Source organism: Oreochromis aureus, linkage group 20, assembly GCF_013358895.1.
Source record: "Oreochromis aureus strain Israel breed Guangdong linkage group 20, ZZ_aureus, whole genome shotgun sequence".
Taxonomy (NCBI): Eukaryota; Metazoa; Chordata; class Actinopteri; order Cichliformes; family Cichlidae; genus Oreochromis; species Oreochromis aureus.
In genome coordinates this window covers 24,590,415-24,722,210 of record NC_052961.1, presented here as the reverse complement: position 1 = coordinate 24,722,210, position 131,796 = coordinate 24,590,415, and the positions used below count along the sequence as shown (strand labels likewise).

Here is a 131,796-nt window from a genome sequence, read left to right as displayed (position 1 = left end):
TTTTTTTTTTTTTGCTTCTCACTATAAAACATACAAAGCTACAAATAGAAGTTTACATGAGAAGGGTTTGTGGTACATCTTGAGCTTTATACAGTGTTAAAGTGTCCCTTGGATCTCAGCAGCATCACAGGTCTTCCAAGATGCTCCACGGTTAGCTTTCTGTTTCGACAGCATTACATGTGTACTTCCAGTTTGACTCATCGTTTAAAACAGTAACTGTCTGGTTTTCAGTTTCATCATGTGCAACCCACCTCCTGATCATTTTGTCTAAAACCTGACCCGTCCACAGAGTCTCATTTCATGAAATGTGGTGTTTTTCTATGGGGAACATTTTGAGAACAGTGGCTGTAAATAGGCTTGTATTGATACTTTGGTGTTACATTCCAAGAATGTGAACGTGGAACAAAATCTAAAGTGTGCACACTGAAATGTTTCAAAATAAAGAGATGTCATTGTTTCATGAACACGGTGTTGATGATTTGTGGCAAAGCTTAAAAGGATTTAAATTATGTTCACTGCTGTCTGACTTTATGAATAAAACACCTCTTTTGTAATTTTCTTTTTAAAGACAATGCCCTCTGGTGGTAGAACAAATAACGCACAGTATACTGTCACCAGCTACAATAGGATTGTCTATTAGGGTGCTTTTTTTTTTTTTTTTTTTTTTTTTTTTTTTTTAAACTGTATTGGTACACTCAACAGTAGTTCACCTGCTAGTTAATGCAAAAATCCAATCAGCCAACCTCATGGTAACAACTAGATGGATTTACATTCAGGCTCAAGGTGACCTGCTGAAGCTCAAACTGAGCATCATAATGAAGAAAGGTGATTTAAGTGACTTTAAACAGCATGTCGTGGTGGTTGGTGCCGGATGTGTTGATCTGAGTATTTCAGAAACTGCTGATCTGCTGGGATTTTTCTCCATACAACGGTCTATAAGGTTTACAGAGACTGGTCCAAAAAAAGAGTTCAGAGGAGGAGAATGACAGACTGCTTCAAGCTGATTGGAAGGCAACAGTAACTCAAACCACCGCTTGTTACAACAAAGTATGTAGGAAAGGATCTCTGAATGCACATCAAGGTTATTATAGTTAACTAAAACTAAACCAAACATAAAATCTAAGAACTGAAAAGAATTAATTAGAAGTAATTTCCTTACTGTTAGTATCTGAGTTTAGTACAAATGTTATTAGAGCTGGACTACTGAGGACTTATTGACACTTTTGGGTGTCTACAAAAGTCAATGAGTTAACTGCTTTAAAAAAATTCTGTGTTTTTATTGTAATATCTGTACTAGTTTTCCTAGATCTTGCCTCTGACATATGCCCTTTGTGCTATAATAATTAAAAAGATCCAAACTAACGCTGAACATTTTCAAACAATAAAAACTAAGGTGAAACAAGAAAATCCTCCCCAGAGACAAACTGAAGCTAAACTGAACTAAAAAACAAAATAATCAAAATGAAATAAAAATTAAAAAAAAACTAATTAGAAAATACAAAACTACAATAACTATGACGCACATTGCAATGAACCTTAAAACGGAAAGCTACAGCAGCAGACGAGCACACTGGATGCATCTCCTGTCAGTGTGCCTGTTCTGATAACGCACCATGCCACAAAGTCCTCTCAGTTGGTTTCTTGAACATGAAAATGAGTTCACTGTACTCAAACGACCTCCACAGACACCAGACCTCAGTCCAGTAACCACAAGTCTTTTTTTTTTTTTTTTTTTTACAGGAAATTGGCACAGCCAACAAATCTGCAGCAGCTTTGTGATGCTATCATGTCAACATGGACCAAAACATCTGAGGAAAGTTTCCAGCACCTCGATGAAGGATTGAGAGGCAGTTCTGAAAGTAAAAGAGGGCCCATGAGGGTGTGCCTAATAAAGTGACAGGTGAGTGTATGTGTCTATAAAATCCTCTAAAGTTATGACAGAAGTTGTTTTTAATCCTTTATTCACTCGTTTTCACATCATTATTTTCATCAGAGAATCTAAAAGAATTTTAAAAAATAGATGTTGTCACTAAGAGAAAAGAAATCAGGCAGCTCCACCTAGGAAGCGTTTCAAAAGTTGCAAATAAGATGTGCAAATTTCAAGTCAAAGTTTTTTGATTATGTACTTCAAAGCAAGGCACCTTCATGATTCTCAATCCAGACCTGAGGAAACAGCATTAGGGTTGTTACTACAGATGCAGAAACATTCATTTCGATTGGTGGTCGGAGGTTTGATGACGAACGGTGACGAGGAGCAGCCATGTTTGGTGTTTGTCAGTTGAAGCGTCTCTACGTTAGCAACACCTGCACGTCTGAAGAGATGGATAGGAATCCCTGTTTGGGACAAAGACAGTGGTCAGCCCAAAGATGAATTCTGCTCTGAGTTACAGATTCATTCAAAGACCAAAGCGTCGGTGCTAATGTGTGATCTCCAAAAAATACCGACCTTCTCCTTCTTCAGAACTGAGTTGACCAACTGTGCGTATTTTGTCCTGAGCACAAGAAATCCTTCTCGCAGTTTCTCTGTCACAGAAAAACACAAGTCAGGAAAGGAGCAACACTGTTTCCACACAGCGAGCCTCCCCTTTGTTAGATCGAAGAGAAGGGGAAGTGCTTCGTATCTGCCCTGCGTCGCTCTAGTTTACGGAAAATGCTTGACATGATACACATTGTTTTTTAGATAAATCTCATGAAGAAGTGGAAGTAGCACAAAGTGGGAATAGCACAAAAATGAAGTATCTAAGACTCACGGTTCACTTTCACCAGTACAAACTTCCCCCCCGTCCGCGCCAGTGATTCAAGAGAGTCGGTCTGCAAAGAGAAAAACACGCTGTTGACCTGTGACCAACAGAAAATCTGCTGTTTTTACTTGTTTATTTAATTCTGCCGACATTTACCTTGAAGGTCCCCACTTCACTCGAAGCTAGGGTCAGCGTCACGCTGGAAGAAAACAGCGTCATTATTTTTAGAATGAAGTTTAAGAAGTTGAGCTCAGTTTTGCAGTTTAAAACTTGCTTATGCTTACTTATCCATCTTCACAGAGCCTTTCAGTTTTCCATCATCAATCCACAATTCACTACTGAATTTGGAGTCCTGGAACCCCAAAAAAAAGATTCAATTTCAGCAGCAGCAAATAGTAATTTCTGTTACCGTTAATCTGTCTGTAGTCGATCAGTGCTGTTAAGAAAAGGTCAGAAATCGTAAAGAATGCATGCTGCAGTTTAAGTTAGTCCAAACTTTGATATCAACCCCAAAGATAACATAGTGAGTACAGTGACGGTCCAACAAACAAAAGTACTCACAACATTGATGGTGAACACCGGGATCTGGGTACCATTGGGTAGGATGACGGAGGCCTTCGCAACAGCCTTGATGCTGGCGTTAACGGCATCAGGCTGGATGGAAAACTTTGGAGCCTCTTGGGCATGAACCAGAACACTCATCAGCATATCTGGATACATCTCGGCAAGCTGCAAAGTGAACAAGTTACAAGTGTTAACACTTTATTCTTGACTGTATCGAACTTAAAGAGAAAGTAGTATAAATAAAGCAAACTACTTCTAAGTAAGTGAGGTAACGGAGTCCTGATGAAACCAAATGAGTCCTAGATGAAGATAAAGACACAAAGATAATCATATGAACTGAATTAAAGTTTTTTTTTTTTCATACGTGCAAAGACAAAATCACACAAGAGGCCACAGAGTGTTTCATAGACTTCTCCCGGAGGTCATACTAGAAAAGGGATGTTCACCTAAGTACTTGAGACAGGCATGGAAGACATACTTCCTCTCTTAGCCCATTTGTTAAATACTTTCACTTCCACGATAGCAAAACTTAGCTGTCTTGATTTTTTAAATAATTTTTGTGACTAGTTATAGGCATAGTATATGTTTGTTTTTCAAGCTGGTTGGTTTTGCTTTTCATCTTGTATGCAAAGATGTTTTAACATATCTGCTTAAACGTCTTTACATAGAAGCTTCTGAATGAATGACAAATGTAACGTGTTCGTTGGTGTCAGACAGATCGGTCTGAGGATTTCACAAACTGCTGATCTGCTGGGATTTTCCAGCATAACCATGTCGAAGGTTTACGTGAATGATATGAAAAAATTGTCTGAAAAAGAGAACAGAGAACAGTGAACTATGCCCACAGTCACCAAATCTCCTTCCAACAGAACATCCAACAGCCGGGATAGGCTCCTACCTTCAATCCTACATTGAAAGCAGCTGACTCAGTCTTTTAGACATGTCAATCAATCCTCATCAGACACTGTAATAAACATTTTACAAAATTGACTCTACAAATTGTTATTTTATTTTAGTTGGGGTTAAAAATGTTTACAAAATTAGTTTACATTTTACAAGTTTTTTTTAAATGTTTTCCTACTAAAATGTTTTTTCTAGCTTTAGTTTTTCATTTAGTTTTAGTTAACCATATCCACCTTGGTCAGTGTGCTCTGAGAACTTTAAACGTGAAAACTAATTGAAAAATCAATCTGAGAGAATGCAATCGTGTTTGAAGTATCGTTGTTTTGCAGGGTGAACATCATCATGTAGTGTTTCTGGGATTACTTTTCCCTAGCACAGACAGACTTACCTTAGGAATGAATTTTCCCAATGAGGTGGTATTTAAGTGCACTGGAGATATCGGAGGGATCTGAGAGGATAAAATAACGTCTCTTAACCACACACTTCACCTAAAACTTGAACTGTTTTGCTTTTAACTGTCTTTTATTTTTAGTATGTGTGTTCACTTACCATGCTGTCAGTGATGAGGAGCTGAAGCAATTTAGCCGAGAAGTATGCATAGGAGGCAGAGTTCAGAGTGAAATCAGACATGCCCACTGACAGCATGTAGCTCGGCTCGTCCGGCATGGTGAAAGGCTGGGCCTCAAAGGGAGGCTCGGCAGGAGTTTTGATGTTGTAAAACTCCCCCTTTAATTAAAAAAAAAAGATCAAATAAAACTAAATATCATCGTTTTGAAATTCTTATTCCTTTCTCAATATTTTTTCATAAGCTTTCATTATAAAATCTAGATGCATATGTTGGCATGTAGATGAACTGTTATCAGAAGCCCGGGACATTAACATAGAAACTTGTATATGTGTATCCTTACCTTAAGACCCACATTCACACTTGAAGCACCGATGATGGGGACGTCAGTGAGAGGAAGGGCAAGAGTGAGAACTTCATTCACATCGACTGAAACTGAGCAGAGTGAAAAAAAAGTGGTATTCCTTTATACATTTGAAATGCTGTTATTTCAATATTCTGTTCACTAATTTGTGGCCCATGGTTTTCCTCTTTGTAATTAGGAGCTGCAGTACCGTTCATGACATGTAGATGGTCCTCAAAGCTTTCAATGTTTCCTTCCACACCGGGGCACAGCTAGGGAGAAAACACAGCAAAGTCCTGGTGTTTTAACACCACATTTCAGTGAACATTATGTGACGATCATACAGAAAAGCTCAAGCATCCACTAACACATGCGATGAAGCTGTAGGGGAGCACTCACTCTTTTCTGTATTTCATCTCTGATCCGTCCCTTGAAGTGTTTCACAAAAGGTTGGAAGATGACACTATTCACAAATAGAAAGCCAAGGTTTACATCATACATGAAATCCCCACCACCGCCCCGTGTCTCCCTGTTTCGGCTCTACTGTACCTGGCTCCACCATGAAATTCTATGTCCACATCTCCAACCTGAGAGTGACAGCTGAGGCTGCTGACAGACGGATGCCCGTCAGGTTCTTTCCCCAGCTGCACCACAGAGGTCACATCTACGTTATATATAGCCATATCAAACGTCCCGCCGTCGTGTCTGGATATACAAAATACAAACACAGTGCATTGTTGGTGCTGGTGAACATTTATTCACACAACATCTGCTTTCAAAGGCACTGAAACATCTGTCACTTGTGCATATGTGGCAGATAGCTATCTTACAACAGGCATCTGATAGAGTTTATAAAATAGGCCTCGTGTTTAATATAGATGTGAAATGTTCCCTCCTTATTTCTCTGCTTAGAGAACATTCAAATGTGTTACATGGAAACTACGTTTGGAAAAGCATCAGTAGATTAAAGCTGTAATTAATATATGGGTTTAGCGCTGTAAGTTACTCTAACACTCTGTTGTTACACGATAAAACAGAAATGATCACAAGTTTTGTAAACAGCCTAAAATACAGATGATAAGCTTTCAGGTTTAACATAACTCGGATGCCAGCTGTGTTAGAAAAGGCGAGGGGCAAACCTAAATGCAAAGTCACCAAAATTCTCTCACCTCACCTGCCAGAGACTATCTTTAAAAACACACTATAGCTTCAAACACTAACTATAGTATCACTTCCTCATTTATACTTCATGTCCGCTTCTGTACATTACAGATTTAAATCACAATATAGTCAGTGGTTTAAAAAAAAAAAAATTATGTGTTAAAAGGGACGATCAGATTGTCTCACATGTTTTGTTTTTTTGTTTTTTGGATGATGATTTGTTTTGTACCCAAATGGAACATGTTAAGAAATTACCCTCTATAATCCTACTGTACAAAGCTTGTATTTTACACGTAGAAAACTCACATTATGCCAAAATGTGTTCTCCAACCGCCTGTTATTGCAATAGAGAGGTCTGAGATGGTTGTCTGGAATCCTGGGGGATTCTGAAGGAACTTGACAGAAGGCTCTGGTAAGTCACATTTTACTATGGTGATGCTAGATCGCAAAGGGAGAGCAAAGACAAACATGAGGTCACAGAGCTGAGGAATATCAGAATTGTGAGTGAAATAAAGACTCCTGCTGGCTAACTTACATGTGGAGAAATTTTAATAACAAATGCTGATTCCTTCTATAGAGGATATTTTAGATTCTTAGATTTTGTACTTGTAGAACATGAAATGCAATCCTACCCTGTTAGAGTGTAGTCAACGTTCCCAAATATGATGTGAACACTCCCGGTGATGTCAGGGAAAGTGATTTTACTCAACCTTTCCTGAATCCATCCTGCAGCTTCATGCTTTCCTGGGACAAACAGCACTTGCATGAAATTTCAGTTGCTATGAATAAAACTGACTTATTAACAGACTTGTGTTTACACAACCTTAACAGCTAAGTGAAAGCAAGCGCTGAGCCCACATGTCCTTACCGTACTGAAGCCCCTTGTTGGTCAGGACAACTTGCACTGCAGGATTTTCTCCACAAACGCAGGAGAGGAGGCCGAGCACTACTGTCACAGATAGAAGCATTTTCCTCTGCTGTTTGTGGTGCAAACAAACAGTGCTGCTGTCAAAGACATTTACATTTTGGTGTGGGAAAGTAAACTCTTAACTCAAACGTGCACAGCAAACCTGTTGAGATAGATCACACAGATATCATACCTGAAATGCGGGATGAACTTGCCAAATTCAGCTCTTCAGAGTTGCTCTGCTTGTGCAAACAAGTCGCCTCAGCCTCTCTGTGCTGTCTTTCTGCTTTAAGTTCCTGTGTCACTGAGAAGTGAAACTCACAGACATCTAACAATACCCCGTCCCCTCCTGCACTCTGTTTATGTCGGTGTGAGAAAGAGGAAGCAGTTGTTTGATTCTGCCCTGTCTGCATTCAAAACACGGGTGGTACCGTTTCTAAGAAAACTAATTTAGATTAAGCCAAATATGATTGATGAGCAGAAAGAAAATTTCCCCTCCATCTGCACTGGAAGCACAGCAGCCATAACCAGTCATTTTTGGAGGTAGATTAAAAGTATTCTTTAAAACAAAAAAGTCACTGTACCAACATCCTCATTCTCAGAATAAATGCAAATCATAGCTGCATGCTTATAAAAGGAAGTGAAATTTATCTGTTGACTTTTAGATTATTTAACTTTTAAGTTAAACAACAATCATGCTCAGATTGATCACATCTACAACAGGATTAATAGCAAATGCGCCATGTTTTCCCACTGTTTGCTACTTGCAGTTTTATAGGTTTATGCTGTCTGTCATGAACTGATTATACTGGAAAAGGCAGAAATGTACCTCCACCCCACTTTCAGTGCCTCCACTTCACATTGTGAAAAGGAGAAGCGCCAACAACTTATTCTTAATGGGGAAGTTTAGCAGAGGTCCATGTAAATAAAGAAGAGAAAAGGTAAGAAAAGATTGAAATCACCAGCCATAAAATATCTCATTTATTTATCTCTTGATTCAACAAATACTCTTTTGTCTCACACACCATGATTAGTTCCATTAATTCACAACTGACAAGTTCAATAGGAACAGAATATTATCAGACATTTTTTTTTGTTCTCCATATATAACACAGTTAGGACCCACTTGCTTGCACTTGAAGTCACGTCATCCAGAATGACACTTGAAACACCAAGAAAACAAACAGCAAGGACTACTATAGGCATAAAAATGAAAAGGAACAAACAAAAAAACAAACACAAAACCAAAAACCGACTGGAAAAAAAATCATTCTGTTCAAACCACTACACACAAGTTATTCATGGTTTATGGTGCACCATCTGATCGGATCGGTGCTTTAGTCTTGTATTTTCTCTGAAGTGGGGGGTTACTGATATCTAGCAGTTCAACAAACCAGTAAGAACATAATCACTCCATTGTTTTTCCACATATTTCATTCCCCAGATATAAACACTACACGCACACAGTTAGACCCGTGCTGGGCTTTTTAACTGGATCTTTGCATGAAGACTGACACTTGACAGGCTTTTTAAAATGCCTGCATATTCATTCACCCCCTATCATGCAGGAGGTTGTGTTCCTCTGTCCAGTTAAAGAAACACGTTTTCTGGAATGAGTAGACTACTTTACACTATGACTGTAGAGTTTATTATTGCACATTATCACGAAGGCAAAAATAATAAAATAAAAAAAGATGTACATTTCACACAAATAATCCTCCTCAAGAGATTATGCCAAGTTCTCAGTGCGGTGTTTTCGTCAGGAGTGTGTTATTTTAGGACAATTGCCCTTCACAGGCCCTCTCTGAAGTTCTCAGTCGTGGATGTCGTACCTGAACGCCTCTATGAGACCTTCGATGGAATGGATGAAACCAGATATGGCACATATGCCCCCAATGATGAAAATGGAAACGTCGAAGAAGACGTGGTGCCACAGGAGGTTTCTCCATTGGAGCTTTAGGTGGAAGAGGCTTGGCAAGAGGAAGCACAGGCCAGCACCGGTGAGGCTCCCAGTTAAGCCCATAAGAAGGGCGAAATGGGGGACAAAGACAGCCATAAGCAAGGTAAAGACCACCAGGGCAACTCTGAGGCCCAGGCCCCATGATTTCAACTGCCCTCCGGGGCCGTAGCAGTCTGGAAAGAGGGCTCTCCCACCATCCTGGAACAAAGATTTCTCTAGAACTTCAACCGCAGCAAAGAACGGCAGAGGGTAAGAAAGCAATGCCTTGGAGACAAGGAAGAGATTCACCACAGCCCGGATCGTTGAAGGCAGGTTATCCGTGATGACCTCTTTGGTGGCATCTGCCCATGTCAAGTAGGCCACCAGGGCGAAGAGGCCCTTGAGGACGCAGGCTGCAATGTGAGTCCAGTCCATCATGCAGTGGAACTCACTGGGCTTCTGCATGTTTCCCTCCAGCGACGGGAGGAAGATCTGGGAGGTGTAGCTGAACACGATGATGCCGATGGAAATGGGGAATTTCTTCACATCGATGTAAAACTTGACCTTCTCCCAGGCCCACTCTCGAGCCCTGGAGAGGCAGTAGGCAATCACCAGGATGTTGATGACGAAGTGGGCCAGCGTGCAGAGCAAGCTGAACTTGGACACGGCCTTGAGGTTCTTCAGGAACGCGCACGGCAGGAGCGCGGCCGTGGCCACGACAGACCAGGCTTTCTGGGAAACCGGAAACCCCGGGAAGCTGTTGTACATCAAGTTTCCGCTGACCACCACGTAAAGAATGCACGTCATGACCAGCTCGATGATCTGAGCCACGTTCACGACGTGGCCGCCCAGGGCCGGGAAGCGGGGCGCGCAGCAGGCGTTCGCGATGTCCACGTAGGAGTCCCTCACGCGCACTTTAATGCCGTCCTCGTTCTCTTCGTACAGACACGCAATGAGGATTTTGCCGGTGTAGCAGCACACCACAGCCGCGAAGATGATGAGAAAGAGGCCGAGGTAGCCGCCGTGGAGGATGGCGTACGGGAGGCCGAGGACAAACATGCCCTGCGGAAAGACAAGCGCAGTTAAGTGGTAATGGACGAGACCCACATCGCAGTGACAGGCCGAGCTAACCCAGGCATGCAAGGACCAGCTCGTCTTATATAATAACAGCCTAAATTTATATTTAAAAATAACTCAACAGGAAAAATTGTCACCACAGATTATTTTAAATTAGACTGCAATAATATGTCCGATACCTGATCTGTACTAAATAATAGATCGAATTAAAGCGTTTAAGGAAAATTCCAAAACGAATTTTCAAATTCATTTGATTCAGCTTTTTAATTTGATGGAGGCTCTGATAAGCACGTGGGTGCTATTCAGCCTCCAGGCTATCAAAGTCAAGCAGATCCCGCCTGCAGCTCCACTGATAAAAAGATTTGAATAAATACATTTTAAGACCCACTCACTGCAACGGATTTACGCACAAACCACGAATTCGAGGTGAAGCCGAAGCTTGGATCTAACTGATAAAATGTAGCTTAACGGGCCCTTTACATTTGAAACCTTTTATAGTTTCATCGCACAAAATTAAAGGTGACTAACTCTAATTTTGGCTTGTGGGGAATTATTTGCATCCCCTGAGCATCATCCTATTTTTCCAGCTTAAATATTAAATGTGAAAATATGAAGTCTTCAAGGTGACTTTATGTGCGGTTGCAGGCCTAATATGGCCGTGCAGCACATGGTATTTTTGCACTCACGCGTGCAGGAAGCCAGTAATCACGGCGTACCTGAATGGCGTTGGTGACGTTCCAGCCAGCTTCCCATGACGTGATTTTTGGCTTGTCTTCTTCCAGAGAGCCTGCTGTCTTCAGGGACGAGGGCCTCGGCCCGGTGCCGTCTCTCTGGTAGTGGCTGTCTCCCTCCAGCTCCCCATCTCCCTCCATCTGCCCCCCTTCCTCTTCTCCTTGAAGGACATCCATCTGCATCCCTTGCCTGTAGTCATAATCCAAGTCGTCGCACTCCGCGAAACCCAAACCCTCCTCGTCCGTGGCGGCCTGGAAGCCCAGTCTGGCGAACACCCCGCTGACCTTGGCCTGAGATTTGTTGGACACCGTGTGGGCCGCATTGGTCAGTTTGTTGGTGAGCTTGTGTCGGATTAGGTGAGCCATCTCTTTCCGAAAGAAAATCCGTTCTTCAGTTAAATAGGACGCGTAAAAAGCGCAGATTCAGGTGTATGCAGGGCAATTTCTTTGATTGTTTTACTTTTTTTTACCCGCTACAGTGAAACCATGCCTGTTGCCTCTTCGATGTGACTGCAAAATAAACTAACCAGCATTCTAACGGCTGCCTAACCGATTTACCCAAAGCTTAAAAAATATCCTCAGCTGCTTTTCTTGGCTTGTTTATCCATATTACCTCCCTTAATAAAAACACTCCTAGGCATCTGCCTCAACGAAGAAGCGCCTCAGAACAGACACAAAACGAAAAAATATTTCCATTCGTCGTTAAAAATGTCAATTTTGCATTTTTTCCTCCCCACATACACAAAGCAGTCCTCTCAGTTTGGAGTCTTGTTGGTGACAACGTGAGCGCAGGAATCTCCGCATCACCCAGAGAGGGAGAGAGGGAGCAAGAGGGGCGTGCACGTGTCCGCACAGAGTGCCAGTGTAAGGCTCGCGCGCAGCACAACTGTCACGGGTGGCGTGGAGAGACATAGATAGAGAGAGAGGGAGAGATTGAATCTCTCATCTGGGGTTGACCGACCGAGTGATCACGAGAATAAAAGCGTTCAGGCCATTTAAATACATCAGTGTCACAGAAGTGCGCCTGACATCACGCATGAATGAAAACACCAGACATTTCACCTGCTCATCCCGTCAACAGGTCCACGGACACCGATACCAACAAACGGCGGGTGTGATGTCCTTTGTGATGGCGAAATAAACCTCCACCCTTTATCCAAATCTGCTGCTATGTGGCTGTGTAAAAATGACTGAATTGGAAAGAGTTTCCGAGTGCTCGTCTGGACGTCTGGAATACCTCAAATACGCCGATATGACAAATAAACAATGTAGTACAAAGGCGTGAATAATCGCGATATTTTGCTTTAAAAACTAAATTAAATAAAAAAAATTGTCTCTTCCAACACTTGAAATCTATCCTAATTTTGTGAAATGAAGCACGATGACTGCGCCATATCTCCCTATATCAATCGACACAGCGCACAGCGAATTTTCTGTTTTCTGTAAAAGCCAAAAGGCCCCACCCAGCGTGCCACCTTTAATATTTTTTATGTTCCTACATAAAACATGTTTTTTTAACAACAAAAAATATCGATGAATATTACACATTTCCATGTGTAATGAAAACAGAAGAGGTGAGAGAAACGAAGCATGTAAATTTGAGGCAAATATTGAAATGAGTGAAACTTAAATATATCTCAGGGTTTATTTGTGTGTTTCGCGCACGCACACAGCAACAGACTTTGCGTTTCCTGCCAGCAGCTCTACTCCAGATGAGCGTGATCAGCAGGCTGGGGGAAGGATGCAACTCGTTGCGCATCCTGCTGCAGGCCAGTTGCTGAATGCGCACCACGGACAGTTCCGAGGACAGCTCCACGGACAGCTCCACAATCACACAGAAAATATGTACCAAACAAGCAGTCGTTAAAATGTAACACAACACGGGCAACATCGAATATACACAATAACTATTTTCTCTCGGTGAGCTGCTTTCTCCACCTCAGATGTGATCAAGCGCCCTTAGGCGACTGTTGTTGTGATTTGGCGCTGTATAAATAAAATTGAATTGAATTGAATCCTTGCGAATACGAAGCATTCCGTAATTTGCTGTGACAAGACAGCAAAACTGCCATCATATTTTTGCCTCTGTGGCAAAAACGTAGCCCTCCGTGGCAGGAAGGCTGAAAAATATAGACATTCTTCCTGAGCTGTGATTTTTGAGCTTCTAAAATATGAACAATCTTTGTGACGCCTGTTTACAACTGTGATTAAATTGATTGCAATTGTGATGATCTGAAAAGAACAAACCATTGCGAAACACAGGCCCAAATGTTTTAACGAGCATCATTACAAGAAAAAAAAAACAAAACGGGCGAGAGATCTAAATTTAGAAACGAGCCAGAGGACAGTAAAAGTTCCGCATATTTTCATGCTTGGCTTGAGCTGCTTTGCCAGCTGCTATTTGTGTTCAGGCCAACACAGTTTTTGTTAGTGAGTATGTGTCATCGTGTCTGAGTGTGTGTGTGTGTGTGTAGGACGGTGAGGAGCTAGGATGAGACCTTGAGGCGCTTCTCCCTCCCCCATGACACGCGCAGTCCCCGGGCTAACGCCGGGACAGAGGATCGCTGCAAATGTCACACACGGGCGCGGGCGCGCACACGAGTGCAAACACGCAGCTCTGGTACATTCAGCTCCATCCGAAATAAAAACTCGCTGCTTCCACTCGAAAATAATATCAGTAACAGTGAAACAGATTAAAAAGGGAAATAAAAGTGATAAAATAAAAGCCCGGATTAAATCCTGTCGAACAGGATAGATTTATATTTCGCTTCCCCTTGAAGGAAATAAATCGATTTTCAGTCTGACTTTTTTTTTTCTTTCAAACTGAGCTACTTTAACACTGGCTTCTGGGGCGAGCAGTTTAGCTTCCAGGCTACAAAGAGAAGGATTAATTCAGACTCCGTGTGTGTGTGTGTAGGCCTGAAATAGGAGAGGCTCACAGCCCCGTCTAACAGCCGTGCAGTGCTGACTGGGAGCAATAATCTCTGATAGTTGCCATGGCCACAGTAATTGGACAGGGTGTGTGCGCGTGTGCTTTGAGATTTCGGAGAAAAGAGATTTTTTTCAGCAGCGGTCGGGTTTTTTTTCTGTCTGAAGGCTTAAATCGAAGCTTTTCCTTCATTAATGTATTAATTAAAGCTGCACTGTTGAGAAACAAACAGACATTTTTATACGCCGCTGCATAAACCCATATCAGGCAACACTGACCCACTGATTCTGATCATGTTGGTTAGAAGTTAAATAGAAATCATAAAATTGAGGGGAAAAAATCAGAAATAAACACAGAAAAAAAAATCATGAATATTATTAATATGTGACTGTGAATATATTTTAGACCCAGTGTCTCACATGTTGTTTCGAGTCCACCTCTGGTAAGTAAAGGAGTGAGGGAATGTAGGCAGTGGATCAAACCACTGTGAGGCGTTTCATGGGGAGGTCAAACCGCACTGTTCTTTTTTAAAAAAATCTATAATTAGCACAAAGTATTTCAGTGCATTTTATTTTTATTTATTTTATTTTGTAACATTGTGGAGCTCAAAATGATGATTTGCAGCAACGGAAGCGGAAAACACGGTTTCACCGTTTGTGGGTTTTTTGTCCCCCCCCCAAAAGTCGGATCTTGTTCCCTTCTATGACTGTAATTTCTGCACATGGCTCCACTGAAAATTACACTCATTACTACTTGGTTTTGTTACACACCTCACTTAAACCCCAGCAACACACTCATGCTTATTTCAAGATTTTTATTCTACAATGACACACGGGCAGATTCGTCTGAAAGAACAGAGTTTGCGGCAGTTATTCGACCACACTATTTTGGCCTGTGTGGAAATACAAAGTTGGATGGGCCTATCGTGACTAATTCTGGTGGCTGTGAATGGACAGGTGCTTTTCAGGGCGGGGTTTGCGAATGAGCACGTCCTTCTACAGCTTTGCTCAACCGGATGAGAAGTTGGATCAGCCAGGCTAGTGAGAACACCTATATGGCTGGAAGGCCCAAACGTCAATGTATTATTTTTCTTAAATACCCAGCGGATGAAATAACCAATAACAAATTAAATTTTTAGAAACACTTTTGTCACAGTCTCTCTCTCTCATACACACATATCTGATGCATGGATAGTGACAGGTGCACAAACACATTCATCACTCTGTGGCCCAAAAAGATCTGCTGGGCTTACAGGGCCAGGCACTGAAGAGAGCGGTAGTGACAAACCCTGTGTGTGTGTGTGTTTTGGTATGTGATGAGAGAGAGAGAGAGAGAGACAGAGAGACAGACAGAGAAACAAAGGAGTGCAGTTTACTGCGTATGCGTCTCAGCGTGTGTGCTTGAATGCGCAGACGTGACAGGGCGCAGAGGAGAGTCACAGAGGTTGCAGCGTGCCTCTGATATATCAGAAGTGTTCAGAGTCAGAGTCGTTACATAAACTGGTCTCTCTTCCTGCTTTCTTCGTTTCTTCACACTCCCACAAACGCAGCAGTTACTGACAGTATTATCTGATTTGCTCTAATCGCAGTAATTCTTTCCCAAACCTTATCCGCACCTGAATCTTATCCCAACCTTAAACCGAGTTTCCAATCAGAAATTTAGTTACATTACATTTGATTTGATCTCAAAATACTCGAAGACACATGACCGTGTTCTTCCTACAAACCAGTGCAAACGAACATTTCTAAATACTGCAGTGCATTTTGTAGTACGGATTATAAACCATCCAACCAGGTTCACTGAAAATCACTGAAAATGTGTGTGTGATCAAATGATCAGTTAAACAGGTCTGTAAAATGACGATTTTCAGCGAGTTACACTCAAAAAAAAGGAGAAAAGAAAAAAGAAGTGAGGAAAAATGCACTTATTGGCTTCGGCACTGCTGCAGGCTTCTTAATTGTGCTCCTGCCAGAAATGACACAAACCTAAATTTGACTTTTAATCCAACTGTGACATCAAAACGACCAGGGATGGTTAAAGCTGCCTCGTAAAAGAAAAACGATAAAAGGAGGGATGTCTCCTAATTCTGCGCTGATGTGGGCCAAAAGAAAGTTCTGTGTTGCCATGACAACGGAATTAAAATGAGTTCAGAATGCTGTGACTCATAGTCACAAACTTAATCCACACTGACGGATGTTTTTCCTCCCAAAACTGTGTGCGGGGGGAACCCCCCCCCCCAAAAGAGTATATTGTGAAGGAGAAACTGTAGTGACGTCCTGCTGTAAGGAGGTGAAGCCCTGCCCATTACCCACTACCCACTGACTAACTGCAGCTCACCATAGTGAGACTTATCGTCGCTGATGAATCACTGATGTATCCATAAACATTTTTAATGTAACAGGACCTTTATAACACGCCCAGTGGAAACTGTCTGTTCATTCTTCCACAAAATGGAGGCTGCTTGGCATCACGCGTGGCACTCCCATAGTGCTTGTAGCCTATCAGTTGCCCCCTCCTCATCACCGCTGCCTGGATGACAAGCACAACAAGCATAACGCTGCAAGCACTGTGCACGGACAGCAGCACAAAGTCACGTCTCGGCTCCTAGGAGGAACGGACGCCAGTGTGTGTGTGTGTGTGTGTGTGTGTGTGTGTGTGTGTGTGTGTGTGTGTGTGTGTGTGTGTGTGTGTGTTGAAAGGACAGAAAGTAGAAGGGGATATATTTTTCTCTCTGTGTGGGGATGTGTGGATAGTATGGATGCGGTTGTGTGTGTGTGTTTGTGTGTTACCAGTGGTATGTAGTCATGTGTGTGTGTGTGTGTCTGAGAGGGTGATGTGACCCAGATCTGCTTATTAGCATCAGGAGGAAGGGGGCGGCAGTCACTTAGAGCTTTGTGCCTGAGCAGTGAACTGTGCTCGTGCTTCAGTGACACACCATCATACATCATACTGTAACCCCCCCCATCACACACACACACACACACACACACACACACACACACACACACACACACACACACACACACACACACACACACACACACACACACACACACACTTCTTCATCTTCCTCCCCGACATCTCTGTGCCATCCAGGAAACAATGCTGCCCCCAATAATAATAACTATAATAATAATAATATTAATGATAATAATAATAATAATAATAATAATAATAATAATAATAATAATAAAAGAATCAGCAGAACTCCTTTGCTGGATTTGCATAATACTGGCCCTTCAGTCTTGTATTTCAGTCTTTAGCATTTTAGTGGTTTAACTGAGTGTGTTTGCCTTTTGTGTGCATTCGCTGTGTTTCAGTTTCACAGGATGTGAAGTAGATGAAGTGTACATTTGCACATGGTGGGCATAATGGTTACAAAAACAAAGTATAAGAAACTGCAAGAAGAAAAGATGAAGATAAAGAAACAATTCTTCCATTTTAATACTTGCCAAAACATCTTTTTTTTTTGTATCTCGTGTCTCATTCATTGCCACAGTGGGTTCCATTTCCATTAAGATAATGCAGCGGATGGCTGATCTGAATGGAAGCCGACAGGGACGTACAGTAGCTCTCATGTGCAGGTGCCCCACATATCCAGCTGAGGCTTTGCCTGGTCAGCTGAGAGTAACAGGATGGCAGACGGAAACAATCCAGGAATTTTACTGGTGAAATAACAGATTGAACGGCTTCAGCTGATACTGCGTGTGTTAAAAATAAAATAAAACAACTGTAACTGTAACATTTATTTTAGTTTGCACACAGACTGAAATGACTCTGGTGGTAAATTTAAGAGCTTCAGACCAGGGGGAAAAATCTCTTGAAAGGCAATTATATTATTCTAGAGAGGAGTCAAAATTCTTGTATTGGGAGAGTGAAGATACAGATGTTTTTGGGTAAGTCTATATGTTTATTAACAGATCTAATCCGAGAATCTGGCTATAATAACTCAAATATGAACTATTAATGAAAATATGAGCACATGAATCACCCTCACACGGTGAAGTACGACCTCTAGTGGTGAAAGGCAGGTATATTTATGTCAGTTTTTCTATAAATGTGGATACAAATCGTGGTAACGTGTGTCTCTTTCTGCTCCTGCGTTCCAGCACAAGTTTCCAACATTGGTACATTTTAAACACCTACGGTTGTCTGCTACCACATTCCCACACATTTTACCCTCTGTTTTTCTGGACCCATTTTATAATTTCTCATTCCCAGCTGAAAATCAGGGATGGGACATAACAAATACAGCTTTACATGTGCGGATTCTTATCAATGAAGATGTCAAAAAGACTCTCTGCTCAGGGAGCCTCAGTTACATTAGAAGACAGGACGCTTTGGAAGATGATGAAACGTTTCAGAACATGATCCCTTTTGGCTTTATTGGACAGGACAGTGCTGACAGGAGACAGGAGGGTGGGGAGAGAGCAAAGGGGAAATGACTTAATAGATCTAATAGTAACAGAAGAGAAGACCTGTAGAGGAGAAGAAATATTAAAATAATTCCCAAAAAGAATATAAAATGCTAAAGACATGATACGTACTTTTGAATATCTCAGTGGCAGATTTGATTAATTAAACTGTAAACTGTTAAAACTCTAAAATTCTAAATTGTACATATACCACTGTCCTGGTTCTGTTGTTGTTAACGTTTATATTCCAAACAATGACTATCAGAAATTTCTTGTAGTCCAGTTATTGCAACAAAAAATGATATAAAACAACAGCCCAAAACAAAACTAGACACTGTGCTCTGATACAGTTATCCAGACTTTTGAGTTTCTAACTTGGGGAATAGTTTACCAGCTTTAGACGTCTGTACTCTAAATGAATACAGTGTTATTTAGTCCTTTTGCTAATAACTGAAGTAGCAGATGTAGTGCATAGGTCACTCTAAATATTACCAAGAAGTTCATCAGCAGTTCTTGGGAGGCCTCCACAAAGTCACTTTAAAGGATTTCAAAAAGGAAGGAAGGAAGTCACATGATAGGGTGAGGCAAGGTCTCACAATGGCTTCACCCAAAAAACCTCTGCTGATAATGACCCACACCCTTTTTCACACCTTGGCTCATGTGATGAGGCACATGATCAATAGCGGGTCAACGACCATCTTAAGGGACAACTCCCACTAGGGCTCTCCACTATTTGGTCATAGAACTGAAGAAGCTTGTTGGATGAAAGGTCTTCAAGAAACTCAAAGAAGTCCAGTCACTTTTCTTTCCAAGCTCCTTAGATTACTGTGACCTGGACTGTAACTGTGAACATTTTATTCAAAATATATAACTAATACAGGCTTTTGGCTATAAATTGCTCAGACTACCCAGTATATACACAGTTTTAAGGCCAAAGTGTGACCCACCTGCCACTGGGACACAAACTTCGAAACAAGAGCAGTAAATAAGAGTAAAGAGTAATATCACAAACTAACCACCTCCTATTCTCAGATTTAATTCACTTTGTATATAAATACAATGGATAGATGGATGAATGCAACTGTACATAAATGTTACTGGGGCCCACCTGCAGTACTTTGCTAGCCCACCAGGGGGGGCGTCTCATATTTAGGGAATCACTGAGCTAGACTATTAGTCTTATGCTTTTCTCCATTCGGATTTGTCATGTATATTGTGTGTGTGTGTGTGTTTTAATCAGTGTTTGTTTCCAGTTCGTATTGCTAAAATCACACACTGTCTATGAAAGGTTAAATAAAAGTTATTTAAAAACCTGTCAGGAACTCTAAATCGGTGACACCGAGCCTCCAGTCGGTTGTATTTTGCAGTTACACATTTTCAAAATGGCCTCCAAAGAAAGACCGGTGTGTCAGATTTTCTCGTTCCAGGACTGGAAAGCCTCTCCTGATCCGATTTTTGAGCTCCCCGCACAGTATCTGACCCCCACACCCTCTCCTATAGTGATAGATAACGGCTCCTTCCAGACACGGGCCGGCTGGGCGGCTCCGGGGGCCGAGCTCGACCCTCCGCGGCTCCTGTTCAAGTCGGTGGCGGCGCGAAGCAGAGGCGCTGCCCGCAGTGAGACCCAGATCGGTAACGACATCCCCAATTTGGAGCCGCTGCGGTGGTTGCTGAAGAGCCAGTTTGACCGAAACGTGGTGGTCAACTTTGAAATCCAGGAGCTCATCTTCGACTATGTGTTTACACACCTGGGCATCACGTCAGAGGTGAGCGGAAGTTAAATTAGTCATTTTTAAGTGAAACGTTGGTCGGTTTGAAGGTTTTGTATCTGGAGTTCAGGATTAATTGAACAACTTAACTCCCGGGATATTTTCTGCTAGCTGTTTATAGTCATGCAAGTCACGTGGACAGACAATACATCAGCACCACTTTATTATTTGTATTATTATTTTTATTATTATTATTGCAGGGTAGTGTGGATCACCCCATTGTGCTGACAGAGGCGCCCTGCAACCCACTGCACTGCCGCCAGATGATGTCAGAGCTGCTTTTTGAGTGCTACAGCGTCCCATACGTCTCCTACGGTGTGGATTCCTTGTACAGTTTCTACCACAATAACAATCAGAGGAAGCTCCAGTCACCACACACGGGCATCGTTCTGTCCTCAGGGTACCATTGCTCACACATCCTGCCGGTTATTAATGGCAGGTAAGGATCAACATGCACAAACGAATGATTTATATACAGCTTTTACTGTTTGCTCTGCTTTCCTGATTTTTATCACACACCATAGTTTTAGTTCTGATCTGGTTTTTGTTTGAGGTTGGATGCTGTAAATTGTAAGCGTGTGAATGTGGCTGGGAGCCAGGCAGCGTCCTACCTGCAGCGCCTCCTGCAGCTGAAATACCCAGGTCACCTTGCTGCCATCACGCTCAGCCGCATGGAGGAGCTGCTGCATGAGCACAGCTACACCGCTGTGGATTATCATGAAGGTACAAATATATCCATGCACATGTAAATATGCATTTTTTTTATGGGACAGCAATTAAATGCTTTGGATTTATGATAGCTAAGGATCATTTAAGTAACATCAGTAAAATGCACACAGTGAGTTCCTCCTCAGAATTCCTAGAGAAACAGATGACTGTGAATAAAAGGAATGAGGAGCCAGCACAGAGGTGCATGCATGTGCTTTCTCCTCCCCTTGACTTTGCATTTCCTCTGTGCTGTGTTTTCCACAGAGCTGGAAAAGTGGCGCAGCCCAGAGTTTTATGAGCGGGAAGTTCACCGTATGCAGCTTCCGTTTTCGAGTAAGGTGCCGGGGGGCTGTGTGAGTGTAGAGGAGCGGCAAGAGAGACGAGCTCAGCAACTTCGACGACTTCAAGAGATTAATGCTCGCCGCCGAGAAGAGAAGCTGCAGCAGGACCAAGAGAGGCTGGACAGACTCTTAGCAGTACAGGCAAGGACCTTATTGGAGCTTTTAAAGTTCACAAGCATGAGAGTTGTCTCTCTGATGGAGGATTCCTGTCTTATTTATCAGTCAGCCTGTTTGTTTCTCTCACCTTTTTCCATTTTTTTAAACGCCTGCCTTTCTATATTTCAATGGAACTGCCAACAGGAGGTTTGATCTTGTTTTTAGGCTGGTACATTAATATGCATACTTACGGTAGTTGGAATGGTAGTGCAGTGTTGACAAACAACATGATTTCTAACACAGCACCTGATTGGCAGATACATTTTCATTCCATTGCACTTCCACTGGGATTGCGGGAATCATTTGCAACACCATGGGTGACCAAGCAAGAGCGAAAGAGAGTTGCAGAAAAAGAAATGCATAATTTAGATGTTGGCAGTTACACTGCGAGTCAAAGATGATTGATTGATTGATTGTTCCAGCTGAGGACGGAGGACAAGATGGAAATTGGCACTCAGTAATAAACACATCAAACAGCTGAAAGCAATGTAGGATTTTAGTTATTCAATGGTGTAAATCTGAGTTTATGTCTAGTAAGTAAATCATTTTTACTTATGGATGGCGGTAAACAAAACAGCTACCCAGGCATGCATCATCAAAAGGAACTACGGCACCAGCAAGAGAAGACATGAAGATATGCTAAGAAATTTGTACTCTGTGGGCTCAAAGATAGTTTTTTGTTTCATTGAAAGCTCAGAAACTGGTTGTATTGATAAAATTGTGCAGGAAAAAAATCAGTGAGCTAATATACAGACTTTCGATGTATATTGTTTGGAAATGGAGCTAAAAAGTTAAAAAAATATGTAAAATTACATCTGTTGCCTCCAAATGAGTTTACTCTAATTCTGTTTAGAGTTTATTCATCCTTTCTCAGTATTTCACCTAATGATCATAGAGTAATGTGTGTGTGTGTGTGTGCGTGCGTGCAGGAGCTGCTGGAGGACGGCCTGCTGGATCAGTTTCACAAGAGTCTGGTGGAGCTTAATATGGATTCAGCCGAGGAGCTGCAGTCGTACATCAACAAATTGCAGCTGGCTGTAGAGCAGGGTAGACAGAAGCTGCTGCACAGTGATGGAGCAGAGGGAAAGGCGGAGGTAGGTGTTCTGCCATCAAGTTTAAAAAATAGAATTCGGTTGTACTGACTTGTTTTTGCATGTGCTGTGCCCACATTTCCAGGCTCTATGTCTGAATCAGTATTTGGATAAATAAGTCTGTAACTGCTTTTTGGTAGAAAGGTAAAGCAGTTAATAGAAGAATGCTATGTATGACCTGAGCATATGACAGCGCTAGCACTGTAACTATAATGAGATGGTTATGTAAATAATCCAGAAGAAGAGCTCAAGTTGTCAAATTACACTGAAAATGACTGCAGAGCACAAGTGATATTGAAATGATCCAATAATTAATTAGGTGTAAATGTCATTATCACGACTGTGCTGCGAGGCTCTACAGCATCTATGCTTGATTGCTGCGGTGGATGTAGTGCTCCTGACACGAAGCCTGAGGCTGTTCTGTCGCTCTCTGTCAGGTGTCAGAGCTGGAACAGCCGATGGACGAGACAGATGGAGTGGCACTGATGGATTCTGACTTCCCCGAGGACTCGCTGCCAGAAAAACCTGCTAATGTGGTTCAGGTAATGGCACAGGATACCTGAATGTCTCAGAGACATGTAGAGCCTCATTAATGCTGTGCAGGGAGATACCTGCTGCGGTCATGTGTGGCAAAATGTGTAGAAAAACTTCTAGTAGTTTTTGAGCATAACTTTGCTATTGCAACATTTGAAACACGTGGTGGTGTCAGTACTTGTCGTAACTTTACGTTAATGAAGGAAAACTTTTTTTTCCCCGTCCTCCTTCTCCAGCCTGTGTTTAACATGGCGGAGTACCACCAGCTCTTTGTGGGGACGGAGCGTCTGCGGTGTCCAGAGATTTTGTTCCAGCCCTCGCTGACTGGAGAGGAGCAGATGGGACTGATGGAGACTCTGCAATATGTTTTGGCCAGGTAATGATGGGATGTAACGGTTTTACACCAAAGCACAAATATGCAGAGAAGTTATATAAACACATAACCTCATCCTGATTAAATTATTACAAGGAGTCAGAAAATGCTATGTTATATCTTCTAAACATTCTTTTATTGTTACTTTTTTATTATTTTTTTACTGGTGGTGTTTATTTTTTTGTTAATGATGAGAACTCTGATGCTTTAATCATAAATAGGTACACTCCAGAGCAGCAGGAGGCGCTAGTGAGCAATGTATTTCTGACCGGAGGGAACATGCAGTATCCTGGCATGAAAGAGAGAGTAGAGCGAGAACTGCTGGCCATGAGACCCTTCCAGTCACAATTCAAGGTACAGCCTGTGCTCTCCTAAAACCCTGTTATGTTTACTTTGTCTTTTTTTGATAAGGAAAAAAAAATCTAATAGTTCAAACAGTAACCACAAAAAACAGAAAACAAGAGCTTTCAGGTGGACGTAAAACCCTGGACTTTAAGCTTTCGTGTTTTCTCTGGAAAAAAACTTGAACATAGTAAAGGAACGCAAAACCCCAGAAAAAGGTTGTATCGTCTCTTTAAAGTCATCAGCTCAAACATTTTTCTAAAGGTGAAAGTAGGAAAACGCAAAGAGTTCAACATGGGATGTGACATAAATATAAATGATCTAATATACACTCACAGTACACTTTGTTAGGTACACCTGTTCAACTGCTTGTTAGTACAAATATCTAATCAGCCAATCACATGGCAGCTACTCAGTGCATGCAGGCACTGAAGTTCAAACCCAGAATTAGAATGGAGAAAAAAAGTAATTTAAGTGATTTTGAAGATTGTCCCACACAACCATCACTAGAGTTTACAGAGAATGGTCTGAAAAAGAAAACATATCCAGTGAACGCCCTCGACAGCCGACAAATCATGTCATTATGGACCAAAATGTCCTGAGGAATGTTGCCAGCACTTGGTTGAAGAATTAAGGCAGCTCTAAAGGGGAAAAATGGATCCAACCCAGTACTAGCAAGGTGTACCTAATAAAGTGTCAAGTGAGTAGCCAGCCATGTAAATAGTGCATATAGTTAGATATGAAGCAAAAGAGCTTGTTTCAAAGTAAAGAAGTGAGTTATGGGAACAGTTATGGGATAAATGACTCCAGCTAAACTGTCCGGTCCTTTCAGATGTTTTGATTGTTGTTGAGATCATCTGAAGGTAACCTAAAACTTCTTCATAGGTGACCATGGCGTCTTGTCCAGCCTTGGATGCCTGGCATGGAGCACGAGGCTGGGCGTTGGAGCACCCTCCTGGAGCAGGGTCGGAGGGATGGATCAGCAGACAGGACTACGAGGAGAAAGGAGGCGAGTATCTGAGCGAGCACTGCGCCTCCAACGCGTTCGTTCCCATGAAGATCGCTAAACCCGCTCGCCCTGCTGAGCCATCCGTTACAATGCAAGCATCAACAGAAGCTCCTGCTGCCATCACCATGGTTACGTCAGACCCGACCCCCTCCTCCTCCTCTGCTAGTGCTGTTGCTGATGTTACCATGGTTACCACGTGATGCAAACCTCTCTGATATCCCCCCCCCCCACGTGTCCGAAGTTCAGGAATAATTTCAGGATGAAGTGAAGGGTTTCACTTTGTCCTCTTTCCTTCAGCTCGACTCCGATTGTGCTTTTTCAACAACCGCCAGAAAGCTGCTGTCAGTCCTGCTGAACGCTTTGGTCTTTGAATTTCAGGCGCTGGGAAACAAACCTAAAATGGAGCTTGAGAGAGGCGGGAAATGCCCCGTCTAAACATAACTGTAACTGAATCAGGGGTATTGTACACTGCTGTTCTTGGTGAAATCACAAGAGTTCATATTGAACAGGCATCAAATGAATGTTGTTAAAGGCCAAGGATATTTTTTGTATTATTGTGTAAATATAATTTTATTTTGTATGTCTGTGTTTTTAAAAAACAAAACAAAAACATTTCCCCTCTTGGAGACCGTTGTCTGTGTTTTGATTGTCAAAGAAATCTGATATTTCGCGTCTTCTGTTCCTTCTTCTTCTCTTCTTTCTTTTCCTGTTTTCTAGTTAAATGTTCAGTTTACTGAATGTCCACACACATTCGCTCAAACACCTCTAGTGCTATTTATACATGCAGCTAGTCTTAGTTTCTTTTCCACATTCTTTCATGCCAGCTTTAATTCTTTGTCCTGTAGGTTTTTATCAAAGAAATCCTTTTTGAGCTCTAAGTCACAGATTACAGAAAATCTGACCAGTAATTCGACCCTGGAACATATAATTTCTGTTGTGGGTGTTAAAGTGATTAGAGAGCATAAGACCACATAACTTTCTTATTTTGAACTAATGCCCTCAGGATGACTTCACAGGACACCTTTAGGTAGCCAAAAGGTGTATAAGGGATCATTTGTGCCAAAAGCAATTAGCATACTGAGTTATAAGACTCTGTGATGTATTTGTACTAAAGTTTTATGCATGCATTTGTGTGACTGTGGGCTTACTGCTGCCAGTATTTTTATTATGAATTTATTTGTGACTTGGTGACTCACACACAATTTTCCGCTAATGTGGAGAATAAAGTTATTCTGTTCTAAATGCCACCAGAACAATGTAATAAAATATTTTCGGGTAAAAGTAGATGGGCTCTCTAAATGTAAATAAATAAATAAAATTGTGTGCTGCAGTATATTGTTCTACCACTAGATGGCACAAATGAACACAAAATCTCACTCTGGCTTCACTATTATACAGTTACAAGCAGTATTTAGTGTTTTGTACTAATAGTTTATGTAAGCTGCCTGAGAGCCGACTTATCAGCCAGACTGAAGGAGACACATTCTTACCACAGATTTCCTTTAATGCTAAAACCTGATTGGACTTTATTCTCATGGAGTCGTTGGACAGCAGGTGAATCCGGTCTGCTGGTGACCCAGTGTATATACCTCCACACTCATCTGAAGATTTTGAGTCTTGTCTGACACACCGTGAGTTGCCTTGGAGGGTGTGTACATTGGATTGTTTCTCGGTCCTCGTTATGAACCTGGCCTCTGAAGTCTAATAGCATCATGTGGCGTTAAACTGTGCTCAAGGTTCAGAACGTTCTACTTTTCCCAAAACAACTGTGTGGCGACCCCACTCATAAAATAGCCCCCGGTTTCCACAGCAGGGCTGAACTTGGCTAATCAGAGCCAACACAGGCCAGTGACTGCAGGTTGATTGGCTCAAATGTAACTAGAGGGATTAAAGGGGAAAAACAAGGCAATCTTTTATGTGTGAAAGCTAGTAACCAGGATTTATTTCTATGGCTGCGCTGCAGTCCAGCCAGGCTTTCCTAATGATTTTGAGGGGAAAAAACCCAGCAGATGTTCTCTATCTTCTCCTTACCATTCAGTGCACAGCATTTATGTGAGCTACTGGAGTCTGTTGTGTGGCTTTTTGCTTGGTATAAAAAGCAGGTGAATAATGTCTGACTAAGTTGAGATTCTAAAAAATGCAAAAAACTCTTTAATCCTAACAGTTTTCTGAGGTTAGGATCTCCAGTGGCCTTATTCTTCTCACCGCTGTGATGCAGTTATTGTACACCCTACATACAGCTGTGATGCACGTCAAGCACTGCTGCTGATACTGTAGGTACACCATGCAGATCCTGTGTATTCTTAAACAAGCCTGCTCTGTCTTGCACCCTGTTTGTGCCACCAGGTTGGCCAGTGTCCAATTAGGAGGATTTATTTGTGAGCTCCAGTGTTGTAGGTCAGCAGGAACGCCAGGCAGCTCAGAGCACATGTCACAGTCCTGTTGTAAAGGGGAGGAAAAAATAATGACCTGGAGTTGGAGCTGTGACAGATGCACAAAAAGGTATTATTTTTCTTAATGGCTGGCCAATATCAGTTATGTTATTGCTTCTGTGTAAAACTTGTTGTATTCCAGAAAGATCCTCAGTGAAATTATCCACTTTCCCGCCAGTTCAAAGTTGAAAGAGGTCTTCGTGGTTGCAATATATGAAATAGCCTGTCAGCAGAGTGTCTTGTTGGCATAGTTACGAATGATGTAAACCGGGTAACAGTGAGTCTGGGATGCTTTCTTGCAGACAGCTCCTCCACCTCTCCCCATGCCTTCTCTCGTCAGTCATGGCGTTTTTTTTTTAAACTATAAACACACATGCAAACATGAAGGTGACTCCAGCTTTAAACCTGCTGATTTAGAGACACTTAATGACTGAAATCATTAAATGAATCTAAAAATATGGGATCTGATGGATTATTGTAAATAGAAGTTTCACATAATCATTACATGTTCATGTACCTCTTTATCATTTTAAAGTCCAACTACATTTAAATAGCGCTTGTTTTTTTTGCCTGCAAATGTCACTTCAGTATCTCACCCCCTTCCCGGAGCTCAACGTGCCAGCTGCTGTCAGTCTGACTCTGACATGCTGCTCCAGTGGCTGTCTTGAATAAGACTTCCCCCCCATTAGTGCAAGCTCCTATAAGTACCCACAGTTATGTTTTAAAATTAAAATTCACTTTGGTTTTCTGCAGAAACTTTTCAAAATTCAGTTAACATTGCAAAAGGTGATTTAAATGAGCCTAAAAGGGGAAAAAAAAGATGTGATATGATGGTTCCAACATGATGCTCTAACCCTGGTTTCCTGGCTGATAGTTCAGAGGCTTCCCACAGATGCTTGATTAGATGTCACCCGGGCAGTTTGGAGTCCAAGTCCCCGGATCCCCGTCCGCTTGATCTGCAAGTTTAGATGGTGTGTGTCAAAAGCATAGACTCATATTTTTGCTAAATAAACATTTGATGTGGTCAATCAAAGTAAAAACACATTATTATCATGAATTTAAATCTATTGCTCCATTAAAAATTCTATCATGTACCACTGTCTTAAGTTTCCTGACTCCCAGAATGGGACTTTAATGATTCATCTTCAACAGATATGTTGGCTGCCATCCAACCAGAGGAGCTTTATGTAGATGCTATACAATAACATCAACATTTGGCTGACTGACCCTGACACAGCTGGTATTTCCTGCTGACAGAGAACATGGACAGTCTGTGAGTAGATAAAATTACTGTAAGGATACTGTACTCAAAATAATTTGGAGTTTTTATGCACAAGAACAGAGGCTACTGCAAGCTCATATTCATACTATTGACAAAGGAGCCGTAAAGTAACCGACTTCAAAAGCACAAATAAGTAACCTAAAGAAGATTCCAGCTGTTTAAGCCACTTCTCTGTTGCCCGTGAATATTTGCAGTGTTATTCAAGGAACTGTGTGATACAAAAGTAGAATTTTTATCTACTTAAAAATCTTAAAAGCTTTTTTTGTTTGAAAATACTATATGTTTTTCACAGAGGAAAGTTGGCTGTGCTGCAGGAGCACTTTGAGAAGTTTGTGGATGTTTTAAAACAGTTTTTTGCTCAGTGAAAACCTGTCACTTTTTTCACACCTTTGTAAGTCACTTGAACTGAACTACAAACTTTCCAGAGTCGCCTTTGAAGGCAAAAGTAGGCTATGCTTTTATACTAAAAAAGGTATTTGGAATCTGTCTCCTCATCAGCTGTAAAACGCTCGCTGGATATATCCTGATTATTGTTGTCATTTGCCTCTCTGACTGCGCAGTCTTGAAGGGAAATATAAACACAGACATAAAAGAATAGTGCCTGTGAGCTTTATCTCAGTGCAAACACGTAATCTCACATGGATCAGAAAAGAGGTCAGAGACACACTTTTATCCCTCGGGGCTGTACCCTGCATCCTCAGGGTGTGGACGGCCATAAAACTAGTTCCAGCTGATCCCTATAGCTGTTTATCTGTAAGAAACAGAAATGACAGTTATGGCTATACGTCAGCAACACTCAGCACTTTTACATCAGACAAGCACAACATGTCACAGAGTCACAGATGAAAAGAAAATCCTCTTCTTTAAAAGTTTAGTTGTGGTTCATAGTGAAAACAAAAACTGTGTGAGCGTCACTACTGGAGCAGTTTTGATCAGTTTTGAATGTTTGCTCATCTGCAGCCATTATGTTTGTTTTAACACAATGCCAAAGAGGAAAGACGTCAACAACAATGTTTAAAAAGCAACTGTTGCTCATCAATCAGGAAATGGTTTTAAGTCAATTTCCAAACAGTGGGAAGTCCGTCATTCTACAGTGAGAATGCTCAGCATATTCTCCCCAAGGTCAGGCTATTCAACCCGAAACCACAACCAACCAACCAACCAACCAACCAACCAACCAACCAAACCAAACCAAACCAAACCAATCAATCAATCAATCAATCAATCAATCAATCAATCAATCAATCAATCAATCAATCAATCAATCAATCAATCAATCAATCAATCAATCAATCAATCAATCAATCAATCAATCAAACAGACCCAAGAGATACATCTCTGACTCTACACGGCTCAGTTTGCATTTTAAATATTAAAATCTGTGACAGTATAATTAGAAAAACACTGAATAAGTGTGGTTTGCTTGGAAGGGTTGTCAGGAGAAAGTCTCTACTCTCCAAACCGACTTCTGGAACAATGTCTTAATAATAAACAGCACCATTTTTGTCAAAAACCAAGCACAGCATGTCAGCGCAAACACCTCATATCAACAGCCAACCATGGTGGTGGAGGGGTGATGATTTAGGCTTGTTTTGCAACCACCAGATCTTTGGCACCTTGCAGTCATTGAGATGACCTCTGTATACAATATATATTATATATAAGTATTCTAGAGTCAGGTGTAAGGCTATCTGTCCAACAGCTAAAGCTAAAGAAACAATAAAGGTGCCATGGTCCAGTCAAAGTCTAGACCTCAACATGACTGAAATGCTGTACCGGGACCTTAATAGAGATGTGCATAAAAGAATGTATGCCTAAATATCATAAAAGAAGACATGTTACTACCCAGGAAACCCAGAAGGCCATGGTTATTTCAGCAAGATAATCCTAGACAACGTTCTACAAATATTACACTATCATGGCTTTGTACTAAAATAGTCTAAGTACTGAAGTGAGCTAGCTGCATTTCACACCTGCTAAACATTTGTTAGGTAACAGGTCTGAACCTGCTAAACGTTTCCTTTTTGTTGCACTGCATGAACAAAATGACAAAGCTTGCACCAAGCTGAGCTGAATTGCTGCATTAACAAAGATTATGACAAAATTTGCTTTTAAAACTATAGAAACTGGTGTCCTAAGTTCCCAAACACATACTGAAAAAAGAAGCAATGCACCACAGTAGTGAAGAATTTACCAGTATAAAATTAATAATGAAGATATATTTTAAAAACCCAACACAATCGTATTTCTCATTTTTAACCTCTTTTTAACATTTACAATGTAAAACCCCAAACCTGATTTAGACGCTTTCATCATTATAAAGCTGTTGTTGGAGAGTTTTTCAGATTGTCTGTCTGGCTTCTCCTAATTATAACTCAACTAAAAGAGATTCGCATTGCGGTACTCAAAACACCAAAAAAAGTACATTTAATAAACTCTCTTCCAAACCTTGATGTGAGCAGATTTATATTGGTTCATTTGTTTTATACAGTCCAAATCAACCAGCTGGAGAACTGTGCTGGACACTAAAACCATTGAAGTTTTGTAAAAAATGATTTATTCATAATTAATTTATATTCTACAGTTTTTTGTTTGTTAACCACTTAACTTTTGCCCCCGAAAGGAAGACAAATCCACAGAGTGTGACTGTGTGGAAAGATCGATGTTTCCACAACATCAGCATCGCTGCCACTAAACACACAGTCTCTTTGAGAGTAGTTCCAGGCACTCATTTGCAATTTGCAAAAGGTCTGACTACCACTACCACACACACACACACACACACACACACACACACACACACACACACACACACACACACACACACACACACACACACACACACACACACACACACACACACACTATACTTTGACAGGAGGGACCATGGCCCTGTCTCACTCTGGGATTCATTACCTTTTGCAGGCACCTTGTCTGAGGCCGATGAAGTCATTATAATGAATCTCTGCTGTTATGAAAAACCTTGTAGGTCTAGCTGTGCAAATGATCCATTTTCATTTTTAAGAAGAAAAAAAGGCTAAAATATCATTTCAAAAATTAAAGCGTGTGGACACGAAATTATTTAAACCTGTTTTACCCGCAGCACTCATCATGTCGGCTTTTATGATGCTGCTTTATTATCTAGCACAGACATCTGGGACAACACGTCTGTGGAGTTGAAAGTGAGGCCATCGTTTATTAAATTGAGTTGTATTTGTTTTCACTTCTAATTAAATTGAAGTGCAGTGAATCAGAGACACGGGTCCATTAGGCAGACTGGGACATTTTCTTTTGATGACCAAAGGCAGCGTGCATTTTACGTGAGCGAGCTACACGTACGTTAGCGGCTCTACTTCTGTCATCATCAATCAGTGCAATAACCCTTCAAAACGCAACAGTGTAGCTGATAAGCGTTGTCGCCCTGACCTCTGCTGATTGATGGTTTTACCTTTATTTAATCACAGCAATGGCCGTAATGTGAAGGGTACGTGTTACTTCTGGTGTTTAGACTAAGCTGTGTCGCCACATTTCACACAGTTGGTGTGCATCTAGCTCTCTGACTGTGCTGAAACAAAGCAAACATGCTGGTTGAGCATTTTTGAATTTGGTTGCCAAGTCAAGCCCAGAGAATCTGCTGCTAAAGAGCACGTAATATGGACACAGTGCAAAAAGCACTGTGTCAAGATTTTGTAAATTGTATACTAGCAACAATCAATCAAACATTTGGTTAACTTAATTATTCAGAATCAAAACCCGCTCACGGAAGAATGATCCTCATTCAGGACTTGGGTCTTCTCTTTGTGGATCTGAGAAGGGTCCATATTCCCTAATGGCCTTCAAAAGGACACAGCGTTCAAATGGTTTTCCATTTCCTTTAGTCAGCTCCCAAATGACCGACAAGTCTTTAAATACAGTGAAGGAAACGGTAGAGAAAACGCCTCTGAGGTCTCTGCAGGAGACCACCCTACTTCTTTTAATTGAATGGCCTGATAGCATCAAATGTCTCTTTTCTTGATATCAAATAACAATTCACTGGGGCGAAACTTTTCCGTTTGAATACAAACTATTAACCAGTGTCCAGCACAGTGTAATTACCCAACAGGGGAACAGCAGTGGCTGTAATCAGATGTAAAACGACCTCCTCCTCTCCCTCCTCCTCCTCCTCCTCCACCTCCCGCCTCCCCCAGCTCTACATCCAGAAAGCAACAGGTTTAAATCCTGTCTGTGCACGGCTGTGCAAAGCTTGTGTTTGCTGTGAACAAAGGCCTGAATTCATTTCTTTTCATGCATTGTTCCTGATTTACTGTAAACTGGAGCAATGATGTTTCGGGCAGCAGTCGAGCATGCTAAGAAGCACCCCGGTGTAAGTAATCTTTTAAATTCTTGACCAGTTTTTTAGGTGTTTCACATTTTGATAAGCCATGTCCAGCTTCTTTTAACATGCAACTTACATTTTAATAGAAATCCATCAACTGCTCTGCATTTCTGAAATTTTGCTTAGGATAAGTGCTTTGAAATTATTCAAACATGCTTCACTGAATGAAACTCGGTCTGTCACTAGTGAGGTTGGATAAACACTTGAATCCAAGGATGGTTCTTTTTTTTCAGCTCTGTTTGTTAGAAATATACACAACAGTATTAAACCCACAGGTTTGTGTATTTATTGGTTTAGTGTATGCTCAAAGTAAATATTGCCCAATGATGAAGCCTAATATAATATATAACGATTGCTGCACCTAACTGATTTGATTCTAGTGCCTGTATTGAGGCAAACTCCATGATACCCTAAGCAGTGTATGTATGTAACAGGTAAATGAATTGGTTAAAGCAGCAGGTATGTTTAGAAGTCTAATTTTGTCTCATCTAATCTTATCTTAGCTCTGTTTCAGTCAGTTAAATTGCTCCAGTTGCTCGTTTCAAAATCAAGCTGAACTGAGAAGCTTAAGACATCAAAAACACATCAGCGACTTCTGCAAACCCCTTAAATCTAAACTGACAAAAATCTAAGCAGTTCACAAATGTTTAGTAAGAAATTTTTAAATTTGAGTAGTCCCTACAGGGCAGGGGATTATTTTTGCAGTTTTTAACCGGCTCTGCTGTCAGAGAGGGGAGTGACAGAGTTTTAGCTTCTTGTCACTGGCCTCCCAGGAGAAGGGGAGAGAGAGAGAAGCAGCGGGGAAGAAATCCGTATGAGACTCTACCAGCGCTCCGTGATGTGGTCTATCATCCTGACAGGCAGAGATGCTGAGAGACAGACTGTAAGGGAGAGCGAGAGTGAGGGAAGAGCTGCAGGAAGCAAATCCCTGTGAGACTCTACAACCCTCCTTGATCAAGTTACAACAAACAGAAAGACGGAGAGACTGAAAGGCTGTTAGAGAGAGTCCGAAAGTCTGAGCCCCACAGACAGAGAATGAGCCAGATGAATGCATCGTTGGTCAGATGGGAAAGTAGACAGAGAGTCAGGGAGACAGACAGAGAGGAGATGGAACCAGTGATTAAAAGCAGAATGAGACAGACAGACAGGTGGTGGCAGCACTAAGACGTAGAGCCAGGCTGAGGGTCAGTTATACAGACTGTGTCCAAAAATACACTTTTCACAAGTGTGTGAACGTCAGAGGATTCTTGTACCCTAAAAAAAATGGCACATGGAAATCCAGCATGTAAAGTTCCTTAGAATCAGTGATCACTAACCTCTTAATAATTACCTTTGTGCATCTGTGGCTTCGTAAAGATGAGAAACACTTGCAGCAGTGCTAATGTGGACACGGAAGAGAAGGCACAGTTGCCATATTGGAAATAAATAATATGGCATGCTGCACACTATTTCTTTCAACCTTGAAAAAAATAAGCAGGCAAGTGCTTCTTACTTGGCACAAAGATTAACTGTGAAAATTGGTGTTTCGGTGACGGCTCAGACGGTGTAAAGCTCATTGCATGAAGTCAGTCTCCACGGGGGATGTCAGAGCAGAAGTAAAGCTTTTCCAGAGGACTTGAAATTAGGTCTAATCAATAGTGGCAGCATATTCTTTTGGTGGGGTGAACCAAAACACATTGTTTTATTGGACCAGATGGAGTTCAGCAGGTTTGGTGTGCCAGCTGTAAAACACGGAGGTGAGGGTGGGTTTATGTGGTACTAAATAACACATTATGAAAATAATAATAAAAGAAATACAGAAACTTTTCTTCTTTTACTGTATTTTTTGTGTCATTTTAAACTCAGCACAACAAATTTGAATTTTATTTACAGCATTAAACTAGAATTAAACAGTTTTGTCTTAAAAAATATTTATTTGTTTGTCATTTTATTGATGTGTCATAGAGTTTGAAATAACAGGAAAATTCTGTAAAAGCAGCAGCAAAAGTTTTTTTAGAGAAGGAATATTTATTCTCAGAAGTTACTGACAGAGAAGTCAGAAGTGCAAAATTTCCCTCTGAGATTTAATTATACAAAAACACGCACATACGCGCGCACACATGAGCCAGATGTGTGTCAGCACGTTCACTGGGATGATGCAGGATGACGGAGCAACAGCAGGCCAAGACTTAATCCCCTGAGCTTCAGTGGGTCAGCTGCTCAGATCACCTCTGTTACAGCAGATATTAAGTATAGACTCAGTTTTAAATCGAGTGTCTGTTTTTGAATAAATGATGCTATTGCTGAAGGCTGACAGCTAATTTAGAAGAAAGTTTCTCACAGCTGAATAAGTTGGCTCACTTCGCGCCTCACCTTAGCTTAAAAAAAACAGGTGCCGCATCTGTCTTGAAATTCAAGGAATGTGCTTTTTCTAACTGAGACATTCGACTCGCAGACTGTCAGGAGTCACGAGGCTGAAGATGATGCAGTGCTGGAAAAGAATGACAGCTTCCCGTCGTGATGATAGTTATTTAACAACCTTTAACCTTTCTGTTTTTTGTGACCGACAAATCTGGACTTTTCTTTTTTCTTCTTCTTAATCATGGAGGTGGTGATTTAACACACCTGGATGCTGTCGTGAAGCTACCTGTTATTGCACGACAAATTCTGTGATGATGACAAATCTGAAAATGACAGGTTAGCTGAAATGTAAAATAAATAAATAAATAAATAAGCAGATTTGGCTTCACGTGAAGAAGAAACATCAAGCGTCACCAGTGAACTTCTATCCCAAAAGAAAGTACAAAGCAGCCCACATGTTCCCTAAAAGTAACAGTAAAAAGAGGCAAGTTATACTACCCTTCCTGTTATTGTGCACATGGTAACAATGGATGCTTGTGAATATATTCAGGGTGGTATGAGTTTATCTTGAATAAAGACTGCAGAATGACAGCTGAAATAGAAATAATGCTCTGTTTTTCTAAATCACATAAGACAAACAAACTGCTGCTGGCAGAAAAATATCCAGATTACTTCCTTGTATATCAGCCCTGGATGTGGCAGTCCCCGGGGTCTTCATCTGTCTTCAGGGTGGTCTGTGAGGCATCTGGCTGAAATGTATTTTATCAGCTTTCCTGAGTTTCCTGAGCTCTTTCTTTTTAAGTCAAACGTCCATTATGTTAAACCAAAACATCATCCTGGCCTTGCAGGAAAAGGTACAGCTGCCAATACACCGGTGAACAGTGTGGTGCAGATGAGCATGTAGGTGTAAACGTGTTCTCTTTCACGGTTTAAGTGTAAAATATGTGTAAAAGCCTAATTCTTATTTTTCTGTAGCTCATCCCCCAGTTCTTCTTCATTTGTTTGGGAATGGGCGGAGCATCCTTGTATCTGATCCGGCTGGCCAGAGGACCCCATGTTACGTAAGCACCCTCAAATTTTTGACTTCTGATCACGCGTGAGAACTTTTTAAAAACATCATTTAATTGTTCGTTATCATTACTGTTTTTCAACTGACAAAAAACAACAAGCTAAAAGTCATTATCCCATCATCTTTTAATGAGACGTGTCACAGCTGGGAGACCCTGTGTTTCCTCAGGTTTGCACATCTGTTTAGTTTTGTTTTCACTTTAACTGCATGCAACTTCCAAAGAGCAACCAGTGCCCCCCTACCGGATGATCACAGATGGACTCCAAACAGAGAAAGGACTTAGCCTTCCTTCCTGTGATAGTCTTGATTTCACCCTCAAATGCACATTTGTTAACATTTATTCAAAGGCATGTGGAGAGGAGATGAATAAGTGTTTCACATTCTAAGTGGAGGGATTTGTTTCACGATGGTTTCTGCCAACAGGGAGTCCTGCCTACTCTCATCCTTTTTGCTTGGACTTTCTCTTCTCCTGCTGTTACCCAAGCGCTTGATATAAGAAACTCCAACAACAGCAGACATGGCTAAGTGCTTTTTACAAGACCTCACGGGATGGAGCACTGTCTTTTTGTTTCTTTTGCTTCTTTCTTATTTTATTTACCAGTTGAACAAAGCGGGGATGAAACAAAAAAGCTCTCAGGAGAAAGCTTGATTAATTTTTCATCAGATTTAATCATTTAATTTTCTGTGTCTTCAGCTGGGACAAGACCAACAACCCAGAGCCATGGAATAAACTTGACCCGACATACCAGTACAAGGTAAGGCAGCACATGAACTCTAATCTGACTGGGTTTTACTGTCGATTGATTGTTAAATCAGCGCACACAAACACAGTTTTTTTCTACTTTTTTCCCCAGTTTGTGGCCATCACCACAGACTACAAAAACCTGAAGAAAGAGGGACCTGACTTCTGAATCTCACAAACCAGAGTGTAATTAAAAAAAAAAAAAAAAAAAAAAAACCCAAAAAGGATGACAGATCCTGATCTTGGGTCAGACTCATCCCCCCTGCCCTTCCTACACTCAAGAAAAAAATTATTTGGCCTCATAAAAATGAATAATTTTGTGTAAAATGCATTTGAAATAATCATTAGGAAACATACTTGGTATAAACTGATAAACTGAATGTAAATAAATCAAATCCAGAAATAATTACTTGTGTAATAAAATCACATGGAATATTTACATCTAGTCAAGTTACTTATAGTTAGCATTTTGGACATAAATATTATAAATACGCTGCAGACGGGGGAAACAGATTCCAGATCAGGATGCGCCTTTAGTGTCTCTGATTCTGTTTGATGTTTGCAGAGCTGCTGGTGACCTGGTTAATGTGACCGGGATTGTCGGTCAATCAATCCTGAAGGCCCATATGCACAATAAAAAAACAGGCTTATTTCCACATATATGCACACACTCAGCCTTTATCATATGTCATTACTAAGGAATAACCACAACACATTGCTAGCACAGGAGCAGTGGTTTTGCATGCGTAGACAATTGTAATCACAAATACAATTGTCCATCAGATTGGCCTGTTTGAGAAAGTTTCGTGCTATTCAAATATTTATATGTAAACACACAAGGTAGTATATGATAATATAGTCAGGGTAGGGTAGATCTGTTTTGTGTGTTGGACAGAAATCAACTGAGCTGCCTTTAATAAGAAGAAAAAGACAACTATTCTGTATCTAGAAATGATTGGTCATAAAAAAAATGAGGAGCTGAAGCCTGTAAATGCTTTGTAATGCTTTTTGCTTTTGTTTTCACTTACTGAAGGTTATATTTCAAACTTCTGTATACACTCTTCCTCTGTTGCTGATTTTTTAAAATGTTTTCCTCATTATTTCTGCAAGTGAGGAGCTTTAATTGCACCAGCTTTTCATAACATGACACTGGCCTGCTGTGCTGCATCACAGTGAAGGTCATATTAGTGTGACCAGACTGCATGTATTCCTTCATAACTGTCATATGATTGTAGGTTTAGCAGCCACTAAATTCAGCGATGACTGTGTAAGTTATGAAAAAAGCTGAAAAAAGATGCATCAACTTTGCAGAATTCTTTCAATAAATAAACTGTCTTATTTGTGTTTAGAAGAGCTTTTGTTGTCACTCTGCGCTTTCCAGCACATACACAGGTGACTTTCCTCAAACACCTGCACCGAACGGAGCCAGATACAGATCTTTTTCCACACCTACGCAATCAGTAACTCTGATGGAACCGATCCATCTGCTGGCAGTGCAGCTGTCACTCTGCAGCCTGATTAGTGTTTTTACAACTGCATTTAATGTGTGTGGTTGCATTTTGTATTTGTGTTTGTCCGTGTGTACCAGTGTGTGTGACAGGAACTCAGCGTCTTTGAAGAGTGACAGGCAAGGCAGGACGCTCAACAGTCCTCCCCCTGAAAGACTTTGATGTATAACCTGTGCATGTGTCCTACACACCGTATTATTTTCCATTAATATATAGGACATGAAAAAGTCTTAATACACCTCTCGTTTCTTTGTGTTTTGCTGGGAATATTGGAAATAGGTGCAAACATACATAAAATATAAGGCAAAAACAGTCTGCACAGTTCATCCAAGCTAGTCAATATTTGGTATGACCACCTTTGTTCTTCAACACAGACTGAACTGTTTTAGGCAGCTTTCCTATAATTTCTTTTAATAGTCTTCAGGAATCATTCTCTGCTTCTCTTGAAGGGCATTCAAAGCTCTTCTTTGGATGTTTGGTCCCTTTTGGTTTGCTTTCTGTCAAGATGATTGGCCTCCCCAGATCTCTTCAATAATGTTGAGGTCAATGGGGAGGCCAATCCATTGTGTGTTTTTCTATCCAGGTATGCTTTTACTGCATTAGCAGCATATTTGAGATCACTGTCACGCTGACAAATGAAGCTGTTGACAATCGGATGGGTTCTACATTGTATTGCATGATAGACCAAAATCTGATGATACTTTTCTGGTACAAAATCCCCCAAAATTCTGAGTGAAATGCATCTCCAAACTATAACAGAACTCCATCGTTTTTTACAGATAGCTGTAAATACTCACTGTTGTACCTCTCTGCTGACCACATCTGTACAAACTGAGGATGATATGAATCAACATTTTCAGATTTGGATTTGGACACTCCATCAAACCTGTTCCCACTGAATTTTAGCCACGTTCTGGTGAAATTTGTCATACCTCAGCCTTTTCTCCCAGTTTCTCTTCCTGAATGGCCTCTTGACAGCCATCCTTTCACTGGGATCATTTCTGATGAGACTACAGTAAACAGTAGATAAATGAAGGGCCAGATACATCGTTCAGGTCCTGTGCCAGGTCTTTGCTGGATTTGCTTTCCTGTTTTTTAAGGATATGACTATCAGATACTGTTTACCTGCTATAGATAGGCCGACCACTTCTTCTTTTGTCCTCTTCTAGTCCAGTTCCTTTGCATTTTTGAAGGCATATCGCGCAGCAGGCTGAGATATTCCAATTTTTCAGCTAATAGCTATTTTTGAATCACCTCGTTGGTGCAGAAATACTATTTTATGCCTGTCAAACTTTGAGAAATGGGAACAAATTATGTGTTTCTGAGACAGGCTGCTAGTAAAGTTCCTGACAATTGCCAAGTTTTCTGTTATGTGTAGACACAACACTGGTTCATCCTGTGAGTTAGGTGCATTTTTTACACATGAATAATTCATATGTCAGTATCAAGTCACTTAATAAATAGAAGACTGGACTAAAACTGAGTGAAAAAGCAGCCAATGTCCAACGAAAAAATCTAAAAGACCTTCAGAGAGCTTGGAGAACTGTTGCTCAAGACAACTTTAAAAGATTACAGGAAAGCCTGGCTCTTTGGAAGCAAAATATAAAGAAATTAAATTACATTAGCTTACATATAAATCCCACTGACTTAATCTAAAACAAGGTAATAAGATTAGTATGCTTTCCATATTGCAAACAGAAGCAATTTTTGTTCAGTTAAAGAAACTTTCTGAGGCTTCAGCATCACTGAATATGCTAAATATGCTAAAACAAAACCAAGTAATCTGACAATCAACAAGAAAAATGAAAAAAAAAGGTATAAGCACATAATAAAACCACAATTTTCACATTTAATTGGAATATTGGATGTTTTGCACAGTGTAAAGTGCAGCATTAAAGTATTAAAAATATTCATATTCACATCTGTCTCCTAAAATAGTGGATGGTGGGTGAACAAACATCCAGACTGAAATATAAGCAAGAAAAAAACAAATTCAGATTTTAGGCTCATACCGAACGCCTCTTCATCCCTACTTTATGTATGCTTGTTGTTTTTTGTAAGCAGAGAAAAGTAAAATGAACACAACCTGAAGGAACTTTTAGGAGAACGCCCTTGTTACTCAAGCGTACACGGATTACAAACGTGATCATTTTTGGGGGCGGATCTCTTGGTTTTTTGGCTGAGGGTCAGTCTCATTTTAAAAAAAGATCCTTTCACAAAACAGTGAAACAAACAAAGAAACTCCCTGAACTCTGATTTGACGTTAATCTCAGAGTCAGTTTTGTGTTCCTCTCAAAAAAAGCAGTGGCGAGAGAGCAAAGAATAGTGAACGTCAAAAAATTCTCCTCCTTGTGAACATCACAAGGACGGCTGTGGCAGTAAGGAGCGCTAGGACGACAGAACACGAGGGGGTCAAACGGTTTCGCACAAACCCACAGGAGCTGTCAGGTCATGAGAAAGAGGCACGGAGATGAAGCAGATGAGCTGTTATTTTTGTGTTGTGGTCCTCCGTGTGTGCATGCGTCTGTGCGTCCTTGGGTTTGTTTGTGTGTCTTTTCTGACGACAGAGCTGAGAACATCCCTGACCTTTAACCTGTGAATCTGCTGCCTGGTCTCTATGGAGGGCACACATTCCTCTGGCAGAAACTGAAGCAATGAACTTCATCTAAAACACTGGAAGACACGACTCACTCAAAACAAAAGTCCATTCAGTTTGTTGGTAAATTAGATATTTAATGCTCCAATAGGCAGCAGCAGCGCTTCGTGTTTGATGCTAATTTAGTGCTGCTTTACAAAGCACTCAGTGTCTCAGGGGAAATCCTCTCAGAATAATAAATAAATACATCAAAAATGAAATATCCTCTCAGCCCAGAGAGACAGAAAGAGGAGGCGAGCTCTTTTTATGTGTCTAGGGGGGGTAAAGATGTTACTGCAGAGAAACAGTGGGAGAGGAAGCTTTTAAATAAACAAAAATGGAAGGTCTGAAGGTTTAGTGAAGACAGTCAAGGATTCTGGTGTTACATAATGCTCTCATCTTCTCAAGTATATTATAAGGTGTCAGTGTTTACTAGAATTATGTAACGTGGAGGAGCAGCTCGACATAAGGCAACAGTATCTCTAAAATAAAAAAGGGCTTTATGATCTAATTTCTAATAACAATGATAATAATATATATTTTTATAGGTGCCTTTAAAACACTGACTGATACCTTAATATCAATTAAATAACAACATTTATGTTTATTTATGTTAAGGTCCTGCTTGCTTTTGTCACAAGCAGCTGTGGTGATGTGTCCAGCACCTTGTGAGTCTGTGTGTAACGCTGTTAAACACGGTTCTGGGGCAATATGAAAAGTAAAAGGAACTACTAGTTTTGGGTGCTGTGGCAGGGGTTAATGGACACAGACCATGCTAATTTCAGGTCTTAATAATTAAAACATAAAGTTTCTTTTTTTTTAAATTCATGGTCCCACAATAAGGCGGGGAATGCTTTTAGGCAAACCCTGTAAATCTGTAATTCACCCGTTACTGTCATATAAGCCTGCAGTTTCACTCAGTTTCCCAGTCAATTCAGTGCCGTGCTCATCATGTCAGATTTCCAAAAGCTAGGATACAAGACTTCAAAAATGCTGTTTTACTGCAAGATCTGTTGAACCAAGGAATCAACATCAAGCAGTTTGACAAAGTGAAGTAAGCTAAAAGACCTCAAAAAACAATACATCATGTCACAGTCTAAAGAAACTGCTGAGAAACAAAATCATTGAGTCCCGAAAGCCATTTCTAAAGCTTCTGGCCTCCAGTGAACCACCTTGAGAGCCTTTGTTCACAAATAGAGAACACTTGGAACAGTGGTGAACTGTCCCTGGAGCCAATAAAAATTACCACAAGAAGTTTTCTACGATTCATCCAGGAGGTTGAAAAAGAACCTAGAACAACATCTAAAGATCTGCAGGCCTCGCTTGTCTGAGTTAAGGTCAGAGTGCATGATTCAACAATAAGAAAAAGACTGGGGTGTTGTGCTTGAAAATCCATCAGTGTTGCTGAATTAAAATAATTATGAAATAATTATGTGAAAGACTCATCGACAATTGTAGCAAACACCTGATTGCAGTTCTTGCTGACAAGACTGGCAAAACAAGTTGTTAGGTTTGGAAAGTAATGAATTTTTTTTCACAAAGGACCAGTTAGATTTCAATAACATTCTTTTTTGATAAAGTTTATAGTTAAGTCTGGATCAGGTGACTGATCCATCCTTAAACTGGAGTTCTTTGTTCCCAATGTCTCAAATGAAGCAGAAATAATATCTAGAGTTGATTCAAAGAGGTGAATTTGTATTTTATAACTTTTCACTTTTCACAGCTTTAAAAATGAGGCTCAAAGAGGTCAAGTGTGAGTGATGGAGGCCATCAGTAACAGAAAACAAAAAACAAAAAGAAGGAATGAGCAATACTTAAAAAACCTGAAAGACAATGAAAGTGGATGATGGCTGAGGCAGTTGCTGCTCAAGTGCTGCAAAACTGATGGCACAGCACTTCACAGTGCAAATGGATAACGATCCAAAGCAAGAAGCTGCACAGGTTTCGCAAAACAAATAAATGGGATATTCTTCAATGACCAAGTCAGTCACCTGAAGACAAAGCTGAAGGCAGAGAAACCCTCAAACTAGCAGTTGTTGAAGGCAGCTGCAGTAGACACGTAGGAGAGCATCTCAAGGGAGAAAACACAGCATTCTGTGATGCCGGCTTCAAGACTTCATGCAGTCACTGAGTGCAAAAGATTTTCATCCCAATATATAAAACAATTCTTATATTTAAAATTATGTTAGTTTGTCCTAGTACTTTTGAGCTTCAGAAAATGGGCTGTAATGTTCTATAAAAATAGTCGCATGCTAATGCGATACTTCTGTTATTTAGCTGAAAGTCTTAACTGCACATCAAACCATAATTTGCTCAGTTGTGGTTTACGGAGACAAAACTACGAAAATTTTGTGTTTCTCCATCAAATTTTGGACCCAACTGTATATAACAGAAAATGTAAAAAGCACCAAAGGTTCACTTTACTCATCCTTCAGAGAGCGAACGTGGTTTTAATCATCATATCATGAAATACCTTATTCAATAGAAAACAATATCAGTGTCCAACTGAGAGAGGAAGTCAAACCGAACAATTCAGACATCTGCAGTACAACGAAAACAAATCAAATGATCCAAAGTTGTTTTTTTCCTTTTGTGAACCTGAAGCTGTGATCCACGGACACTGTTTGGAGACTAGTTTTTATTTTCTTTTTCTTGACTATTCCCAGAAGTAAACAGTGAGAGGACATGAGCAGAGGAAATTCCAGCAGCTTAACATGGATCAGTGTTTACAGAATCTGAAGATGCTCCTCCCTCTTGGGATAACACACATAAATCATCAACCACTCGATGACATGCAACTCAGCAGCAGGTAAAAAAAATGCATGCAAAAAAAAAACATTAGAAAATTCAACATGTAAACATTCAGCATCAGTTTTATTGCAGTTTAAAAGATGCATATTCATGTTATACATTCCTCAGAAATGATTTCTATAGAAGTCAAAGTAAAACTACAAAAGCTACTATTACATTAGACACACACACATACACACAAATCTGAAGCCTTGTTTTGAAACGCCTGTGCTACTTTACTGTTTTCTATTTGTGTTAGTGGATCTGTGGATGTAAACTGAACCTGTGCTCAATTCCCAACACAGCTGCTGCAAGCTTCCCAGAGTGCAGGACAAAGCCTGAAGTCAGTAAGAGCTCTTAAGCAGACTTAGCAACCAAATGCCAAAAATACCTGAAAACACATAAGGGTCCTTCTTGTCTTTGGGCAGCAAATAACAGTCCTGACAAGAAGGCGAAAGCAAATTCCAGAGTGCTGTTAACTCACAATATAGGTCCATTGCTGTGTAACATTTACACTCTAGTCATATTGAATACCATTTTTAATGAATATAATCACTACTATCCACCTATCACTGCAAGCTAGTAACAAATCAAATCACTTTAGATCCTTTATAGTCAATGTATATAGTAAATTGTTCCACTAAATTGATCGCTGATACAATGAAACAGAAGTTAATAGTATCCACTTTGCTGTAACTTAGCACAGATTAGTTATAAACTGCAGTGTATGTAGTAGTTATTTATACCACTCTATAAGAACACTGCAGTAGTTTACATTAACTTTTAAAACATACGCCTTCTCCTATGAAGACATTTTAAATGTCTGCATTAGTACAATGTTATACATAATGAATGTTTACATGTTGCTTAGAAATGCAGAGTTAGAACTGAAGAAGCCTCTTGGAGCTGAGCTGAGAAGCTGAGTTGCTTTCTTTAAACCTCTTTAGAGTCATTTTTTAATGAGTTGTGACTTTTATCATTTATTTTTAATGCATTTACCTGGCATTTCTATCCATATCACTATCTGTTACTGTGTTACATTTTTTCAGGTCAGCTGGTAATTTTAATGCTTCCAGTTAATGTGGAAATGTCATGCTGTATTGCTGCACTCTGATCAATTTAAACTGATGTTTGTTACCAAAGCAGCATTAAATGTATGTCTAAAAAACAAAGCAAAACCTAACACTGTGCATTACAGCTTGTTTGTCTGAGTTTTTTTCTAATGGTCAGTAAATCCCGGCATGGGGAAGGGCCTGGCGAATAGCTCCACCCGCTGGCGGAGCTCTGCGATGCGTGACACTGTATCTGGGTCCTCCAGCAGAAATGACTTGAAGCTAGCCAGGTTTCCTGTTTGGAGACAGAACGGCAAAAAAATTGCCCTTATTCTTTTTGCTTGTTTCCTGAACCCTCCTCACAGCTAATAAATAATGCACAGTCCTTAGCTGCAAGCGAAATAATGAATGCTGAACACATATTCGAGCATTAGTAATCTATGTAAGCAAACAACATGTCAGCATGGTGAATCTGCTGTACACAAAACCCCAAACACCACCACTCCCACTGGATGAATCACAGGTTTAGACGAAGCTCCCTCACCGGTCTTCTTCTTCACGTCCAGTGCAATCTGAATCCCTTCATCAATCAAGTCCACAACTTTTTCAAAATCTGCCTCCTTAAACTGTCGAGAGGTCAGAGCTGGAGCTCCTGTAAGAAAGTGACAGATAAAACAATCATTAGATTAATTGGTTTGATTGTTGTCAATAGTTCATAAAGAGAGGGTTGGTTTGAGGTACATGGTGACATACTGAATGATGGTCCGGCGATAAAAACTACAGATACAGTGACATGTAGCAGGAAACACAGACACATCACAGAGTCAGACACTCCGAGTGAGAAGAAAGGGTCCGCTGCCATACGGGCAGAAAGACAGAGTGGCTGACAGTTTCTGTCCAAAGAAGCTCCACTCCTGTAACTCTTTCCTAGATTACTAAATTTTGCAACACTTTCTGCACAAGCTGCACTTCTATTAAAGCGAGTACCAAGTCGAAGTCCTCCAGGAGTGAGGGCGCTTTTATCTCCAGGACAGGTGTTCTTGTTGGCCGTGATTGACACCAGCTCTAGGACCCTCTCAGCTCGAGCACCATCCATACCACGAGGTCGAAGATCAACCAAAACCAGGTGGTTGTCTGTTCCACCTGAGAGAAGGAAGAGGAGAGATCTATAGGATCTGTATTTGAGGAAATGTTTCTGATGGCAAAATTCTCATCAAGTCTTTCCTGGAGACAATGAGGAGACGTGTAGCTGCTACCGTAAAATATTACTTACTGGTTTTTTTTCCATTCAACTGTCAAGTGAAGCTTAAGTGAACTTTTCCAAAGTTATAAAAACAGAATGCAAATGAGGCTGAAGCAAATGCAAAGTGATCCAAAAGCAATTGCATCAGGCACTGGAGAGGCAGAAATGCACTGCTCGTTTAAATGCTGAGTCTAATTTCATAGTCAGGGAAAGAAAACAAAAGCATTTGACGTTATTTTAATTTGTATGAAATAATATGTTTTTAATGTAAAAATATACGATTTCAACATCAAAGACTCACTCAGCACCTGACACCAAGGTGTAGCCTTTCTTAAGCAAAGCGTTGGCCATGGCTTTGGCGTTCAGCAGCACTTGATGGATGTATCTCTTGAACATGGGAGTGGAAGCCTGCAGAAGCAGAAATCATGTCGTGTGAGAGAGAAAGATTGTATTCAGATACTCCAAATCCAGACCTACTTGACCTACGCTGATGTTCTGTCTGAGGATTTCCTCTTTTAATTGAATTTGTGGGCTATTATTGAACATTAAAGATTTAAATACACATCTTGACCTGTTTGAGGGTGACAGCCACCCCAGCAATGGCATGGTTGTGAGGTCCTCCCTGAAGTGATGGAAACACAGCAAAGTTCACCCTGTCCTGGAGGTCATAGAGGACTTCCCTGCCTTTCTTATCCACGGACCTCACACCTTTCCGGTAGAAGATCAGGCCAGCCCTGCAGAGAAAGGACACCAAACGTGCTTAGCTGGATATGTGCAGAACCACATGTATAAAGCTGTTATCTGAATAGGCAACTATCAACACACCTATTAAAATTAATTCATATTAGGGCTCAGATCCTAACCTTGCTCCACGCAGGGACTTATGGGTGGTGGAAGTCACAAGGTCAGCGTGCTCAAAAGGAGAGGGAACAGCTCCTGCAGCCACCAGGCCACTAATATGAGCCATATCTGCCAGCAGGTAGGCGTTCAGCTCCACACACAACTAAAAGACACACAGATCAACACGAATCCCACAAACGTGAAATCCTGTTTGATTATACAAACTACTTTCTCAGCTTTTATTTAAATTTCCAAGTATCTCATCGTGCTTCAGTAACTCAGTAATCTGATGTGTGGTAGAGTTAACAGTTGTTGGAAGTTTCTGAGACACCTTCTCGTAAACGTTATTAAATGAAGCACCTTCTTCATGCGAGAGTAGTCGATGAGACGAGCGTAGGCGCTGGTTCCTGCTATGATAAGTCTGGGTCTGAAAAGGCGAGCAGTCTTCTCCAGCTGGTCATAATCTATGAGACCTGTTTGGGGCTGAGGGGGATGGAGGAGCAGGGGGTAGAAAGAACTGCTTACACTTTCTTATGTCTTTAAATGGATCACAGGTTTGAAACCTTAATTCTGTTTGCAAACTACTTACTTCCAGTTTGTAAGGCATCGATTCAAAGTAAATAGAGGTGGCTGAGACTCTTTTGTTGTCTGACATGTAGCCGTGGGTAAGGCTGAAATGTGAAGGACAAAATATAGATTTATAACAGAGCGCACGTGTGCAGAAGATGAGCAGGTGCAGGGTGGACAAAAAACTCCTTATAAAATGTTATTACGGGAATGGAAATATCCTCTGCTTGAGCATGTTTAGCATGAATGAACTTTAACATATTGACTCACTGTCCCCCGTCAGGCAGATCCAGGCCCATGATGCGGTCATGAGGCTGCAGCACAGAGGTGTAGGCTGCAAAGTTAGCAGGGGATCCAGAGTATGGCTGAACATTAACGCCCCACAGATCGGGATCCAGACCAAAGACTGAGAGCGCTCGCTTCTGACACAGCAGCTCAATCTGGTCGACAATCTCTGCACCTCCATAGTATCTGACAAAGACAAAAAATAGAAACACAGAATAATCCCATATCATTGTAATGCATGCACTTCATATTGTATTTAATCATATTGTATGATAACTGTATAATTCTGCAACAAATCATGTGTACTGAATCATGCATTACCCTTATATATCCTTATTATGTATAACACGGATAACTGTTGTGTGTCACATCAGATTTTATTACATCGTATAGTATCATATCATTTCTTTTGCATTAAATCATATCATATTCAACAGACTTTATTGCACCGTATGCTGTCATATCACTCATGTCACTGTCCTTTAATATACTTTGTGCACTTTTAGTTCAGGGTAATTTTATATTGTGTTGAGCTGGGTTATATTGCTGTATGCTTTGTGAACAGCCCTGAATTATGCTGGGGAAAGAAATGCAAACCTTCTTGTTTTAAAGCCCATTTGCCTTTAAATGAAATTTAATAAGCTTCAAGTGCTGGCTTCTGAAAATAGTTTTAATGACTAAATATATGTTTAAAGTAAGTGATCCTTACTACCTTTGTCCTGGGTATCCCTCAGAGTATTTGTTGTTCAGACAGGAGCCCTGTGCCTCCAAAGCTGCACGACTGCAGAAGTTCTGGCAGGACAAACAAAAAAGCATCAAAACCTGCTGTAAATTTTTATAATACTTATATTTTCAGAAGTCTGTCACCAAATATAACCTGTTTTTAACCAAATATAGCTTTTATTTATCTTCAGTAGGACGACTGAATACCCTGCCAGGGTGTTTTGCAAATACTTATTTCAACAAAAATGGAGCCGATGCTTTTAACAGCCTTTTGTATAAGCTACAAATGAGCCATATTTGATTATTTAAAGAAATCTGAGCGCATTAGAGGTACTATAGTGATGTTGAGGGCTGAATATAGAAGAATCTAACTAGTACTGAATCCTTGCAAAGTTCAGCACGGTGTCAAATGTCAGAAAAGAGATGGAGCTGCGGAAAAAGGAAATGAATGTAAATGAATTTATTTCCCTGTCTCAGTCTTTTTTTCTCCCACTCACATTTCAGCTTATCTTCTCTCACTGTCTCTCGCTTTCTCTTTCTCTGTCCTCCTCAGCCGCCTCCTCTGGGTTGTTATTTTACTAAACCTGTCACTGTTCAGGGATCCCTCAATCATTCCAGTGGGGTTGAAAAAAAGTCCCCCAAGTGACATAAATCTCTTTCCATGACATTTTGAAACACTATCTTGACACACACAAACACACACATACACGATCGCTCCTCCTTCTCTGTCTCAGCTTTAAACGTGGGGATCAGTGGAAGAAATCAGTGGGGGGAACCTAATGGGATCATTTGACTATGTTCCTGAAGATGAAAAAAAAAGCAGGGTCTCTCCTCTGGGAGTTGGCTCAGAGCGGCAAATGACTGATAGCACATGTAAAAGAAGATGAAAACCTTTCAGATGTCATCGTGAGTGATAGTGCTGTGGATGCATAATTGGTGGAGAATAAAAGAATAAAAGCTCCCGTCTTTTCCCACAGCTTCCACTTAGATAAAATCACTGACTTAAAAGGAGTTGGTGGGGTGCATCGGAAAGCTCAGTGTACGCTGAAGAAAACAGTAAAATTCTGGAAACTACAACTCTGATGACTTGAGATTTCACTGCTGACAAATGTGCTCCTCTGTGAAGAACAAAACATCTTTCAGCCCAAACTCAGTGGAGTATTGTACTGTAAGTCTGTGGAGTGTGCAGCTCTTTCAGGAATTTTGTGTCGCAAAACAGATTTTTATCCTGGCTGACCAAAAAATAAGGTCTTAATGTTAAATGTAAGCCTGTAGACTCATTACCCTGGTATTTATTTTTGACTGACATCATCTATGGAACAAGCAAGTAGGAGGAAAATTAAAAATCTTATTTTTAAAATATTGTTCACTGTATTTAAAAAAGCTGTAAAAATACAGGAAATTCGCCTATGAGTATAGAGCTCTTTGAACTCTGTAAATGCCGGTGCCTTTAAGGTAAACTCGATCATCATCACTATTTTTTTTTGTCTTTGTTGAACATAAATACACACAGGACTGTTAATATTTTAGTTCATATCAATAAGTTATATTTTGATTGCTGGCTGTGCACGTGTGATGTGGTTATTGAGCCACCATGACCAAAACTCTAGCAGTGAGTGATTTTCTGGGTGTTTTGAAATTTTTAACACACCAGGATTCTTATAAATGTGTTTCTAGGAATAGAATAGCAACAAGTTACATAACAATTTTATGATAGTCAAACAGCTGACAGTATTTCACTGTAAAGCTTGTATTTTACAGTGAACAGCACATTTCCATAAGACTTGCAGTTGAAACTGTCATTATAGATTACAGTAGGTACGCTGTGAAATGACAGTTTAGTGCCAGCAACTCTAGTTTCTTTTATTTTACTTTAATTTAACAATGAACAGCACAGTTTACGTGTCAAAACACACCTCTTTTTCCAGAACTAATTTTGCACAGAGATTATGTGTGACGTAATACACAGAGCAAACATTTAAACAGCCACTTTTGATTCCCCTCAGCAGGCTGCTGCTGAGGGGAATCATAAATATAACGTGTTGTTTTTCCAATCAAGATTTACTGAAGATTTAGCTTTCATGTTTTTCCTCTTTTATTTAATCTCCTTATGGCACTTTGATCACATTTTCTTCTCTTTCATCTAAATGGGGTCTGACCTCTGATGCGATGAGCTCCAGTCCCCGACACTGCCTGTCCTTCTCCTGCTGCAGGAGTCTCCACATCTCTGGGTCATCCTGAGCCAGGCTCTCCTGCCCTGTCCACCCATCGCTGCTGCTGCTGCTGCTGCTGCTAAAGTGTCTTCTGCAAGATTTTGCAGTCATCTGCCTCTGTCGGCCCAAACATGCTGAAGCACTGAGAAAAAGGGGCTGCAGCGTGGGGGGTAGTGGATGAACACACAGGAATGATTTCAGTCACTGAATAAATGCACACTTTTTGAATAATGATTGCAAAGCTGTTCACTAGTAAGTACCCTGGGGCGACTGTGTTACATTTCTTGCAGCCTGCTGTTCTCAATTGCTCAGAGAAGTTAATAAAAACCTCTTGAAGGCACAAATACCAAGTCACGGGGTGCGATGCAACTCTCCATTGTGCTTTAAATGCTCTGCAGAGTGTAAAAAAAAAGTTTCTGGTGGGGGGTTCTTTTTCATCCTTTGGTGTCTTTTGAAACCCTGATGAAGAGTAAGCATGTGCAAAAATACTTTCATCACTCAAAATGGTAACACTTTGCACTTGGGGTTTGTAAACAAGGGAGTTAGAATAATGTGGCTTTTGATGTTCTAAACAATCCATTAAATGAAAGGCTGTGAAAAAAAAACAAAAAAACAAATGTGTTATTCAGTGGAGCAGTTATGGAAAACCTTGGACTTGAAAAATGTACTGCATGTGGGCTGGTCAGACATGGAGGGGCTTAGTTATCAGGGTCTTGTTTGTTGAAACCAGCTTGTGCCTGCATGATAGTTATGCAACTATGTGTTACTTTGGCCTAATAGACAGATTACTGTTGAAGCATAAATATATGTTAAAGTAAGTCTCCTTTCATCTTTTGTATTCGCTGTGTTTTCTAAGCCTTGAGTATAATAAGTCTTGCATAAAGTGCAGACTGTGCAGTCAACTTTCTTTCAGCAAAATAAAGAAATAAATAAACTGGGACAGCAGTGTGTGTTTCTCTTTTGGACTGAAAAATACAAAGAAAAAATCTTCAAACCAGACATTTTTATCAGGGTTGACTTTTAGTGACAAGCTGGCCTACTTACAGTTATAAGTGACTTATTTACAACTACTCTTACATGCAGAAAAAGGGTCTTCTGAAGCAGATATAAGTGCACGTAGTTTAAAAATGCCAAATAAATTATTAGACAAAACGTACTCACCTGTAATCTTTGCCGTAACGTCAGAGAAAGCATGTCTGCAACAGCTGAGGGAAAAACAGAAAACTTCCCAGGTGCAAAGGGTGAAAGTAAAATCAGTACTGGACGTAGCCAGATACCGGACGTGTACTTTGTGTCACTGATAAAAATGACTACAGTAAATAATCCCTTTCATCTCGCTCTGTAAGTTCTTTGAATAGGAAACTTCCATAAAACGAACAGGCATAGAAACAATTTCATAGTAAAAACATCAGCTGAAGTCAGTCTGTGCTATAAAAGAAAACCTACATGTTATTCTGTCCTTAAACATAGATACATATACAATATTATCTTTGATTTTCAAGTAAAAAAAATAAAAAATACAGGTCAAATACAGGTGATGCAAAAGTTTTAAACACAAAGTCAAAAACAGCGTTAATGTTTTAATGAGTGTGCTTTCAGACAACGCAAAGCTTACACAAAACTTACATCCTTAAAAAAGACAACACAAGTTTTGGCTCAATCTGCGTTCACTGACAAGCTGATGATGTATCTTTATGTTGAAGGTGTTTGGAAAACTGAACATATGATTCTGAAGGATGTTTGAAGGACGAGTGAGAAGTCAGTGTATCATATCTCAGAATTTGTCACCCGAAGTGCTGCTGGTTCTGCTCAGGGCAAACTTTCTGCACCAGTCTGTAATCCGTGCCAGTGAAGGCGATGAAGATGCATATAACCTTAAATGGTTTGGCACAGATCCAGGCTGCCTGGGACTGGGTGTTTTCTGAGTAGCATGTCTGGCCTGGGTCGTACATGCAGGGCTTGGTCTTCTTGGACCGGTTGGTTCTCTGGTACTCGATCCGGCAGTTGAGTTCAGTCACCATCATCATGTCCTGCTGCTGCTTCTGCTGTTCGGGAGGAGTGGAGCTGGTGGATTGAGGAGGGCTTGGCAACTGGGACATCAGATCTGGGAGCAGTACTGAGTTTTTAGTGTGAACACTCTGAGCTGCAGGATCAAGAACCTCCCATCCCACAGCTTTGGAGGGTGGAACGATGCTGACGGATATGTTCCCCAGTCGGGATGAGTTGTGGCGGAAGTAGACGCTGAATGTACCATTGATGTGATCCACAATCTTCCCTGTCACCAAGAGGCTGAATTTCACTGTTTTCACGTTAAAGTAAAAATCCCCCCAGCCCAGGATCTTTTTGGCCTTTGGGGAAGTTTTAGCTGGAGGTTTGGATTTGGGAGGAGGACGATACAGATACTGATCCAGGGCTTGTGAGACGTTCTGAGGCCAACCGTATGGGCCAAGCGAGCCATAAGCAGGTGTTTTATGTTTGGTGGAGATGATCTGTAAATCTTTGGAGATATGTTTAACTTTCAGTGCTGCTCCACCAGCACCTTCTCTTCCTCCTTCCTCCTCACCCCACTCTTGGCTTTGAAATTCCAGTTTCTTGGATATCTCTTGGACCTGTGGAAAAAAAGTATAAAATAGTGAATTTTGAAAATGTTCTTCGTCCATTGTTACAAGATAAGCTTATTTGTCAGCTTACATACAGCTGTGCTCAGAAGTTAACAGTCACTATGGGCATAAATGTCATGGGGCTTTGGGGTTTTAGTGAACTGTTCTTTTTCCAGGGATTGTACAACATACATATTTAATGACTTAAAAAATAAAGCAATAATTAGCTTCACAAGTCTGAAATGTTTTGGATTTGATCTAATCCACACAAGCTCAAAAGCATACATAAACCCCACCAACATTTGGTTAAATGTCTTAGTAAGTTTCACCTAGACCAAACACTTTTGGTAGCCACCAACATGCTTCTGGCATCATTCCTGCAGGATATTTGACCACTCTACTTGGCTTCTTTTAAGCATAGTCCACAAATTTTCAATAGGATTGAGATCTGCACTTTGGGAATGCCATTCCAGAAGCTTATTGTTAGACTGCTTTATCATGTTTTTGAGATGTTTGAAATCATTGTCCAACTGGGACATGCAGTTGTGTCCAAGCTGTTGATTTGAGGTGAAGTTGAAGTATTCGGAGATAGCCCTCCTTCATCAACATTCCATCTACTTTGTGCAATATACCAGTACCAATGGGAGCAGAACAGACCCAGAGCAGGATGTGACCACCACCATGCTTGACAACAGGTACAGTGTTCTTAAATTTGAAAGCTTTGCCCTTACTCCTCCAACAACCTCTTGCCATTGTGGCCACACAGCTCAATCTTTGCCTCATCGACCATTAAAAATTTCTCCAGAAGCCACTGTGTGAACAGTTTTCAGCAGACTTGAACCGTGGTGGTTACCTGGTTATTCCTGAACATCCTAACCAATTTCCTCTCATCTGAGGGGAGAGCTTGGGTGTTCTTTCAGACTTTGACAAAGTGGTAAAACATCCAAATAACTTTTCTTACATTTAGTTGTTTAAACCGATTATCCTCAAATTTGTAGTTGTTTAGAAATGGCCCATTAAGTTTCTGGAATGGCCGTGCCAAAGCCACAACCTCAGTCCTCTTTAAAATGTGTAGACCCTGCTTAAAAGCTCCATGCCACTAAACGACCTTGTTTAAATGAAGATTGGTCAAATATCCAGCCAGAATTATGCCAGAAGCTTGTTGTCCAAAATAAATTAAAACTTGTTTACATAGTTATTTATTTTTCTTAATCATTAAAGATTTTTGCTGTACGATCATTCCACCCTGGAAAAAGAACCGTTCAAAGAAATCATTACAAGCCCCACATTACCATGACATTCATGCCCATGATGAGTGTAAACATCTCACCACAACTGTGTATCCACAGGGGTAACTAATTATACATAGGTCTTGCGTTTTACTTTGCATTAAACACTGAGATGCCAGTTTTTGAGATCTCCGGTGCAGTTTCAAAACAATGGAGACAAATGGAATTTGGCCACGGTGTTGTGCTTTTGCACACCATTTTTCCATAAACACTACAGAATATAACATTTTGTAGATTGTTTTAACTGAAGAAACAGTCCCTGTTAGGAAACAAATCCCCCAAATTTGTGTTGTAATTGGCCAATTTGCCAAGTAGTGAAAAGACACGTTGCCTTGTTTTTTTTTAAAAAATTTATTTATTTATTTTGAATTCAGTAAGCACAACATGTACAATTTCATCCAGCTTTTTGATACTGGCGTAGATATTGATATTTCAAAGAGTGGCAGAAAAAGAAAGAGAGACCCAAATCCTAAAATCGAACCGAAAGTGGCTGAATGCTAAAATCTGTGTTTTGTTATACTAATAAAACAACTCTTAAAAGCACCAAATGAAACTCATATCCACCAATGCTCATAGACAACTAGAAGAACTTTATCATATCGACTGTAACCCAAAACAACTCTGGGGTTGTCAACATTGTCGCCATTAAATAGGAGAAAAGTCACAGGATTTTGTTGTTGGACTGTAGAAAGTGACAAGAAAGGCGAAGAGCAAAACTGCCCTTGACCACCTGGATGACCACAAAGGAAGGACAGCTTGACTGTAGCTGCACTATAAGGCAGCACATAATCGATTTAAATAATTATTCTTCACTGTTGCGGGCCCTCGCACTGAGAATGTCTTGAAATTGACTGTGATCAATAGGTTATCTCCTTCAGGCAAGGACTACAGTAATGAGGAACATGCACACACCCACACCACAAACAAACACAGTCCCGTTCTTGCTGCCATTAACACGTTTTAATTTGCCCGGCCGTTCGCCCTCTCTCACTCCCCCTTTAAAACTTTCAATCCTCGTTTCTGCACGACCTTGGTAATGGACCGTCTATAGGCTGATTAATCAATATGCTTGAGATAGAGAGAAACGTGGCTGCTGACGAATCAATAAAATAATAAATGTATGAAAATATGAAAAATATGCAACTGTTTCAGGCGCATTTCCATATTGAGCTCCTTCTGTGCCAAATATGTCTCAGTGGTCTCAAAAAGACTAAAAAATCTTTAACCTTTTTCCTCCTCCTCCTCTTCATTACCTTAAATATCCCAGCTTCTAATCTTGGATTGATTTGGACAGCTCCTTGAAATGAAAAAGGGATTAAGCTTTCACCTGAATGCATCTTGTTAGGTAAGAGCTTACGACTTCACGTTTTGTTCGTTGTATTCATCACTTCCACCCACATTGTCCTCCTTCCTTCTACTGTCCTATTTTGTCCCTTTTTCGGGAAACAGATTGTACAAAGGTATCTACGCTCCCTGGCCTTTCCCCTGAAGTCAAATCAGACGAAACAGTATGGTTGAACACCCTGCAGACTATATGAAAAAAACACCACATCAAAATGATACATTAAGCTGCCTTTTACAGTGTTAACTCCACTGTACCGGAGAAACACTCCAAATATATTTTACAGGAACTAAAAACCAATCTGTTGCCACTAATTGCTTTAATGTTAAATATTTTGGCTTCTGTGATAGCGCCACATTTCATGCACAGCTCACGCAGAACTGAAGACATCATTAACACAGAGAAATACGGTAATTAACTCCACTTGAATGTCCCTCTTGGGTTTAAAAAAGAAATAGCACTCCAAAAATATAAGAGTGTGACCATGAAAACTAAATACGTCTTCATACTGATGAAGCAGCTTATCATAAGCCAGGCGACCACCTGCTGTTGTGTCTATTAAAATACACAAATCCCAATAAATCAAGTGATGTTTATGTAACACATTTGCTCTGCACGGCTGACGTGTGGAGCTACGTCGCAATATGCGAACTGTATATACAAAAAGTATATAACACCAATTTTGCACAATGAGTTTAGGATAAAAACTAATTGGACACTTTTCGTTTTATATAAACACTCACTTTAGCTTGGGTGTAATGGTGGATGCTCTGTGGGAGATGGGACAAGATTTTTTTACGCCTCTAGGGACATGAGTTGTGCACAAAGTTGTGCACATTCATTGTTTAGGACTTGATTTCTGTTTTTGCCATAATGTGTCAGAGGCAGATGGAGGTTTAGGGCTAATCTCACCTAGATTTCTGAATAAACAGCTCCCAGGATATCATTATTTTACTCAAACAAGCGGGATTCATCTCCCCCTCCACTAACCACCTCATCCCTGTGTGCCAATCTCTGCCTTCCTCCCCTAACCAAGTGAGCTCCAGCTGTGCCTATTGTTACAAACCCAAAGCTCCAGCTACGTGCTGTTCTCACCTACCCTAATTGGAGCCCATAGTGTGACAGCAATGTCACCGGCTCAGTGTCAAGATGCCAGCACAGTGACTGCAACTGAGCAACAGCAGTGGAGGGGATACAAGCACAACACGTGTGTAAAAGTACCTGCAGAAGCAAAAAAAAAGTAAAAACTGAAAAGCCTGGGAGGAGTGTTTGCTTGTTTTAAGGACAGAGAGATAGAATTCTTGCCACTGGCTAAAAAGATCCTTAATGTGTCAGTTTTTTGTTTTTTTTTACGACTTAACCAAGAAGAAAAAAAGAAAAGAAAAAGAATGTTTTTAAGCCCCAGGGTGATGAAACTTCTTCAGACTGACAAAGCCCGTGCACTCATTTAGTTCAAGTAATAAAGCACAAAATGAGGTTGCTTTGAGGGTTTTCACTTGACATCTTAAATACCAGAGATGCAGATGATGCAGTCGGCTGCTTGTGCAGCATGAGAAACTTGAATTAAAGACAGGGGAGCAGATTAAATGACAACTACGCTTGAAAGAGAATTAGACACCATGGGACTGGAACAATTTGAAAATGTGATAGCGGCATATATATTCATCTTTCCTGAACTTTATCTAACAAAAGATTCCACTTTAATCAAGTCCTAGTACAATTTCACACAATGAAAACGTCTTTGGTCTTAAGTTTGAAAGTAACAAAGCGAATCACATCAGAGCAAGACGCCGTTTCTAAAAATGAACAGGTCTCTGATTTTTTTTTCACAATATTCTCAAAACAGCAAATCCCATGAAGTCTTTACCAAGTCATTAAAACTATTTTCTACTTCTTAAAATCCCATGGCAAGTTACTTGTTACATTTTAAAACTACAGTGACGTTTGGGATCATTTTGACAGTCCACGTCTTATTCTGCAACAGTGCTGTAATCTCAGAATGAGTGGCAGAAATCAAGCAGCAGATTTATGTGATTATAAGGTACTGATCAATAATAATCAATGATACACATTTACAGGAAATCTGAATGGAAGAAACTCTTCATGCACTTGGTGCAAAGGCTGTCTGCAATCTACTCACTGATGAAGGAAGAAGCCACAGACAGGTGATGGCAAAGTTCAAACACAGAGCCCTCATTTTGCAGCAGCCTTTCTCCATCCAGAGAGTGGGACTTTGTTACAGGCAATCTGCCCGAGTGATTAATGGAGTTAAAGTCGACTTTCACTTCTAAAGAAGAGGAGACAATCCGCAGTGAGAGACTCGAAAATCCCCAAGATCTGGAGTGAACGCTCCGCTCTGCTCGCCTCTCCTCTCCCTCCCACTGACTCCTGTTCTCTCTCTCTCTTACTCTCTGTTTTTTCCTTCTCTCTCTAGCCCCCAAGACACACACACACAAACACACACACACACACACACACACATACAACTGACTTGACGTGATCAAAAATTTATAATAAAGTATAGCATCCATAAGAGGAGAACAAATTTCTTGTACTGTAAATGTTCACACACACACACACACACACACACACACACACACACACACACACACACACACACACACACACACACACACACACAGCCTCATTTTCACCACCTGGACAGCCCTTATTATGACTCATCAACCCGTGAAAAGGCGCTCTCGGGCAGACACAGTTTGACAGCCCTCCCTGTCCCCGCATAGCCACAGGGAGGCTGACAGAAATGACGAGGGCGCTCTCTGGGGATTGTGAAAAATTACTGACAACTGGTGAGATTCAGTGCCGCAGTGAAACTTTAAGCCAGAGAATCACTGCGAGCAGTAACCAGCTACCTAAACTGAATAAAGAACCAAAATTAGATTTTGTATAAATGCACAAACCCACCGCGCTCCATCTGTTCGAGCACCTCCACACTAGTTCTTTCACTTGACAGATAACGATGAGTGTGAAAGAGCACCCGCATTTTAAACTGTTTTAACTTTGAAAGCATATGGTTGCTTGCTGCCTTGAGTGTGAGTTAAATCAACTTAGGTTTAATAGTTAGTTTAAAGTAATTTTGTGATTTGACATAAAAATCTCACTAAAGCAGGTAGGATTACAGAAAATGTAAGACATGAAGATCGAGCCACTGCTTTCCGTGAGGGCATTTCTACAGCCGGTGTTTGTGTCATATTCACAGTTAGTGAGTTTTTACATGTGGTTCAGTGTTTCTGTGGCAGCAAACAATTTGGTAATGTGAAGGGGATTAGCATTCTGAAGTATTTTAAATATAGTCCCTAAGCTGACCTTTACATGTATCTTTTTGTTTTGTAGACAAAGATAAGAAGTTACAATTGCTCACAAAACACACACACACACACACACACACACACACACACACACACACACACACACACACACACACACACACACACACACAACAGGCTTTTGAATCATTGCAGCAAATAGGTTTTGCATGACATAAAAACTCATCATAGGTAAAATGTGTTTTTCACCAACATGTTCTCCACAAATTAAAGCCACTTTTTTCTTTCTTTCTTTCTCCTCAAAATCCATTTACAGGAAATAAACTGCTAACTATCAGCATTTTAATGACCTGAAATTTTACAAGTGAGATATTTACTTACTAGATAAGTGAAAGAAAATGGATGGGTAGATATTTACTGATTTACTGTACCAATGTATTTTATTTTGTAGAAGATAAAGTTTGTGTTAACCACAGGCATCTAACTGAAAATCCAGTGACTTTGGGGCAGTGTAACTAGAACTGCCAGTTCTTAGTAGTTTTAGGACTCCAAGTCTGAACAATGAAACAATAAATCAGCTTTAGGGGTGTCAAACATAAGGCCCGGGGGCTAAACTTGGCCAGGTGAAGAATCTGGTCCAACTTTAGAAAATGTGAAGGAGTGCATACATTTTTAAACTTTAACTACAATTTCATTAATTTGTACAGCTTTTTCTATTGATAAAGATGGCCCTCCCCCACTACCTTCCATTCTACATCAAAGCAATAATTACAGATAAACGATTAAATGAATGACCGGAAAGTTTTTTAGCTATGCTATTAATAACTATGCTCAGCTATCTATCATCTTAATTATAGCATAGTCTGTTATTTTTAAACTTAAACTTTAAACTTTAAAAAAAAGAAATTCGATTGTATTGAAGTCGATGAGAAAATTTTCTGACTTCACATTTGATTTGATCGATCAGAATAAAAACTTTGCCGGAGAGCTCATGGTGACAGTCACTGTTCTCAAGTGTTGTTCAGCGCAGCATGATTTGACATATGATGGCCACACGTGCATGTAAAATGAGCATGCAGTCAGTTTTATATCTCTGTTGATCATCACGTCCAGTTTTAAAAACCCAAGATGGAAGCCAAAGAGTTGAACTCGGGGCTTCAAAACAGGATTTCACAAAACAGTTTGTGACATAGGCTATGTTTTTATCTTTTTAAAAATATTTACAGTATATGCCTGCTAGAAAATATGTATATGTAATATTTTTTGAAGTGTTGAGGATTAAAGTAGCTGTTTTGTTTGAAGTATTATGTCTATGAGAGATTCCTTTTCTCACTGACCACGTGAGATCTAAGTCATCATTGCTCCTGTGTTTTAGAGACAAGCAAAAGGTTTTGGGAAAAATGTTGGAAAAAAAAAATTTCTGATGCTGTCTGTTACAGTGATGTTCCTGTGTGCTCTGATTGTCAAGACTTGGAAGGGTCAACTTTAAATAAACAAATAAATAAATAGGTTATAGGTTAGGTTTAGCGTTAGGATCATGTAGATGATAACATAGATGTCTTAAAAATTTGGATGCCGTCAAAATGAGATATCATACCGCCATCTAGTGGACAATTCAGAGGTTGATCTTATTGCTCGCCCTGTAAGAAAACGTTTGTCCATATTTCCCACAATGCCATGCGCGCAACGCTACTTTAGTAGTAGTAGTAGTTCACATTTATCTGTCACCCACAATAACTTTGTGCTGCATATGTTAGTGATGTCTGTAGTAAAAGTTTACCTTTGTGCATCAAATAAAAAGTCAGGGTTTGGGTTGTTTTTTTTTTGCGTAAACCGTGGGTGATCATACCAGTGGGACAAATGGGCTCACTATCTCAGCCGTATTTTATTTAGCACTCTTGTTTCTCTTCAGATCGTATAAATCTTTCGCCTTTTACTAAAGATTTCCGTGGAGGGGAGCAACAAGAGATTTACTCAATTTTTTGATGCCCTGCTTTCGTGGGGCTTGTTTTTCATGTTAAAAAATAAAATGCAATATCGGCAACTTGCTGTATTATTTAACTCGGTGACTTAGTGTCAGTTATGAAAATGTATGTTTTATTGTAAAATGTATCTATTTTGATTGTAAGCCCAGCAAGGGATAATTGTTGAAAATTAACAATAGCTATAAACTTATGTGCGTTACATCAGTTTCATGTTTTGTACTTGGACTATGTTAAACTCCACTGTCCCTTTTAAATAAATAAGTAAATTCAAATTCTCCCGAGTGCCCCTTTGCTACCGACCTTCTTTATTTACCAGTCCTCCGATATGGACTTTATTGAAACTCGGCACCAGTTTCATGATAGATTAAGATAAACATGGAAATTCGTGTTACACCATTCAGAGACTGCTGATTATTTTATTCAAGAGTCACGTCATGTTTTAAAGGAAAACCCAGATAAATTTTCACCGTTGAGGCGTCTAACAAAGCGCAGGGGGCGGGGTCTCCATATTCCCACAATGCCATGCGCGCAAAGCAGTTAGTGTTAGTCTAAGTAGTTCACATGTATCTTGTCTTCCACAACACCTTTGTAGTGCTTGTGCTTGTGATATTTGTAGTAAAAGTTTATCTTCGCGTATTAACGATAAAGTCAACTTTTTCTTTTTCTTTTTTTTGTAAACCGTAAGTGACCAAGCCAGTGCGAGAAATGGCCTCATTATCTCAGCCGTATTATCGTCAGCGCTCTTGTTTCTCTTCAGATCGTATAAATCTTTCGCCTTTTACTAAAGATTTCCGTGGAGAGGAACAACAAGAGTTTTACTCAATTTTTTGATGCCCTGCGTTTGCGGGGCTTGTTGTCCTTGTGAAAAAAAGAATTGCACTATAACAGAGATTTGGGTTTTACGTCATTTAGACAAAGGCCGTCCCCAGAAACGCTAAAAGCTCACGATAGACTCAGACAAACATAGAACTCTATGTTACACCATTCAGAGACCGTTGATTATTTTATTCAAGAGTCACATCATGTTTTAAAAGGAAAAAACAGACATTTGGTCACCGTTGAAACGTTTAAAAAGAACAATGCCCGCAGAGCAGCTTTAAGTGTTTCACATTTATTTGTCACCCCCAATAACTTTGTAGTGCATGTATTAGGGATATTTCTAGTAAAGGTTTATCTTTGCGTATCAAAGATAAACTCAGATTTTTTTTGTGAGTAAACTTTAAGTGATCATACGATTGCGAGAAATGGCGTCATTCTCTTAGCCGTGGTTTTGTTGGCAGTTTTATTTCTCTTCAGATTGTATAGGTCTTTCGCGTCTTCCTAAAAATTTCTGTGCAGAGGAACAATAACAGTTTAACTTAATATAATGATGCCTTGCATTAGTGGGGGTTCTCTTTCAATGTTTAAGGGGAGAGCCTTAGACATAAGGTTAAGTTGTCATTGTGTCAGCTGTAACGCACCCCTGTGGCCACTAGGATAAACACTAAGTAAAGCAATGATGTGGCATAATACACACACTGATACTTTGCAAGTATCCGTCTGTCAGAGGCGACACAAAGCCCTGCCCCGCTCGCTCCGTGTCTACGGTAGAGCAAAGTCTATGGTGACTGTAGACGGTTACGCTACAACTGATGATGGCGACACTAGAATATCGTGTTATAAATCCAGATGCCCCTGCGCCTCGTCAGCAGGCCGGGTTAGAAGTATGGTCTTCACCAAACCTCGACAGGAGCTGCTCAGCCGACTCGCTGCCTTCACTCACGCACAAAGGGTATCCCCGCACCTTCACGTCAGCAGTGCCCGGTGGTGCTTTCGGTGGCTCGTTACAAACGATGTGAAATATATGAAGTAGTAAGTGTATCGTATATTTAATGTCATACTAGGCAGGTTTACTGCATTTCCATTTACAACACATTTACCCGTGTATGGCTATTGTCAGTATATGTTGCTCGTTGTAAACTTTCTTTAAGTGACATTCATTTAACATTCACAATGATATTGTTGATGGTAACGTGTATCATTCCAGCATACCTGACAGGCACTTTTGACTGTACACAGTTGATTTTGTAAAGCCCCTTGCATTGCATTCATAATAAAGTTCACTGACTGTCCTGCAGTGCTGTTTTCATGTATTCCTGTTTCATCCGCTTTAATAAAGTGTCATGTGTTACAGTAACAGTGAGTTGTGGAATCACTTAAAGAATCCCTAAGTTGGGCTTTAATCTGCCTTAGATTTACTGACCTTCTTTGAATCAGCATCACAATAGTCCTAAGGGCACTGACAAAACATACAAGTACAAATAAATAAGTCAGTTGGTCACCCCCCAGAAACGCCCCTGTGATACAGGAAGTTATGTCAACGGCAGCTCTTCTCTATTTATAAAACTGTACTTTATTGAAACTCACCAGCAGTTTCATAATAGACTCAGATAAACATATAAATCCATGTTACACCATTCAGAGACTATTGATTCTTTTATTCAAGAGTCACCTCATGTTTTAAAGGAAAAACCAGACATTTGATCATCGTTGAGACGCTTAACAAAACAAAGGGGGCGGGGTCTCCATATTCCCACAATGCCATGCGCGCAAAGCAGCTTTAGAATAAGTATTTCACATTTATCTGTCGCCCTCAATAACTTTCTGGTGCATGTATTATGGATATTTATAGTAAAGGTGTATCTTTGTGTATCAAAGATAAACTCAGAAGTTTTTTTTGAGTAAACCGTAAGTGACTAAGCCAGTGCGAGAAATGGGCCCACTATCTCAGGCGCATTTACGTCAGCGCTCTTGTTTCTCTTCAGATCGTATAAATCTTTCGCCTTTTACTAAAGATTTCCGTGGAGAGGAACAACAAGAGTTTTACTCAATTTTTTGATGCCCTGCGTTTGCGGGGCTTTCTCTGCATGTGAAAAATATTAATGTTTTTCTTCAGCATACTATTCCCGAAGCCCGAAACTGGTTGCTAATCTGCGAGGAATGCACCAAATTCATATTTAATTTGTCGTACACATAACCACACAGTACGACATGTGGTGAAATGCGTGTTGCTGTGCGATTCCCGGTCATTAAACGACAGTAGAGAGTTTACCGATTTACAGATTATGACAAAATGTAATGATTACAAATAATCCATCCATCCGCTTCCGCTTATCCTTTTCAGGGTCGCGGGGGGCGCTGGAGCCTATCCCAGCTGTCATAGGGCGAGAGGCGGGGTACACTCTGGACAGGTCGCCAGTCTGTCGCAGGGCCAACACACAAGGACAGACAACCATTCACACTCACATTCACACCTAGTGACAATTTGGATTATCCAATTAACCTATCCCCACAAAGTGCATGTCTTTGGACGGTGGGAGGAAGCCGGAGTACCCGGAGGGAACCCACGCAAACACGGGGAGAACATGCAAACTCCACACAGAAAGACCCCGGCCTGATGGTGGAATTGAATTCAGGACCTTCTTGCTGTGCGGCAACAGTGCTAACCACCGTGCCACCGTGCTTCCGGTTACAAATAATAAATTATAATAATAAAATTTTATTTATAAAGCGCCTTTCAAGACACCCAAGGACACTGTACAATAGGATAAAACACATAATAGAACAATGACACAATGAAGAACAATAAAACAAAGGCACAAGATAAAATTAACAGTAAAAAAGAATGTGCAAATAACGATTTAGGAGATAAATTATAAGAAGTGTGCAAATAACAGGGTGCATGCGGTGACGTGTGTATGAGAGTCCAGTCCTACACCTGGTTCAGGGCCCGAATAGCCTGGGGGAAGAAGCTCCTCCTCATTCTCTCTGTTTTGGCCTTAAGGGAGCGGAAACGCTTCCCAGACCTCAACAGTGAGAAAAGTCCATTGTTGGGATGGGAGAGGTCCATCATAATCTTCCTGGCTTTGTTCTAGCACCGCTTGGTGTAGATGGACAGGAGGTCAGGAAGCTCTGACCGGCCGAGCGCACCACTCTTTGCAGATCTCGTCTGTTAATGTGACAGGACCATGACAGGTCCTGAGTTATGTGTACCCCCAGGTACCGGAAACTGTCCACTCTTTTTTTTTTTTTCAACTTTGTAACAGACATACGTCTTCCTGCAACTGTTAGCGGCACTTCAAATAATCCATATTGCTGAAAGGGGCACAGTTGTTGTTTCTCATTTTGTTTTTGTGCTCAGGAAAAATGCCGCTGTGTTCAGACACCAAATAAAGAGTTTTGCACGTCATTACTGAATTGTGACTTAGTGTTCTATCAAAATTTAAAACGAATGTCCTCATATGTGGATATCATTTTTCTCAGAAACTACATCAGGTGAAAAGATAATTCTTTGTTTTTCCATTCATCAGGTCCCAATCAGCGCAAATAGCAAAGAGAAATTAAAAATGCATGTCATGAAAGAGTTCGAGTCTCAGGAGGTTAAAGCTGAAGAGAAAAAACAAACTCTCCACTTCTTTTTCTATCCGTCCGCTGGTCGGCAGCAGTGCGCATAGAAGCGGGTTTCCAACAACCAATAAAATCCAAAGAAGGGGGACGGCAAACGGAACTAAATGGCTGCTCCCTTATAAGCACAAGTTAACGAGAGTACATTTATTTTAATCTGTTTGTAGATTCAATGTAAACACTGTACAGTGCGCGACGTAAAAGAGCGCGAGCGTGTACACGCACAGTGCTACAGATGTGCGGACCTTTATTCCTGCTTTTGAGCAGTTTGAATCCCTCAGCCGAGGACAGTCATGGTTGCTACTCATACTGTAAAAGCTGAAGTTTTCAATGACTGTGACCGTTCTGCTGATTTCACACACAGCACGCGGGGCAGCGGAATAATGAGAGCGCCATCTGGAAAGATTTTACTAGAACTAATGTTGATGCAGGGTTTGTAAGAGAGCTGTGAGCAGAGGTGATGGATTCACAGTTTTGTGCAAAACGTGACTTCCCGTGTTTGTTTGTTTTTACGTCTCATATAGCTACTTACACTGGTAGATAGGCTGTACTCAAGCGGGGATTTACGAAGGTATCATCTATCTATCATCAAAGGAATTACCTGTTGTGCAAATATCATTATTGAATCTAGGTTATAACATATCTTTATAGAGCTAGTATGTTATAATTCTTGCGATTTCTGGTGGCCTATTGGCTGGATCTCTCCTAAAACCAGACATTTTTAATGTCAAAGAGACTTTTTAGCTGGGTAAATAAAGGATATGTAAGTTAAAGGATAAGTAAGTCACGTTGCCACAAACTGATTGCAGTTTCTACCTTGTGACAATAGTGTTGTTTGCGTCACAAAATATATCACGTGATATAATTCATGAGCCATATGTTTGACATATGTTCAGTCAATTTTTGCCAAATACAGAAATCACTTTTGGCACTACAGTATATCAGGATCTCTGATGATGCTTTGCATGGACCTTTTCCATACCTATTTGTGGAGAACAAATAATTATGCAAACTCTCTCAAGAGAACTGGACCAGAGTGTAAACAAAAAGGAAAGCGGACCCTGGGAGCACTGAAGGCAGTTTTGTGAGTTGCACACTAATAATTGGAAGAGAAAGTTCTCAGCTGACTCCTACCTGTCTTGGACTGTCAGAGGGTGGATATGGTATACACAAGCATATCAGTGCATTGCTCAGTATGAAGGTTCCTCAAAGAGTTCACACTCCTATAGAAGTCTTGCAACAGCTGCAACATTTGTTGAATAGTGGCAGAGTATGGCTCCACGCAGATTTACTGTTGAGCTCTTTGTCCCTAATAATGGATGCATCAGAGTAGTGACAGCTGCTACTGAAGGGTGTCATGTTGTGGTTAGCGTAGACAGTGCTGCGAGGCAAATTACCAATACTGACAAACTGACAAGCTAAACTAAGAGATACAGGAGCAGAGTGTGCGCAGATGGATCTTTGTGGGCATGTCTTAGCATCAGTGGATTTAACAGAGGCTATAGTCGAAATCCTGGAGCCAACTGAGGAAGTAACACATTCAGGATGCCAAGATGACCCATCTATTTCCTCTGTGATTATGTGCACCCAGGCCCTCAGCGCTGCTCTGACTAAACTTACAGTAAACAAGGGTGTGAGAGGTCTGTAGGAGACTTAGAAGTTAATATACCTGCTTCATACCCAACCGCTTCTTCATATATATTAAACTGTAATCTTAGGTCATATTAAGAGCACTTCTTTATCTGGATTTGGTAATCCCGTAAAAGTCTTTATCTGTAAAAATATTTATTTTTATATGTAAAAGTTAGGCTTTCTATCTTGAGGTGTAACACTCTCTTTAAGTTATGTGCCACCAAAAAGCTTCCTTTTAGTAAATGTGATTAAATTATATGATGCAATAAATATAAATACAAAAATACTATTTTCATTTGGGAAAAAAGTTTCTTTATGAAACTGCTTATAAAAAAGTTTGATTGATTTATAATGGCACATGACTTCAGGGAAGAGTAATTGCTGGTGACCATTTATTCTCAGATGAGGTTTTATTTTCTACATTTTAAAGAAAGCATCACAGACCGTTTTTAAGAGCATTTTCGGTTTAATTCTTTAGGCACTACAAGCATTACACCCACTTAATTGTATTAAATGGTGCAAACACACTAAACAATTTAATGTATAGCACTGATGTTTTCTTACACAGATTTTTTCTGTTTTCAGAGCCATACATGTGAAATTATTTACAAATCCAATCAAAGCAAATTTTGCTCTTTTCAAACTTTAAATCAAACTTTAAATTAAATCGAACACTTGCATAACTATACCGTTCACAGCAAAGCCAATAAATCAGCTAAATGTCTCTTCAATGCAGGCATTAGTGAACATGACTTTCAAACCATTATGTCAAAGGCACAGCTATATTTAGCTTTTCTATTAGTAGCAAATGTAGAAAATCAGGACCTCCAGTTCTCGCTAATACTTTTCGTTATTATGCAATGGATTTTCCATTGCATATCAGGTTGATTAAGTCACAGTGATCTCCTGCAGCAGATCAGCAGGGAAGTAGCCCAGCTTGCGTCCAGTGCTGACCTTCAAGTAGCCGCCTTTCTCATCTCCTTTCTTCACCACAATCTGAAATACAGGGTAGCAACAGATTAAGCAACCTTACTATTATAAAGACAAAGAACTTTGATTTACAATTTGGGTCATAATTTATAAAAGACACACAAAAACACAGAGGATTTCAAATCAAACAATAAAGATGTATTCAAGTGCAGACTTTTGACTTTAATTCAAGTGGTTATACACATTTTTTACACATCTTATGTGCGCGCGCGCGCACACACACTTGTCTGTGAAGGTTCTCAGTCATCCAGGTCATCGTAGTCTAAGGAGCTTGGAAAGAAAAGCGTACCAGATTTTAAGCCCTATGGAAGTGTCCCCAAGAGGGTCACAGACCCCCTGTTGATCCTAAAATCTACGACTCTATACCAATTGCTCTTAGAACTGAAGAAGCTTCTCAGATGAGAGGTGAAACATCTTCAAGGAAACTTAAAGAAGTCCAGATGCTTTTCTTTCCAATCTCCTTAAACCACACACACACACACACACACACACACACACTGAAGTTACCTGGTCTTTCTTCAGTGTAATTTGTCCCATCTCTCTGTTCCCCACAAAGGAGCGGGTCACCTTGTAAACTCTTTCTGATGCTCGGACTTTTATGAGGTAGTTGGCGGGGAAGTAGCCGGACTTCTCTCCCATCTTTCCCTGACAACACAGAGCAGAATTTGTGTACTCATCATCAATAGCACAAACTGAAACAGCATTTGTAAACCTCTAAGAACTTTAACTCACCCTCCACCACTCTTCATTGGAGTCATCCAACACTGTGATCCGATCACCAGGGCTAGTAAACACATTCTCGGTAAGTGCTTTTGTCACTGCCTTTATGTTAAAATTTCCATAATTAAAATTGAAAGTTGATTAAATTTAGCAAAATAGAAAGAATTATTCATTATGAATTAGTGTTCATATTTGATTGTGATTTTCTTACTGAAAGTCAAGGTCATCTTTCTCAATGGCCTTGAAGCGGTAGAGAGCCAGGTAATAGTGGGACTGGGAGAAAGTGCCTTTAGTCTGGGGACAAAAAAAGCATGGATGCTAGTTTATATGACAAATGTTATTAAGTTTAAATAAAAAAAAAAAACATGCACGTATGGTGCTACTTAGCAACAAAGCGTTACTTGTATGCAATAATCGACTGCTTACCTTGTCATCTGCTTTGTCTCCTCCTTTCTCTTTTTTATCATCAGGCTTCCCTGTTTGAGTATCAGACATCACACAATCATATCTTTTATGACTAACTTGCATATTTTACACCACAGACATAAGCTCTTGCTTTAACTCTACCTTCTCCTCCCTCCTCATTCTCTTTGGGCTGCTGGTTCTCCTCTTCCTCCTCTTCCATCATCATCATCATCTAGAGGACACAGCAGTGTTAAAACAGCACTGATCTCATGTTTTATATATCAAACATGAAATCTGTTCTTAAAATGATTTCAAACACTGCATTTTCTTGATTACATAAATTGTATTTATTTTATTTGCAGTGAGTCAATCTCTAAAAACTGTTGAGATTCATAGATTTTATGTTTTGATTAAGATTATTATAAATGCCTACATTTTTCTTATCATTTTCATTCTTCTTACGCTCCTTATTTGCCATGATGACGCCAACCCGCAGGGTGTCAAAAACTGGGTCGTTCCGGTTTGGGTTGTCTGGTTAAGGACAGAGATAAACACAAAATCAACATGCAGCATAAGAATTGCTACACTATACTACACTAGATTGACTAGTCTACGTTCTCAAGATCCCGAAGAGTTAATCTAAAAAGGAAAACTACATTTACTCATTCAGATATTTCTAAACATCTGCAGATTCCAAGATCATCAGTTCAAACAATTGTACATAAGTTATTCAAATGTTTCACCAGATTGCCAAGATCTGGAAGAAGACTCAAATGTCACCTGCGGAAGAGTGAAGGAACCCAGGAACCACTAAGATTCAAGCCTGCCATGAACTTGAAACTGTTAAAAACCAGTGTCACTGTCCACAGTGTACTAACTTTTATATCACTCCGGACTGAGAGGGTGTTGACCAAGAAAGAAACCTCTGCTCCAAAAACAGCACCTTCAAGCATGGTCAAAATGGACATGGACATGGACAAGTCAAATGCCTTCTGGAGAAAAATGTTATGATCAGACAAGACAAAGATGTAACTATTTGTGTAACTATTTTTTGGAGTAGTAAAGGTGAAGCTTTCAGACCTAAGAACACTGTACCAACTGTTAAGCACGGTGGTAGTAGCATCATGCTTTGGGGCTGTTTTTAAGATAAGATAAGATGACCTTTATTAGTCCCACAGGTGGGAAATTTGTTTTGTTACAACAAAGTGCAAAGTTGTGTAGCAGAAATTAGAAAACACTGGAAAGCAATAAAATACAATAAAATAAAATACCATATACAATAGAATAAAATAGAATAGAATAATATATACAATAGAATAAAATGGAAATATAAATACTATATACAACTGAGTAGGAAAATACAAAAATACAACTTCGTCAGAAGAAGAATTGCACATATAGCAGTCTTATTGCACATGTGTGGATGTGTGTGTTTGATCAGCTGCAAAAGTCTTTATTGTGGAGTCTGACAGCAGTGGGGAGGAAAGACCTGTGAAATCTCTCCGTCCCACACCGTGGGTGCCGCAGTCTCCCACTGAAGGAGCTGCTCAGTGCTGTCACAGTCTCATGCATGGGGTGGGGGATGTTGTCCAACAGGGATGACAGCTTAGCCGCCATTCTCCTGTCACTCACCACCTCCACTGGGTTCAGAGGGCATCCCAGAACAGAGCTGGCCCTTCGGATCAGCCTGTTCAGTCTCTTCCTGTCCCCAGCAGAGATACTGCTGCCCCAGCAGACCACACCATAGAAGATGGCTGAGGCCACCACAGAGTCATAGAAGGTCTTCAGGAGTGGGCCCTCCACTCCAAACGACCTGAGTCTCCGCAGCAGGTACAGCCTGCTCTGCCCTTTCCTGTAGAGGGCGTCTGAGTTATGAGTCCAGTCTAGTTTGCTGTTCAGATGAACACCAAGGTACCTGTAGCTGTCCACAGCCTCAATGTCCATACCTTGGATGTTCAGTGGTTGCAGTGGAGGATGCTTGTGCCTGCAGAAGTCTACCACCAGCTCCTTGGTTTTACTGGCATTGATCTGGAGGTAGTTCAGCTGGCACCAGTCCACAAAGTCTTGAGTCAGTCCTCTGTATTCCTTGTCGTCCCCATCAGTGATGAGGCCGACTATTGCAGAGTCATCAGAGAACTTCTGCAGGAAGCACTGGGTGGAGTTGTGGGAGAAGTCTGCAGTGTAGATGGTGAAGAGGAACGAAGCCAGAACCGTTCCCTGTGGGGCCCCCGTACTGCAGACGACCCTGTCCAACACACAGCCCTGAGTCCTCACATACTGTGGTCGGTCGGTGAGGTAGTCCAAAATCCAGATAGTGAGGTGATGGTCCACTCCAGAGTTCTCCAGCTTGTCCTTCAGAACCGAGGGAAGAATAGTGTTGAAGGCACTGGAGAAATCAAAGAACATGATTCTCACAGTGCTCCCAGCGGTCTCCAGGTGTGCGAGGGAACGATGTAGGAGGTGAATGACGGCATCATCCGCTCCAATGCCAGGTTGGTAGGCAAACTGAAGTGGGTCCAGTGATGAGCTCACCAGGCGCCGAAGCTGAGCCAGGACCAGCCGCTCCAGGGTCTTCATCAGGTGGGATGTCAGAGCCACCGGCCTCTAGCTCTTGAGGTCCTTGGGGCGTGAAGTCTTTGGCACTGGAACAACACAGGAGGTTTTCCAGAGCTGTGGGACTCTTCCCAGCCTCAGGCTCAGGTTGAAGAGGTGCTCGATCCGCGCAGGACCTGACGACCCTTGAGCTGATGCCATCTGGGTCCGCTGCCTTCTTGCCATTAATCCTCCTCAGTTCCCTCCTAACCTGGGTGGTTGAGAGAGACAGGCTCGAGCCTTGTGATGAGTGTGTATTGGATGCTGTTGTTGGGGGTGGGGAGGAGTTTTGCTGCCAGCGGTACTGTTATATTGCACAAAGCGGATGGAATAATGAACAAGGAGGACTACCTACAAATTCTTCAAATTCACCTCAAATTAACAGCTAGATGGTTGAAACCTGGGCACAGCTGTGTATTCCAACAGAACAATGATCCCAAACATGCATCAAAGCTGGTTTTGGAATGGATAAAGCTGGCTAACATTAAGTTTCTGCAATGGTCTTTAACTTCAACCCTAAAAATTTGTGGACTATGCTGGTTGGATAGCAGGAAGCCAACAAATTTATACTAATTCTGCTAATTCTGCCAAGATGAATGGTCAGAAGCTCGTTGATGGCTACCAAATTTGTCTGGTTGCGGTGCAACTTGCTGAGAGACACTGAACCAATTTTTAGTGGGGTTGTATGTAAATATTTGAGACCACATGTATACTTTTGACCCCTGTATAGATTATAGATTATAAACTTGTGCACCCAATTATTGTTTTTTTCAAGTCACTAAGGGTGTATGCTGTACAATCATTTCCCCCTGGAACAAGAACAAATCAAAGAATTAAAATGCTAAAATTACCATGACCTTTGTGATAAATTCTTATTATTATTAAATCACTAATATTTAGCAGTTGGAGCCACTGCAGTTGCTGCACGGAGGACCAGGGGAAATAACAAAGTGAAGGTAAGTGAATGTGAATTACGGAGGGAAAATAAACAAAAAAAGAGTTTGCTGTTTCACTTTACTTGGTTTCTTATTTTAGTGTTAACTAAATGTATGAAGCACTGGGATAAAAGGATCAGTGTTATAGTGACATTGACACATTCTGCTGTTTTCCTAAGAAATATTATTTCCCAACACAAAGGTCAGAATGTTGCTTGAGCGTCTGCTTTACACTGTCCTTTAAAAATGTCATTAAATTAATCATTTCAAGCATGTTTAAGTTTAAAAATATTTAAATGCACCTTGTCAAATATAATAATCGTAAGTGTTGCTAAAGAGGAAATACAGACACCGTGCTTAGTTTCCTTTGCGGTAGCAGCCTTGAATTTAAGGTTAAGAAATTTAGATACACAAGAGATATATTGCCATGCCAGATTCAGTGGACTCACTTGGGTCTGGTTGGTCACTGCTGTACAGGGGGGAGCTGTAGGCCCTTCTGAATCCAGGTGGCTACAGGAAAGAAGAAAAAAAGTTTTTTAAAAAAGTTTTAAAAAATATATCTCTCTCACTCTCAAGGGCAGTAAAAGGAAACTGCAGATATAGTTTCATATCCAGTGCACACCAGCAAACTCACAATTTTGCCAAAACACCTCTGAAACTCGACATACGACTGACATGAGTGGTGGATGTTGGTCTTACAGTTTTTGCATCTCAGGCAAAATTTGTTGTTCACTGAAAGATGAGGAACCAAAATTAACAGTCTCAATCTTTAGAACAAATACCTATGGGATTATATGATGATTGATTATTTATAACATTAATATAAAAAACAGCACTTACAGACTATCATGCGAGCGCAGACGTCACAAAACTTGGGCTTCTTGCAGTAGTGGTCCTTGAATTTGTGGGGTTTGTCATTGACCCGGACGACAGACTCTGAAGGAGGTTCTGGTTCCTTCTCCTCCACCTCCACTTCCTCCTCATATATGAAATAGACCTGCAGACCCAAGGGACATATCTCAGACAAAAACCCCCAACAACAAACATGTGATAGAGTTGTTATATAAGTTGTTATTAAAGTTTTTAAATGTTAAACATACTGAGCTGCCAGTGTCAATGTCACACAGTATTATGAAGTATTACATTAGTGTCTTGCCTTGTTTGTTTATCAGCTGGTACCTGATCTCTGTCTTACATTTAGCTTTTCAGGACCTAGTGAATAACATTTCGATGACTAATCCAGATCAGCCAGCAGTGCTCATTTTTTCCATAAGGTTGTATAAGACAGGGACACTTAAGCTCATATTGTTTCCAGCTGATGCTGCACTGCAACCCTGTCCCAGTTGGTGGCTATTTTAAACAGCCCAAGAATGGCACTGCTAATGGCGGGGGGTTGACATGGTGCTGTCACTCACAGTGTCTCCGTCCTCCCTCACTACATTGTCAGGAGCTGGGGGGTTGTCATGGATATCCACAGAGTTTTTGTCATCGTCCCAACACACACACACACACACACACACACACACACACACACACACACACACACACACACTCAGCCATGAGTGAGGTTAACTGCTGCGACTATAGATAGTTATTTTGTTTATTCTCAACATTATGATCACTTTTTATTCTAAAGGAACATGTAAGCATATAAAGCGAGGAAAAAGGTTTTGCCTATAAACAAACTTTAAAAAAACACAAGTAAAGTAAAACTCCCATTCCACCTTAAAATAGTAGAATCGTGGCAATTTAATATACGACTCAATTTGTTTAAGGATATCCTTGCCGCACATTCTTTCAAGTGGACATAGAGCTGCTTTAGACACAGATGATGCTCCAGAATATTTTTCTGGCATGGGCTACTTCAGTATTTAGTAAACAGGAAATGGAATTAAGACTTAAATGGTAAAGAAGTGCTACGACCAAGCCAATAAAATGAGTATCAAGAGGCAAGTATATTGATTTTAAGAATTATACTTACGGATCCATGGTTTGATGTAGACAGCGTCAGTTCACCCCCACCTAGAAAGTGAACAGTTAGGTGGGTTTTTTTCCCGAAAGATGAGACAGTTTGATAAAAGTGATATCATGAGAGAATGTTCTACTAATTATTTGTTTACTCAAAACTTTGAATGACTTAGCCCATATGCACTATTATGTCAAATTGTTTTCAAAGTAGGTGAAAAATCAAATACATATTCCTGAACTTCTTAGAGGGAAGTTTAAAGAAATATTAGAAAATAAGCCTGCATTTGGTTTTTATTAAAAATGTATTTAAAAAAATATCAAATATGGTAATACAATAGAAAATATATTTCTGTGTCCGTGTGAACACTACATGCACTTGCATATCCACACAGTGTTAGAATGTGCTTGTCTTCTATACTATTCTAGGGTTGTGAAATTTAATCTCATCACAGCTAAATTTGGCTGCCTCTGTCAGCCAGGAAAAAAGCAACTAAAAATTAAGAAAATGTTATGGAAATAAAAAAAAAAATATCATAGTTTGTAAACTGACAGAGATAATCTCAGAGTTGGGGTTGTTTAGCTCGTGTTTTAAAACTAATGGAACTTCACTCAAATTAATTCAAATAAACTGAGTGATTATAACACAGGTCATGCACAAACATTTTTTTTCATTAAAAACATTCTTTAAACTACAGCAATAACCTACCTTTTGTCTAAATTTGTACAGATCGCACTGAAGAAATCATAAATCCGGTGTGCTGGCAAAATCTCAGTGAATGGGTTTTCACCTGCTGGCAATGACCAGAGCCCTGTATGGTCAGTATGTTACAAAGCAGCTTCACTTCAGGCCCTCGGGATGCTGGGCTGTCACAAAGTCTGGTCCCTCTGTCTTCTTTAGATATTTTCCAAAGTGACTTTAGGTTGTAGTTTGAGTGTATATCTGGAGTTGTGTATCTATGATTTTGGGTGTGTGCTTGTGTGCATGCCAGGCTTAGCGGTCCTATGTCAAGCTGACACTTTGCAACAGCTGAGGACCTTGGACTGAGCACCGATGACGGGGGGGAAATCAGATACATTTTCTCCTTCTGTCTTCAATACATCTCTTTCCCCTTGTCCCACTTGTTCACAGACAACAGAAACACTGCTAAGCATCCATGCTTACTCACTGTCACGGTCATCCTTTGGAGCCTGAAATGAATAATGCAGGTGGCCTTTATAATAAACATATTTTTTCCATATCATGCTGTATCTCTGTGCATATTAATTATTATTATCGTTGTGCTATACAGTTATGATATGCCCCTTACTATGTTTTACTACATATATATATATATATATATATACATATATATATATATATATATATGCCTTAATGGATAGAGTATGTTTAACTTTTCATTTAAATTTCGTGATATGGGCCACAAATGCAGTGTAGACAGGCGGAAGTGAATCCACTATTGTCAAGTGAACACATGTTATTATTCTGTCATTATCATGTCCTCTGTCAAGGAGCTGAACACAGCTTCATTCAGGTCTGTCTGGAACACTACAAAGGTCCCGTTGCATGTCGGGTACAATATTCCTTAAGCGTCTAATGCGCATGCTCAACAGTAAAAACTCCATTATTTTTTGCTCGGAATTTGTGAGAAAAAAAAACAGTGGGCAACTGTGAACTGGGGATTACATGGGCCGTTATGGTTGTCGGAATATATTTGAAAGCTCCACGGTTTAGCAGAAGAGAGAGCAAAACAACGGCCGGATAGCTGCAGACCGGGAGCGGGACATCCTTCAGTCTTGTCGGGACACTCCACAATCAAGTAAATTTCAGTCAGTTAGCTGACTGGCTAGCTAGCCTAGCTGGTTGCAGCGTTAGCTCCGAGATCCCAGGCGCAGTAAAATGAAGCGTTATTGCCCTTTGTTTTTAAGTCGGACTGGCAGACGTTGTATGAATGCTGAGAGCTGAATGAGCACACCGCTGCGGGAATTGGATTACACAATGACTTATTTTGCGCTCATTTATTAAAGTATCAGCCGTTTTCAAAACATTATCTGGCTAGCCCGTTTGCTAGCCAGCTAACTCTTGATTCTCCCGCGAGCCAGAAAAGCCAAGACTCCAAAACTTCGCCAACACAGAGCCTGACGCAGAGAAAAGGTTGGTAGGACCTGCTACTATTGACGTTAGCTAACGGATATCAATAAGTAAAGTGTGATGTAGGTATCCGATTTATAAGAGGTTTTTTCACAACGCGGTATTGTGCGTGGGTCGTATGTTGTTACTGCAGCTAACGGGCAAGAGTTTTGTATTGGAGTGTTTTGTGCGCCTGACAGCTGTCACGACAACACAGTACAAAGTAGGGTAGCTTGCTAGCCTAGCTGTTAGCCTGGACGCTAGCTGCCGTGTATGAGCCGTGTACTTTGTGGGATGTTTTTTCATACTTTACGCAATTTATGATACAAAATTAAGAAAAAAAAGGATACATCAGTTCAGAGCTATATTAATTGCTCTTTCATGTGCCAGGGTGTTCGCTTCGGAGTTGGTTGTTGCAGCTGCTTATACTGTCGCTAAACACTGAGTAAACTACGGGCCTAGGCAAACACACCCTTCTACTTCAAAGCAGCTAGAGCTTACTCTGAAGTTCTTCTGGAGAAGACTAATACATCTGATGTAGTCGTTTTTCAAACACGCTTAGATCATATCAGTTACAGAATAGGTTTATTGCACGATATCTTTACCGCGGGGGTCGCTGCCAGATTACATAATCCACCTCCACCTTTCTTTGCAGGCTCTCCACCTTCACCCACATCCCTACTCTGATGTGAACTGAACTAATAAATCTGCAGGAGTCATCCTTTAAGTGAGGGATCTGCCTCATAGCTGAAGAAAGTCGAGGTGTTTGGGCAAGTCAGGTTTTACTGGCAGTGTGCTTCTAACCCACCAGCATGTACACTGGACAGTGGATACTCTAGCCAAAACAGATCCTGGCTTCCCAAAGATGACAAGGTATGCAACTTTCTTTTTGTTTGTCTTGGTATTACTTTTACATTGATAATAAACCAAAAACCTTTCTTTTGCTGTGGCCACTCCCCCTTTTCAACATGTTTACATCACATTCATTCTCTAGGGGCTTGTATTATCTTCAGCACAGACATAAGAAAAGAAACTGCAGGGTACTTTCCCAGAACTTTTTGACACACAGATGACAGCTAAAAAGTAAAGGAAATGATGCTGAATTAGTAGAGTGGAATTAATTTGCAGTGCTTCCCTTGTTCATGCTGCTTACTTTAGTTCAGATCTTGGCTGATTTCATCACCATGCATAGGGTACATTTTGTAATGTTTGATATCCGACATCGATATTTGATGTTGTGTAATAAGCTGAATGTGACCTCAACATTAAGCATGCAGGTTGGTTGAAATAAAACATTAATGATCGCAAGATCTTTACTGCAGAAACATTCACCCATCTTTTGTGTTTACTTTTTTCAGTGACTCACTCAGGCTTAGTGAACTTCCCTGATACTTGCACAATATACAGTTAAATGAGGAAAGCTCTTTCAGAAGAGAAGAGCAAAATTTATTGTAGCATAAGCATGACAAATTGAACTATTTTTCCAGTTAGACTCCAAAAAGTCCCAGATGAAAGTGGTGGGGATGAGTAAGCATCTGGTTCATGGAGGCTTTAGTATAGATAACCTTGACAACCCGGATAATGTAGAGATAGCAGGATGAGGGGGCAGGATAGATGGCTTGAAACCCAAAATAGATGCTGAGACTAAACAACTGTTTCCCCCCTTTTAGCATTGGATGTTTTTTTGCGTGTGCTTAAGTAAAGTTGTGCAGTAGAGGATACAACAAGAGTTAAACTTTCCTTAGAAGCAGAGTCCCTGGGTCCACTCTTGACAGGCTGAACTGTTACTACATGATACCTTCATGTTACCCCCCTCCTTATGTTAAAAGACAAGATGTGTTAACACTTCCTGCTTTTTAAGGTGCTGGCAGGCTACAAAATGATGGGAGGCAGTGATACTGTCAGTGGGGACAAGGATGGGGTCCACACCACTGCAATACACGTCCCCATCGGCTGGCAGAGGAGAGTGGAAGGAGGGCAGGTACTCTATGTCAGGTACGTTGGTTCCACACACATGAACTTGCTGATTTTTAATAGTTGGGCAACAGATTTTGAAAGCACACCATGAATAATTGTTACATAATGTATTCTTGAAAAATGACAGTACTGGTTTTGCCAACAAATTTTGGGGGATATTACCTGGCAGGATGACTGCAGTTTTGGATTCGTTTTTTGAAGTTTGTTTCTAGCTATAGACAACAAAGAAGACAAGAAAATGTTTTTTTTGCACTTTTAGGAAGTGCAAAGCGAGTAAAATTAAATGTATTCATTTTAATGTTCTATTTATTCTGGGGAGCACTTATTCTGGTTCTATTTATTCTTATTCTGGTAGTTTTAAATACTCATCTATTCAAGCATACCAGGTCTTTGTGAGGGCTCAAAAGCAACTGACAGATTTAGGCTTTCTATATATATATTATGTTGTTTCTACCAAAGAGAAACATATTTTTTTCTTTGTTATCAGTCGTTCATCCTGAAGATCACCTAAAGACTTCTTTGATTTACTGCAGGTGTGCTCCACTCCACACTTGCCCTCTTCTTTTGCTGTGAAAGGATTCCCCTTGCCTTAAAATACTGGGTAGCTGAGGCAGAGAAAAAAGTATTTTCATTTGGATACCAATATTTTTGTTGAACAGTGGTTTGGATCATGCTTGAATTTAGACATAAAATATGACATTATAAATATGAAATTTTGTATTACTCATTACTCATACTTTTTAGCCACTGAGTTGGAAAGAAACTTGGCTGAAATTAACTGTTCACTTTAATGTTAGCCATAACCTGCGTTACTAACTAGTAACCCATCTAATGCCAGACACCCCAGCCCTGGAGCAAGACTCTGAAACTTTGCCTTTTTTCAAATATACCCTGATTGAGACTTAACGATTCACAGGAACTTATGCTATATGTTGCTAATTCTCCATGGAATATTTTTTAATTATTGGGCCAGTTTGTGCGTTTTACAGGTGTAGAAGCACCACAGGAGTGGATTTGTGTCCTTCAGACTCTCATATGGGTCAGCAGTGTTTGCAGATGACACTAGTGGTTTCTGTCATTGAACTGGATTGAATTAAACCTTTTTTTAATAATTATCTTCTGCACATTCGTACAGTCAGGAGGGAAACTTTTACTCCTTGACTGGGAGTCTCAAGCCTGTAGCTCTCTTGCCCTTCTCCATTAGCTCCCCATGGCTCTAACCAGGAAAAAAACACAAACTGCATGAATGTTATGATGGAATTGAAAAATGCACAAGTAGTTTATGTTTATCAGCTGACACCTTACTCCTAGTTTTGCTGAACCTCACTACCAGTGGCTAGTATGGATGTAGACCCATAAATGGCTGGTCTCTCAAAAGTTGTTCATGAATGACTTTGTTGATATTAAAGGTTGGCAAACGCTTCCCTAGAATGAACAGTATACATGTCTCTGCTCTGAGAGCTGCAGCTTCAGCTTGAGGCTCAAATTGATTTGGCTCAGCTGCACCATAATGATGCCTTCAAATGATTCTTGAAAGGAAAAGTTCTCTGCTGCAGTGGAGCCTTCTGTGGCATCGATGCCTTGCGATTATGTGTCACGCTCAATTTTCTTCTGGCCTTGAACAACTCCTGTCATACATCATTGTCCACCCCTTTACACTCTACCCACAGTTGCATTTTTCTGACATTTTGCACTGGCTGGTGTTAGGTTCAGAGCCAGGACAGCGTTTGTGCTTTAACTGTGTCTCATTTGTTACAGTTTCTCTCTGCCTTCTTCCTGTAGTCCCAGTGGCACTACCCTGTCCAATCTGGAAGAGGTCAAGACCTATCTGATGACTGATGGCACCTGCAAATGTGGCCTCGAGTGTCCTCTCATCATCAACAAGGTGTTGTCAGTCTGTCAGTTTGTTTGTGCTGTTGATTTGTGTGTTTCTAGTAAGGTTTGGCAATACACAACAGTTTTAGATTTAATAAGCTCTGTGGTGTTAATCTCACTCTCATTCTTGTGTGAGTGTGTCAAACTTGTGGACCACAGCTAAGCAGCTGTTGTACATTTTTCCTAGTCGGCATGGAGAATACTTGTAGGAAGCATGTCTAGTTAGATTTGTCTGTTTAACTAGTCACAACAAATTGATTGGGACACAGATGTCTGCACAGGGCCTCGCTTTCACCCTCTGATAACAAAATTTACGTCATCCTGACCAAAACAGAACCTCACATACTTAAGGGAAGCAAAAACTACTGCGTAACAGTTGCATAAAAGTACAGAGAAAATCTATTTACATATTCTCCATAAAGTTTTGTCTGAATTCTGTCTAATCCTCCTTTTTGCTGTCGTGCAGGTTTTCAATTTCACAGTGGGTGTGAAGGTGGAACAGCACAGCCAGCCACTGGGCAAAGCAGAGCAGGACATGACCAAACTCTGTAATCATCGCAGGAAAGTGGTGGCAATGGCTGCCCTGTGTCGCAGTATGCAGGCTTCACAGCTGCCCTTTGCCAACTTTCATCATCCAGGTAACCAAGGTGAGCACTGACATGCAGTAGGTTTGAGGCATGGTACTCATTTATCAGTTTGCTCTTAGATAATATCAAATAAAATAAAAAAACAAACATTTTAAAGAGTGATACTTTTTTTTCTTAATTTCTACATATTTCCTTTAAAAGAAAAGCTGAAAATCAGAAAATGCTGAGTTTTAATCTTTCTTTGAATAAAGTCTCTATGGGTGATGTTGACAGGTTCCCCTCACAGCCTTTAATGTTGACAGTGTTGTGTGCACAGCAGTAACATCAGGTAAAGGACTTTGCACACATTTCACTATTACCATGATCGTAGAACCAATTAAAGAGGAAATTTCATTTATGAAATTAAGAGGCTGTTATTAATAAAGTGTCTTCAAGTCAGCCTTCAAATCCAGTTCCTTCTACCTCACCACTCTACTCTCTTGCACTCTGTTTCGATTAGTAGAATATCAGAGAAACTCTAACAGAATCCACAATGTTTCGATGCAATTTATTCCACTTTAAGCCACAGCCTTACACACATGAATTTGCATCCATATTATGGATCACATGTGTTTGACTGTGAGATGCATGTGGGAGTGGGTTTGGCCATCTGCATGAGTAGCCAGTGACTGCCGGAAATCCTGTGGGAGCTGGTGGGTGTGGTTTGAAAGGAAATTTGTTGCTTGTAGATCTTTTTGTGTTGTTGAATGCAGCAGCTGTCAGCCACACAGAATTGAAACTGCTGTAGTATTGGTGTCCTTTCACCCTAAGAACAGAAGAGATTCAGGAAAACGATGATTTCCAGTTCTGGCGTGCTTTGTTTCCTCCACTTTATTGTTTCTTATTTTCACCCAAAAACTGTTCGTGTTTTGGTAAAAATCAGTGTTGAGACACAACTCTCTTCAATTCTGTTAAAAATTTGGGTAAAATAGGAATTATTTGAATGGGCAGAGCTGCTCTGACTCAAGTCATGTGAACTGGATATTTTAGTATGGTGTTATTAGTGTTAACACTCCTTGTATACACGACAAGTCAGAGAAAGTCACATGGGGTGGTGAGGAGCAACTGTTGAACCAGGCCTTTCCTATGCACTCTGTGCAGTTATATTCCTTCATTAATGCACATCTGTGCATAAATTCTCTCATTTTGGTTGGTTAGATAACTGCTCACTTTTCTCTAGATTATTTAATTTTATATGGTTTTGGTCTATTTTGTATTGCAGAGCTTGGCCTCCATTCTGATTATTCAGCAACCATTGGATAACAAAAGTAAAAGGGTCTTCTGCACATATTAGTTATAATTTCAGCGTTTGATTTTTAGAAAAAAACAAATTGCACGCCATTTACCTCAGTTACTAAAAATTGATTGTTTAAATGCTTTTTACAACCTGTAACAACAAATGTATCGAAAAACCTAAATAAATGTCACAATACATTTTTAAGCAATTAAATTGCACAAAATTGACAGATGTAAAAAAATGTATGAATTAAAAGTCATGCAAATTTATATTTAATTTTTTTTGGTCAGACTGTTCAATAAACACTCCTTAAAAAATGAATTTTCTGGCAATTATATCACAGTTCAGACATTAAAGGGAAAAGAAATTATGGCAGATTTGTCTTTCACAATAATTACTCTGTAATTTAGCATTTAGCAGTCTCGGGAAAATGGAGTAACAAGCTGTATTTTTTCTTCCCACTTCCAGAGATGAGCAATCGGGTGGACAGTCGTGATACAAAGGGCGAATCCACAGAGCGTGAAGAAGAGGACCGTGGCATTTTCTGTCCCAAACTCCATCCAGTCCCAGCTCGACCCCAGAACAACCTTCACCCAAATCCCTGCACCAGTCCTAAATCCTCTCACCATTTTATTTATCCTTACAATGGCTCCTCCTCTGTCCTTCACCCAGCCACAAACTCTCACTATCCACTAGATGTCTTTAGAAGACTTCACCATCCTGCTTTCTCAGCATCTTCCAGCTCTTCCTCCAGCTCATTTCCAGCGTACAGCACCCCCCAGAGGTCACCCCGTACTCCCACTCCTCAAAGCAACAGTCAAGGTCAAAGAACACCTAAAACCCCAGAGACTCCTGTTTCTCCTCGGCTAGGACCCCTCTCTTCACCTCCCCCCTCGTCCCCTGTTACCCTTGGTGGAGGAGGAAGAGGAACACAGACTCATCCTCATCATCCTCATGTTGTAATTGTGGGAGGTTCTACCCCACCCTCCCTCTCTCCCTCTGTCCATAACATGTCTATGTCTCCACACCAGCGCTCCTGCCACCCATCAGCTTCTCCATCCTCTCTGTCTGAGCAGGGAGGAGGCTTACCAGCAGCAGAAGGAGGAACGCTGATGGGAAATAACTTGCCTCAGAGGAGGAAATCTACCTCTTCCTCTCCACACTCCCCACTTCCCAGTGGCTCCCCAAACCCCAGCCCCCAGCTCCCCAAATACAAGCTGGAAGACATCCTGGAGCAGTTTAAGAACTCAGGCAATAGCAGCACTAATAATCACCACCTCCTAAACCCTAATAATCCCTCCTTACTGACCAACCAAAGCAGTAGTAACCCTCATGGTCTTTCCTCAAAGCCCTCAAAGACTCCAACCTCCACTGCAGGATCACAAGTTTTTGGGTTGAACTCTGCAGGGCCCTCTAGTTTACCTCTGGGGCCATATCTGAACCACCACCATAGCCATCAGGGCAAGCTGCCACATCCAGCTTCTTTCCCTGCAAGTAGCCTCCTCTCTGCAGCTGCCAAGGCTCAGCTGGCTAACCAGATAACCCAGGGCCAGAGCTCAAATGTGGCCAGCAACGCAGTGACCTTGGCCTCTTCTCTGGAGGTCCTGAAAGAGGCACAACAGCAACAGGCATCAAAGGTAACAAACAGCACTTTACATAACAGCCACTCTCCCTCCTCCATTGCTTCTTCTAGGCTTCCCCATCCCTCCCTTGCAGCAGCCTCCACTGTTTTCTTTCCTCCATCACACTCTCTGGTCCAGTCCCTGGCTTCCTCCTCATCCCATCTGCCACAATCAGCAGAGCGTAACACATCGTATAGGAAGCGGCAACGTCGATCTCCCACAGTCCTCAGCATGCTAACAGACACCAAGCAGCTCTGTAATGGGCTGCGGAAGACCCCACCAGAAGATGCTGTTTCTGCTACAGTTATCAATCTTTCCTCCTCGTCCACTTCATTCCCCTCCTCCTCCTCGCATTCCTCCTCTACCTCAGCTGTGCAGAATCAGAATGCCATCATGTCAGATAACCATCATCAACTCCTCTCTGGGCAGATGCCCAGGTTCCCTGCTCCTCGACAGACGGCACAGCTTTCCAGGCCTCTGCGCCCAAATGAGGCCCTGGACTTCACTACAGGACCGACACCCACAGCCACCCCTCTTGGCTTGGATCCTCCAACCCAGCCTTTGTCTGCCCTGTTACACCTGCTCAGTTTGCAGAATGTGCAGGCCACAGTCTCAGCATCCAGCTCTGCCTTAGCTCAGTCTGGATCTGTGTCTGTTGAAGGAGGTGGACACACTAATAAACAGAGCCCCAAGCAGTCACCTTCATCTCCAACCCATCAGTCTAATGTCAGGGACTCGCCGACTCGGTCACCTTGCCGAACAGATAACACTAATTCTCCCTCATTGAGTCCACAGCCACTTTCTCCTCCTCCCCCCTCCTCTCAGTTCACATCAGCGCAGTCTCATCTTTATCCTCAGTCCACTAAGTCAACTCCTCTTCAAAAAGATTCTTCGTGCACAGTGTTACCAAACTCAGATTTCCACAACAGCAGCAGCCCATCTCAGCAGACACCCCCATCTTCCTTTGGCAAGCATCAACAAACCGATAATCACATTCCTTCAGTAGATCCTGCTTCCCAGTCATCTTTACAGGTTGCCTCACCTCAGGGCACTGTCACAAGAGAGATTGTTAGTAAGAACGAACCTACGTCAGTGGACCTTAGTCATCCTCAAGGCAGTGTTCCTGTAGGGGTATCCACTTCCCCAAAGCCTCTAGATCTTAGCAACCACGTCCTGGCCATTCTCGCAGCATCTTCTAATGTTCCCCAAGGGGAGGGCAACTCTTCCAGCCATACCTCTGATGTTGAGATGTCTTCCCCAGGAAATCAAACTGCAGGTGAGGATGTTATGCTCATGCTTCTAGAGTCTCTTTCTGACAGTCTGTGGGGCACTGGACTTGGTCCTTTTGTTCCTCCCTTGGTTTATGCTGTCTAACTGGACAGATTGATATCCCTAAATTTTAACTACTTGGTTATACTGTGATAAACAAATGGTTCCTTATTTTTTTTGAGCTATATATGTCAAGAACAAGGGGTGCATTATTTTTTTCTTGTTGCTCTGAATCAGAGTATGCTGTTGTTAACTTGTAAAGCGAATGTAGCATTGTAGTTGGGTATTATAACTGATGCATACCATCCAGCACGAGATCCATATAAAAATGTGTTGAATGGTTAGTCACTTTAAACAGATTTAAATAATTGCTGTTTTTCCCACAGGAACGGAGGAGTCTGAATTTGGGGACCCAAAGATCTCCACATTGACCAAACCTCCAGCCACCAGTCCCGGGCTCACTAGCTCCTCTCGTCAAGGAGAGAATCACAGTCCTCCTAACCCTTCAGCTGTAGGTGACTCAGCCACTCCTTTAAGTCTGGCAGAGGCCTTTCCCTTCATGAACCAAGAGCAGCTGCTCCAGCTGCTGTCGTCTACAGGAGGAGTACCATCTGTCCTGGACCCCACAGTCCTGGCTTCATTGCCCCTAGGGGGCCTTTGGTTGGGAGGACAACATGCACAAGTACCTCCTGCCAGTGTTGCACCGCAGCCACCACATAATCTGTCAGACCAGCAGTCAGAGCAGCAACAGCAGCAGTTACTGATAACACAGCAAGAAGATGCACAGCAGCAAAACCAAGACCAACAACAAAAGCAACTGCAGATTAACAACAATCATCTGTTTCCCTTGTTACCCCTGTTGAGTGGTGCCCAAGGGGAGTTCCCTCTGAACCTTTTAGGGCTGCTGAATCCACTTCCAGCCCCAGCGTCGGCCCCTTCTGCAGGGCAGGAGGCTGATTTGACAGAAAAACCCAACCTTCACGCTCTGCTAATGGCCTCCTTGTTGCAACAGCAGGCTTCCTTGTTACCTCTATCTGCGCTGGGTCAGTTGAGCCAGGTCAGCTTGGAAGTTCCTATCCAGCAGTCACAGCAGATCTCTACTACATTGGAGGGCCTCAGTCTGGATAAGACCTCTGGCCTGCTGGACCCATCAACCCTAACTGGGCCAGGGCTCTTGGAGGTCACTCAGGGCCTCCTTCCTATTCCTGCAGGAGCTGAAGGCTCTATCCAAGCCCTTCAGTCTCTACTCATTCCCGCCACTCTTCCTCCTCCCTCTGCAGCCTTCCTGCCCCTCAGCCCTGCCTTGCTCACTGCTGCCCTGAGCTCTGCTGAGCTCCACCCGCCTCCCAATACCCAATTAGCTCCTGCACAGCAAACCCAACATACCCAACCTCAGGTACGCTCTCGATTTCCTATAGCTCTTTCCTCTGAGGTCATCCTAGTTTCCCTTGGAAAAACTATAAACTCATTTCCTTAACTCCTCCATTGTTTTTTACTGCATTAGTTTCCAAAATTTCTTTCCTTTTTTGCTACCCTGCTTTATAATGAAACCCTCACACTTTACAGTTGGTTTGGTTACAGTCTTTCTGTTTTAATGTACCCATTGGCATGTGGCACGAATGGATAGTTTTTCATCCTGTTTATAGTTCAAATATATGAACATAGAAAAAACACTCAACAGTAACTAAGAGAAGAAACGCAACAATAATAATAATAATTATAATGATGATGATGATCATGATCATGATCATGTGTGAAAAGGAGTGGGAGGTGTTCTTTTCAGCCTTTGCAAAAATGCAGTGTCTGCATTCTCCAAAACTTTTTTTAAGGTTTTTTTTTTTATACTGAAAGTTAATATATGTGAAGAATTTATTTATGTCTCCTGGTTTTTTTCAGCCATACCTTATTTATTTTATAATTCATTATCTAAAACCCCAAACCTTTATATTCACTTCAGGTACCCACAGATGCTGGTGTTGACACGCTCATACCCGTATCTCTTCAAAGCAAGGACAACCCCATCCTCCAACAGTTACTCCCCACTTTGCTGAACCCTGCTATATTAGGTGAGTTCACACACACCCTGTATTATACGTCTTTGTCATTGTTTTAGGAATAAATATTATTTGCCTTTCAGTGTTAAACTTTAAACTCTGCAGGGACTCTGTAGCAGTATTTTCTTATACACTGTGTATTAGTGTATTTTTTGCTTTATAGGAGATCTTCCTGGCCTCACAGGCCTCCATAACATTGTGGGGATTGGAGCAGGTTCCATTCTCCTACCACCAGTCCAGGCCTCTGCTTTGGGGATGCCACTGCTACAGGGCCATGATGGAGCAATCAACTTACTCAACAACATACAGGTACATACCTAGCATGAAGTCTGGAGAACACAGCATTTTTATCCTTTCTTTGCTGTTTATACTAGTGTTAAGGATTTGCTATTTTCCATAATAACCTTCCTCTAGCTGCAAACACCATGTTGCATTTGTTAATAAAACCCTAAGTGGGTAAATGTGAATGCATATGTGCTACACAAAATAATGTGCCGCAATTTGAGAAATGGTGTTTCCTAGATTCACTAAAAAAAAAAAAAAGTTTTGTTTTTTTTTCATCAGTGAACTATGGTGTCCAAAAAGTTAAGATACTAACTTTTTTTCTAGGAATGACTATAATGTTTCAGCTATAGAAGCTGCAGATTATATCAGCTGCAACATCTGTGTCATTAAGCTTCACTTTTGAGGATCGTGTTGTTTTCTATAAAATTTGAGTTCTTCTCATATTGTATCAATACTTTACAAATGTTTTCATTTATTTTAAAAAAAGTCCTGTTGTGTTTTGATCTGGAAGCGTGTAAAAATTGTTTCTTTTTTTTGGTAAGTGAAAAATTAAACCCACGTTCAGACAAGTGTTACATTATACACACTGAATTCAGTATCATCAGATGTTGAAAGATTCAGATTTGTTTTTCCCCTGGATCCTTTAAGAAAATCTAAAGACAATTTAAAGTTGAATATTCATATATAAATGGAGGCAATTTTAGGCAATTTTGCAACAAAGAGAAAACACATTTTAAATTCTCTAATACTTTCAGGATCTTTGAAAGTTACTTAACATATCTTTTTCTTTTTGTTCCTCCAGCTGAACCTTGCTCCAGCCTCAGAAGGAGAGAAGCCAGTATCCTTGCAGGACGCTCAAAGCCCTGCCCCACAGGAAGACATGCCAGCCAGTCAAATCACTCCTGAAGTGATCCCAAGTCCTGTTCCAGCTCTAGCTCCAGCTGCTGCCCAAGAATCCACTCCAGCCTCTCAGCGAGGATCTGAGGGCAGATCTGTCATTGATCCTTATACTTCTTTCATGGACACGATTTATACCTCTTTTCTTCAAGTCAGTGCTAAAGAGCAGGAAGATGGGGCCCATTTGGGGCCATCTGACCCCACTTCACCCTTCTGTGCCTTACCTCCAGTTTCTTTTCCTGTGGAGCACCATACACCGTCCACAACTGTCCCAACTCTGCCACAAGCAAGTGCCCCAGTTTCCCTTAGCCCACGGCGGGCTTGTTCCCTACGCAACCCAGACTTATCCCGACTTAGTCTGGAAGCAGCAGCCCATTCTCCAGCCCAAGGGACACCCAAACCCACTGAAGATGGGTCTGTGTCCCCCTTACAAAGGAAACCAGTTATGGTAGAGGGACATACTCACCCAGAACCTCCTCTTCCACCTATATACTTGGAGGAGGCCAAGACAGACTGTGCTGGGCCTGCTGCATCTATGTGCCCTTATGTAGATCCAGGTGTGGATAGGCAGGGGCATCTTCCCCAAGTAGGGTATCTCAGTCCTGGGGATGAATGCAATAGTAGGCCCACTGAAGAGACAACTGGGACATTGCTGCACTCTGAACAGGGAATGGTGAGTGCCCGAGTCTTCTGTTTCCTTTATACTCCAAGGCAAAAATGTTTTTGCTTCTTTTAGACACCAGAATGTGGACTTTAACAATGGTTGGTTATAGACTTTTAATGGATTTAAGTAGCTGAAATTTAAAACAATGATGCATGATTTAATCATAATAACCTTGTAACATTATTTCTGGTTACACAAAGGACCAAGCAGGAGCAGCGGGTGGAGCCAGAAGAGGAAGGAAAAGGAAACAAACGTAAGATTCCTTTTAAGATGGTTAATTTCTCAGTTATACTCGATACAGAAAGTTGCCTGGATAATTCAATTTCCAGTAAAAATCAGAGTGCCTCACACATGCAGTTCTATAATAACTGTCCTGTCAGGTGTATTTGGCATACAGTAGTGCATACTAATGCGTTTCTTACTTTATCAGGCTTCAGAATGTGTTAGAAGACTTCAGAGACGTGGATGCTACAGCACTAGAGGAAACCAAGGCTACAGTAAGACTTGTCTCCCTCTCGATGACTCATGGATTTATTGTTCTTTATCAGAAGGGCTGGTTGTTGTTTACCTCTCACCAGTTCTATTCAAATGTTCTTAGTCAGACTCTGCAGTCTTAAAGAAGGGCCTTGTTTTCCCCCAGCTATTGGTATTTGCTGTTGTTACTTTTCCACAGTTTGGCATGTTTTAAATGACTATATGTGAGTTGCATGTTAACACACTTTGAGGTTAACATGCATGGCTTCTGGTGAAAATCTATCAACAGCTGTTGAGTTGGCAGCACTGAGACATGTACTTGTTAAAACAGTCTGTAGGGAAATCTGAAACCTGGTAACAAGTGGGTCCAGAGGCCTAATCAGACCCAAGTATCAACAAGCTCTTATATTTTTATTTCTTCTCTGAGTACTGCAGAAAAGAAGTAATAGATTTCCTGTTTATTGATCCTATCTTAGACATTTGATCTCACAAACTGATCTCCACGAAGATTAAGTCATTTACTTTGAAGTGAGATTTGACTTCAGTAGAGTTAATGGTCACAGTGCTCATTGCCACACATCATTTGTATGTAAGGCTGGAAACACAAGCAATCTTTTGACACCTCGAATAAAACTTCATCATGCACTACATCTTTTCTTGCCCAAAGTCTGTATACTGTGGAATAGGCACTCAAAACCACACAGAGGAAATGGCATAAAAGTAAAATATGTATTCGTTTTTGTTTTGTCAGGTGAAGAATGGAAGAGAGGCACTATAATATGAGTGAATACAAAATGTAATAAAGTAACACTATATAATGAGTAGAGAACCAATGATCGATAAGCATTTGTCACAGAGTCATGGTACCTGGGGCTGTTTGATATAACGATATATCAGATGACGATATAAAAATGTTTCATATTACGCTATCGTTTTTGTTTCGTGGTGTCGCGAAATAAAATAAAAATAAAATGCAAAATAAAAACACTTCACGTAAGTTGAGCTGCCCGAGATTCACAGAATTTACAGAAAATGTTAAATTTTTGTGATTTATATCGTTGTCGGAACGATAGATGTCTTATATCGGGATATGAGATTTTGGTCATATCGCACAGCCCTGATGGTACCGTTAAAATCCTTTGACTCCTCTCAAAGCTGCTAGCATGGGTGTAAAGAACAATGAAGCTAATATAATGCTATTTGATGTCTTCATTAGCATCAAATAGGTGGTGTGCAGTGAATCCAAGTATTTTAATTTGTTCATCCTTGAAGTATAGAAATACCACAGTAATGACAATGCGGCACAAGAAATGCCACTAACAACCAGCATTTAAGAAAAATATTCAGCACTCTTGGGTGTTAGGGCCTTTCAATGATATCACATTATGTCATATAAATCAGATAATATAATGTCACGTTCTTCATTAACTGATTGAGTTGTTGATAACTGTAGAAACTGAAACTTTGATATATATTTTTTCTGAATATTTGTAAAAAGAGAGCTCTTAAAGTCGTGATTTTCCAACAACAAGACATGAGGGGGGCTTGGTTTGTGCAAGCTTGACGTGCAGGATTCAGTGTAAAGGATTTGCTGAAGGGAGCAGTTTCTGTTTGGTGCTGTGAGTCTTCTCAATGATTGTGCAGTTCTGACTGCAGTGCAAAGTCATTCCACCACTGGCAGCTGCAAAGATATGAGCCTGATGTGACTCTTCTCTCACACTCTCTCTCGTTCCAGACAGCACTGCTGAAGCCTGAGAGGTCAGTGCGCGGCAGGCGGCGACGAGGCGCCAGGTCTCAAAGGCAGTGATTGGTGGAGGGTGCCATCATTCAGAGCTGTTCACCAATGAAAGGCAACCAGATGCCTCTGTATACCCCTCCATCTCTCCAACCTCATCACTACTGTTTTAGACCTTAAAAAAAAAAATCAACTGCACTAATATGATGCTGTCATGTCAACCATTGTTATGGCAACCACTATGAACAGATAGGAGAAAGATCTAGTCTGAGTTTATTTCAAAAGGTGAAAAACATGAAGAGAGATTTTGTGGATACTTTTTTCACTTGTGTTTTCTCTTAGGTCACAAAATAATGGTTGCGTTACATTGTGAACAATGATCTGTCAATTAGGTTGGTGTTAGAATTATATCAATGAGAAAACATGAAAATAACAAACGAGTAATGTTTTCTCCTCATCAGTGTGTTACTGTGAGTCAGGACGAAGCCCATCTACTTGAACGATGCTCTCTGTTGAAAGTGTGTCTGTACACGTGTGGATGAGTGTGTCCTTTTATGTGTTTGTGTGTGTGTGTGTTGGACAACAGTGCTGTTGCTGAGCCCCCCACTGTCAGGCCGTTTTTCATTTCAGTGAGACCTTGTCTTTTTAGTAAGATGAACGTCTCTTTGTGCTTGTATTTTAGAGAAATGTTCCAGGTTTTCAGAAGGTGCTGAAAGAGACTACAAGAAGGAAAAAAACTTGACTTTTTTTTTTTTTCTTCAAAGTATGTTATAACCTTTGTGGGATAAACCAAGGAACTAGTCTGGTTTACTCAATCAGGTTTCTTAGGTAGTATATATCAGTGGCTGATTACAAACAGGAAAGTTTTTCATTGAATATAATTTCACATATCATGTGAGATGTATTGGTTTCCATGTTAAACCAACAGAAAACGTTAATTTGAAGTTGTTTTGTACAACCTTGAATCATGTTGCAATGCTCCAGGGTTCCCAGTGACTCCAACCATACTGATGTTTGTAAAAATTGCAAAACAGGCAACAAATATAGTGCAACTCATGAAACTCACGAGTGCCGTTTGTCATAATTTGGCAACCCATTTACATTTCAGATGCTGTGTTACTTGACACTGTGAAGAATTACATGTAGCTCTGGTGACTTACATGGGATGAGACCCAGCCAAGAGATAAGTCTATTGAAAAAAAAAAAATAAAATAAAGAGGCTTAATTTTGAAGTTAAACAGGAACCAGGTGTTTACAGAAAGTACTGTATGTCCTTTGATTGGATGAATGGATGGCTGGAATACTTAAAACACAGAGAGCGATAATGTCTTATGTGGATCTGTTGAGTCCGTGTGTTACTGTGGATTTGGAGTGATATCCTTGCTCTGTCTCCCCCGTCACTGTTTGAGCTCTCCTCCACACACTGCCCTGCCCCTGAGAGTACTGGCATCTCTAGCTGTATTTAAAATAAAATAACAAAAAAAAGAATAAAGAAAAGTGAAAAAGAAAGCAGATTATGCAATTTCTACACTTGGAGATTTGTACATATGTACAGTTAATGTGTTTTATTTTGATTTTATATTGTTAGAGACAGATGAGAGAAAACAATGAATTGTGAATTTTTTCTGGGAATTGTAATTAAGTATTTTTCTCATTCTACCCCTTGCTTTCAATACTTATGTTAAAAAAAAGACGATTAAATTGTGGACTGTAGCTTTCTTTTTTTATATGGGAGTCGTTTTTTATTTAATATTAAACTATTTACAAAAAATACATGTATCTTGTGCTGATTTGTGTTCTGAATATTTGAATATGATATGATATGTGTTAAAATATTCCTTCAGGTCGCACACACAGAATCTTTTGCTGAATATTTGTTGGAAACACTTTCTTAATATCTTTTAAAAAATTATAGATAGATAGATGTAACATAAACATAGAAAAAAATATATATATATAAGTAACATACGTGACTTCTCTAAAAGAAAAAACAGTTCAATTTCAGTGAGTTTGCACAATACCGGAACCCTGCAAATAGCTCATATACAGTGGCTTGCAAAAGTATTCGGCCCCCTTGAACTTTTCTACATTTTGTCACATTACAGCCACAAACATGAATCAATTTTATTGGAATTCCACGTGAAAGACCAATACAAAGTGGTGTACACGTGAGAAGTGGAATGAAAATCATACATGATTCCAAACATTTTTTACAAATAAATAACTGAAAAGTGTGGTGTGCGTAATTATTCAGCCCCCTGAGTCAATACTTTGTAGAACCACCTTTTGCTGCAATTACAGCTGCCAGTCTTTTAGGGTATGTCTCTACCAGCTTTGCACATCTAGAGACTGAAATCCTTGCCCATTCTTTGCAAAACAGCTCCAGCTCAGTCGGATTAGATGGACAGCGTTTGTGAACAGCAGTTTTCAGACCTTGCCACAGATTCTCGATTGGATTTAGACACCAGACAGGTCAGGGATAAAGTTATTGAGAAATTTAAAGCAGGCTTAGGCTACAAAAAGATTTCCCAAGCCTTGAACATCCCACGGAGCACTGTTCAAGGAATCATTCAGAAATGGAAGGAGTATGGCACAACTGTAAACCTACCAAGACAAGGCCGTCCACCTAAACTCACAGGCCGAACAAGGAGAGCGCTGATCAGAAATGCAGCCAAGAGGCCCATGGTGACTCTGGACGAGCTGCAGAGATCTACAGCTCAGGTGGGGAATCTGTCCATAGGACAACTATTAGTCGTGCACTGCACAAAGTTGGCCTTTATGGAAGAGTGGCAAGAAGAAAGCCATTGTTAACAGAAAACCATAAGAAGTCCCGTTTGCAGTTTGCCACAAGCCATGTGGGGACACAGCAAACATGTGGAAGAAGGTGCTCTGGTCAGATGAGACCAAAATGGAACTTTTTGGCCAAAATGCAAAACGCTATGTGTGGCGGAAAACTACCACTGCACATCACTCTGAACACACCATCCCCACTGTCAAATATGGTGGTGGCAGCATCATGCTCTGGGGGTGCTTCTCTTCAGCAGGGACAGGGAAGCTGGTCAGAGTTGATGGGAAGATGGATGGAGCCAAATACAGGGCAATCTTGGAAGAAAACCTCTTGGAGTCTGCAAAAGACTTGAGACTGGGGCGGAGGTTCACCTCCCAGCAGGACAACCACCCTAAATATAAAGCCAGGGCAACAATGGAATGGTTTAAAACAAAACATATCCATGTGTTAGAATGGCCCAGTCAAAGTCCAGATCTAAATCCAATCGAGAAACTGTGGCAAGATCTGAAAACTGCTGTTCACAAACGCTGTCCATCTAATCCGACTGAGCTGGAGCTGTTTTGCAAAGAAGAATGGGCAAGGATTTCAGTCTCTAGATGTGCAAAGCTGGTAGAGACATACCCTAAAAGACTGGCAGCTGTAATTGCAGCAAAAGGTGGTTCTACAAAGTATTGACTCAGGGGGCTGAATAATTACGCACACCCCACTTTTCAGTTATTTATTTGTAAAAAATGTTTGGAATCATGTATGATTTTCATTCCACTTCTCACGTGTACACCACTTTGTATTGGTCTTTCACGTGGAATTCCAATAAAATTGATTCATGTTTGTGGCTGTAATGTGACAAAATGTGGAAAAGTTCAAGGGGGCCGAATACTTTTGCAAGCCACTGTAGATGGTTCCTGTGTTTCTGCAGACAGGCCATATCTTATGATGCTAAAACAGCCTAAGTCCATAGTAGTTGTATTTTCAGTGTTAATTACAGGTTTCTGACATTCAGTGTGCTGTCTCGACATATTGCTGCATCACCCTGGCCTGTAATGCCACTTTAAGCTGAAGCTTACTCATCCCTTAATCAATAATCTCTCTTCCCCAAATGGTTTCATATGGCTTTCCAAGCAGTACAGTCATTCCTCGGATGAGAGCCAACGACTATTTGTGATGCATACGATAACAAAGTTATTCCTCGATCCTCTGTTCAGATGTGACGCCACACCTTGGGCCTTAGTGATGCTGAGGCTGTGGGTACCACTTTAAAGAGGCGGATGCAGACCACGCCCTTCCTCGGATTACAGATAGGAGGCGCTGTGGCGACCAAAGGAGGGGGATCAAGCAGCAGCTTTACCTCACTGCCCTTCCAGCAGCATCTCACCTTCAACCGGCCAGACGCACACCCACCGCCGCCCCTGCACAGGAAAAGACGAAACAACACAAAAAGAACCGACAAGCGAGAAACAAACCAGCAGGGGCAATCGATTCGCTTCAGAGCTCATTGTTTTAATGATGTAGGGGGTTGTTTTGCGCCTTGACATCCAATTTAGCTGGGCCGCCTCACTGCGACACGAAAACACCGTCCAGCTGCGCATAAATATATTATCGTCTCTCTGAGCCGGTAAGGGTAAGAAACAGGCCGACCTATCCGCCATCCTCAGAGCCGCCTCGATATAAAAGGACCGGATCCTGCGCGCATCACTCCCGCTTACTCAGACGCACAGATCAGGCCCAAGATCTAATCGCCTCCAGCGTCAGCAGCATCTTTCCTCTCAGCAGAAAGCAGCATCCTCCACCTTGAATCTGCGCAATGGCCGATGCCCCAGCGGAATGCAACATAAAAGTGCTGTGTCGCTTTCGTCCTCTAAATCAGTCGGAGATTTTACGTGGGGACCAGTTCCTACCCAAATTCCAAGGAGATGACACCGTCGTCGTCGGGGTGAGTAAAAAGGAGCCGCTTTGTTGTGCAGGAAGGCCCTCCATCAATAAATCATCAGCCCGGCCCATCTGTTTGGGTTGTAGACCAGCAGGAAAACACAATATTCAGGGGAGGAACGGGGGCACCCCCCCCCCCTCTTTTTATTTTTCCCTTAAATTGTCCTTTCACCTAGCATAACAAGCACACATGGCTTTTATGTAGCTAATATTGATAAAATGCGCACTCTGGCCTCCTACATCAGCTGACTAAGGACTGCACCGTGCAGCTTATGAATGACACACATCAGGCCCATCATCATGCTTTCTTTAGTTTACCATCATTAAACATTTTATGGCACATTTATAAAGAGACATATATGGTTACATAACATGTTCCAAACTGTATATGACATACACATTTAAGTTATTTTCTTATATAGGCCTGCATAACAAATTTCCCACGCGTGGGACTAATAAAGGTTATCTTATCTTATCTTAGCTTAGCTTATCTTATGAGAGATATAAGAACCTTTAATTTATAAACTGTTACCTGTATATAAATGAAGGTAAATAAATGTAAAGTATTGCCCAGGATCATCTTTGCTTTTCATTTTATTTATTGATTTAAAATGTTTCTATGCTTATTTTTATAATTTTTTTTGCTGTGCCGAAGTAGAAAACGTGGCCTGTTTATATGCAAAACACAAGACTGAATTCATTTCTGTTGTGTTTATTACTCAGCAGATGCTCGAAGCAGTAGATGTTTCAGCTTTGAAGACAGATGAAGGGTTGTTGGGTGGAACCAAACCTAAACAAGCCGCATGTGTCTCATTTACTGCTTTTAGATTTTTTATTGAGGTTAAACAAACAAAAATTATGTCCTAAAATTATTTTTTATAGCCAACAATGTCATCTTATTACAGTGCCTGCAATAACACTGCTTGAATGTCTAATGAAAATCACATAGTTTAAAGAAACCTCTGGAAACTAGAAAGTTAATGCACCATTAACTGTCTGCCATATTCAGTATACGAGACGCTGACTTCAAAGGAATATTTGTGCTTTTTCAATGTATTTATGTAGTTTTAGTGTTTTAATTAAAGTAGAATTGACGTATCTAATATGCAGACGGAGGAATCATGTTGAAATCTTGTCTACCAGTAATGGAAATATCTCATCCTGACCTTCCTCTCTCCCCTCAGCATGATGCTGTACAGTAGAGCCAGAAACTGATACCTCTAATTGCCCATAGAGATGATCAATAATCATTCAGTGAGCTCAGGCATCTCTGACTGACCTGCTTTATCTCCTTTCTGGCTCCACCTTTTTTGTGCCTCCCATTCTGGCTTTATCAACTATTTCATCCCGCTTTGGTGTTTTTCTCTCAGTCTTTTGTCGTTACTGTCTCACTGCTCATCTCCATCTGTCCTCCCATCCATTTTTATGCCTCTTTGTGTGCCTCCTTCATCCCTCCCAACCTCCCTCATCCTGGGACTGAATTGTCTCTCTGTTAAATCATGCTGGCGTGGGGGTGGTCTGCAGATGAGTCAATTTGTTAATGACATTTTCTACGGCTCATGTTCTGGCAGCATCATTCTGCGTTGCTTTGTGGACTCTGCCTCAGATGGGATGGTGACATTCAGGGTTTTATTAGACTGGTTTCTGCAGCCGTGCCTGTCTGGGGCTGAGTCACTCGTCAGTGTCTCACACAGTGACTCTGGATTTTAGGAGGAACCGATCTATCATGAGGACAACGTTTGAAAAATACAAAATACAGACACAATTTTAGACTTATATAAGCAGGATATGAGCTTCATTTGGATGATTTTATTCCCTTGTTTTTTTGTATTGTGTGCACGCTTTAGTGCCCACCAGCTACCTGTTCATCATTAGATTTTATGCTTGCATTTATTTAATACCTTTATAACAGGCATTAGATATGCTCCTGTTTTCTGTTTCAGAGTGTGATGAATCTCTGTTACTGGGCAGCAAATTCTGAGCATTTATCACTTTCAGCAATTTAACTGGAATTATTAAGCTAGAGTTTTGAGGCTGGAGGCGAAACAGCTAGCCTTGGTCTGTTCAAACATTAAACTGTCAACTGTAATCGTCAGCTGTTAAGAAATTTGCTGTGCCCAACCAAGAATTAATTTAGTACTTAACCCACTTAGAAGTTTTCATATTTACATTTTAGTTTTCATATTTAGTACAATATACAGCATGATGCTGGAAATAAAGCATTTCAGTACACCCAGCCAGTAATATGAAGATGCTACATCAAGGATGAAATATGTCTCTGACTATTTTACTCTGTGGTATGCATTTCAGACTCTGTTTCATCTTTGATTTACACACATACACCTACAGGACCTGATCGGCCAATGGAAACCCAGGCCGTGAAGCTCCTGGCACACAGTTTTTGTGCTGATGTTAATGTCAGAGGAAGTTTGGTGACTGCAGTTACTGAGTCAGCAGAGTGTTGGAGACTTTTAAGCACTATGCACCTCAGCACTCGGTGACTATGTTCTCTAATTTGTATGTGAATGATTTAGAACATTCCTTCACAGACGTGGCCCAGTAAGAGTATGGATAATGTCATGGAAAAAGCAACTCTTATTAAACTTTTTATGTTTTAATGCACCATCATTCTTCCTTAATGCTTGGTCGGGAACAAAGGATGCGTTCATTTGAACCATTAGTTGTACTTCAGTAGGATTTTATGACCTGTTTGTTCTTGTTCCTTGTCTACGCAGGGAAAGTCCTATGTGTTTGATCGGGTGTTTCCAACCAACACCACCCAGGAGCAAGTCTACAACACCTGTGCCAAGCAGATTGTGAAAGGTATGGATGAGCTGCTAAATAGATTAGAATTCTTCAAATTAATGAATGCATGTTGCGTAACTTCATTTTCTTGTTTTTTCTTCCTTATAGATGTGCTGTATGGATACAATGGCACTATCTTTGCATATGGACAAACCTCCTCCGGGAAGACTCACACTATGGAGGTAAATTTTCTTTTAACGTTCATTTTTTTGAGCGTTGGGCTATTATGCTGATTCTTTGTGGTATACCCATTTTTCCACTTATGGATGGTGATTTACCAGAGAATTTATGGAAATTTAAAGGCATTATTATAATGAAGAAAATATATCAAACTAGATTTTACTGTGTGGCTGTGTCTCACATGTAATTACATGCACAATTTCCTGTTGCAGGGCAAGCTGCACGACCCTCACCAGATGGGTATCATTCCTCGCATCGCCGAGGACATTTTCAATCACATCTTTGCCATGGATGAAAACCTCGAATTCCACATCAAGGTGTCACATTCGTTACATGCGTTGATGTCTTATCTTGTATTATGTTTATGTTTTTGTTTCATTGTGTTGAGCTTTGTTTGGACATACCTTCTTTTAAAAAGTAATTTTCTGCAGGCGTGTAAACCTGCTTCAGACAGTAATTCGCTTAAAGGTTTTTTTTTCCATATGAGGAAACTTTTTTTTCTTCTCCAACAGGTTTCCTACTTTGAGATCTATATGGATAAAATCCGTGATCTCCTGGACGGTTAGTATTTGAATAAATAACTCACATCAGTTTATTTTGATTTACCACTGTGATTAACCAGTGCAGCATTTTTCGTTTGCTCTAAAATATCCTCCAAAAAAGTCATTGATTTTCCTTTATTTACTTTTTAGTGACAAAAACCAACCTGTCTGTTCATGAGGATAAGAACAGGGTGCCATATGTGAAGGTAGGTGTCCTACCTGAATATCTGTTCATGGGCTGCATCAGGTAAATGATAATATGCTTGTCTCCTCTCCTCTCCTCTCCTCTCCTCTCCTCTCCTCTCCTCTCCTCAGGGATGCACTGAGCGCTTCGTTTCAAGCCCTGATGAAGTTATGGATGTGATCGATGAGGGCAAAAATAACCGCCACGTTGCTGTGACTAGTGAGTCTTTATCTTTGTGTTACAAGATGCATATGAGTAGTACAGTCCTGTCTGATGTTTTCCTCCCATAATTTTTATATATAATACTGTAACAAAAAGACAAATCTAAATGTTTACTCTGTAACATTTCTGATTTCTTACTGCTCCGTACCAGAATACCAGTTCTAGTTTCTCACTGTTGCTAATATTAGCGCTCAGGACTTGTTAGTGATGCATGAGATGGCAGCTGAGTTCATGTGGCCTGTTAATGTGTTATGTAATCAGCATGTTATTGTGCATTATCACAAAAAGCCTCACTCATTTTCGCAGAAATGAGGTTCTGTTATATGCATTTCATAATGTGATGCAATTGTGAGAAATGAAGTGGTTTGTATGACAATAACAAAGCAGGAAAGCAAAATTTTATTTGAATGAAGTCATAACAAGCATCAGGAGCTGCTGCACTTTGCTCCTCCAGTAAATGTAATTGGTGTGCTTTGATTAATGCTTTTAAACCTCCAAAACACCGGGAGCATAACTTGACCTTTTCTGTAATTCTAGTACTTTGTATCGACCTGAGTGCTGCTGACTCACACCTGTGTTGTCGGGTAATAAAAATGTAAGCAATTGATGTGTTCAACATACAGAGTTTACAGGTCAAGCTGATTATTTGGTCTCATGGCGTAAAACCTCACTGCAGTATATAATAAAAATAGCTAAAAATAACAGCTGAGCTTATTGCCATTAAGCCCTGGGATTTATTACATTAAAATTTCTGCAGAATTGTAAGTATGTCTTAAATATTTAGCCAGATAGATTTGAACTTTTCTGCAGTTTTACTGAGCAAGTTTAAAATTTATTCTGGTCAGTGAGACAGATTTTATAGCAGCAGAGATATTTAAAAAATAATAAAGAAACCCTGCTGATAAATATCCCTCCAAAAAATAACCACAGTGTGTGTGTGTGTGCACGCGCGCACGTGTGTGTGTGTGTGTGTGTGTGTGTGTGTGTGTGTGTGTGTGTGTGTGTGTGTGTGTGTGTGTGTGTGTGTGTGTGTGTGCGTGCTGCTTTTCTGTGGGTCATGTGCTGACTCAGCGCTGAACTCCATTGCAGGCAAAAAAAAAGAATGAGGTCAGATCTGCTTTGGGATTCTGTGTCAAACAAAAAACATCAGCACAGCTTCACACTTATAAATCTCAGCCTGCACAGACCTCCGCCATTCAGAGTTAGTGCCTTTTGTGCCTCAGTGTGTGTGTGTGTGTGTGTGTGTGTGTTAGTACACACAAAGTCTTTCTGTGAAATCTTTTGAAAATGGGCTTTTCTGCAAAGTGATTGAAATGGATCTTTAAGTTACCGCCTACTGCAGATTGTCTGTAGTTCAGAAACAAAGCAGTACATGTGTATGTTGATCCATTAGTTTGCTGTAAATGTAAATCTGGGAGACAGCGTGGACTAAAAAAGCAGCCATCTTGTCTTGTTAAAATGGAATACTTAAAGTTTAGAAGTGATCATTTCCAACTTTTCAGGAGAACATTTGCCTACATTTTTCCAATCTTAGTGCTTCTTTTTAAAACACAGAATATCAGTTAAATCATTATACTTGTAACCAATATTATCAAGTTAATTGAGCTGTATTCTGGTCAAAAACTCTTTATCTAGTGATGTGGAAGAATACAAATTCGTTCACATTTTAATCTGCTGTTCTGTGTTTTTTTAATGGCTTGTAATTCATTTTAACATTCCTCCTTCCTAGTGTGTGCCTTTAATTAACTGCAGTTAGCCTTCTTGTAAATAGTAATTTGATGATCTCAGCATGTAGGTAGTGTGGCAAGAATACGAATATAGGTCAGAGTAAAAAGTCCCATTCATATATGCATAAAATAAATTAAATATGCCATGTGATAAAACGAATGAGAAAAAGGGTAAAAAAAAAAAAACAGACTTTCTATCATCTAAGTCTTGAAACTGAAGACAAAGGGCCAAAATTCCTGTAAAAACAGTAAATAAGAGGTCTGTGTATGCAGTTATCACAGATTGCAAACATGGTAAAATATTCCAGAAATTTAATTCACTCATTTTCAATGTTAATACAGAGGTAAGCATCTTGGGCCACTTTATAGAGCCCTGAGACTTCAGATACGGTGTGTCAAGTTCTCCAAAGCTTTCCAAAGCTTCTGGAAAGTCGATAAAGCTGAAGGCTGTTTGTTGGGGGGATAATGTAGTAAATGGACTTAAAAACCTCCATGAAAAAACAAATCAATAGTCTGATGCAGAAGAAAAAGTTGTGCTGCCCTGCTCTATAAGCCTTTTCTCATCCTTTGTTTCAAAATGCAAAGTCTCTCCATTCAAACAGTTTAAACCATTTTAAGCTGCCAATATAAAAACAGGGAGTACATGTCAAAAATCTAGTTTCTTGTTTTTTCCATAGTGTCGGCGGCTTCAGTCATCCATCCATTGAGCTGATCTGTGAGCAGTCTCTTAGCAAACAGGCTAATAAAACACTGTCTGACCTGACACACACAATTCCCACTGACCTGCAGCTTGGATGGAGACAGCAGTGGACAGGATGTGATATAGCCTGTGATGCTGAGCAGCACGGTGTTGTCTGCTTCCTGTCGATGGCTGCTGACTCACTGTGCTGCAGAACGGTGTGCTGATAACAGTTTGATGGGCCGACACTCGGCACTGCACTGAGCTCATGCCCTCAGATATCATCTGCAGAGAAACCTGAACTCTGTCTGAGAGAAGCTTTTAGATCGATGCTGTTTGATGCCTGTTCTCTGTGAAATGCTGACACCACTGTCCTGCAGTGATGGCTGGTCTGGTTGATAAAATGTGAAAGATTTAAGATCCACCCCTGAATTACTCTTTATTGATTAGTTATTTAAAAATAAAAAAAGGAGAGCCCTAGAGAATGAAATGCCTGAAGCGAAGTCAGCCTGAGAAGACAATATACAAGTTTAGTAAACAGTATACAAAATTACCAGAACTTTTTAGCCCATTGTTTGTAAATTCGGGCCATATTAGTTATCACCAACAAATTCTTGACTCAGCAGTCAGTGATGAGCTTGGGTTGTGGGTAATGCTCGGTTTTGACAAGGTAGTTTTTAAATAACTGTTCATTTTGTTGGTCGTTAAAGCATGATTAGGACTGAAGTGTAATAGTCTTCCATCAATAGAAAGGATGATTCACAGTATTGTAGTTATTAAATAGATAGAAAATCAATTCTAGGACATTTGTTTATTCCATTTTCTGCATTTCTACTTAATAAACTCAGTTAGTTGTAGTTAGTTTAGTTTGGTTAACTGTTGATTCTCAGCTGGTCGTAGTTGTGAGTGTGAATGGTTGGCTGTCTCTCTGTGTTAGGCTCTAACCCTCCTGTGACTCCGAATTGGATAAGCAGAAGAAAATGGATGTTTCTCTGAATGTTGTGTTGTTGTTTGTGTAGACATGAATGAGCACAGCTCTCGGAGCCACAGCATCTTCCTGATCAACATCAAGCAGGAGCACGTGGAGACGGAGCAGAAGCTGTGTGGAAAACTGTACCTGGTGGATCTGGCTGGCAGTGAGAAGGTATGAAAGACTCAGTGTAAATGCCGCTGCTTGTAATGAATAATGTGTGATTATTTTACATTATTCTTTGTTTACATCGCAGTTTTAGTTAATGAGTGAGCCTGTTTTTCCATCACATTCTCCAGCTGCTGTTCTTTGATTTCATTCGCTCCGTTTTTCTTTAATCCAGGTCAGTAAGACCGGAGCTGCAGGTGCCGTCCTGGATGAGGCTAAAAACATCAACAAGTCTCTCTCGGCTCTCGGAAATGTCATCTCTGCCTTGGCTGAGGGCACGGTGAGCTATTTTCACTCTTTCCGCTATCTCCATGGACGGTGTGCCTCAAAAATAACAGTTTGTGATTTACTGTAAAGGATTTGTATTTTTAAGACGGTCTCCTCCTCCTTTGACTTTGATGTTAAACTTTTTTAGGAACATAGAGAAACGGTTTATACTTCCGGCTTTGATTTATATTTAAGGAGTCAATTAAACAGTTAAATTTAAATACAGAGAAGAATAATTAGGTTTTCCACCAGTGAACCTTATTTTTATTCTAGAATTTAGTGACTTTAAATAAGCTGAAACATGTTTAATTCACTCTCTACATTATAAAGTGTTTTGTTTACCTCATTTCTAACACACATGGACACCAACTGTCTGCCTGTTGACCTGCTCAGTACCCACACTCATGATTTTTCTCTTTCATTCCTGCCAGCTCAACAGATTTGGCCATGAAATGCCAAAACTATGCCTGCTAATTTTCAGAGTAGTTGGATATGGCACAACCAATCTGCCACTTTAAAAAGCGGTTCCGGTCCTGGTTAAGAATCCAAGCTGCAAAGGCTGAGAGGCAATGTTTGCTGAATTTATGCTGATGAATTTTTGCACGATTAAAATTAAATCAAGAAGCAATGAAGGATTGTTCTGGCAGTTCTTTTGCTTTATGTTGCTCGGTTTTCTCTTGATGTTTTTCTCTTTTCTTCTAATCACCCTCTCTCATCATCCCTACTCTGTCCTGTAGAAAACTCACGTGCCGTACCGTGACAGCAAAATGACCCGCATCCTGCAGGACTCCCTCGGCGGTAACTGTCGCACCACCATGTTCATCTGCTGCTCTCCCTCCAGCTACAACGATGCTGAGACCAAGTCAACTCTGATGTTTGGACAACGGTAGATGCATGTGTGGATTTAAATCACACGTCATGTTAGATATTTATTTCTAAACCAGTAAAATGTGTTTTGCTTCTTCACATGCAGACATATTTTTTTTAGCATGAAGTAGTGTAGTTATACAGTGTTAACCCTTTAAAAGCAGCATGGAAAACATGATGTCAGCAACATGTTGCCACCTTAACCTACTTGATATGATATTCATGCTTGACTTTAAATGTAAATTTACACATGACAGTTAAATAGTCCAATCTCAGGTTCAGCCAGTAGTAGAGGAACAGATAAAATAACAGGTAAATATGATAATTTAGCTCCTAAAATAGCAGGTAAACTAGGAAATGTGTTTATACTGTGTTTATGTGTTGTCACATTTTTCAGCAGGGAAGATTATCCTTTAAAATCAGGGCAACAAACTATTTTGGGCATGACCTAAAAAACCAATACAGCCTCAGATACCTACTGATGTGGCTCTTGTACGTTTGTTTTTATTCCACAAAGCCAATGAAGGATCTGAAGACCAACTTATTACCTGATATTTAAAAAAATGTGCAGCATTATTTGCTTTTTGTGACTGTTAAATTTCATGTTACCTTGGAGTCATATTACAACTGTAAAGCTGAGTTTTTGGACTCAGTAGGACTGTTGAACATAACATAATCAGCCCTTTCTCTCTCTCACAGTGCCAAGACCATCAGGAACACCGCCTCAATCAACCTGGAGCTGACAGCAGAGCAGTGGAAGAGGAAGTATGAGAAGGAGAAGGAGAAGAACAAGACCCTGAAGGAGACCATTCAGAAGCTGGAGTCGGAGCTCAACCGCTGGAGAAATGGTCAGAACAAATATTGGTGTTGGTGGGTGGCGATGTGTGTGTGGGGAGGGGACTTCAAGGCTGCGTACCTCCAACTCTTCTGTGCTGACATTACAAACTAAAGTGCAACATTGTAATGTGTCTTCTTTGCTCACTTTTTCCTACCCTTTAGGGGAAGATGTGCCCGAGACTGAGAGGACTACATCGGAAATAGTGACCCGTATCGAGTCTGTGGAGGAGCGTCCCATTTTGGACAATGACACCTCCTCCATTGTGGTTCGCATTTCTGAGGAGGAGCGGCAGAAGTATGAGGAGGAGATCCGCAAGCTGTATAAGCAGCTGGATGATAAGGTTCTTGCATACATTCCTCACACAGTGCCTGCAGTGTGTTGCTCTTAGCTGTTTTGCATGGTAAAAACAATGGTGTACATTTTATAATTGAAAGAAAATGTTTTCAGGGTGCTGTTCACTTCCATTTAATGTGTAATTATTGATTTATAGATTGGAGACATCCAAGTGACTGAGTATGGAGTTTTTGTGTTTATGATACCATCATGTGTGTGCAGGATGATGAGATCAACCTTCAGTGCCAGCTGGTGGAGAAACTGAAGCAGCAGATGCTGGACCAGGATGAGGTGAGATCACACAAACTCAGTCACACAAACATATCCACACTGTATGAGCGCGCATGCTGTGAGTGTGAGGATACTTGTTAATTCTAAAATTTAAGCTTTAAGCAGTTGTTTCCCATTCTTTTTATTACCTCCCATTCTTCAGCTTCTGGCCTCATCCAGGGGTGACGGGGACAAAGTCCAGGCTGAACTCGGCAGGCTGCAGGTGGAGAGCGACTGCGCCAAGGCTGAGGTGAAGGAGGTGCTGCAAGCTCTGGAGGAACTGGCCATCAACTATGACCAGAAGAGCCAGGAAGTGGAGGAGAAAGGCCTGCAAAACCAGCTGCTGGCTGAGCAACTGTCCCAGAAAATGGTAAATTTTTGGGGTGTGACAGATTTACTGAGTCAAACAGAACAGGATCTGAATTCAGAGACAGGAGGTGGACCAGAAGGATCCGCTTGCTTCCTCGTTGCACTGCAGAGACAAGCACCTGTTGTAGCAGCACCGTGAGTGGAACACACTGCAGGAGTTGTATAGGAGTCAAAAAATTGTTTGATTTTATAGTTACCAGTATTGTTAGGTGTATAAGATTTTGAACAGTGAAATAATTTTTGTAATTTTTCTCTGTACATCATCATAGTAGATGTAAAATCAAATAACCTAGTTGGCATTAAAGTGCAGACTTTCAACTTCAATGCCAAGGGTTTAAAAAATCTAACAGTACCCCCTTTTCAAAGCCTATTCAATTTTTTTGATCAAATATATGGTGCTGATTCCAAGTGTTGAATTACATTTTATAGCTTTTCACTGGAACTATCAATACGAGGTCCCAGAGCTTTCAGTGCAAGTAAAGAAGGCCATAATTAGGCTGAAAACCCATAAATTAACCATCAGTTAAAGTATGAAGGAGAGAAACAAGCTTGTGATTCAGGCCACATCACATTCTCTCTGAGGCCAATGCTATGACTGCCAGTGGAACCGGGTCACTAGTGTTTATTGATCATGTGACTGCTGATAGATGTAGCAGAATGAATCCAAAAGTCTACAGGCCCATACTCTCTGGAGATTGGACAGCCTTTCCCAATACAAATGGATAATGACCCGAAGCAGCAGCTGAAGGTGAAGCTGCAGTAAAGACCTGACAGAGCATCTCAAGGGAGGAAACACAGCATTTGTGATTGGCTGGAAATGATTTTCATCCAATTATTAAAAACAATGCTTTGGTTTAAAATGATTTTAGTTTGTCCAATTACTTCTGAGCCTCTGAAAGTGGGGGACTATAAAAATGGATGTAATTCCTAAAAAGTAAATGCAATGCTTTTGTTTAACTAGGTAAATTTAAGCTGAAAGCCTGCACTTCAATCACATCCTGATAATAATAACATTGTGTCATTGTCCAAGTATTTATGGACCTTATGTATCTCACACAAACGGTAGGCAGCACCACAGCAATACGATACGTTTAGAGCTCTGTGGTCTTGAGTATGACTCATTAGTATTCCTCTCATACACTAAATCTTAATCTTAATCTTGACTTTCTCCCAAAGTTTTTCAGCCAGTCTGCAGATTTTTCATTTGTGTATTTTTAATGAAGGTCCAGATGCAGTTAAAATGTTTTCTGACAAAGGCTTTAGTTCTCCTTAGGTGCTCACCTTCTTTTATTTTACAGGCCAGTCTGATGGAGCTGGAGGCAGAGCTGTCTCGTATGCAGGAGGTGAGCGGTCAGCAGCGCAAACGCATAGCTGAGGTCCTCAACGGGCTGATGAGGGACCTCAGCGAGTTCAGCTCCATCGTGGGTAATGGGGAGATAAAGCTGGTGAGCACGATCACAGAAGTTTCATTTAGAGTATCAAGCACCGATGGAGAAATTCTTGTTAACAAAAAAAAAAAAAATATTGTTTTCATTTTCACCCTTAGCCAGTGGAGATCAGTGGTGCAATTGAGGAGGAGTTCACTGTGGCCCGCCTCTACATCAGCAAGATCAAGTCGGAGGTGAAGAGCATGGTGAAGCGTTGCCGTCAGCTGGAGAACATGCAGCTGGAGTGCCACCGCAAGATGGAAGAGACTGGAAGGGAGCTCTCCTCCTGCCAGCTCCTTATCTCTCAGGTAGGAGACAGGATATGATGGGGCATCACAAAATAGAGTGAAATTGATGAGTTATGAGAACATATGTGGGCGCGAGATAAAAAGAAACAGACAGAATGTAGAAAATAATATGTCTAAGATATTTCTTCTTGTTAGCAGAGATTGAGTTATTATGTCTCTGATGTCCTGGGGTGGGGCGACACTTGTCTTTTTACAGCATGAGGCAAAGATCCGCTCGCTGACAGAGTACATGCAGAGTGTGGAGCAGAAGAAGAGACAGCTGGAGGAGAGCCACGACTCCCTGAGCGAGGAGCTGGCCAAGCTGCAAGACCAGGGTAACACAAACACACACAGACATACACACACAGAAAATCATGGTGTAAAAATATTAATATTTGACTAAAACCTTCCCTGAATTTGTTCATACTGGTTGAATTTGTTATTTTATGCTTCTATCAGATAACTCCCTGCTTGAGGAGAAGGATGGAGAGAAGGGTGAGACTGAGGATGGAAATGTGAAGGTAAGGAGCCTCCCTAGAAAAGAATTTAATGTAGACCACTGAGTACATTTCTGCCATTGGATCCCGTACACATTCAAAGTGCGTATTATTCCAGTCTGACCTGGTATTTTGGGGCTTTTAGCGGGCTCTATTATGGTGACCGCGCGCACTGTGCTTAACAGAGACTTTTTGCTCATTTTCCATTTTTAATGCAAAGGTGATTTTAATGCAAAGGTGATTGAAGTAAATATTGCACTCTCAGAACAGAGCTGTTACTTTTTGTCCTTAAGTAGACACATGAACATATTTAGTTAAGGGCAATGATGTCCCAATTGAAGACAGCAGCACAATAACGACAATTTAACACATATTTTATGGGGCGATCGTGGCTCAAGAGTTGGGAGTTCGCCTTGTAATCGGAAGGTTACCGGTTCGAGCCCCGGCTCGGACAGTCTTGGTCGTTGTGTCCTTGGGCAAGACACTTCACCCGTCGCCTACTGGTGGTGGTCAGAGGGCCCGGTGGCGCCAGTGTCCGGCAGCCTCGCCTCTGTCAGTGCGCCCCAGGGTGGCTGTGGCTACAACGTAGCTTGCCATCACCAGTGTGTGAATGGGTGAATGACTGGATATGTAAAGCGCTTTGGGGTCCTTAGGGACTAGAAAGCGCTATATAAATACAGGCCATTTACCATTTTGTTGTCAGTGGTCTCATTTCTTTCTGTATTTTTTTTTTTTTACCATATTTAGGGCACAGTTTAACACAACATGTGTGAATGACACAAACAGTGTGTGCAGGATTTTAACACATTCTTTATGAAAGTGTGAGATTTTATAGGTCAGCATCTTTAAAGAGGCGCTCTTCCTTTTTTGTTTTTCCTTTTCCAGAAAGCTCTTCGTCATCAGGGAGAGTCCCACCGTGGTCTCTACCACAAGCAGCTGGCCCGCCTGCGGGATGAGATCAATGAGAAGCAGAGGATTATTGATGATCTCACTGAGTCTGTAGTCATCTTTATTTGTTTTACATACATGTTTTTCATTTCTTATTCCTTACATGCTAACACTGTTAAAGATGACAGTATATTAAAAATACACAGAAATTTGCTGTTATATGTAAAACAATTCAGTTTGGTGTGTATTAATGAAGTATTTTAATGCTGTTTCCTGTTTCTCTTGCTGTCTTTGAACATGTGTCTTTTTTTTTCTTGTTTGCGTTTTTATACCTCATGCTTGCAGTCGTAACTCCAAGCTGGAACTGGAGCTCGCTCAGGTCCGCGCTGACTTCGAACGCCTGAAGAGCCAGGATAGTACCAAGAGCGAACGCCTGGAGGAGCTCTCGTAAGTGTTCAGGGGTCATTTTGTTCTCAGATTTCAATAGAGGGCGCTCAAAACGATACATTAATATGATATGAGATGATAAAGATAAGACATATTCTTATCTTAGCTTCTGGTTTTTCTGTCAGATTCCTGCACGAGCGCCATGAGCAGACCAAACAGGACTTGAAGGGTCTGGAGGAGACTGTCGTGAGTAAAACAGACTGTCACTACCTCTCTGCTTCATACTTCACATCATCCAGAGATGTCTACCTATCTAACCTCCTCTCCATCTGTCTGTCATCCAGGCCCGCGAACTCCAGACCCTCCACAACCTGCGCAAGCTGTTCGTTCAAGACCTCACGTCGCGAGTTAAAAAAGTAAGGCATCGACCATAAATGAAAGGAATTCTTTTTTAAAATCACACTAAGAGGGTTTTAAGGGGTCTGTGACCTTAATATTGCCTGCTAAACCTGAGTAGGAAAAACAATAGCATCCTTAATCCCTCTAATCCTCTTCAATATTTGATATGTTGTATGAAGAAATGTCCTTTCTGGGTAAAACTAGACACAGTCATTTAGTCAAACAGTCCATCATGGGTGTCGCCATACAGAATGAATAACTGTTCATGTTTTTGGTCTAAAGTTTGTACTGATTAAAAAATATTTCTTAAGCTTTTAAAAAAGCAGAACAGCTGGGACAAAAGGCCTGCAGAGAGCTGAGATCAGAGAGCTTCAAACCCAATTTTAAGCTCTTCTTTTAGTAGTAGAGTAACTAAAATTTGAATGAAAAAACTTCTGTCAGCCTTGCCTTAAGCTCTGCAGGTATTACAGTCATTTGGGACAAAATAAAATCTCACCCTTTGTCTCCTTTTTGTGTTTTCCTCTGCAGAGTTCCGAAATGGAACCTGATGATAGCGGGGGGTCTTGCACCCAGAAGCAGAAGATTTCCTTTCTTGAGAATAACTTGGACCAGCTTACAAAGGTTCACAAACAGGTGAGTGACTCAGAAATGAGAGCAGTTATAAGTTTTACTGATTCAAACATGTGCTGCAGACGGGCTTGGATTAGATCTCAGTTGCGGTTGTGGTGGTTTGTTTCTTAGCCACAAAGCAGTTTTGGAGGATAATTAAAATGCTGCACAAGCTGCACATTCTTGTACACAAACTTAATGCATATAGCATAGAATGCGATTTTGAATACACAGAACTGTATTATGTCCAAAAGGCACAGTTTGTGAATGAATTAATCAGGCTGAAAATTCTGTCCAGCTGGTTCGTGACAATGCAGATCTGCGCTGTGAGCTTCCAAAGCTGGAGAAACGTCTTCGGTCTACTGCTGAGAGAGTTAAGGCCCTGGAGACTGCACTGAGGGATGCCAAAGAGGGCGCCATGATGGACCGCCGTCGCTACCAGCAGGAGGTTGACCGCATCAAAGATGCGATGAGGGCAAAGAATGCCATGAGGCGCCCCCATGCAGCACAGATCGGTACTGCACCACCTGATGCTTAATTCTGCAGCCCAGTGACCCAGTTTCCTTGCGGCTGTACCCTGTCTTACATCGCTTTTTCATCCTGACAGCTAAGCCGGTGAGACCAAAACAGCTGACCGTTTGCTCTCCCACCAACCCGTTCTACGCCTACATCCGTGCTACTGAACACGCCGACACCTACAGCAATGCCCTCTTCCAGAGTAACGTGACACCACAGCAGTCCACCAGTGTCAGCTGCAATCCCAACTCTGTCCAGAGCAACACGTGAGTTTAAATCCTTTTCTTCATCTTTTCCAGGCAGATGGTAGATAGTAAACACAAGTTATTATGATTGATTTTTAAGGTCGCTGAGCTTCTGCATTGATCCTAAAAATGAAGCATCCTGTTGTGTTCAGGTTTGCTGCTGAATGTGAGGCCAAATGTATAACTGTGCATGTCTATGGTTTCTTCCGTGGGGTTTTCCACAGAGTTTCCACAGCACTGGGCTACAGAGCAGGAAGATATAATGGGGACATACTGGAATCCTACCCACTCAACATTGACAACGGTAAGTACAATCTAAATGTGTGTGTGTTTGCATGCACCTACTATGGCACTTCTGGTAGTTGTGCTTTAACAAGATACAAATATTGTCAATAGCTCAGTTTTTCTTATTTTTAATGCTACTGCAAACAAACTGATAAAACTATGTCTTGTTTCCAACAGGTAACAGCATCAGTGAAGCCAGAGACATTAATGATAACAGGTGAGGACATCAGTTGCAGTTTCTCTTGTCAGTTTGGATGCTTTACTTAATTTTATCAAATGAAGTGTGCAGTTTGAGTGCGATCCATTTTCTTAACCACTTATCGAGTACGGGATGGCTAGTGTGCATCCCAGCTTTACACAGGGCCAGAATCACAAATTAACTTAATGTGGATTTTTGTGGATTGTTGGAGGAACCAGTTGGAGTGATAAATGGTACATAAGGGTGATATATATTTGGTTATGCAGTGTTGTTTTTGTGTATCTGCGTTAACAGGAGTGACGTTCACTGTGGCAGCGAGGTGGATGATTCAAACAGGCACTACATGATTCAGCAGGAGACTGCTGCAAGTTAATACCTTGGTAACTAAGAAAATCCACTGGATCATAAACACACTTTTAGCCTTATACCTCTGCAGACACTCGCTGACACTTTATTCTCAAACCCCCAACCTTAACAGTCATAACTCAAAGCCTAATCCTCATCAGTATACTGTATTTTTGAGGGATTATCATAAAATAATCCCAGAAAGAGGAGGAAATGTCAGCATATGGCCTCCTTGCTACAACTGCACCTGCTTCCTAACTAGTCCACCACTGTAGACAGTGTAAAACATGAGTGTCGTAGCTGAGAAAATCAGTCTACAAGTTTATGTTACTGTTTGTATAACAGGTTGCAGATGCACAATAGATGCTAATCATATTGATCTAATGTGTTCAAACAAATACAACAAATGTGCTTTAATGGCAAAAATTCCTAAAAGTTAATTCCTAATCATCAGTAGAGCTTTGAATTGACTTCTGTTTCTCTGAACTCTAACTTCCTGTTACTGTCTCTTTGCAGAAGATGACCAAACACTGTACCCGTCCACCGGACCCTCCCCTCCCATTTGCATGCAGCCTGGCCCCCTCAACCCTGCACTGCATCACCGATAATGATGACAACCAAGATCTGTAGCCCTGTAGTCTTCTAATTAGTTGAAGCCCTTTCCTGCTCCAATGGTGAACACTTGCCCTCAGGTTTGGGGTCCGGTCCTTTTCAGTTCAATCAGGATTAAATCCGATATTTTTAATCAAGGAACGCCCCCGGCCAATCAATTTTTCACCACATGCCACTGATGCCGATCACCTCCCGGGGTGGTTGAACTGAAACGGGGCTGACCCCATATCTGATCAGTTAGTACACACATGTTGTAAATAATAGTGCCGTATACTCCAGTAGAGGTTTTTGACCAGCAACTGTTTGTGTGAATGCACAGCCTTCCCCACTCCCTGCACACATCTTCTTAAGGGCATCATATGGATGACATACTGTAGGCAGACATGACCTTTTTCTCTGTCATAAATAAGAGTATAGTATGCAACACCAGCTTGTAACAGAAGACTCACACACTGCGTGCATGTCGCTTTGCGGGTTAGCTTTCCAATCTTTGCCTGTGTCATGAGTCCAGTCGGGGAGCTGGTATGCTGCGAGTCAAGTCTGATCGACTTCGACAGATGTCAGAAAGAGAGAGCTGGTTTCCATTAATCCCGATTGTGGTTTCAGAGCTTTAGGTTATCTTTTGATATCAAAATCTGAGTCCAAGACTTTTTTTTTGGATGTTGTCATTGTGTTTTAAACACGTTATATTGCAAAAATGATATCTGGATCCTTTCTTTTAAGGTAAGAGATGAGTAAAGAAAAAATACGTGAGGGGAAACCCAGCTCAATCAAACCGTCTGTAGTGAGAAATCCTTTTGTAAATGCTTGGATACAATGAGGTTGGAGTCTTTTGATGCACTTTTTCATTCTGGATAATGATGCCCACGTTCCATTTAATGTGGCCCCTTCCCCGCGTCAAACTTTATGAGTCTTCTAACCAAGCCTTAATATGAATTGACTTCTCATGATCAAACTCACACACATTCTCTGCAAACATTTGTAACTACTACCTCTAGAGCTGCTTATTATATAAACTTATAACTTTATGATAAGATATCATCCTTGCAAATGCAGAATGAGGACGGATCCTAGAGTTTCTACAGAAAGTTGCAACTTTAGAAAACCCCACCTGTAAGTAGATTGAAACGCTCTGATCAGAGCTGTCGTTATCTCTTCCATAAGTTCATTCATTCATGCCCATTTTCCGTCTCCATCTTGTCACAGGATCAGAGCTGGGCCAAAATGGGGACTCGCAAAAATCATTAAGATTAAGATGCCATTTTTGTCTGCTAATTTAAATTTGTACAGGCCTTGGTGGAATTTGGATCTCTAAACGTCATGTGAAAACATATCAACATTTGGCAAATCCATGGATTCTATTTAGTGGTTCATTTTTGTTTCAAAAGTCCAGCGGTTGGGGAGGTTTTGCAGGTGAGTCTCCAGCTGAGCAGCCACCAGTCTGGAGCACTTTGACAGGTTGTGCTGTTATTCTTCTGTGAGAAATCCTGACCAGCCAATCAGGATGGAAGAAAGCAGCGTTGCTTTGGCGTGTAACGGACAAGTGGATGTTTTTGCATGAAGGTGAATCGCTGAATAAAACCAGTAAAAACTTAAATGTTAGTTTGATTTTATGCTTTTAGCAGAATAAAAGGGATTAAAGTGAATCTAGTGTCACACTTTACAGGGTAATTAATCCTACATTTTATTTTAATTTATTTATGTGGGGTTTTTTTTGTTTTTTTAAATATAACCAGATTTGTTCCCAATGTAAAATATCCAAAGCAGAAGTGTTCTCGTTTATGCGATCCCTAATCTTTCTCATGTATGTGATCATTCGTGACAGCACCGCTCAGCCTGATGCTTTTACCGGCATTAACAACATCTCAGGGCTTCACATTCCCAATCATAGCTACCATGGTCCAGCCCCATTGTCTTCCTCCTAACCCCAGACTAAAAACTATATGACTGCTGATAAACAATCAGATCTGTTTGTCCTCATCAAAGCTAAGCAAAGGAAGGGGATTAAAAGATAAATCTTACTCTAACATAACAGAATTGTACATACAGCATCTCTTTTCTCACACATTACATCCAAACTGTAATAATCTCCTGGTCAGACCCTACTGTGGACCCTCTATTGGACATCATGTTTTAAGTGTAATAAATCAGAATTTAGAGGGGAGTGTGTACTATATTGTTACCTGCTGTTACACTATCTGATTTGAACATATCTAAATACATGTGCTATATATTGTTAATCCTGTAAGTACAATAGCGCGCAGATGACATAGTAAGATGCAAAAGAAATGCGCACGCTCTCTTTGTTCAGACAAATGTTTGTTTTATTTATTTCTGTATGCCTATAGTGTAGCGTCAACATGAATATGTGAAGAATCACCGGGCAAAAATCTCTGTATATATCGACTCATCACTATGCTGTATTGTATGTGTTGTAGTAAAAAGTTCAATAAACTTGTAGAAAGGAGTGTGTCGCGAGTCATTTGGGTCTGGAAAGCGTCTGAGGCAGTCCCACACTGACAGACGAAAATGGCGCCACCTAGTGGATGGAAACGTATCTTTAAAGGTGATGCATGATTAAGTGAATGAAAAGCAACTTTTTTTTTCACTGTTCTGTGTGAAAACTGAGATGGGTTAATGTGACTTTGAGTTGTTTGTACAAATCTCTGCCCTGAAGAGGAAATGAATTCACTGTGGAAGGATCCTCTGCCAAAAACAATGATATGAAAATTACGTTTGGAAGTTGGAAAAAAAAGTGGAGAAACACTGATATCCTCTCACACCAAAACCATGCTGAGTGGAGTCATGGTAAAGTCAGTATAGATCAGTACGCTAACGACTGTATTGTCGTTTAGATGACATTCCCCGCATGAACCCGGCTTCACACACATTTGTCAAATTCTGTTCAAGTGATGGAAGCTCACTCTGCAGAGAAACTTCCTTTGTGGACTCCTATAATAAGCTGCTGTTCATCTTTCCCACGAGAAAGGAAGCAGTGATGTAAACAGCAGAGGCATGTGAAGCATCTTCAGACTGTACTGCGGGGTGCGTGAGAGAGAGAGAGATGTCCTTATAATAACACACCTTCAGTTGATGGTGAAGTGACTTTTATCTGCACCAGATAACATAAGATTAAAGTGCACCGAATAAAGTGCACTTTAATCTGGGAAATCCAATGGTAAATAATTACTCAGTGCACTCTTTACTTCCTTCAGTTTGTGGAATAAAGTTTTTTTTTATTGTTATTATTATTTGTGATATTTTCCCGCGTCACCGTTTAGTGGGAAAACTGTGGGGGGACTGCTGCTGTTGGTGTGTGCATGCGTGCTGGGTCCTCTACAACCTCTGACCTAAAGAGGAAATGAATTTTCAAATGACATCACGAAAGGGACTTACCACAGCACGATAATAGTGTGATGAGGGAGAGAGAGAGAAAAGATCGGGATTAGGATTATACACGATCTATAAATCGCCTTGTGAAATAAAAAGATACATTCTTATGTTAATTGAAGGTATTTCATGAAATGCTTTTTTTGCATTTAATTTCTCTTTTTTGACGACTGCTTGTGTGCATGAAAAATAAAAGCAATTCTAAATTTTATTGATTGATTATCCTTATAAGGACTAAAACCATCCACAGCTATTGTGGACAAATGCTTCGCAGAGAACCTTTTTATTCCCGTTTGGTTTCACCCACTCCTCATTCCCAGCTACTCTCTGCGCGTGCCCGCTGCGTGCTCTCGCTCCCCTGTGGATCAGTTGAGACTGAAGCACCAGGAGGACCGTGCGCTGCTGACCCGGTCAACAGGAACCGGCAGGAACCCTCCACACCTCCAGGAGGACACACAGAGACACCGGCAGAGAGACAACTCACAGGTTCAACACCGCAGGCTGGACAAGCTGAGCGACCCCGACCCACAAGGTACAAAGCACCACATTCGTTAAGTTATTTTTTTTCTCTGGTTAATAGCCTGGTTAATATATCCTGTTAGTATTTTAGTTCATCTCAAAATGAAGAAGCAGACAGAATGCCACAATGAAATGAATTGCTTGGACTAGTTAGCACAGTAGTGACTAATGGACTTTTCGCCTGATGGTGTCAAGCTGAGTAAAGACTATTTTACCCTTTGGCGAGCAGCATTCACATGCGCAATAAAACTGGAGTTTAAGATAGAGTCAGAGCTCAGAATCATAATGTTAGCTATGTTCTACGTTATAGGTCTGGGTGACTTTACCTAAATCTGCACGCATCATAATTTTCACTCCAAAAGCATCTAAATAGTTTGAAGGTTTATTTGATCTAAACAGATTTTTGCATGGAGTGCAGTGTGTTGTTCTTCGAGGGTCACCAAGAAGACGTTTGAGTTTGAGCTAAGTCAATAATTGGATACAATTTAATCACATAGAAACAGGTTAAGCTTACAAGCACTGCTCATAAATGCATAGGTTACGTCTTGTTTTTGAACATGCTTAAGTACTAGAGGTGAACCGATCGATCCAAGTATTGATAGTATAGATACCAACAGTGCCTTTGGTATCCGATCGATACTACCGCAAAAGGATCGATACTTTGTTTCAAGATCAGTATGTAGCCGACTGAAGTGTGTTAAACAAATTTTTATTATTATTATTTTTATTTATATTCTTTGAATCAGAAGCTCAGGAGGCATTGATAACCTCCCTAGCTGTTTGTTCTGGGGGTGCAGTTACATAAGCTTAAGACTGATGGCGTGATGACACGCAGACACAGGATGAGTGTCACTCATGAATCAAAATTAGCATCTTGGAAGACTTGACTCCTCTTCAAAGGGCTGATACTCGATAGTAACCTTTGCAACTCAAGTTTTTCCACTTAGGCAGATTTGTTACTAAAGAAGTGATTTGTGAAAAGCCTGAACTCTTACATACACAGTATTTTAAAATTTTAATAAATGCATTTGTTGCATTTTCATCATCTTTGTCACTCCTCAAAGCAACGTAATGGTGATGAAATGGGGCCCAATGAAATTTTTCACTCTCAATACCAAATATTTCAGTTACTTGGATCAGCCTGCATTTGTTTATCATCTGGTGTAAGCCAGCTGAACTAAAGAACTGAGCAAAGAATTAATTTCAATTAAATCGCAATCATTTGCACAGAAGATGTTTGTTTTCATTTCAGAACATTATTTTGTTGAATTGCAAATCTGCAGTGGATGCTAATCATTATTTTTCGACGGAAAAGTTTTTCACAGCATACATTTTCACATAAAATAGTATGTAAATGCAGGAGTTACCAGTGATATTATAGGTACAGGGATTTTTACCTAAATAGTGCAAACCTTCATTAAAATCATTAGTAACACGTGTGTTTATCTGCTTTTCATATTAAAATCACTGCTGTGGAATAGGCCTGTTATAGGTTAAACATTCAGTCACCACTAACCAGCTCTTTCAGTGTTACTCCAACTCCAACCTGAACGCTGTGGCCTGTAACCAGCTGTTACTGTCTGTCTGCGTGGCTGCGTCTTCCCTGCTCAGGGTCTTCTTCTTTGCTGTGTGGGCGAGGTTATAAATAAGAGGCCGGAGGTTTTTGAGTGCTCATGTGTTGTTTAACCAGCTGCTGTGGACGTTTGTTTGTCTCCTCCGAGTGCAGGTGTACTCCCTGTACTGGCCTCTAGATGCTGTTCTCGGGCCTGTTCAAGGTTCTCCACCACCCTGCTAGCACTTACCACCTGGCTCCTACCTCAAGGGTTTCAGTTTGTTTGTATTGGGTCAGCGTCACCTGTCTCGTGTGTTTAATCTCTGTGTGTGTCTTTGTACCACTCTGTGGCATTTACCCTTTAAGTGCTTCCAAGGAAAGCAGAAAAAAGCTTGAAATGTGATGCACTCTTCTTTTGCTTTTACTTGTGATATATAGTAGATATTTGGGTTTTTAAGCTGTCCTTTATTATTGCCATGACTTCTAGAAATCTCGGTTTTGGAGGTTTTTCTCCTGAGTGAGTGCTGGATCCAGAGTGAAAAAGCATTTCCAGATATACTAACCCATATTTTGGGGTTTTTATGCTATTTCTGATCTTTGGGCATGTGAGAAAAATTATACCCTATAAACATCTATGTATGTGCTGGCCTAGTCAAAAAGGAGCATGGGAAATTTCCCTTGTCTTTACAAGGATGACCACCAGCAGTTACAATCACATACAGAGCTCAACTTGCACAGTATTTACAGTGCAGTGAAAAAGTATTTGTCCCTTCCTGATTTCTTTGTTTGTTTGTTTTTTGCATATTTGTCACAGGTTTTAATATTAGACTAAAGTAGCCTGATTAAATACACAATGCAGTTTTTAAATTATTCATTTTTTGAGGGGACAAAAGCTATGCAAACCTACCTGGCCCGATGTGAAAAAGTAATTGGCCTCTTGTTAAATTCCGAATTAACTGTGATTAACCAGATTCTTTTTTGGAAGCAGAGTTAATTTCATAATCCACACCCAGGCTTGATTACTGCAACAAAAGCAGTAATCAAGCCTGGGCCAGCAAAAGCATGACATCATGTCACAATATAAAGAAACTCAAGAACAGCTGACAAAAAAAAGTTATTGACATCTATCAGTCTGGAAAGAGTTACAGCTATTTCTAAGGCTTTGGGACTCCAGCGAAGAGCCATTATCTACAAATGGAGAAAACTTGGAACAATTGTGACCCTTCCCAACAGTGGCCGATCTACCAAAATTACTCCAGGACCACATCGACGACTCGTCCAGGAGGTCACAAAAACCCCCAGAACAAACTCTACAGAAGTGCAGGCCTCATTTTCTCAGTTTAGGTCAGAGTTCATGATTGAATAAAGAGACTGTGCAAAAATGGCATCCATGGAAGAGCTGCAAGGAGAAAACCAGTGCTGCCCAAAAAGAACACAAAAGCTCGACTCATATTTGCCCGAAACATCTCGGTGATTTTCAAGACTTTTGGAAAAATATTCTGTGGACTGACGAGACAAAAGCCGAACTTTTTTAAAGATTTGAGTCCCGTTACACCTGCATAAAACTAATACAAAGTTTCATAAAAGGAACATCGTAAAACAGTCAAGGGTGGTGGTAGTAGTGTGATGGTCTCAGGCTGCTTTGCTGCTTCAGGACTTGGAAGACTTGCTGTAATTGATGGAACCACGAATTCTGCTCTCTATCAGAAAATCCTGAAGGAGAATATCTTCCCATTAGTTTATACCCTGAAGCTCAAGCACAGTTGGGTTCTGCAGCAGGACAATGATCTGAAACACACCAGCAAGTCCACCTGTGAATGACTCAAAAAAGAATAAAATAAAGATTTCACAGTGGTTTGGTCAAAGTCCAGACAGAAATCTGAGATGCTTTGGCATGACCTTAAAGAAGCAGTTCATGCCTGAAAACCCTCTGATGTGGCTGAATTACAACAATTCTGCAAAGAAGAGTGGATCAGAATTCCCCCACAGCGCCGTAAAAGACTCATTAGGGAGTAATTACTTTTTCACACAGGGCTGGGTTGGTTTGGATAGCTTTTGTCCCCTTAAAAAATGAAATCATAATTTAAAAACTGCATTTTGTATTTATTTGAGTCATCTTTGTCTAATATTAAAATTTGTTTGATGATCTGAAAAGGTGAATATTCTAAATTCTTTTTCACAGCTGTTTTTTTTTTTGTTTGTTTGTTTTTTAACTTTTTTTAATCACACAGATATCTAGATACCGTCACTGGGAGTTAATGTGTGTTTTAGCTGATAGTGATATCATTCATATTGCTTTTTCTCCCAGTTGTTGCATTAACAATGATTAAATGTTGGCATATTATTAAAATAAAATAAAAATAATCCTCTATACAAGTTATTTGGTAATAAGAAAGAATTGAACAACAAAAATGATGAAATCACACAGTTATATACAATTACATAAAAGCTGGTTGTTTCTATACAAACCCGTGCAGCTGAAAACACGTCAACAATAAGACAAAACAAGAAGAATACAAAAAAAGCTTTAAATGATTTCCTTTAGTTCTTTTTTCCTTCTAAGGATCCCAGACCAGAAAGTTATCTGCAACTTACACATGACTTTACAAAACTCTGACTTGTTGCTCCTTATTGGGGAAGTTGCAGATGATATATACATTACATTGTCTATATTTTAAAATAATTTACACTTCTGTGCTGTCTTACAAGGACATGCTGTATTTGACAAGCTCAGTACCCCTCTTGTGTGTAATCAGCTGCTGTTTGGTGGGAAACTAGCAGGTTCTGTTCAAAGCAGAAAACAAAGAAAGAAAATGATTTTTCCTTTTGATTTTGACATAATTGACAAACGACTGCACCAAGTCCATTAGGTTTTTCTTAAGTGAAGCTTCAGAAAAATGCACAACAGGTACGTGTCCATCTGCATCCCGGCTGTGTGTCGTTGGTGACTTAACAGTGAAAGTCAGCACAGTATGTGAATCATGTGGAAGTCAGTATTAGAGCTAACTTACTTGTACTGCGTGACAAAATGTAAAGTCTTAAAACTTTGCCAAGCAGGAAAGCTAAGTCAAGGCTGTACACTGATCTTGTTTAGTTTGGAGATTACAAATTTACTAACAGAATAGGAATTAAGAATATGAATCCCCCTTTTCCCCTTTACATTGCTTTAATTTTCCTTTGTTGATTATTTTGTTTAATTTTCCAGCTTCTTATGCTACGCCGTCTTTTTTGTTTGGTTGATCTGCTGCTATGTAAACAATAAGTTAAAAAAAAGTCCTCACAGTTCATTGTGACTGACACTAACAGCTCGTGGTAATTTATGTCATTTTGTGGTGACTGATGGGGTCAGCTCCAGAGGACGCAGAGAGGAGTCACACAGTCAGTGGGAAGACGATGGAGATTTTTCTCTCCCCAACTGGGTCACTCCATCTGTCTCAGCCCAGAGCAGTCTCTTGTAAGCAATTGTTGAATTAACCTAGATCTCTGAGGCTCAGAGTTTTGCCCATATAGACTTTAGCATGGTTGAGGTGCTACAACATTAGCATCCAGTAGAAAACAGACCAGTTTTTGTGTTACAAGCACCTCATAACAGTAAAATCTGTCCTCCTGTTGAACCTTTCTGCACCATCTTTGTCTAGCACACATCTAGAGTTGTTGTACCAAGAAGAACTGACCTAAAGCTAGAAAATGCATGGGCCTCAAGTACTACAGTACTCAGAAATATGCAAATATAAAGGTAAGCGCATCCCAAAATATCCCTCTGTTGAAGCATTTATGGTACATCTAAGTAAAAAAATTAATACAAAAGGGAAGTGAACCAAATAATTGGGATTTCAGCTTGCAAAGACATCAGGGATTTTATTTTTGACTTCAGTGGTTTATGTTTCGGATGCTTCATCTTAAGGCCCTTGCACTTTGGATTCAATAATCTGGTTTGGTGGTTAAGTGAACTTTTGCAGCCGATAAACCATAGGGTTTCTTGCCAGTTTGTTGCTGCTCCACCAACCACAGAATACAGATGAAAACACACCCAAGGAATGAAAGCAGTCTGAATGTGAGTTTCAGTCTCATGTTTTTTCTTGTCTTTTCCTTTCTCTTTTCTTTCTTCTATTCTTATATCAGCTTTACTCATTAACTGCAGCTGAGAGACTATAATAGCATTTCTTGTGATTCTGTGGGTACTTTTCTTCTGTCGTCATATCTTCAACAATGCTGCTAAACTGAAACATAAAGAAATTGGGAGCCTGGTAAGTTAAAACCTACGTAGACAACTTCAGTGTCTAAAATATGAAAGCTTAATGCATTCACCTGACAAAAAATGCCCTATTTTCTGAATTGACAAGATATCTTTATATCCTAAAAGAACATCTGCTAAATTAAACGGTTCAGTTCATGATTATTAATGCACTCCCTATTTAGCTTATTACACTTTATTTTTGTTTTACGTTTGTTTTAGTCACCACCTAGCTAGCAGTTTAGATCCATTGTCTTATATCTTAGAGCCGTATGAGTTCAAGTGATCCTGGAGAAATCCTGCAGTATCAGTCAGGATCAAATGTATCACTACAGTCTGTCAAGCGAATGCACTACACTCCCTTAGCAAAAAGAGCACTCACTGTCAAAAATAAAAATAAACTTCTGTTCAGATTTCAGTAGATGACCGAAATGTACTTCAGCTGCTTGTGTAGGATTCACACTTAATGTGTCATAAACCACCAAAGTTTAAGAAACCAAAGCAGCCGTCTGATCATGAAACCTCCATTTATACGAACCTCTGACCCCGACTTACTCATCGGAGGAAATCCATGTCCAGCGATGTTAACTGCTTTACAGAATGGTAATGAGGTGTTAGCTGCCCAAGCCAGAGCCTGGGACGATGCATGCTTGAAGTGCTGAGGATACTGGAGGCAAAAATAGAAGGGTAAAGCTTGAGGTACATTTGTTTCCGTCCCTGCTTGGGATTAGCGGCTTCTAAACACACCATTCCATTATGAACACACACACACACACCTTTTAAATTAAAAAAAAAAATACGCTGACATTGATAGCGCTGCTTCCAAGTACAGAAAACAAGCGTTACATTTGGAGTGACAAGCTTGTTTGATTTTCTGTGTGTGCAGCTGTTAGTATTGCACAGACATTTGCAGTGAGGATGACTGAGTAGAAAGATGTCAGGCTAAACCAAATACAAGGTGCAAAAGCTCTTCGTGGTATGTCTTATCTCATGGGAGATGTCACACATCAAACCTTGAATATCCAGCCTACATATTACAAGCTCACTATAAACTATGAAAGTCTGTCAAATGAAAATATCTACTAACTCTCATTTCAGACTCACCGGCCGTCTCCTGGCTGCAAACGCTATGCACTTGATGTAGAATTTTCTTTTAAAGCAGGAGCTGGTTCTGTGATTCTAATTCACAATGGTGCCCTGACAAAGAAGCCCAGGAAGAGGGGGAGAGATTCAGGATTAAGTAAAATGTCCTGTTTGTAATATGCATTGCTGAATGAGCGGAGGGGATTTTGAGGGAGAGAGCGAGGAAAAAGAGAGAGAGGGAGACAGAGAGATGAGGACAAGGGCGACAAGGCCTCGGTTGTGACCAGTTGATTCAACGACTTCTCTCCTCTGGCTAGGACATGCTCACTCTGCTCAAGCCTAATACCACAGACATGCTGACACACACACATGTACACACACATGTTTTTTATCCCTCATCGCCCCTCTGTGCCACTTCCCCCCATTCTGCCTATCTCTCTTTCAGTGTCCCTTTTTGACTTTTGCACATTGTCTCCCAGTAGAGTGGGTGCATTAATGGAGCCGGAAGGAGGAGCAGAGGGAGCGAGACAGTGAGCAAGGGGTAGATCATGAGGACAACAATGATAGCTCAAATGTAAGACAACAAAAACAAAATAACATCACAACACTTGATCTGCTGGAGTTGAAGCACGGGGCACGCTGCACTCCGATAGCTATGGTGAACAAGCCGTTCTGTTGCAGGCTAAGATGCAGCCGATGTTTTCTTAGATTCCTGTGGTTACACATTGGCACTCATTGCTTCTGAGGAGTGATTCTACTTGCATACGTGAGGGCTGGTTTGACAGTTTTTTAAGACAGTGAAGATGACGCCCTGCTTTTAGTTCCACTTGTGCTAAATGTTTTTCACTTAACTTGACATAAAATGAATAACTGTTCCGCTGAAGTCACATGTGAGGATTTGTTGCTTTTCTTTGCTTTCTAAATGTTTGAATTCAGTGTGCCGGAGTTCTGATTAAAAAAAATAAACTATATTCATTTCCACTTTTTTAGGTACACCTGTTTAACTCCTCATCAATGCAAATATTTAATCAGCCAATCGAATGGCAGCAACTCAATGCATGTAGTTATGTTTACAGTAAAAATGTACAAAAAAGACAAAATATCCAGTGAGCACCAGTTCTGTGGGTGAACAGGACTAGACTGGGACAAAAAAATCGGCCCACCATGATCACTCAAACTAGCAGCTGGATAGCATTGTGGTAGCGCTGCTCACCTTTGAAACTTCACGTCTATGATTCGACTCCTGATTATATATAAAGCGTACTCATACTCTGTATTTATCTCCTGTTGTTGGATTAGAGATATTGAAACAGGGTTTAATCAGGTTGATACAGTTGTTGTGGGATTATTTCTTAGTTGCACCTCAGCATGTGACAATAATTAAAAGCTACACTTTAGCTATTAACAGTGGCTCATAGTCAAAGCAGTCATTCATGTTACCTGAATTGTTGAACCTCTCCTTTCCTAATTATGTTCGTCCATCATTTTCTTACCACGTTAATTTAATCTTCCTGATTTCTTCCTCACTGCTCCACAGCTGGTGCTAGCAGCAGCAGCAGCCTCTTGTGACTGTGAGGAGTTGTGGCTGGTACTACTGTTCACAGTGCAGCAGCACTGGCAGCTAACATGTCGGTTAATTTGACACATTTTGCTGCGTCTATTTTTATTGTTTCCTTTCAGCTTTTCGGCTCAATTTTTTGCCACTTCTTCCACACTAAACTTTTTCTACAAGCTGCCTGAGCACACAGTGAAGGTAGTGTGCTCAGTCGCATTAAGAGATCTGATTGGGCAAGCCGGTGTCAGTAATGAAAATGAACAAATGGGCTGCTGACAGTGCACAGCGGCTCTTCAGGCCGATCGATCAGCCCAAAAGCGTGTCGGCCCATAGGGAAAATGTCCAGTATGACAGATTGCCAGTCCAGCCCTGTGGGCGAATATGCCTCGTTGATGCTTCGAGCTGATAGGAAGGAAACAATATCTCAAATAACCACTCGTTACAACCAAGGTATGCAGAAGAGCATCTCTAAATCCACAAAATGGCAAACCTTGAAGCAGAGGGGGGCAACAGCAGTGTCAGCTAAGAACAGGAAACTGAGGCTATATTCCACCTGGGCTCATCAAAATTGGACAGTTGTAAAAATATTGCCAGGTCTGATGAACGGTGGGGGTGCAGCTGACATCTGTGTTATACTGTTGTATCCATATGGATCAACATCTGTGAGAATGTCTTATTTAATCTGCTCCATGAAAAATGAAAATGATTCTGAAGACTAAAGGAGGTCCAACCTGGTGCTATCAAGGTGTAACTAATGAAGTGGCCGCAAGTGTATAGCGAAGCAAACAGCATTCAGATTTCACTGAGTGAGTGAGTCCTTTGTCTGTGCTGCACACTAATTGTAACCCAGGTTGTGGCCTTCTGATGAAGTGAGCCAAGTGCTGAAAAGGAATGCGCTGCCTCACACTCTGGGTGAGACAGCGAGAGAGAGATCTCACTGTCCCCGTCTCTCTGTCACTCTTTGTCTCAGCTTTGACAAGCAGGTCAGACATACACGTGTGAGATATTCTTGCTACCGTTTCCCGACAGCTGCTGCCAACATGGTATGTCACCTAGTAGCATTGCCTTTTCCACTTGAACACATTTTTCTTTCCTCCTCACGTCTTCACTTTTCTCGGTTCTCTGTCTTGTTAGTTTCAACTCCCCTCGCCAAAATGTCTCGGTACTATATGAGTCTGAAGATCCACACGAGTGTCTCAGTGTAAACTGTGGTTTAAGCTGTGTGTTGTGATTTACCTTTAAATGCAATGACATGTTTTTAAATAGCCATTAATAATAATGTGGTATTTATCTCCCCGATCTCAAAGAGCAGTCATTGTTGTCACCTGCCGTTGTTGCACTGAATTATATTTTTCTTCTCTTCCTACATTGTCAAATCTTATCTCGTAGTTTGTCCTTAGGATGATCTTGTCATATGTGGAGTGAGGCAGTGGTGATTCAGCAGCCACAGGCAAAGCGTTGTGTACATCTGACTGACGTTATGTAAGAGAGTAATGAAAACTGCATTAATAAATGATTTGCATACTTTAAATCTATAAATCTAGGAAAAACTGCTGCATGGAGGTATAATAAAAAGAAGAGTTATTATAAAGCTTAACAGAGAACGGCAGGGATGACTTTTCTGAAGCGCTCTTTATGGCAGCGAGGCTGAATCAGTCTGAGAGAGGAGGAGCTCTGCTTCCTCTGAAGTGTAGCGTGGAGTGGATGTGATGGGTTGTCTATGGTGGAATCGATAAATATGAATGTATTTTCAGTCTGCATAGTCAGAAAACCATTGTGGTTCCTCAAAAGATAAGCTGAAAGCCCCACCAGCGTCTTATTATTGATCTTAATTGCTTTTGTTACTGTATCAGTATTAATTACGTGATATCAAATGTAGTTTTCAAGAGTTATTAGGTGATTGTGCTCTTCTTAAAATAAAGGTACTATCAGCTTTTAGTCTCCCAGTGAGTACTTACAGAAGTGTATTTCGCACACACACACAGACACACACACGTCCTGTGTCTTTTGGTTTCGACTGACAGCGGCTGGGTGGCATCGAGGATCAAGTTCCTCTTTGGTATTATAAGCCAATTATGACTGTGATATTGAGCCCTCTCTTGCTCACTCTCTCTTTCTGTCTGTGTGTGTTAGTGAGTGTGTGTCACAAATGCCACAGAGGAAAAGTAGGAAACAGCAACTCGCGCTTGCTCTCTCACCGCTCCTCGTGTTTGGCCGTGTTTCCTCACTCAGACTAACCTGGAACATAACGGCCAGCACTTGAGGTGCCGCAAGAGGCAGAGAACAAACACAGAGACGGAAAAACAGATGCAGAAAACACAGTGTGCACTGAGAGAGAGAGAGGGAGAGAGGGAGCGATAACAGGACAAATCACAGGCTGTGTTTGGACCAGCTGAATACTTGACCAATGCTCATCCAGCTTGCTTGAGGTTGTCCTGAGCCACTCAGCTGTGAACGAGTGTCTGTGCAGAATGGATTTTATTTTGGTTCAGCAGACAGCGTGCGGGAGCAGCAGCCTTGTAGACGATTCCCGCTCCTTTTGGATTATCTCAGAAAATGCCGATGCTGTGACAACCAGAAAAGGCAGAACGCAGAAAGGAAAATGGTAATGTGAGAGTCTGCTGTGTGTGCTGTTTCTCATCCAGAGTGAACATGTTTGTCTTTTTTTTATAATGAAGAATTAATCTTAAATGTTTTATGTACTCTACCTAACCGCTGAAAATGATGAAGATGAGTTGTTTCCAGGGTCTAATATGTGAAGATTTGCTCCGTTTCTCAGTTTTTCACTTGTAAATCTTCGGATTATAAATTGGTTATCAAAAGATTTAATCAGCTAAATGACTGCTTGTAGCAACTCTAATATATTTTCCTTTTTAACAGAGTTGAAATGAAACACATCCGGTTTTCTCTCCTCACGTATAGATAGACATGTAGATAGGTAGAGCAATGTCTCATTTTTAAGTAGTATCGCCAAGTCACGTATTTATTATGTCCTGATAAGTAGCCCTTTATGCTGTAACATGCATGTGCTCTGACTGTGTCTAACGTACAGCATAGCTCCCATAGCATGCACTGGCTGCCGCTCTGCCTCCGTGTTTCGACTCAAGGTGAAGGTCTCAGGTTACTGAGCATTAAGGCAGATTTCACAAACCAGCCACTGTATCTGCCTCCTTCCACTCACTGGTATGTGAGATGTGAGTCATGCGAGCACCGAGAGAGAAGACAGCAGATCTTTTGAACCTCAGAGGTGCGAAGGTATAAAGAAGAGGAATGGGTTTTAATTTAGAACAAAACATGTTTTACTTCAAAGTCAGCTTGATGCAAGAGTCTCAGCTTGCATGTCTTGTAAGCAGAAGTAAATGAATGAGTGTTGTCATGTCTACCTGGGCTGGAGAGAGGATGTGTCCAGTTTCTAAAGTGGATTTAGTTTGGCACAGACCAACAGCACGGATGTTATGCAGAGAGCTGAATTTTAAAATGCCCGCCCAGCTCTCTTGTAGGTTTTATTTGGCAGGCCTCTGCATATATGTGTGTGTACTACTGTGATTTTCCCGCCCTCTTTCCTGCATTTTTGCCATGTCGTTGAAGCCAGAGTCCATTAACCTGACTATTCCTGTTTAAGGAGTGACCTCAATGTTTGGGTATTTGTTCCTGTGTTGACCAGGTTACACAGAGCATCTTTTTTCTCTCAGCAGAAAGACGTCTTGTCCTGTCCTGGTGACTCAATGGAAAATACGTAACAGTCAGTTCAACAACTCTGTTTGCAAAACTACAAATCAGCACCACACCTTTACCTGGGTAGCCCACTTGTGTGTGCTGCTTTGGCTATTAACACAAAAACATTACTGATGATGCTAAAAGACCACTAACTGACAGAAACTCTGAGCTGGCTAAGTTCAGAGTGTTGACCCGAATTTGTCTGAACATCGGCAGAGCTGCACATTATTTGAATACACACACACATACACACACAAAAAAATATCTGATAAATTTCTTTTAAGTCTTCAGATGTTTGTTTTGCATATGTGAAAGAAATCTTTGGGTTTAATTTGGCATTGTGTGTTTTAACGTTCGGTGTGGTTCATCAATGTTTTCACCTGTTTTCTCTGTGTGGTCATTTCTGGATGTTTGTTATGAAATCTGCTAGTATGAGTTACATTAAGCGCAGCTGTGAGCTAATTACGGATGAGACGAGTGTGTCAGTGAAAGCTAAGCCACACTTTGATATAATAACACACCTCATGTGCACACAGCACAGACACGTCAACTCACTCGAGATGAGTTTGAGGACGCGCTTAAAGTCTCAGCTCATTCATAAACCCCTGACGTGTTTTTAATGACTTAAACACAGGTCTCGCTGCCTCCTGACTGCTACTTTACAGCCACCTTCATGCCATCCTGCTTATCAAGGCTGTCATGATTGGTGTTTGCCCTCCACAAGGTCCGATTTGCTGATCCCGATGAAGCTAGTAAATATGATGTCTGGCCATCTCGATGCCGTAGTGGTCGTGTATTGTGATTCCTTTAAGGCTGTGTTTTTGTCTGACCCCTGGGATAATCTCATTGTGCTTCTGCTCAGGTGTCACTGTGTGTTGAGGTTGAGAGGAACAATATGCCTCACTAGGTAAAAGAACCTGGACATATATATATATATGTATATATATATATAAAAAGTTAGCTTTTCTTTTCTTTGTATCTTTTAGTGTCAAGGTACAGCTTTTACGCTAAAAGGTTCAACAATTTACCTTTTAGGTACGTCCATTTACTCCTAAAAGTCAGGCTGCTCTGACAAAAGATGGTATTTGGTACATTTTCTCTGAGTAAACTCTTTTTCTGCTTCAGATTTCCAAGCTGTAAATAGCATCAGATAATAAATTATTAATGCAAACAAATGTTCTAAAAAAAACAAGAGATGCTTTTGTGCAGCAGGAATAACTTCCTGTTTTATATGAGACAACAGCAGTGCAGAGCAGCTACAGTCTAACCGTGAGCATCCGAATATTTAAAAAGCAAAGACATGCTCTTCAGACTTTTGGCAGATTTACATGCGTTGGTAATTTCAAATGTAGATGTTGTCAACAGTCAATTTCAGTTTCACAGATTTGCAAGATTTTCAGTTGCAGCTCACTGCTGAAAGATAAAAGTTAATTTATCATAATTTAAAAAATAAAGAAAGAAAATAGTTCTATTTAAAGGGAACTGCTTTCACAAGGACGCTTACATTCATGACCTCACATTTTGTCCCATGGCTGGTTTGAGCCTCTGCTGTGTGCCATCGATTGTTCTGGTGGTGTGTCACGGCACAGCTTCTGCGTCAGCGCTAATCTATTTACAGCACAATTGAATTGTCCTTAAAATGACTAAATATGTCAGGTTGCCTTTCTTTAAAAGCATCTGTTGGTCAGCCTGAGTGTTTCTGTCATCATTCACTGGTTTGTTATTTTCAGTGAATGGGTCAACAGAGCTGCGGACTGAACACACTCCATTTTTATCATAGCGTGACGTGAGCGAGGGAGTCCTTCCTGCTGAAAAGAAGCACACAGAAAGCACACCACTACATACAATGTAAAAAAAAATTCCAAGAAAATTCCCCTCCTGTTGGATGGTCAGCTGATAACCAGATAGACAGGATTCAGCTCTCTGGAGCTGCCTGGAGAGTTTGAAATTTCTAAAATTACGAATGGTGAGGTGAAAAGCTTTTCTTTGTGAACCATTGGTAAATGTTTATTGTTAAATACACCCATCCATCTTCTTCTGCTTATCCGGGGCTGCGTTGCGTGAGGAGCAGCCTAAGCAGAGAAGCCCAGACCTCCCTCTCCCCGGCCACCTCCTCCAGTTTTGTCTGGGGTAACACCAAGGCGTTCCCAGGCCAACCAAGAGATATAATCTCTGGGTGTGCCCCGGGGC

General features: G+C 40.8%; 9 protein-coding genes, 1 long non-coding RNA gene and 3 other non-coding genes across 20 annotated transcripts; 7 read left to right on the top strand and 6 right to left on the bottom strand.

Moving 5' to 3' along the window:
* Positions 1 to 1,932: 1,932 nt before the first annotated feature.
* bpifcl (BPI fold containing family C, like) lies at positions 1,933 to 7,533 on the bottom strand. Of its 3 annotated transcripts, none has more exons than XM_031738204.2 (16): positions 7,378 to 7,533; positions 7,146 to 7,279; positions 6,910 to 7,021; positions 6,584 to 6,715; positions 5,666 to 5,821; positions 5,516 to 5,579; positions 5,328 to 5,388; positions 5,117 to 5,208; positions 4,758 to 4,934; positions 4,597 to 4,656; positions 3,303 to 3,470; positions 3,026 to 3,093; positions 2,898 to 2,940; positions 2,751 to 2,811; positions 2,447 to 2,523; positions 1,933 to 2,334 (listed from the first exon to the last, which is right to left on the bottom strand). In XM_031738204.2, the coding sequence occupies exons 2-16, from the start codon at positions 7,243 to 7,245 to the stop codon at positions 2,290 to 2,292; spliced, it is 1,416 nt and encodes a 471-aa protein (XP_031594064.1). In that variant the 5' UTR covers positions 7,246 to 7,279; positions 7,378 to 7,533; the 3' UTR covers positions 1,933 to 2,289. The 3 variants fall into 3 exon arrangements, with proteins under 3 accessions (XP_031594064.1, XP_031594063.1, XP_031594065.1); XM_031738203.2 differs by having other exon boundaries at positions 7,146 to 7,254; positions 7,378 to 7,529; XM_031738205.2 differs by having other exon boundaries at positions 7,146 to 7,282; positions 7,378 to 7,521.
* A 619-nt stretch (positions 7,534 to 8,152) lies between these two features.
* LOC116318958 (vesicular inhibitory amino acid transporter-like) lies at positions 8,153 to 11,682 on the bottom strand. Its single transcript, XM_031738147.2, has 2 exons — positions 10,917 to 11,682; positions 8,153 to 10,185 (listed from the first exon to the last, which is right to left on the bottom strand). Exons 1-2 carry the CDS (start codon positions 11,295 to 11,297, stop codon positions 8,998 to 9,000), a joined length of 1,569 nt encoding a protein of 522 aa, XP_031594007.1. The 5' UTR covers positions 11,298 to 11,682; the 3' UTR covers positions 8,153 to 8,997.
* A 7,945-nt stretch (positions 11,683 to 19,627) lies between these two features.
* actr5 (actin related protein 5) lies at positions 19,628 to 25,919 on the top strand. The gene is made up of 9 exons (XM_031738171.2): positions 19,628 to 20,041; positions 20,245 to 20,483; positions 20,598 to 20,767; positions 21,017 to 21,234; positions 22,179 to 22,343; positions 22,778 to 22,882; positions 23,111 to 23,250; positions 23,469 to 23,601; positions 24,475 to 25,919. Exons 1-9 carry the CDS (start codon positions 19,658 to 19,660, stop codon positions 24,796 to 24,798), a joined length of 1,878 nt encoding a protein of 625 aa, XP_031594031.1. The 5' UTR covers positions 19,628 to 19,657; the 3' UTR covers positions 24,799 to 25,919.
* Positions 25,920 to 27,613: 1,694 nt separating this feature from the next.
* LOC120435308 lies at positions 27,614 to 32,332 on the bottom strand. 3 transcript variants are annotated; one of them, XR_005609632.1, is made up of 3 exons: positions 32,074 to 32,332; positions 28,951 to 29,063; positions 27,614 to 27,986 (listed from the first exon to the last, which is right to left on the bottom strand). It is a non-coding gene; the product is annotated as an uncharacterized LOC120435308 (long non-coding RNA). The 3 variants fall into 3 exon arrangements; XR_005609634.1 differs by having other exon boundaries at positions 28,980 to 29,063; XR_005609633.1 differs by lacking the exon at positions 32,074 to 32,332 and adding an exon at positions 31,229 to 31,305.
* A 166-nt stretch (positions 32,333 to 32,498) lies between these two features.
* On the top strand, positions 32,499 to 38,186 carry ndufa4l2a (NDUFA4 mitochondrial complex associated like 2a). Its single transcript, XM_031738220.2, has 4 exons — positions 32,499 to 32,675; positions 36,003 to 36,088; positions 36,791 to 36,851; positions 36,951 to 38,186. Exons 1-4 carry the CDS (start codon positions 32,631 to 32,633, stop codon positions 37,005 to 37,007), a joined length of 249 nt encoding a protein of 82 aa, XP_031594080.1. The 5' UTR covers positions 32,499 to 32,630; the 3' UTR covers positions 37,008 to 38,186.
* A 5,641-nt stretch (positions 38,187 to 43,827) lies between these two features.
* LOC116319001 (serine hydroxymethyltransferase, mitochondrial-like) lies at positions 43,828 to 51,970 on the bottom strand. Of its 2 annotated transcripts, none has more exons than XM_031738206.2 (12): positions 51,856 to 51,970; positions 50,641 to 50,850; positions 48,471 to 48,550; positions 47,744 to 47,944; positions 47,496 to 47,577; positions 47,267 to 47,389; positions 46,930 to 47,069; positions 46,638 to 46,800; positions 46,375 to 46,474; positions 45,811 to 45,966; positions 45,368 to 45,475; positions 43,828 to 45,118 (listed from the first exon to the last, which is right to left on the bottom strand). In XM_031738206.2, exons 1-12 carry the CDS (start codon positions 51,886 to 51,888, stop codon positions 44,991 to 44,993), a joined length of 1,524 nt encoding a protein of 507 aa, XP_031594066.1. In that variant the 5' UTR covers positions 51,889 to 51,970; the 3' UTR covers positions 43,828 to 44,990. The 2 variants fall into 2 exon arrangements, with proteins under 2 accessions (XP_031594066.1, XP_031594068.1); XM_031738208.2 differs by lacking the exon at positions 51,856 to 51,970 and adding an exon at positions 50,955 to 51,825.
* A 263-nt stretch (positions 51,971 to 52,233) lies between these two features.
* On the bottom strand, positions 52,234 to 58,236 carry LOC116318974 (neurexophilin-4-like). Its single transcript, XM_039603897.1, has 3 exons — positions 58,066 to 58,236; positions 52,854 to 53,303; positions 52,234 to 52,739 (listed from the first exon to the last, which is right to left on the bottom strand). Exons 1-3 carry the CDS (start codon positions 58,141 to 58,143, stop codon positions 52,479 to 52,481), a joined length of 789 nt encoding a protein of 262 aa, XP_039459831.1. The 5' UTR covers positions 58,144 to 58,236; the 3' UTR covers positions 52,234 to 52,478.
* A 2,870-nt stretch (positions 58,237 to 61,106) lies between these two features.
* Positions 61,107 to 61,218, top strand: LOC116319016. Its single transcript, XR_004199353.1, has one exon. It is a non-coding gene; the product is annotated as a U5 spliceosomal RNA (small nuclear RNA).
* A 717-nt stretch (positions 61,219 to 61,935) lies between these two features.
* LOC116319014 lies at positions 61,936 to 62,048 on the top strand. The gene has a single exon (XR_004199351.1). It is a non-coding gene; the product is annotated as a U5 spliceosomal RNA (small nuclear RNA).
* Positions 62,049 to 63,982: 1,934 nt separating this feature from the next.
* On the top strand, positions 63,983 to 64,095 carry LOC116319015. Its single transcript, XR_004199352.1, has one exon. It is a non-coding gene; the product is annotated as a U5 spliceosomal RNA (small nuclear RNA).
* A 3,572-nt stretch (positions 64,096 to 67,667) lies between these two features.
* On the bottom strand, positions 67,668 to 75,859 carry stac3 (SH3 and cysteine rich domain 3). The gene is made up of 13 exons (XM_031738201.2): positions 75,589 to 75,859; positions 74,896 to 74,936; positions 74,330 to 74,408; positions 73,755 to 73,911; positions 73,549 to 73,646; positions 73,364 to 73,424; positions 69,821 to 69,918; positions 69,550 to 69,619; positions 69,409 to 69,458; positions 69,194 to 69,276; positions 68,995 to 69,046; positions 68,770 to 68,907; positions 67,668 to 68,268 (listed from the first exon to the last, which is right to left on the bottom strand). The coding sequence occupies exons 2-13, from the start codon at positions 74,901 to 74,903 to the stop codon at positions 68,161 to 68,163; spliced, it is 1,002 nt and encodes a 333-aa protein (XP_031594061.1). The 5' UTR covers positions 74,904 to 74,936; positions 75,589 to 75,859; the 3' UTR covers positions 67,668 to 68,160.
* Positions 75,860 to 76,486: 627 nt separating this feature from the next.
* Positions 76,487 to 93,487, top strand: mbd6 (methyl-CpG binding domain protein 6). 3 transcript variants are annotated; one of them, XM_031738213.2, is made up of 13 exons: positions 76,487 to 76,699; positions 77,666 to 77,883; positions 78,872 to 79,005; positions 80,770 to 80,872; positions 81,329 to 81,509; positions 83,194 to 85,623; positions 86,003 to 87,012; positions 87,574 to 87,682; positions 87,834 to 87,979; positions 88,758 to 89,525; positions 89,717 to 89,769; positions 89,947 to 90,013; positions 91,726 to 93,487. In XM_031738213.2, exons 3-13 carry the CDS (start codon positions 78,890 to 78,892, stop codon positions 91,795 to 91,797), a joined length of 5,055 nt encoding a protein of 1,684 aa, XP_031594073.1. In that variant the 5' UTR covers positions 76,487 to 76,699; positions 77,666 to 77,883; positions 78,872 to 78,889; the 3' UTR covers positions 91,798 to 93,487. The 3 variants fall into 3 exon arrangements, with proteins under 3 accessions (XP_031594073.1, XP_031594074.1, XP_031594072.1); XM_031738214.2 differs by having other exon boundaries at positions 76,487 to 77,034; positions 81,329 to 81,500; XM_031738212.2 differs by having other exon boundaries at positions 76,487 to 77,034.
* A 2,391-nt stretch (positions 93,488 to 95,878) lies between these two features.
* On the top strand, positions 95,879 to 116,017 carry kif5aa (kinesin family member 5A, a). Its single transcript, XM_031738215.2, has 29 exons — positions 95,879 to 96,443; positions 99,175 to 99,262; positions 99,353 to 99,426; positions 99,637 to 99,741; positions 99,937 to 99,985; positions 100,117 to 100,172; positions 100,282 to 100,369; positions 103,798 to 103,922; positions 104,092 to 104,196; positions 104,921 to 105,069; positions 105,750 to 105,898; positions 106,050 to 106,228; positions 106,444 to 106,512; positions 106,655 to 106,861; positions 108,159 to 108,305; positions 108,407 to 108,595; positions 108,792 to 108,909; positions 109,034 to 109,095; positions 109,957 to 110,066; positions 110,305 to 110,406; positions 110,532 to 110,592; positions 110,691 to 110,762; positions 111,274 to 111,378; positions 111,653 to 111,869; positions 111,962 to 112,136; positions 112,340 to 112,419; positions 112,578 to 112,617; positions 112,894 to 112,979; positions 113,461 to 116,017. Exons 1-28 carry the CDS (start codon positions 96,315 to 96,317, stop codon positions 112,970 to 112,972), a joined length of 3,129 nt encoding a protein of 1,042 aa, XP_031594075.1. The 5' UTR covers positions 95,879 to 96,314; the 3' UTR covers positions 112,973 to 112,979; positions 113,461 to 116,017.
* The last annotated feature ends 15,779 nt before the right edge of the window (positions 116,018 to 131,796 follow it).

What these genes read in the sequence shown, in the direction of transcription:
- kif5aa (XM_031738215.2), top strand. Translation starts at nt 96,315, where the DNA reads ATGGCCGATGCCCCAGCGGAATGCAACATAAAAGTGCTGTGTCGCTTT. An exon ending in AGCAACTGTCCCAGAAAATG is followed by an intron (nt 106,862 to 108,158) that starts GTAAATTTTTGG and finishes TTTATTTTACAG; the next exon opens with GCCAGTCTGATGGAGCTGGA. An exon ending in CCCACTCAACATTGACAACG is followed by an intron (nt 112,420 to 112,577) that starts GTAAGTACAATC and finishes TGTTTCCAACAG; the next exon opens with GTAACAGCATCAGTGAAGCC.
- bpifcl (XM_031738204.2), bottom strand. Translation starts at nt 7,245, where the DNA reads ATGCTTCTATCTGTGACAGTAGTGCTCGGCCTCCTCTCCTGCGTTTGT. An exon ending in CGGTGTTCACCATCAATGTT is followed by an intron (nt 3,094 to 3,302) that starts GTGAGTACTTTT and finishes TTGGGGTTCCAG; the next exon opens with GACTCCAAATTCAGTAGTGA. An exon ending in GGCTCTGTGAAGATGGATAA is followed by an intron (nt 2,941 to 3,025) that starts GTAAGCATAAGC and finishes GTTTTCTTCCAG; the next exon opens with CGTGACGCTGACCCTAGCTT.
- LOC116318974 (XM_039603897.1), bottom strand. Translation starts at nt 58,143, where the DNA reads ATGGAGAAAGGCTGCTGCAAAATGAGGGCTCTGTGTTTGAACTTTGCC. An exon ending in TGTGGCTTCTTCCTTCATCA is followed by an intron (nt 53,304 to 58,065) that starts GTGAGTAGATTG and finishes TTTTTTCCACAG; the next exon opens with GTCCAAGAGATATCCAAGAA. An exon ending in CCAAAGCTGTGGGATGGGAG is followed by an intron (nt 52,740 to 52,853) that starts GTTCTTGATCCT and finishes CCTCCCGAACAG; the next exon opens with CAGAAGCAGCAGCAGGACAT.
- mbd6 (XM_031738213.2), top strand. Translation starts at nt 78,890, where the DNA reads ATGATGGGAGGCAGTGATACTGTCAGTGGGGACAAGGATGGGGTCCAC. An exon ending in GTCCTCTCATCATCAACAAG is followed by an intron (nt 80,873 to 81,328) that starts GTGTTGTCAGTC and finishes GCTGTCGTGCAG; the next exon opens with GTTTTCAATTTCACAGTGGG. An exon ending in TAGAGGAAACCAAGGCTACA is followed by an intron (nt 90,014 to 91,725) that starts GTAAGACTTGTC and finishes CTCTCGTTCCAG; the next exon opens with ACAGCACTGCTGAAGCCTGA.
- ndufa4l2a (XM_031738220.2), top strand. Translation starts at nt 32,631, where the DNA reads ATGATGTTTCGGGCAGCAGTCGAGCATGCTAAGAAGCACCCCGGT. An exon ending in GCCAGAGGACCCCATGTTAC is followed by an intron (nt 36,089 to 36,790) that starts GTAAGCACCCTC and finishes CTGTGTCTTCAG; the next exon opens with CTGGGACAAGACCAACAACC. An exon ending in ACCCGACATACCAGTACAAG is followed by an intron (nt 36,852 to 36,950) that starts GTAAGGCAGCAC and finishes TTTTTTCCCCAG; the next exon opens with TTTGTGGCCATCACCACAGA.
- LOC116319001 (XM_031738206.2), bottom strand. Translation starts at nt 51,888, where the DNA reads ATGCTTTCTCTGACGTTACGGCAAAGATTACAG. An exon ending in CGTTACGGCAAAGATTACAG is followed by an intron (nt 50,851 to 51,855) that starts GTGAGTACGTTT and finishes CCCACGCTGCAG; the next exon opens with CCCCTTTTTCTCAGTGCTTC. An exon ending in TGGAGCTCATCGCATCAGAG is followed by an intron (nt 48,551 to 50,640) that starts GTCAGACCCCAT and finishes TTGTCCTGCCAG; the next exon opens with AACTTCTGCAGTCGTGCAGC.
- stac3 (XM_031738201.2), bottom strand. An exon ending in CCAATGAAGAGTGGTGGAGG is followed by an intron (nt 68,908 to 68,994) that starts GTGAGTTAAAGT and finishes CTGTGTTGTCAG; the next exon opens with GGAAAGATGGGAGAGAAGTC. An exon ending in TTACACTGAAGAAAGACCAG is followed by an intron (nt 68,269 to 68,769) that starts GTAACTTCAGTG and finishes CCTGTATTTCAG; the next exon opens with ATTGTGGTGAAGAAAGGAGA.
- actr5 (XM_031738171.2), top strand. Translation starts at nt 19,658, where the DNA reads ATGGCCTCCAAAGAAAGACCGGTGTGTCAGATTTTCTCGTTCCAGGAC. An exon ending in ACCTGGGCATCACGTCAGAG is followed by an intron (nt 20,042 to 20,244) that starts GTGAGCGGAAGT and finishes TTATTATTGCAG; the next exon opens with GGTAGTGTGGATCACCCCAT. An exon ending in CTGCCGGTTATTAATGGCAG is followed by an intron (nt 20,484 to 20,597) that starts GTAAGGATCAAC and finishes TTTTTGTTTGAG; the next exon opens with GTTGGATGCTGTAAATTGTA.
- LOC116318958 (XM_031738147.2), bottom strand. Translation starts at nt 11,297, where the DNA reads ATGGCTCACCTAATCCGACACAAGCTCACCAACAAACTGACCAATGCG. An exon ending in ACGTCACCAACGCCATTCAG is followed by an intron (nt 10,186 to 10,916) that starts GTACGCCGTGAT and finishes GTCTTTCCGCAG; the next exon opens with GGCATGTTTGTCCTCGGCCT.